Raw genomic sequence first — 132,129 nt, forward strand, 5'->3', positions numbered from 1 at the left:
GTTTCTATAGCAATTACATCCAATCCAATGCAGCTTTACCACCATCCTTGCAACGCTTCGCTAAACTGCATTTCAAAGCACAGCCGGCGATATGATCAGTGTTCACAGATCGACTGCCTGTCGGGAAGATATCGCTGGCCGATTAGTCCGTTCTCAACTTATAATCAGTTGTGAATGTTGTTTTAACTATTTTTATATATTTTATACAGGCCGACACATTAAACAAATCTCTCCTACAGAAACATTCCCGTCTAAATGCCTGCTCGTCGTAAACCAGACATTACAAATACATATTTTAATTATATTCGTTTGCAGTGTTTTATTGTTAGGCATTAACACAATTGATGAATGACAATGAGTGAACGAATGAATTATTTATTTCGGTGTCCAACAGCATGTCAAATAAAATAGTAAACAGCTGTTGTCACGAGGTATCCTAGCAACGCGGTGATATGCGCATACCATGGAACATTCACATGGCCGCGCATGGCTAAGACCGGGCGTAGTTAAGACCAGGCGTAAGTCCCGTTGGTGCAACCGGCGTTAGTTCCATTCTAACGCCAGGTCGTAACTAAGACCTACTTAGCAGTTACGACCAGTCTTAGTTACGCCCAGTTGGTGCAACCGGCCCCAGATCTCAACCCCATAGAAAATCTTTGGAGGGAGTTGAAAGTCTGTGTTGCCCAGCGAAGGTCCAAAAACATCACTGCTCTAGAGGAGATCTGCATGGAGGAATGGGCCAAAATACCAGCAGCAGTGTGAAAACCTTGTAAAAACTTACAGAAAACGTTTGACCTCCCTCATTGCCAACAAAGGGCATGTAACAAAGTATTGAGATGACCTTTTGTTATTGACCAAATACTTATTTTCCACCATAATTTGCAAATAAATTCTTTAAAAATCAGACAATGTGATTTCCTAGATTTTTTTTTTTTCATTTCGTCTCTCATAGCTGAGGTATACCTATGATAAAAATAACAGGCCTCTCTCATCTTTTTAAGAGGGAGAACTTGCACAATTGGTGGCTGACTAAATACTTTTTTGCCCCACTGTATACAATGGGGAAGAGGAAGCAGCAGGTAAGTAGGGGATGGGGGATGAAGGAGAAGGTGATAAAAGATAAAAAACTAATGAAATTAAATGAAAATAGGGGCCTGGATAAGAGGAGGAGCCGAGGGAAGGGTCAATGGGGAGCCGGGAGAGTGAATAATAAAGTGGTAAAGGAAGGGGGGCCGATCGTAAGGTCGAATTAAACCGTAATAAAAATATATAAATATTGTTATTTTTGTACGTTGCAATACCAACAAACATCCAGGAGATGGAGCATGGAGAGCCGTGGTGCTGGCCACAATCTGGGTCACCAACAGGTGGTGCTAAGTGACGCCAAACCATAATAGTATTTGCGATCCAAAATGGCGGCCTCCGTAGGCAGTGCCGTGACAAAACATTAAATAGCAGCGGTTTTAGAGGTCACCAAGATACCAATGTGTGACGATAATTAGTATAAATACAACACGAAGCAGACCAGCGGAGCACAAAACCCAAACAGCTGCAAATTAGGCCGAGAATTAAGAAAGAACTCGGACCAAAATGGCGGCAGAGCGTCTTTGTTCCCGGTGGTCAGCAGGTGTCGCCAAATAGACTCCAACCGTGTGTTGCTATTGACAAAGGCAGGTCAAAACAATGTACTTCTGCAGTTTAGAGTGTACAGTACGGTCCTTATGAATTATGATTTGTCAACGTGAGTGCTTAAACAGGATTAACACGTTGAAGATCCATCCAAAAAGGAACAGCAGGTGAGTAGGGGATGGGGAATAAATATGAGAATGGCAGGGAAGGGGGGGCACGGGGCATAAATAGAATAAATCCAATAGGTGACAATTAAGATATATGAAAAATAAAAAATGGGGAGATGGAGGGGGGGCCCTGGGGCTGGGGCGGGGGGGGGGCAGAATGAAAAACAACACACACATGGTAAGGAAAATAAAAAAGAGGGGATCCTTTGTGGGGGGGGGCGGGGGCTGGGATGGGGATCATGTAGGGTGGTCTTTTTGGGGGGGGTAGGAAGGGAGGGGTTGGGGTTAGGGTCAGGGGTGGGAGGGGTTAGGTTAAGGACCAGGGGGGGCGGGGTTAGGGTAAGGGCTAGATGAGGGAGGGGGTTGGGGTTGGGGCCAGGGGTGGGAGGGGTTAGGATTAGGGCCAAGGGGAGGTCAAGGTTAGGGTTAGGGTTACCCGGGGATTCCACCGGACGCGTTACGGCAGCGTTACGGCTGCGGCACGTCTTGGCCGCGACTTTGACCTGCTTGCATTTCCACCGGGCGCGTTACGGCAGCGCAGCGGCAGCCGTATTCACGCGAGATCACGAGATAATCCTAAACCTAATGTACTCACCTTCCACTCCCAAAACTACTGCAATTAAATGCCACGCTTTGTCCTTCCGGCCATTGCCCTTATAAAAAGGATGATTTGGTACATAAATGACGTTGTGATAGGCTACATGAGCTGAGTATTGTGTTTTATTTTGCTCTATGGCTTTTACTTTTTCACTTCCTGGCCTGCTCGATCTGCTCTGTTGAAATTGACGCGGTTCAGCAACGGCTTGCGGCAAAAATAGGAATGCTACGGAATGATAGCGCTGCGGCACGGCGAGCCGCTCCTGGGACGTTCCGCAGCCGCACCCGGTGGAAATGGTCTCATTGATTACGGTGGAACCTATCTGCTGCGGTGACCGCGGCCAAGACGTGCCGCAGCCGTAACGTTGCCGTAACGCGTCCGGTGGAATCAGGCCGTTAGGATAGGGGGTTTTAACCGAAGTGCACCCCGGTGAAGGCCGTTTTCGGTGAATATGTTTTGACAGGAAGGTGCTAGAGAAACGGGAGGCAGACGCATCCCCCCCCCCCCCCCAAAGGGAGGAGCGGCTTTCCAACGGCGCCAAGCCCGAGTCTGCGCGACCTCCCCCCCCCCGAGATGTGGAGTCGGGCATCACATATGCTGCTGGCCGTAGCGGCTTTGCACAGCAAAATCCTAAGTGTGCTCGGTGCAGCGTTAGGGCAGGGGGCGGGGTTATGGTTAGGGCAGGGGGGGCGGGGTTATGGTTAGGGCAGGGGGAGGAGGGGTTGTAGTCTATGAATCTGAATGAACAGTAGGTAAAAGTGGCCATCCCAAGAATGCATCAGAATACACCAAATCAAATCTATTAAATTAAAAAAAACAATATGGGGGGTGACGACGACGACGACCTCAGACCCCCTGTGTATTACTGTGCCCCGCCAACATTTCTCTGATCACCAGCCGCCACTGTTATCTATATTCATCTATTGATATTACCGCGGCACCACATATGCTGCTGTCCGTATCCGCTTTGCACAGCCAAATCCTAAGTGTGCTCGGTTGAGGTCCCCTCAGCAGCCACCAGAGGGCAGAAGCGGCCCCTAACCAGCATCACGTGCGCCTGTTTTATTTATTTTAATCAATCAACCGTATATAGGTAGTTACCAGCAGCGGTGGGTAGGTCTGTAGATATGCAGTGTAAGCTTGTCCAGGCACTGCAAGTCTTCCTTTATTAATTTGTTTGTTTGTTTTTTTCTTGTAGCTGCTTATGTGGCAATACATTTGTTCATTCTCATGTCTGGTGATTGCAATTGTCCCATATATCATTACGGAATGTTTCACATGCAGTGCACATTTTATGCATGCCCTTTTCCTGCAGTAGCAATGTTAGCTCAACGTTTAAACCCTTAAACGAGCGCTGTTGTGTTTTTCACTTTTTCTGGCACCCACTCTTTGTCAATGTAATGTTAACATGAACGGGGATTAATAAAATTCATCTATTCAAGGCGTTGTCCTTTGAAGCACAAACATTTATTCAAAACATGACACTAAACAACAACAAGAACAGCAACAACCGGCAACAACAAATGAGGGAACACAATGAACCAACGCAAATCATTTCAGTCATCCAGCCATGCCAGGTCCATGCCCTCATCTCTGAAGGACATCCGTCTCACACCATAGTCCCAACGCAGCTCTTCGTTGACGGCTATGTTTCTCTGGGCCAAGAACAGGACAGTGTCTTGGGGTCCGTCTGCAAAGTTCAACTGGACACCACAGGCTTCACATTGGACGCCTTGCCCGAGTCGTTCATGCGCCTTCCAAAGGTTTCCTTTCCAGGGCGGCACTCGCAGGGGAAGTTCTGGGAATCGATGCACAGCTTGGTGCCTAGCCTGCCCCTGACGAAGAAGAGGTAGCACATCACTCCCTCCTGCATTTCATCCATCATCTTCTTCCCCTCCGATTCAGAGATGAGCTTTCCGTGACAGTCGCAGATCACTTCACCTTTGGAGAACAGCATGGTGGCAATGACGCCTGCACAGAAGAGCGAAAGAGAAACACAAACACATAAACAGCTGTTATTTTGCTGCCATGGCAAAGTCATCACAGTAAAGTTTGCACTGTGCTTTTCTGTCTTCCCTCACCTCTACCCTTGTGTTCTCTGAAATCCTTAAAATCGATCCCCTTCCACCTTTGCTCCACCACTGACTTGAGGACACCTTTGTCGTCCTCAATGGCTGCCTTTAAAGGGGAGACCCACGCCTGGAGCACATCCGGGAGAGAGGGGACATTTGTTTTCCACTCCTCCTTGGCCACAATGGCTGCCACTTTGGCCTCGGTCGGTCGCTGCCTTCCAGCGGAAGCTGGTAAGAACAGAGGGAGCGAGTTAGTGAGGCGTGAGGCAGTGAGTGAGTGAGACTAGGATTGAGCGAGTGAGGCATTGTGTATGTGAGTCGGTAAGACACACAGGCGATGGGAAAAGGAGATGCAGTCATAGTGAGACACTAAGCAGCTCTTCACAGACGGCATACAGTATCTGTTTGACAAAGACTAAGCCGGTGCCTACCGGAGACATGTAGCACACGCTTTTCCAGCTGGATGCGCCTCCAATTGAAATAGGGCGTCTGTTCATCACCAAACCCGGCACCGACAAGTTCTTCTTTGGAGGGCGCGAGGGCACCTATTGTTACGGGGAATTCAGTGACGAAAGCGTCCCATTGGTCGTCACGTGACCCTTTCCCCGACACAGAACTGCAGGAAGAGAAAAGCACACATGGCAACCGGGCAGCTGTGATGTCGGACGTGTTTGTGTCAGCGCCGCAACGCACAATGTTTACCTTTTGTCCCGGGAAGACGTCCCCGTGGCCTCGGCCGTAACGGGCGGCGGATTCGGGCCCGCTCCCTCGCAGATCTTCCGACAGCTGTGTCGTGGAGGATAGGTGTGAAGAACAAAAACCAACTAATCACTACCAGCTCCAAGTTATCCAAGCAACCTGCTAGTTCTGGTCGCTTAGTGAGGGCGATTGCCACACCCCTGTTTAAGTAATAAAAGAGTACACTCACTGCCTCCAGAGACGGCACAAGTCGGATCTGGGATTGGCCACGGGAAGTACTGTGGTCCCCAGGAAGAAGCAGCCCTGGTCATCCGCTGATTCCCCTTGCCGCGTCAGGTAGAGCGGCCTGATGGCCGTGAAGTAGGCACCTAACCATTGTCGGTGGGAAACGAAAGGCCAAGCTGTGAAATCCCGTCCGCGGAAACGCTTTCTTCACTTGCTTTTTTTCACATTCAATTCTTCACTTGAATGTGAAAAACAAAACAAAAACATGAAAACAAAAGAAGACACGCTCTGCTCACCCTCTCCTCGTCTACGCTGATAACAGCTCTGTCCGCACCGTCTCGGAAGTAGATCGTCGCCCCGACACCGGCGCTCACCTGTCATTCCACTCAGTGACCTGTTACGGGGGACTCTTATTGTAGGCGAGGATACAAACAACTCGAACCGAGCAGAGTCAAAGTTGGAGGGAAACAGAAACCGGCTGGAGGGAACATTGGAATGAGTTACTTTGAAGTCCACCACCGTCTCTTCCGGTACACGGTGCGTGATCGTCAGGGTGGCCATGCAAAAGTACCGGTACAGCGTCATCTCATGTTGCGGCAACCGCTCGCCCGTTAGGAGCCCATGGCAAGCTTCCTCTGTCCGACCCTCTGCCATCTCCAGCAGACGCTGGTGCTCAGGCCTGTGCCCCGTCTCCTGAGAGCTGACATGCATCACAGATTCATAAAAGCAATGTACACTTGAGACATGAAAAAAGAAGAGTCCCCTCAAATGCTAATCAAATCGTGAGCACAACCAACCTGGGCTCTGCACCATGCGCGTCCTCCAACGGTTCACCGACAACAAAGAATCCTCGCTTCATCCGGAACCATGGCGGAGAGTTCCTGGTATTCCCAGCGTCTACTAGGGATGTGTCGGTCGCGACTGATTCGTTACAACGAACGAATCCCGAACGTGAACGACAAGAACTGGTTCCCCAAAACAAGAAGAACTGGTTCTTTGATTCTTTTTTTTTAACATCAACCAAACATATGGTCACGTAAATAAAATATACAAACGAACAGAGCTCCGTCTCCCCGCGACTTATATTGATTGAGTCTACAACTTCCTCAAAGATTCAGCCAATGAGAGGTAGCAATGGTGTTGGAATGGCACCTGGGTAAACCAATGACAAGGCGGTACCGTCGAATATGCGCGCGTTCTCTCTCTGACGTATCTTGGGTCATACCATTCGACTCATATATCCCCCTACATTTTTTCGAAAATAGACTTGACCTCCATCTGTTTATTGGATAAACGCATTTCCCAATCCCAGGAGTCTTTGCTCCATTCTACGTCAATTTAAGAACAAACAAAGAAATTAAACTGCAGTTCGTATTTTTTATTTATGACCATGCAAGTTCTGTAATGCCTGAACAATGAAGAATTAAATGTAAAGTAAAATAAAATTATAAATGTAAATGTAAATGTAAAAAAAAAATGAATGAAATATAGAGAGTAAGCAAGTGGTATAAATATTGGTGGGACGTTCGACATACTATATAGCAGGTATCTCCAAACGGCGGACTGCGGTCCTGACGGTCCTATCCGGACCCACGACCAATTAAAAAAAAAACAATAATTATAAAAAAAAAGATTTTTTATTTTTAATTTTTTTTAAGATGTAATCTGACGTAACGAACGAATCAAAACGAACAAATCAAATAAACGAATCGTTATAGTGAACTGAACTGAAAGAACTAGTTCCCGGAAAAGAATCATTTTGCCCATCCCTAGCGTCTACCAACCCTGGATTAGGGTTAGGGTTAGGATTAGGGCGCTCCCTCATGCGCATGCAGCAGTACATGGGACTATCATGTAGTCTCCCATGCACTACTAACATGTAACAGGAGGAGAGGAGGGCACGGGCACAAGCAATTTAAATACGTTAAATACTTTTGCTTCCATAAAATAAACGAAATGAAATAAAATCAATAAAAGAAATAAAATATGGGAGAAAGGTTATGTTTAGGAGGGGGGGGAGGGAAGAGGTTATGGTAAGGAACTGATTGAGTGGCTATGTTTTAGGAGAAAGGATGCTGGGGAAGTTATGATGAGGACCGGGACGGATGGATATACACATTTCATGTATATATCCATGTTCATTCATCATACATTAAAAGACTTGACACAACAGAGTTGGCTGGCGGATAGCCTGATAGATACCGTTATGAGGGGAATAGCAATGCGAGCCTGGGGGAATGTTTCTCCGTCCTAATTAAACGTTGGGTGTCCTTAATTATTGTGATGGCTGTCTGTTGTCTGAGGCAGTTGTCTATGCCAATAGACAACAAGATGAGCTTAGTGTCCGATCTGGGAGATGTGTTTTTCTGTAAGACGGCTGTTAGGTGTCTTAATGTAGCTCCTGGAAAGCTGTCGATTTGGATGTCTTTTTGGGATCCGGGCCAAGTTTGAATCGCCCGTGATGATTATGGGTTTTCTGATGGCGAGGGACCACATAGTGGCTTTGCGGTTCGTAGGGGGGTGTATGCAGGGCTGGTGGTAAGAAGCCCTGAGCATAGAGGAAGATAAAAAGGTAGGAGAAGTCGGGGCTTGGCGACTCGGATCTTTCCCCACTGGGGCAAGGGCAACAACAGCAGGAGTGGTCAGAGGAGGCGTGAGAGGGCAAGGGTGACTCTTATCGCAACCTGGGTCCGATTTCTGATTTGAACTATTCTTAAAGATGATTATCTTTTTCGTTTTCAGGGAAGGTTCCTCAGCCTGGCCAGGTGATGGAGAGGTCAGCGCCGGCGATATGGGCAACGGGCAGAGCAGTTTCCGTATCTCAGAGCGACGGTTGGGTCTAGGGGTTGAGGAAGCGAGTGGTGACTGGGGGCTCGGGGTCCGGCGTGGGAGATCCAGGGCTCGTCTCCAAGACACAAGGAGGGTCAATGACTGCCGAGGTGGTCCGCATCGGTGGGACAACCGGAGGTGGACGCGGCCTGGTCACTGGTAGGCGCTGTGGTAGCGGGAGGCGGCTAGGCCGCGGTAGTTCAGGAGCAGATGTAAATACAGATGTGGGAGAAAAACGTCGGGTTAAGTTAGGGCATAGGGGTGGGAGGGTAAAAAAGGAAGGAATAGTTAGCGGCCTGGATGGTAGGATTAAGGTGTTTCGTTGTTTGATAGGTGCCGTAGTGGACTGTGATCGTGTGGGAAGCGGTGGAAAGGCCCCAGGGTCCGAGAGAAGCAGCGGAGTGGCAGGCGGTGGCGGATCCGAGGCCGACAATAGCAGCCGAAGTGCGGAGATGGAAGACGGAGTAAGGCGTCTGCCATAGCGCTGGTGGGCCCACCGAAGGCCTCTTTATTAAATGGCCCCAAATTAGTGCCGATTTTTTCTATTGTATGTGAATAGTGTTGGATTAAGGTCTTTACATTTATAATCATGTCCTCCATTGTGTTCTCTTTAATTTTGTTTAAGACCAGATCGTCAGGTGCCGCCGGTTTAATGAACGCTGTAAATTGAGCTACTTTCCTAGCCATCCCTAATGGTGGGATGCCTGTTCTAATGGATTCTTCTAGAATTTCTGTGAGATGAATTGATTGTAGTATTTGGAAATAATTTTTGATTAATTTCGGGTCTAGATCGGTTGAAAGACCCGTCACGACCGGAGTCAATTTTAAAAGAGAATGTTTCTGTGGGTCTGTGGGGTGAGTGGGCCTACCTAATACGCTAAACCTATTTCTAAAATCATTAGCCATTTCGTTAGAAGATAAAATGGAATGAAAATAAAAAAGGCCTAGGCCTATTTACAAAAACAGGAGGGGGTTTGAGAGTTGGAGTTTAAAAAGAACCAACGTAAAAGAAAGAAGGAAAAGATAAAAGAGAGATGTGAAATCAACTAAAATAGAAATAAGGTTAAAACCATAGCTTGCAAAAAATGGAGATTGAAACAATAGATGCAGTTATAACCATAAGATAAACAAAGAATGTAAAATAATAATATTATTATATCCGGTCAGCTGGTGCAATGTCTTTTAGCTAGGAGGCATGGTTAGCTTGGCAATAGCAATGCAGCAGGATAAATTCGATTCCCCCAATCGGTTCAGTCGAGTAGTCTTTTTAGCTGGGAGGTAGGCTGTGCTTGGGCCAGGAGACAGGGTGTCGTTGATCCGCCCGGTGGGGTTGTAGGATATCCCAAAGCTGTTTACAGTCCAAAGTTAAAAAAAGCTGAACACGTAGATATCTCGGTACTCACCAGCCAAAAAATTGGGGGGGCATTTGAAGGAGATTCGATTAAAACCAAAGGGAATAAGGTAATTTCCACAGGTGTTAAAAATAATAATAAAGTTTAATCGCTCCAAAATGCAGGTCAACCAAGTTAAAACAGACTTTGTTTAAAAGTAGGTTGAAACAAACGAGGTAAAATGACATCAATAAATAAATACATCTAAATTAAAAACTCCAAAGTTGCTAAAAAAACAGTTAAACAGAATAGCTAAGTTTACATCAAAGATTAAGGCCCCGTTTACACGAGGACGCTTGCGGGTGAAAACGACGAAATATTTTATCGGAAGTGCCTTTCGTTTAGACGGTGACGGCGTTTTTAGGGCATGAAAACGCATACATCTGAAACCACCCTCCAGAGTGGAAAAGTTGAATACGCTCCGCCGTAGCGTTTCCGTCTACACTGCCAAGACGCAAAACACTGCTCAGATCTGCTCACGTCGCGTACACGTTTACGTCACATACATGTGCCAGTACAAGGTAATAAACAAACATGTCGGATTATTTCCATGCGTCGGACCTTCAAGCTGCTCTGGCAGCTCTAACAAGCGTACATGAGTCTTTCCACGAAATGTACAGGACATGTACAGATAGTGTTACTGAACAGAGAAGGATCTTTTTGGTTTTTGCGGCACAGATTAAGAGAAGGAAGATTCTACGCATGCGCTCAGACATGGCGGTGTTGTGTGATAGTGTATCACAGCACCACCTAGCCGCCTGGCATGCATACCCAATCGAATTCCACACACTTTTGCGTCACCGTATGCACGCAGATTTCCTCCCGAAAACGCTCTTCTAAACGCGGAATAAAAAGTGAAGACGCGACGCCACTTTTGCGTCTTCTGGTCAGACCGTCATCGTGTAAACGTAGCCTCAAAGAGTGTTCCTAACGTTTCACCCGGTTAGGCTTCGTCAGAGGATGAGGGAAATGTAAACAACATTTATAAAAGGTAAGAATGAGCAAGTAGGTTGAAGGGTGTCAATCAAGCTTTCTGGTCAGCCAATGGGTATGCTTTGTGTCATCCACCAGGGCGGGATGAGGAGGAGGTGCCGTCGACTGGAAAGTTACCAGGACTGGGTGTGGCCTAACAGGTGACTGTGTAAGAGAATGAAGGCAACAAATAATATACAAAAATATGAAAATATGGACAAGCATAAAGTTAAAACGTTTAGCTAGGCTCTGGCAAGGTTAGGTTTGGGTTAGGGCGCTCCCTCATGCGCCATGCAGCAATACATGGGGCTAGAGGAGAGGAGGGCACGGGCACAAGTAATTTAAAGATACGTTAAAAACATTTGCTTCCATAAAATGAAATAAAAAATGAAATAAAATCAATAAAAGGAATAAAATATGGGGGAATGGTTATGTTTAGGAGAGGGGGAGGGAAGAGGTTATGGCAAGGAAAAGGATGCTGGGGAGGTTATAATGAGGACCGGGACGGATGGAGGGGCGAGAGGGATAAACCCAGCTGAGTCAGCCAATCGTCCAGCATAGACTTCGCTGTCCCCGGAGTCCAATGGATATTGTCATGGACGGTCTGGAATTTAAGCGTCGACAGTGTGTTGAGGTACCCAGCGCGTGAGTCAACGTCCTCGATATTCTCCCTCACAAAGTCATTAAAAGACTTGACACAACGGAGTTGGCTGGCGGATAGCCTGATAGATACCGTTAGGGTTAGGGTTAGGTTTGGGTTAGGGCGCTCCCTCATGTTACATGCAGTAGTACATGGGACTGACATGTAGTCTCCCATGCACTACTACTATGTAACATGAGGAGGGCACGGGCACAAGCAATTTAAAATACGTTAGAGAACTTTTGCTACCATAAAATCTAAATAAAAGAAATGAAATAAAATACATAAAAGGAATAAAATATGGGAGAGTGGTTAGGGTTAGGAGAGGGGGAGGGAAGAGGTTATGGTAAGGAATAGGAATGGCTATGTTTTAGGAAGGATGCTGGGGAGGTTATGGTGAGGACCGGGACGAATGGAGGGGCGAGACGGATCGTCATTAAGGCCGAAAGGGGCTGTGGCGGACAGCCTATAGATCCACCTTCTCTCGGCAGCTCTCCTCTGGACCAGGGACCAACCGGCATTGGTCTCCAGACCTGACAATGAAAAGTTATTGATATGATGGGAGATGAAGTGAGTATATAGCCGTTTATTGTTTGTTCCTTTCTGAATGTGGTAAATATGCTGGTATAGCCTCTGTTTAATGGTAGCTCCTGTTTCGCCCACATAGATACTCCTGCATAGTCTGCACTGGATGGCGTAGACGACGTTGCAGGAGAGTAATTCAATTCAATTCAATTTTATTTGTATAGCCCTTAATCACCATTACAGTCTCAAAGGGCTTAACAGGCCAAATATTTGTGACACCCCCCTTTACCCATGCCCCCACACGGGCAAGAAAAAACTCCCTTGAATCAGCAAGGAAGAAATCTTGAGAAGAAACGCAGTGTAGGGGATCCCTTCTTCCAGGGATGGTCAGGAGTGCAATGGGTGCCACAATTGGCATACAGGTAAATACATGTACATCATATTAAAATGGTGATGGAGTTCTGGCCGGTTATCCATGAGGAGAGTCCAGGCATCCAGTCCAGCACCCGCAGCACGCTACAACTGACAGAATAGTGAATTAGAACGGAAAAGTACATAGTGGGAATGTATAATGTAATAAGAAAAGCACAAGCAAACAGAGTAGTCTTCACTACGCATCTGTTGTTTTCACACTCCAAATGCAAGATTGTAGAGGTGCATTTTGAGCTTCCCTTTGAATAGCTCCACAGAGTCAGCTTCCCTGATCGCTGATGGCAGCCTATTCCATAAAAAGGGGGCTCGATAGGCAAACGCTCTCTGTCCAGCCGATTTCTTTTTAACCTTCGGCAATGAACGAAGGCCGGCTCCCGAAGACCGGAGAGACCGAGAAGGACTATAAGGAATGATCAGGTCCTTCAGGTACAATGGAGATAGTCCATGCAAGGCTTTATAGGTTAGCAATAGCACCTTAAAGTCTGATCTGAAAGTTATTGCTAGGGGAAGGGGACCTGCTGGAGATGGAGAGTGTGTTTGAGTTTGATACTGGGGTGGTGTGAGGCCAAAGATATCGTCTAAGTAACGGAAATAGACTAGGGGGCGTGACAGGCATTTAAGGAATGCAGATTCCTCCCAGTCTGCCAGATAGATGTCCGCGTAAGCCGGTGAATATTTCCTTCCGATTGCGCAGCCGCATATTTGTAGAAAGAAGGATTTATCAAATAAAAAGTTGTTGCGGGTAAGGGTAATTTCTAAAAACTTTAAAATAAATGTGTCGGGACGAGATGAATCCGGTGACGAAGACAATGCTTTCTTCACAGCCTCGAGGCCCAGGACAGTGTCGATGTTCGTGTACATGGAGTCAACGTCGATTGAAAAGATAAACGTGTTATCAGGGACGGTGAGATTCTTCAACTTGTTGACAAAGGTGTATGTGTCCTTAAGGTAGCTCGGGTGAGTGTGGGATAGGGGGTTAATGTAAAAGTCTATGAACTCCGCCAGGTGGTATGATTCGGAGCCACAGACGCTAACTATGGGGCGTCCTGGAGGAAGCACGAATGGAACAGTCCAATTCTCTGGGGGTTTATGTATTTTGGGGAGAAGGTAAAATAATCTCGCCCGAGGGAGATCCGGGCCGTATAGGTAGTGTGCCTGTTTTGCGCTGATGAGATGCTTTTTCCTCATCTGGTCAATTAAAAGCCTAACCATTGTCTGAGTCTCAAGGTACATAGGATCCGTGAGAGGGCGATAGTAGACGGGGTCATTAAGTTGACGTGTCACCTCCAGAATGTAATTAGTACAGTCCTGTATTACAATTTGCCCTCCCTTATCCGCTGGTTTAATAATAATCTCATGGTGAGATTTTAGTTTGTTGAGGGCCTGTTGTTGATGGTGATGGGCTAGGGTTAGGGTTAGGTACAAGCATTAAAGGAGGCTCCGGGTGCATGGGCAATCATCATGCAACCCCCCCGAGATCCTCGACACACTCCCACATTAAAGCACAAAGATTATGATTATGAAGTCCCCAATTTAACGATCGTGAGACATTTAGATCGGTTCTTTCTTTTTTGCGAAGCCTTTTTTCCAGGTCGCGTAGATGCGGACAAGAAAGGACTCGCCCCCAGTACCTTGGCATGCCTGATGGGCCTTCTGGTGTGCGTGTCCGGCGTGACGCCGTCCGCGGGCGGGGCAAAGATCAGTCGGGCGCGGGTGGAGCCAAGGGGAGTGACGGTGGGGACAGCGTCCCGACGAGCGGAGGTCTCGGCAAACTCACAGGGGGGTGTCGTAGTCGTACGAAGGGGCGTGGCGAGGAGCTGGAGGAGAGACGACCCGGAAGGGCGTGGCTCACTCCACGGCAGGGCAGGAGAAGGCCGTGAGCCTTTCTTTGAGGTGCTGACGTGGCGTGTGGGACACCTGGTGGGCGTGTCCGGGGCGACGCCATCAGCCGGGGTGTCCAGGGCCAGCCGGGCGTGTGCGGAGCCAAGGGGGGACGCACGGGCTGACCAGAGGGGCGTGGCGAGGGTCCGGCGCCGGGGCTTTGCGGAGGTGTGCGTCGTCCTCTGTGGCAGGGGCGCGGCCGGAGGGAGTCTCGAGCCTGCAGGGGGAAGGAGAGGGGGAGGGGGAGGAGGGAAAGGAAAAGAGAGACACAGAGCTGGTCCGGGACGGAGAACGGTTTGCGCGGCCCTCGCGGTCCAGGGTTCCGGGGACAGGTCCGGGGAGCCGGAGGTCGGAGAGAAGCTCGGCTGGAGGCGGCAGACAGGAGGGGGGCAAGGAGCCGTCCCGCAGGGCGTCCAGGGGAGCCCGGGTGTCAAACTCTTGCCGGAGCTCGGAACGGCGGCTGTCCACTGTTTCCTGGCGAAGGCGGCGTCTGTATTGTCGAGCGGCCCAGGAGGCAGCCACCTCAAAGTTGTGGCACCAAGCAGGGTCCGCAAGACTGGAGAGAGCGCTCACCTTCTGGATCACTGTGGCCCTGTAGTGGTCTCGCAGGATGATGTTGGTGGTGTGTGCCCAGTTACGAGCGTTGCCCTCTAGGAGAGCCAGGGTCGCGGCGTTGGGAACTGCTGGGCGGATGGAGGCCATCAGGGAGGCGGTGAGTCTGGCGATGATAGGCAGAGGCTCTGAACCGGTAGCGTTAACCAGGTGGTGGGTCGCCTTGATGGCCGCAAGGATGAGGCGGTTCTTCTGGGCGAAGTCCGGGTCCTCGGAGCGTGGGGCGTTAGGGTTAGGTTGTGCCGCACAGCGGCACATGGGAGAGTGGAGGGCACGGGCACAAGCAAATACATTAAAATAATAACTTTGGCTAATAAAATAATATAATAATATAATAAAATAATGATAATAGAAAGGATAGAAAAAGTAATAAAATAATAATAATAAAATGGTTGGGGTAAGGGGAAGAGCTATAACATAAATGAGAAAGTTTATGGTTAGGAAGGAGGTGAAGAAGTTAGGTTAGTTTATGGTTAGGAAGGGATATGGAGGGGGTTATGGTTAGGAAAATAAATGGAGGGGTTATGGTTAGGAGAGGAGACACCCTCAACATTTACCTCAGCCCTAATCCAGTATTTTCTTTTTTAAGGTGTAGGTGATAAGTGTGCATGTCTCGCCTAAGCAGGACACGGTCAGGAAGTGACGGTGTCGGGATAAAGGTAAAACCACGTTCGAGGACTTCACACATGAGTTACGAAGGGGGGCGAGGACCACCATCATTTAGGCCCAACGGAGAGGTAGATTCAAGCCTGAAAATCCACCTTCTCTCCGCTGACCTTCTCTGGACCAGGGTCCAACCTAGATTGGTCTCCAGGCCAGAGAGGGAAAAGCTGGAAATATCATGTTTGGCAAAATGGGCGTACAATAATTTTGTAACCGTCCCCCTCTGAATGTGGTAAATATGTTGATAAAGTCTTTGTTTAATAGTGGCACCTGTTTCGCCCACATAGATGGCTCTGCATTTCCTGCATTGGATGGCATATAAAACGTTGGTGGAAAGCAGCGAGAAGGTCTGCCAGATGGGGGCGCCAGTTCGCAAGTTGAAGATATATTTTAGGTGAGTAAAGTAGGGATCCAAGGTGGTACGTATTGTCTTATTTAGTGCTGTATGAACCAGCATATCTTTTAAATATTTGTTGCGGCGATATGCCATGATAACTTTAAAGGGTGGAAGTGGAGTGGTTAGGAGTTTAACAGCGTTGAAATGCTGTTTGATGGCTGGGTGAAGGGGGCCTAATGAACGAGAGAATGTTGTAACAAGTGGAATTAATTTGTGATCTATGTTTTTGTCTTTTCCAGAGAAGTTGGCCCGGTCGGATGGAAAGAGGGCGGCTACTTCATGCTTGATGGTACGGAGAAAGCGTTTGGACTAACCGCGGGGCCTAAGGGCCTCAAAAAGGGTCCTTGTAGCCTCCTCTACATGGTGAGGGAGAGAACAAATACGATGGAAGCGGATAAGTTGGGATTTGATAATAGAACTAAAAGTGTGTCGGGGATGGTAGCTGCTGCTAAATAATAAAGAATGTCTGTCAGTGTCTTTGAAATATACTTTAGTGCCTAATGTTTTGTGACCATCTTTAACCTCAGAAAAGAAGACTATGGTGTCCAAGAAGGGGACCTGCTGGAGATGAAGAGTATGTTTAAGTGTAATACGGGGGTGGTGTGAATTAAGAATGTGAATAAAGTGGTTCCGATTTGTCCCATAAACCAAAGATGTCATCAAGGTACCGATAATATAGGAGCGGGCGTGACGGGCATTTGAGAAGCGCTGATTCTTTCCAGTCAGCCAAATAGATGTCTGCATAGGCCGGTGAATATTTTCTGCCCATAGCATAACCGCATATCTGAAGGAAAAAAGATTTATCAAACAGAAAGTCGTTTCGGGTAAGGGTAAGCTGTAAAAACTGTAAAATAAAATAATCAGGACGAGATAAGTCGGGTGATGATTCCAAGGCTTTTTTAACAGCCTCCAAGCCCAGAGGAGTATCAATATTGGTGTATAGAGAATCAACGTCTATGGAGAAAATAAACGTGTTCTCGGGGACAGTTAAGTGTTTCAGTTTGAATACAAATGTATACGTATCTTTTACGTAACTCGGATGTGAATGGGACAGGGGATTTATATAATAGTCTATAAACTCTGCCAGGCGATAAGACTCAGAACCACAGTCGCTCACAATGGGACGACCCGGGGGGACTAGATGTGGGACAGTCCAGCTCTCTGCAGCCTTATGGATCTTTGGAAGAAGATAGAATAATCTAGCGCGAGGGAGATCCGGGCCGTAGAGGTAGTTAGCTTGTCTTGCTGTTATAAGACGTGCCTTTTTCATTTGGTCAATTAGAGTTCTGACCATCGTTTGTGTCTCTAAGAACATCGGCTGTGTGAGAGGGCGATAGTATGTAGTGTCGTGAAGTTGACGTGTCGCCTCCAAAACATAATTAGTCCGATCTTGTAGGACTATTTGGCCACCTTTATCTGCCGGTTTAATAATAATCTCCTGCCGAGATTTTAGATCTTTAAGAGCCTGCTGTTGCCGGATGTTGAAATTACCTTCCCCTTTATGTCGTCGGGGTTGGAGGTCACGAAGGGACCGGAGGTCGTGGTCAATGAGTTCACGTATCGATGACGAGATGGACTCCAAAGCTGGCTCCCACATAGACGGTATATAGTAAACGGTAGATGGGGATAATCTGTATCAAATTCAAAATAATCCAACATTTTAAGGCGCCGGTGATAAGTGTGCATGTCTCGCCTCAATAGGTCGCGGTCAGGAAGTGGCGGTGTTGGGATGAAGGTAAGGCCACGTTCAAGGACTTTGCGTTCTAATGGGGACAATTGGAAGGTGGAGAGATTAGTTACATTGGAAAGGGAGACTGGAGGGAACGACAATGCGACTGGCGATCCAACTATAAATCCAGTTGGGTCAACCAGTCCCTCATCATCAATCTCGCCGTCTCCGGAGTCCAGTGGATGTTGCCATGAGTAGTCTGAAATTTGAGTAGAGATAACTGGTTCAGGTAGTCAGAGCGGGAGTCCACATGTTCTATGCCATCTCTAATAAAGGTATTGAAAGCCTTGACACAGCGAAGTTGGCCGGCGGATAATCTGATGGAAACGGTTAGCAAAGGGATAACAATGCGGGCGTGTGGGAACTTCTCTCTGGCTAGTCTGATCAATCGACGGGCGTCTTTGGTGATGGTGAGTGCTGTTTGTTCCCTAAGGCAGTTGTTAATGCCAATAGAGAAAAGGATCAATTTTGTGTCCAGTCTAGGAGACGTAAGCCTGAGCAGGATGGCCGTGAGATGTCTGAGTGTCGCTCCTGGATAGCTGTCTGCCTGGATACCGTTTAGTTTGAATTTAGGTATGCGGGCAATATTTGAATCACCCATAATAATAATCGGTTGTCTTATGGGGAGGGACCAAACAGAGGCCTTACGGTTGGTGTAAGCATGTAAACGGGGCTCATTGCAAGAAGGGGACCCAGATTGATCATCCAACGATGATTCAGATGGAGAGGGGAGGCGTAATGGGGGAGAGAGAGAGGAGGGGGAGGAAGAAAGGGAAGAGTTAGGAAGAAAAGATGGAGCCTGGTGGGACGATATGATGTTCGGTTCTTCCCCTGTCGTGGTAGGTACACCATCTGCCGGAGGGACCAAAGGAGGTGAAAGAGGACAAGGGTGAATCTCGGCAGTGAAGGTACGCAGGTTAGGCTGTTTTTTAGCACAATGGTCAGGGTTAGGGTTAGGGTTAGGATAGGGGGTTTTAACCGAAGTGCACCCCGGTGCAGGCCGTTTTCGGTGGATATCTTTTGACAGGAAGGTGCTAGAGAAACGGGAGTCAGACGCACCCCCCCCCCCCAAAGGGAGGAGCGGCTTTCCAACGGTGCCAAGCCCGAGTCCGTGCGACCTCCCCCCCCCCGAGATGTCGGGCATCACATATGCTGCCCGACTAACACAGTGTACATTAAACATTTTAGGAAAGTGCACAAAACAGTAGATTAGAGCTGGACAAATGCACCTACAATAAAAACACATTCAGCAGCATAGAACACAAACATGCAGAACAAACATATATAGCAGCATGCTTATGTGGCAATACATTTGTTCATCCTCATGTCTGGTGATTGCAATCGTCCCATATATCATGCATTGCACATTTTATGCATGCCCGTTTCCTGCAGTAGCTCAACGTTTAAGCCCTTAAACGAGCGCTGTTATGTTTTTCACTTTTTCTGGCACCCACTCTGTCAATGTAATGTTAACATGAAGACTTGAATTATTTCACATCCTTCGGGGATTAATAAAGTCAATCTATTCAAGGCGTTGTCCTTTTGAAGCAAAAACATTTATTAAAAACATGACACCAAACAACAAGAACAGCAATAACCGGCAACAACAAATGAGAACACAATGAACCAACGCAAATCGTTTCAGTCATCCAGCCATGCCAGGTCCATGCCCTCATCTCTGAAAGACATCCGTCTCACACCATCGTCCCAACGCAGCTCTTCGTTGACAACTATGTTTCTCTGGGCCAAGAACAGGACAGTGTCTTTGGCTCCGTTTGTAAAGTTCAATTGGAACACCACAGGCTTCACATTGGACGCCTTGCCCGAGTGGTTCATGCGCCTACCAAAGGTGTCCTTTCCAGGGTGGCACTCGCAGGGGAAGTTCTGGGAATCGATGCACAGCTTGGTGCCTAGCCTGCCCCTGACGAAGAAGAGGTAGCACATCACTCCCTCCTGCATTTCATCCATCAGCTTCTTCCCCTCCGATTCAGAGATGAGCTTTCCGTGATAATCGCAGATCACGTCACCTTTGGAGAACGGCATGGTGGCAATGACGCCTGCACAGAAGGGCGAAAGAGAAACGGATTAACGTTTCTGCGCATGAGCACGAAATCGCATGATACCGGGTTGAATATGTAGTGAAGATGGTCATCTCATCTCATTTTCGTCCGCTTATCCGGGGTCGGGTCGCGGGGGGAGCAGCTCAAGCAGGGGGCCCCAGACTTCCCTTTCCCGGGCCACATTGACCAACTCTTACGGGGGGATCCCGAGGCGTTCCCAGGCCAGTGTTGAGATATAATCTCTCCACCTAGTCCTGGGTCTTCCCCGAGGTCTCCTCCCCACTGGACGTGCCTGAAACACCTACCAGATGCCCGAACCACCTCAGCTGACTCCTTTCTAAGTAGAGGAGCAGCGGCTCTAATCCGAGTTCCTCACGGATGGCTGAACTTCTCACCCTATCCCTAAGGGAGACGCCAGCCACCCTTCTGAGAAAACTCATCTCGGCCGCTTGTACCCGCGATCTCGTCCTTTCGGTCATCACCCAGCCCTCATGACCTTAGGTGCGCAGGGGCGGCCCCAGCACATTTGGCGCTCTAGGCGAGCTTCACTCCTGGCGCCCCCCCCCCCTCCGCAAAAAAAAAATAATAATAATAATAATAAAATAAAAAAAAAATAAAAAAAAAATAGTTTGTTAATTCCCCACGAAAACTGAATTGCAACCTTGAAAAACTGTTTTGCCCTGTAACTGCATTTCTTTCACATAAACACAACAACGATCGCAACGATGAACAAACATTAATTCAAGAATAAAATCCACGGAGGAAAAAATTGCGCCCCGGATGGCTTTTGCCTCTTCATTTTCTTGATTTCGTTCTTGATTCTCGATTCTTGAAAACACTCTAACCAAACGCCTTATAGTACTAGCATGTTCTGACGAAACCAAGGAGGTAGGTTCCCCTTCCGTTTTCGATTTTTGGCTCATTTTACCCTAATGTTAGATTTATTTTTTTTAATGTCAAAATATTAGTTGGAGATATATAAGGGGCGCAAAAATATGCGCCAGGAGGGGAAAAAAAAAAAATTATTTTGCGCTCCCCCTCTAGATGGCGCTCTAGGCGGCCGCCTAACCCGCCTGTAGGGAAGGCCGCCCCTGTAGGTGCGGATAGAACGAAGATCGACCGGTAGATCGAGAGATTTGCCTTGCGGCTCAGCTCTCTTTTCGTTACAACGGTGCGGTAAAGCGAACACAATACCGCCCCCGCTGCTCCGATTCTCCGGCCAATCTCACGCTCCATAGTACCCTCACTCGCGAACAAGACCCCGAGGTACTTGAACTCCTTCACTTGGGCTAAGGACTCATTTCCTACCCGGAGTAAGCAATCCATCGGTTTCCTGCTAAGAGTCATGGCCTCAGATTTAGCGGTGCTGATCCTCATCCCAGCCGCTTCACACTCGGCCGCCAGCCGATCCAGTGAGTGCTGAAGGTCACAGGCCGATGATCCATGATCCAGTGAAGATGGTGTTACACTGAAATAGTTACAAGTTGAAATCACTTCAACGTTCAAATTAGGACCCGTAAGAAGAACAAGACTACTTACCATCTTGAAATGTGTGAACAGATGAATGATATTGCTGTGCAGCCGCTAACTGTATTGACGGTTAAGGTCCCCCCCCCAATGGGGGCGGACCGAGTTCGAATATATTTGATTCTGTTACTGAAAGAATGTGAGCCTTCTGTTTCTAATGGTATCTCAGCCACGCTTACAACACATCACACTATTTACATTGTCCTCCGTTTCTGTTTTCAGGGGCCTGGTAGTAAATCTGCAAAATGTAAAGAAAAAAGTATTAGTTTTTTTTTTTTTTTCATGCAGGTTTAGCACATGGACATAAAGTCTGCATGTATTTTTATAACCACTGACAGTCATTTAAAAGAAGAAGGTGTACCTCCGTTCCCGTTCTCGTCCATGAAGTCATCGTCATCGACTCTCGTTGAACACAATCTCTGATGCGGGGAATCAGTATCTGATGGGAGGAAAGATCGTTTCCATTATTTTTCACATTTGGCTAATAGGTGTTATACATGACAAATCAAATCCATATTTGAAGACAATCTCTGATGGGAGGAATCAGTATCTGATGACAAATCAAATCCATATTAACACCATGTATTGTCATACCTTGGGAGGCGGTCATGCAGTGGAGGTTGTCCAGTTCTAGTTAGGAATGAAAGCAAATGTTAATATTAATTAGTAATTTGGATTGGTATGCATTTTTGGTTGCTTGTGTAAGCTAGGTTAATTTGTACAGTATAGTCTAATGGGTAAAATCATAAAACTTGAAATCTCTAACCAAATTAAAACACATAGCCATAATATAAATATGTCTGTTAGTCTACTGATTCTACAAACACGTTGAGATTTCTGTAGATAGGAGTTGGCTGAAGGCCTTCATGTAATTAAGTTGTTTTCACATGTTGTTGGGTAATTTGCTATTTTTATCAATATTAACACCATGTATCGTCCTACCTTGGGAGGCGTTCATGCAGTGGAGGTCGTCCAATTCTAGATAGGAATGAAAGCAAATGTTAATATTCCATTTGTAATCGTCATTTGGATTGGGATGCACATTTTGTAAGCTAGGTTAATAAATGAGTTGGTAGAGTATAGTCTAATGGGTAAAATCATAAGACTTAATCTCCAACCAAATTAAAACACAGTCATAATATAAATACGTCTGTTAGTCTGAGTTTTCTGTAGGTGGGAGTTGGCTGAAGGCCTTCATGTAATTAAGTTGTTTTCACATGTTGGGTAATCTGCATTTTTTTTACTGTTTTTTGTGGCGTCCAGATCGGTCTGCGTAGCTGTTAAGCTGGCCTGGGATGTCCCGAGATCCAGTCCCAACTGGTTGATGGTGTTGGTGTTTTCCAACGCTGCTTGGCTAAGTCTTTCGACTTCGCTCCGCAGGAATTGCAGTTGCTGCTTGTGTACCTTCTCCCGTGCTTGCATACCATCATTCCGAACTTGTAGGCGTGGTCCATTTTCTGGACCTTTGTGTAGATCTCATCTACACAAATGTGCTATTAAAAAAAAATGCTATGTTAGTATTAAATGGAATTTTCTTCATTTAGGCTTGCAAAGATGCAAATGTTGATAACTTACATAGTTTTTTGCAGGCTTGATCCCTCATCGCAATCGAATCCGGGTGGTCTGAGGATTCAAAGTCTGCCGGGGACTTATAATAATTACAATAATAATAATAATAATAATTAAAATAATAATTACATTAGATATTAACGCTGGTATACATACAGCCCCAGAAAATACAGTATTTATTAATTTAACCTTCCCTTTCACTTTATTTTTTCATCTGTCTCGATCAGCTGGTCGTCTCGTGAGCCCAACGGCTTCGACAGAGGCAGTCAGTCTAAACATAGATGATCACAGGGCTGTACAGTGCAACAGTTTCGATCGCATTTGCTATTAAAATATACAACGTGCGAAGATAAATACAAGTCCACTCACACCGGTGCGAAAGGGTGAGAAGGAAAAAAAATACGTCTTCTGTACGGCTTTCGCACTGGTAAACGCAAGTGTGTGGGAGCATGATGGGAGCGATGCATGTAGGGAAATGTATTTTGAATTATACGCTCGCCAGTTCCGCTCTACTACTAAAGAACTACAGTTCCCGCGCATTCGCTGTTCCGCTGGCTCGTGAGCCCAACGGCCCCGACAGAGAGAGTCAGTCTAAACATAGATGATCGCTAGGCTAGCTATTATTCAAAGCCACAATCCAAATTATGAAATAAAGGTCTTTCTGAATATGTGTATGGTTCATTCTTTGAATATTCAGATTTTTAAAAAAAAATCTGAAAAAAACATTAAGAGTTTCCGATTTAGTTTCAGATCGTCCACTCGCAGACTAAGTCGCCGGGTTAGAAAAACAATTAAGCTGGCCATTGTAGAATGGGAGGGACTCGATGGAACGTTTGAATTTGAATTTGCGTGCCCTTTTCCCGGCATTCATTGCGGTTTTATCTAACTATCACGCAAACAAAACAAGCAACTGGATTATTCAGTCTTCCCGTTTTGATTTAAATAACAGAAAAATACTGTTTATTCCTTTTGCCCTTTTTCGGTTTCAAAACCGATCAGGAAAACCAAAGAACGACTGTTAATTGTTTTTTCTGATTTTGTTTTGAATCGGATTATTCAAAGAACAAACCATACACGGAGTTTTCTGCCTCTCTTTGTCTATCTGTCTGCAGTGGTTTACATTATAAAATCAAAATGCTCATTTTACTCAAGCATATGCCTTTAAGGAGTTGTATTTTGTAGTAGCCTATATAAATATCTTCAATGTTCCCTTTTTTACTTTGGTATGCTAGAAGTCAGGAGATGGCAGCCAGGAGGTGTTGTCCAGTAGGTAGGGCAGGGGAAGAGTGTCTTTCAGAGAGTTGGCGCTGATTATTTAACTGTACAGGTGTGGGCGTGGTTAGGTCCAATCCCTAACTTTGTGCTCAGTAGGATCGTGTCTTGTAATTTTAAATGTCGTCTTGCTCGGTCGAGGCTTCGGGTCGGTGGTTCCACTCGGCCGTCGGCGTTCGGGAGTGATGGTGAGGGGACTTAACGTGGCTGAATTAAGGACGCGGTGGAGTCTAAGCTGCACAGTGCGCTGTGGGGGTGTGCTCGCGAACTGTGCAGACAGCGGAGGAGACTGTGTTAATTGAGGTGGCTTCAGATTGGGATTGCTTTTTGGGACATTTCCCTTTGCGTTGACCCATCATCATTTTGTTATGTTTAGCCACCTCGTTTAGTCTCTCCGCTGTACCTGTACCAGTCCGTTTCTGTGGTGGGGACTGCTGTTTGGTGGAATCTATAAGAGGGGGAGGTACAGAGTGAGTGGGGGATGGGCTACTATCTAATTCTATTGAGGGGGAGACCAGGGTAACTATGTGGCTGTGAATGTGTGTGTTTGTAGGTGCTGGTGGTGCTGTCTCTGGGCTGGCGGAGGGTGAGCGCTGAGAGGACAACAGACCAAGAAGTGAGTGGGTGACCGGATGAAGGACCTGGGCCTCCACGTGGACCTCTCTGCCAGCCGGGATGTCTAATGTTGGGATTGGGGGAGGTGCCTGGGAGGTGGGGGAGTTACTGGAAGTGGTGGGGATGAGGGTTGGGAAGTCTACCACAGAGAGGGTGTCTAGGGTGTTGGGGTTCCGGGTCGGCAAAGCCCCACCCCAGACCACTGGTTGGACGGGGGGAGGGGGGTGGTAGGATGGGGGAAGGGGTATGAGTGGGGTAGGAGGCGGCGATGGTGCAACTGTAGTCAGTCGGTCCCCGGGGGGGGCCACCCCAGAGCCATAGTGGGCCAAAGGTGTAGGTTTGGTCCTAGGGGGGAGCGTCGGTGTGTTTAATAAGAGGCTCCTCACCCGAGGGGCTCTAGGGGGCGGGCTCCTCATACGGTAACTGGGGAGGGTGGTTTGGGTACGAGGAATGGTGGGTCGGGTAACTGAGGCGGTGGTGGGAGGGCTGGGGGATCTGGGAGGTGGTGAGGTCAGGGGTGGCAGAGGTGAGGAGGGTGCGGGCCTGGGGGAGGGTAGTGGGCCGGAGCCGGTGCCTGTACCGTGTACGCGCCCACCTCGCAGCCACATCAAAAGCGCCCCCCTCAAAAGGGAAGCCTGTAGGGAGGAGGGTGTTTAAAACAGTGTAAAAATGGTCATTTAAAATGACGAGGTTTTGCTTAAGCCAGATGTCCGTGCTCTGCTGGACCCTATCAGATGTGGTTTTATTGGGGCATGCAGGTTTAATGAACTGGGCCAGCTTTCTCACCTGTCTGTACATTCCCATTGGGGGAGTGTTGGTAGTGATGGCATGTGTCATGATGTTACGGTGGTGTACTGATTGTATGATTTTAAAATATATTTTGGTGATGTGAGTGAGTGGAGGTAAATCTGATTGTGTACGTCCGTGTGTGTGCATGTGTAGTGTGTGTCCATATCTGTGTCGGTGTCTGTCTGTTGGGAATGAAAGATCAAAATTGGAATCATGGAACATGGTGACCACCTGGAAATATAAAAGCAAAGAACAGCAAGGGAAATCAAAAAAATCTAAAAATGAAGATAAAAGTAGTTAATAGAAAATAAAGTGGGGGAGGAAGGGGTTAAGAAATGAAATGGAAAAATGGAACCAGCAGGGGGAATCTGTGGAGGGGAAGGAATTGTATGATTAGGCCCAAATGCTGTAAATCGGCTTACCACAGGTAAGGGCAGGTTGGCTTTGAAGAGTCCGCTGATAAGTCCAGGTTAGAGTTTGTTTTTCTAATGGAGAGAAAACCAGTAGGCCGTTCTGGGGCCTTGGATGAGGCCCAGAGTATTGGCTCTGTGGCTAGAAATCCTCGGTTCACAGGGAAGGATGTTGTCGGATTCAAGGTGGAGGCTGCACTGAAGATGTCCTTTTTGGGCCTGATCTTCTTGTAAAAAACCCACCCCAAGGTTAGCGCTTACCTCCCCTTAAAAATCCAGGACAAGTAGCAATCCAGGGATGTAGATAGGGTGAGGGATAAAAGAGAATGCTGTTCAGCTTAAGATATATGCCAGGATGGTCACCTTAAACAAATAAATGAAAAGAAAGCGATAAAAGGATAAAAAGATAAAAACCAGATGGCTAGATATGTGCCTTTTTAAAAGAGAGAATTGGTTAAAATCAATAAAAGATTAAAAAAGTAGGGAGGGGGGTTCTAAAAAGGCCTGACGTTTCGTTTGTATAAAACTTGTATAAAAAATGTTTGTTAGGGGAGGTCTGACAGGTGGGCGTGGACAGGAAATGTTTGACAGGTGATAGGTTGAGTGGTGTGACAGGTGTGGCAGGTGACCTGAATGCCCTACATGGGGTTGTGGGGGTTAAAAGCTGCCATCCGGTGGTTGGTTTTGGAGGTGCTGTGGGAAGATGAGGGGGAGTGGCTTGTGGTGGGGAGAAGAAAGGGGAGGGAAATGATTGATGTTCAGGACCGCCCCCGTATGTGCCTCCATACTAGAAAGAGAGGGGGGGGGGGGGGGGGGGGGGTAATATAAAGAAATAAAAGAGTTATTTTTCAAAGGATCATTCAATGTTTTTTTGTAAAAAAGGAATAAAAGGAATGAAATAATTAAAAAAATGATTCCAAATCTGTGTCTGTGGTGGGAGGAAGGACAGGTGAGAAGGCCCGAGTTCAGCAGAACACGGGCAAGAGGCATAACTGTGTGGATAAAAGGTGGTTAAAAAAAAGGTTAAAAAGAAGAATGGTCAAGAAGTAAGTTTTTATGTTTTCTTCATGATCTTTTTCTTTTCGCATAGGAGGATAAGGGAGATGATGGCGACTGGCAAGGTTAGGTTTTGCACATGATTCAGCTTTTGTTAGTCAATGACTCTGGGTGCACTGGCACATCATCCCACATACCACTTATTTCATTTGTAGTGGTGCAACGGTTCACGGGTTTCCCGTGATCCGTACGGATCAACCATCACGGTTCGGGACGCAAGTGATCCGCGGATCGGCTGATAAAAAAAAAAGTTGTGCGTTGACGTGATCAGCGCATGTTTAGAGGACAATTCCGGTATTAACAACATCATCAAGTATCGTAGCGAAATACAGTTTATGTTGTGTTTTATTTGGCGTTCCGTAAATCCCATTGAAACGTAAACCGGAACCAGACTTGTTTAGGTTTGGTTGTAGTCTTTTCGCTCGGTTCGCCGTATCAACAGTAGGGCTAGAACCGAGCGAAAAGACTAAACCCCCCCTTTCAATGAGCAATGAGTCTCCCAACCGAAATCAATGGATTTACAAAATGCCAAATAAAACACCACAGAAACTGTATTTCGCTACCAAACTAAAAAAAAGAAGATAAGGATGTCTGCATTGCCTTGGGAGAGTGTAGACTCTAAACTCTCCCCAGGCAATGCAGACATCCTGAATTGTAAATCCAGGGTTAGGGATTATTTACTATCCTATCCATGATAAAAAAGAAGAAGGAATAATGCCTCAGATTGCACATTTTTTAAATATTGACCATGCTTAAAGGAAGCAGGATTATTACCTAATTTTTCACTTTATTTTGTTTTTACACAGTTGAAGATTTTATTTAAAGTCACATTTGTCTTGTTATCTTTATTGTTGTTGTTGAACCGAAAATGATCCGACCCGTGACTCAAAAACCGTGACCCGATCCGAACCGTGAGCTTTGTGATCCGTTGCACCCCTATTCATTTGTATAAGTTTATATATATATATCAATTTATTACTATATAATTGGAAAAAAGGGTTAGGGTTAGGATCACAATTAAAGACGTCGCCGCCAAAGGCGGCGATGTCGGGTGCACGGGCCATCATCAAGCGACCCTGCGGGATCCCCTCCCCACTCCCACATTCAAACCAACAGGGTGCAAGGTGCCGAGTCTGTTTATCCAGATCCTCTCGGCCCTGCGCCGCATAGCAAGTGACCAGCCAGGATTGGATTGGAGCACGGTGGCCGACAGGGCATCCCAGCCATGGAGCACAAAGTGTTCTACCAGAGGGAGGTGAGTGTCTTTGCCGTGCCGGACATTGTATCTGTGCTGCGTGAAGCGCGTCAAGAAGGTGTTGCCGGTCTCACCCACGTACTGCACGCCGCAGGTGAGGCAGCGGATAAGGTACACGCAGTTGGACGTGGCGGGGCCTAAGTGCCTCTGGGTGGCGAACTCGGCGCCGGTGCGTGGGTTCCGAGCCCAGGGGCGGTAGAGGTAAAACTCTGAGCGTCTGTTGGACCCGGGCTCGGTCCGAGGTGGCAGTTTGGCCCTGACGAGCAGGTCCCTGAGGATGCGGGTTTTTCTGTACGCCTCGATGATCCCGTGTCTGGGCAAGAACGCGGTGACATCTTGGAACCACTTAAAATGTTCTCTGACACGGCGCGCCAGGAACGCGGACGACGTCGAATGCGTAGTGATGAGCGGCAGACGGGGGCCGACGACGGGCGGTCTGGTGACCTTATAGGTCTTGAGGGCGGCTCGGCGAGCGGACCGCGAGTAGCCTCTCGGTGCCAGCGCGGCGAAGAGCGTCTTGACGGCCACCATGAAGTCCGACTCTCATTTTCCGGAAATGTGAACAAGTGAATCGCAAACGTTGTCCCGAGTGTTTAGCGCTCTGCACAGCCACCCCAGACTGTCAGCAGGGAATACGTCGAAATGCATGTACGTCATTATTTGACACTTTAGTACGGTTAAACACGACTATCAATCATCATAACAACGTTTATAGGTCATAAAAGTCGAAAAGCATAAACGGTCCCCTTTAAAAAAAAAAAGAAGCCGATTGAGCAATGGCGGCGCTGTTTTTTCATGTGTCTTTGTTATGTTTTGTTTAGAGCCTTCCCAGAAGCACTTCAAGAGGTGGCGTTCCCTCATCAACTGGGCCTTCTGGCGAGGCCCCGGCCACCAGCTCAATGACCCTGCCTCCAACGCCGGTCCCCGGGGTGACCTCTTCGGCCAACCACTGAGCTCCCTGTGCCTGGAGGATGCGCTGCCGAAGCCGATCACGGTAGCTGGCACGAGGGAATGACGAGCGGGCCATTTTGACGGCGCGCTGCAGGTTACGCACGGTGGTAGGTTCGGTTTTGTGCGACCTGTCGTTGAGTCCGAAGGCCAGGACGACCTTGAGGACGTGAGGGGAGACCCTGGTTTTACCCAGGACGGAAGCGGCGTGCGCGAAGGTGGCCCCGGAGAAGCTCTCGACCTGGAGGCCCGGCCTCCAGGTCGAGAGCTCGAGGTCGAGGGAAGACCTCCAGGTCGAGGGAAGCGGGACAGGTTCGAGTCGCCCAGAATGAGGTGTATTTCTCTTGCCTGCAGGGACCACTCGGCGTGCTTCCTGGTGGTGTTGGCGTGACGAGTCGGCCTCCTGGTAGGCGTGTCCGGGATGGCGAGGAGGAGGGGGACGTCGTCGGGCAGGGGGTCGAAGGCCAGGCGGGCCCGGGCGGAGACGAAGAGGGGCGTGGCTGCGGGGACAGCGTCACCAGGGGCGTCGGCCTGGGCAAACCCATAGCCGGGTGTTGTGCCGGAAGGCACGGGGACGTCCAGAGGGGCGTGGTCGCGTCGCAAACCCATGTCCGGGTGTCGTGCCGGAAGGCGCCGGGGACTGTGGCAACCCGGCTTGGTGAGTGACCCGCCTCCTTCCAATAAGCACACCAACTGGAGCTTACTTAAAGCCAAAATGGCACTTTTATTCATTCATGAATGATATATCTAACAAAGCAAACCAAAAAACTCAGCTTTGGAGGAAACGACAGTCTTTTCCCTTCCGGGTGGAATCACATCACCCACGAGACTGGGTTAGGGTTAGGGTTAGGTGTTGCTTCGTATCCCATAGGTCTCCCCGGGTCGTCCGTAGACTTCCGCGGTTTAAATAGAGATCTAAGGCAAGGCACGGGCTGGCGCTTGTCATTCATGGTCTAGATGTCCACATGCATTTTTTACCCCAAAAAAAACTGTTATAGAAGACCCCCGGATTGTTTCGGATGGTATTCCGTAAAGGTCTGGAGGACCATCTGGAGCCAATATTGAGCATTGATAGAATTGTTATTCATATTCTGTTATAGAAGAACCCCGGATTGTTAGGGTTAGGGTTAGGTTTTTATATCGTAGTTAAGTTCTTGACAGTCATACGACCCTGGGTGCACTGGCACACCATCTCCCCATCTTTTCATTTCATTTTCTTCGGTTTTTTCTTTTTTAGTGTATAAAGTTTTTCATTTTTTGTGTGTGTTTCTTTTCTGTTTCTGTAGGAATAAAATCAGAGGAAGGGAAGGAAAAGCAGGGGGAACAGCAGCTGGGGTCTGAGGAGGCGCGGAGCAAAACCAAGTAGACCTTCTATTGTTTTTGTCTATTTTGTACCCCCAGGAGAATCAGAGGGAGCAGGGCACCGTCACTGTCAGAGAGTGACCAAGGGGCCGGGGGCCCGAGAGACCTCCCATAGTGGGGCAGCCAGCACAGCAATCGGGTCAATATAAAAACACTTCTATTTAAAAAGGTAAATGATAATAATAAGAGGGGGGGATCCGAGGACCCTACCCGCCAAACCATGCTTGTAAGTATATACATATAAATAAAGATAAAAGAGAGACAAATATATAGATACGCGCCCACACATCCAAATCCATCCATACACATACTGTCATAAAATGGCGAATCATGCGCATAAATATAAAATATAGGAATAAAAAGGAGCACGCTGCAATCTCGGGAAAATTCATGGTTGAAAATGCAGGAGCCCCTTTAATAAATAAGTAAATCCGCATACACATATACATATAAACATGGTAAGAGCATGCAAGAAGTATTTAAGAAACAAGAAATAAGTGCTGGCAGAAATAGATAAAACTCAATAAATAAAATGAATAAATAGTGTTAGATAAATAGGTATGTAGATAAATAACAAATGTGACATAGTAAAACCATTCACACATTCATACCATCCTTTTGCATAAAAGACACCAAGGGAATAAAAATTGTGTAAAAGGAAGCACACGGAAGGGATAAAAACATGCAATACATTAAAACACACAGTCGACCCGATGCTGCGCAAGGAGAAAACCCAGGAGGAATCCCGGGACAACCCAGCAACGGCTCAGCGCGGCCCCTACTCCCTAATGTTCAGGCCCAAGGGGGTAATGGTCCTGAGTTGGTCCATCTATGCTCTGCCGCCTTCCTCTGTCTATCCGACCAGCACGCCTTCATCTCCAGCCCGGTGATGAATAATGAAGTAATGGGATGTGTTTGGAAATGTTGGACTATTTGAGTGTTGAGTGTGCCTATGTGTATTGTATATAAGTGTTGTTTAAGTCTGTTTAGTATGGTGTACTTTGTTTCGCCGACATAAATGATGCGGCATTCGGAGCATGTGATGGCGTAGATTATATTTTTGTCCAGTATGGTGAGTTTTTGTGTGATAGGGCTGGAGGTGGAGGCGTGCTGGTTCCGGATGACCGCCAACTGCTGGAAATGGCCTCGGTGTTGAGAGGGGGCGCTTCTAATGTCCGTGGAGAAGCGGGCCGCACCAGGACATCCTGCAGGTTCCGGTTCTTCCTGTATGCTGATATGATTGTATGGTTTTGGAGTGCGGGATTGTTGTGTTGTGCGTGTGTGAATGCGTTTTTCAGTTTGGAGTGTATGTGTATGATGTTTTGTGTATATGTGCTGATGAGGGGTATGATGCGAGTGTGTGGCTGCCGCCCTGGATCGTCTCCGCTCCTGATGGCAGGGGTCCCCTCAGGGAACCTGTTTGGGAAGACCACCTGACTCAGGGATCCAGGCACTCCTAGTGGAGGCCCCACCTCAGCCGGGCTGTGGACGTGAGCGGACACCAAGGAGGACCCCGAGGGGGCCCGCCGCCCGAGCTCCGCCAATGTGCTGGACAAGATGGACCGCAAAAACCGCTTGGTGTACCCCCTGCCCCTCAGGACCCTGAAGAGGGTCCTGGTCGCCCCCCGCATGTCCGTCTCCTCTGTGCAAAGTCTGTGAAACCGGATGATTTGTGATTTAATAATGCCCGCGAATGTGTGCTTGGGGTGAAAGCTACTTTTGTGAAGGAGTGCGTGTGTGTCGGTGGGTTTGAAACAAACTTTTGTGTGAAGGACTGTGTGTGGTGCGTTTGTGTCTGCGAAAAAAACAGTTGTATCTAGAAAATCTATGTGTTGTGCATGTTGTGTATATTTAACCTTAATTGTAGGGTGATGTGTATTGAATATGTGTATGAATTGTAGAAAGTGATCTAAGCTATGTGGCCAGACCCCGAAGATGTCGTCCAGGAACCAACAGTACACCTGTGGCAGCAACGGGCAAGACTGCAAAGCAGAATGTTCGAACCCAGCCATGTAGATGTTGGCATAGCTGGGTGCGAACTTCTTGCCCATTGCTGTACCGTGCGTTTGGAGGTAATGCTTGTTGTTAAAAACGAAGTCATTCCTGCGCAGGTTGATGTTGAGGAGTTCCAACAGGTGACTGTCGGGCCTGTCGGGGTCTGGGTTCCGGAGGAGTGCAGAGCGGACAGCCCGCAGGCCGCAATCTATGTCGATGTTGGTGTATAATGAATCTAAATCAATTGTAAATAAAAACGCTTGTTTTGAAACCGGTGTGTTTTTTAGTGTTTGGATGAAGTGGTAGGTATCTTGGGTGTAGCTGGGGTGTTTCCGGGAGATGGGGTTGAGGTAGTATTCTATAAACTCAGCTGCTGCAGAGGACTCGCTGCCACAGTGGGAGATGATGGGCCGTCCCGGCGGCACTAAGAAGGGGACCGTCCAGGACTCGGGCGCCTTGTGGATCTTTGGCAGGAAATAGAAGAGGCGTTCGCGTGGAGTGTCTGGACCGTCTAAGTATATTTTCTGTCTATGTGTGATGTATTTACGTTTATGGAGGTCAGTAAATATATTGCGAATTTGATGTTGTGTGGCCAATTGGAGTGAATCCGGTATGGGTCTGTAATGTAATGTGTTCCCTAACTGTCTGTGTGCTTCTAAGAGGTATTGTTGTGTGTCTAGGATTACTATTTTGGACCCTTTGTCTGCAGGTTTAATGACTGTGTTTGTAATTACGCAGGTGTCTAAGTGCCGTATATTCTTGTTCAGTAATGTTGTGTTTCTAAAATGTTGGTTAAGTGGTTATGTGTGGCTATGTGTTTATTGTTACAGAGGAGTGTGGTGAGGTTCCCCGACAAGGCGCCTGGAGGTGGTTCCCAACTGGACGGTCCCTGAAACGGTGGAATGGGCCCACCGGGACGGTCATGAAAATGTTATATTAGTTTAAGTGACCGGTTATATCTATGGACATCTCTAAGGAACTCTTAATTTTTCTGAAATACGGGGGATGGGGATGAAACTGAGGCCCCTCTGCAGCCAACCCGGTATCACGCGTTTGCGTGCTCATGCGCACGAACATTAATCTATTGAAGCGTGTTCCAGAGTACGATAGTCCGACTTTTTGCGTGCTACACAGAACGAAATGTAAACAAATGCTTTCTGAATGGGAGTGTTGTCAGACAATGAAGGTGCTCCACAAAACGGTACGAGAGAGAGAGAAAGAGAGAGCGGGAGGGACAGAGAGAGAGAGAGAGAGAGCGAGAGAGAGGCTTCAGAAAGGGTGTGCGCAGATAGTACAGTGAACCCTAGTTATGTTTATGCCAAAACCACAAATGCTATATATATATATATATATATATATATTGCCTAATATATATATTGTCTATATATATATATATATATATATAGGCTATATATATAATTAGGCTATAATTCTATTATTTAGCGTGTAATGAGACAATCTATAGCCAAATTGTCGAAGATGCCCGAGAATCTCCGGGGATATCAGCATGGGAAATCGGCGCATCAGACCCATGAACCTATAAAGAAAGACGTCATCTCAAGCGGGTGAGAACGTTTGCGGTGCTGGTTTGTGTCCCGTGAGTACAGGTCTCTCAAGTGTCATGCATTCGGCGTGAGACACACGCAATTCAACCCATGCACACTGGTCTCACGAAAGAATACGTGACACTGTCACGTTATTTAATCTATTGAAACGTGATCAGGGACACGTATTTTCTAAATGTTGTATTTCAATTGGAAGTATTTGTCGTGAAACTAAGAACGACTTCCAAACTAAGGTTCCGTCCGGGAGCGTTCTCCCTAATGTCCCTTAAGGAGCTCCGTACAGATCATTCATTGGCCGCCCGTTTCTACTTTCACCTTTGATTCTGAGAAATTGTGACAATTCACGGATATATTAAATGCAGGTGCGCTGCTCTGTAGGCAAACCGCGAAGGAAAAAAGGGTAGCTGCTTCATCTGTTCTTTTAAGAATTGTATGTAGTGATGTTTATTTTATCTAGCCATCTATTCTCTTGTTTTTGGCTATGTGAATGAAAGTCCGCGTCGATGCCTCGATCGCAAGTCCAGTGTCGCAAGCGGACGCTGCCATGACATCTAGAAATCATACCGTATGGGTTATCATTATTATATTATTGATGTGTAGGGGTTGATTATAACTCGCGAATAATATTGTTTATACCACGGTCTGGGGGAATACTTGTATTCTGATTGGCTGCAGGGCGTGCATTAACTCCTGATATAGGCCTACAGACACCTGCTAAGTAGTTCCAGTCAGTGTTTAGATTCTCTGCCCGAGCCCGAGCCCGACGAGGGCTGGGTCGGGTCGATATTTCCCACCACTATCCTCGGGCCGGTCCTTTGATCAAGCGTTTTTATTTTTATATTATCATTGGTTTATTGGCCTAATCTGAGGAGAAATCTATGCCATAAACAGAGATAATATAGGCCTTTATTACACGGGTCTTCTCAATTCCGTGGAACGCTCCGTTCACTTGCATGGGTAGTAGTCCGGTGACTTGTCTACCCCAGCGTCTTCCGTTGCTAAGCGACGTCACCGTCTTTGCGGACAATTTATTTCTCTGCTGCGATCAACACTACGAATTACCAAAAGACTTGTATGCCCCCCCCCCCCTTAAATAAATACTATGGCAGAAGTATTATTATTATTCTCATTCAACTTGAACATGTGTTTTTACAGTAGCGTGGTGGAGGGATGACGTATGTTGGCCAACCCGGAAGTGAGCGTCGCTCACTTCCCATGGAAAAGCCAACAGGGTTTTCCATGGGATTTTGGATTATTGCAGTCAATTGTCTTGTTTTTGTCGTAAACTAGGGTCCGATGGTTAAAAAATAGACAGATATTCCAAGGTATCCTTAAAAGGCAGCTTGGATGTTTTTATTTTCTGCAGTTTAGACCGCTTCTATAACCTATTTCGAAAGCAAAACACCAAGCTCATTGATTTAACGAGACAGGGTTATTTAAAACAATTTATTAAATAAATATTTGTGATAGGTCATTCCTTCTCCTGAGTTTGCTTCCTATTTATGTCTAGTGTACAGCCCTACTGTCCTCAAGCATTTAATTTTAATATTTAATTAATTCAATAGGAATCATACGAATAGATTGGTGTGCAGCCGCGGTAGTTCGCAATTGGTCCACTGACCTCCGTCTGTACTTTTAAGCACACCGAACATGACCGCTAAGCGTATCCGGTTGCTAAGCGACGGGAAATGGGTGTTTATTAATGACGTGTCCGCGCGCGTCCGGGATAACTGTAAATGAGTATGCTACTAGTACTTTTGCAGGCTGAACGTTAAATTACTTCTTAACTTAAGAGACTCACTCCCACCAGTCTTTGCTGCGGACTCGCATCCAAATTCCTCTTGTTTGCTGCGGAGCTGGGGGTAGACATTAAGATCTGACGAGAAATTGACATAGCTGCGATGTCCTCCTCCTTAATTGAAGGAGCAGGCAGAAAAAAGCTCTCTCCTGCTGTGCTTTCACTAAAATGAAATTTTATCATATCAGTGATGTGTCAGGTGTGCACGAGAGACTTAACGGATACTTTTGTTACTGCCATGTATACAGTACATTCGGATCACATTTTAGGAAGAGATCTATTACGCATAGAAATCTATGCGGATCAGATGTGCCATGTAAACGCGGCTACTATGAATTTCATTCATATATACAATTTCAGAAGTGGATGAGATTCGAGAAATATCTTGTTATAATGAGAAAGAATGTCAAGGTTTGGGGGTTGATGAAAAAATATTTTGAACCTTTGTGGTATGTCAACCCAGTCGCCAAAAGCATACGTTGACAGTCACTTTAATAAGGACAATAAGTTATGAGAGAAACGCACATTAACTTTTTGTTATCTCATAAGCGGTGTGGTGCCGGCTCCTTTTGACCTTTTGACCCCAGACTTCAAAAACGTGTCCACAGGCCAGCTGTGTCTACCCACCTTAAGCCACAAATGTACACCTACATCCCACAGTAAATGGGGACTAGAAACATAACCTCTGTCATATACATTTACTCTACTGTTGGAGGTCACGCCCCTTTTCCCACCTTTTCGAGATAGCTAGAGATGCCAAAATGTATATGCACATTTCCAGGGGTCCCGAGAATGACATATCAGAGATTAGGATTTCCAGCCCTTAGAGAAAAAAAGTTTTCAGTCACCTATTGCATCACTTCCTAACTCGAAACCAAAGACCCCCCCCTCCCTGCCCTCGGGGTCCGACCGGGCCAAGTTTCAGTGTGGGGGTCCCAGTTAGGCCCTAGAATAAGCTATTCAAGTTTCAGGACGGTAGGACCTTCCTATCTCAAAAACTGTCTTTCCACCACATTCTGATCCACTAGGTCTTGCAGGCAACACTTCTGAGAGGCTTTTTCCTAATAACAGTCCATTTGGGAAAACTTTTCTTCTCTAAGGGCTACAACTCCAAATCTTGGATATGTCGTTTTCGGGACCCCTGGAAATGTGCATATACATTTTGGCATCTCTAGCTATCTCGAAAAGGTGGGAAAAGGGGCGTGACCTCCAACAGTAGAGTAAATGTATATGACAGAGGTTATGTTTCTAGTCCCCATTTTCTGTGGGATGTAGGTGTACATTTGTGGCTTAAGGTGGGTAGACACAGCTGGCCTGTGGACACGTTTTTGAAGTCTGGGGTCAAAAGGTCAAAAGGAGCCGGCACCACGCCGCTTATGAGATAACAAAAAGTTAATGTGCATTTCGCTCATAACTTTTTGTCATTATTAAAAAGAGGCCTGATTCTCAGATATGCATGTTGGATGGCTAGGGTGTAGGTTTGGGTAGAACTTTGGGTAGAACAGACCAAAATCTTGCAAGCGAGCCGCTGGGTGAGGTGCAACAAGATGGAGCACTTGCTGAGTAATTTCTTGTAGGGCCGGTGCGTAAGAGGGCAAACAAGATGTCCTTCAACATCTATGCTTCCAGGCGATTGCAACGGTGCCACACATGAACACATTCAAACATGTTTAATGGTAGTAATTAGCTGTCGAAATTGGAGGCCTTAATCAATAATGACCAGCTATTGATTTGCTTCCCGATAAAAGTTTGTGACAAATGACATGTTATTTAGCATCTACACATTGAGCTGAGTCCAATGACACAAAGCATGACACTCCACGGCCCTACACGGCCCCCTACACTACATGGCCCCTGTATTTTACATGGTACACCTATGGTCTAGGACATGATCTCTGTGTGGCACAAGGTCGAGCTTGATCTCATTGGACTCAGCTGCTAATGTAGATGCTAAATAACATGTAATTTGTCAGAAAACTCCATCGGGTAGCAAATCTATAGCTGGTTATTATCTATAAAGGCCTCCAAAATCGACAGCTAATTACTACCCTGAAACATAGTCAAATATGGTCATGCATGGCACCGTTGCAATCGCCTCGAAACGTAGATGTCAAAGGACACCTTGTTTGCCCCGTTACGGGAAGATATTTTCATGGTATATCTTTCTATTTCCTAACCAAGGTTAGGAAAGCTAACGTTTACGACATTACAACACACTTTACGGCAGCTCCATTGCCGTCTTTAACCAACGTGGTTTGCTGTCACGTGACGTTGACGCAGGCCCATTGAAAAGAAAAGGCCCAAAAAACGTAGGCATGTCACATGTTTAAAGCAGTTATTGTAATTAATTAATTTAATATTAAAATATAGGCTATTATATGTATACAATTATTACGTCGTGTAATATTCTATCTATGAGTAGACCATAACTTTTATTCAATTATCGTTATAACATGATCTGTATCTGACCATTGAACATCTTTTACCAAGTTCAGGTATAACCAGACCATATAACAAATATTTATAACATATAAACTAGACTATACGTATAGCATATCATACATTTGGTTACAGGCCAAATTCGGTTTAAATGTTACCCTCTGCTGGCCCACAACTAGATCGTCGCGTCCCTAGCAACCTGACGTCTTTGAAACATGCTAGGGAGACCATAAAACTAACTATCAAACAAAAGATCAGACACATTCCCTGACTGAAGATTATGCAAGTAAAAAGTATATTTCTCGCTAGAAATGTTATTAGAAACACGTTTAATGGTCAATCTGTCCTAAAATATTGGATATATATATATATATATATATATATATATATATATATATATATATTTAAGCAATAGATCACGCCAGGCTGTGGTATGTGCTCATTATACCACCCCTTCACAGTGGTATAATGAGCACATGCCACTGACTGAAGTGATCTATTGCTTTTATACAACGGTTAATGTTATGGCGAAACGAAAGTCATAGACACACTACATTTAAAAAGAAACCAAGAAAGTCAAAATAGCCGTTTAATTAAAGAATACAAAAAAGTAGCCCCTCCTGGCTGCCGCTATGCATCGACGGTCGCTATGCAATACACTTTAGCAGTTCACTCGCCGTGTGCCTAAGCTTTCGTTAGTCTCTCCATCGCCTTGCTCACTCCCGGAGTAACAACATTTACACGCTCTCCATCATCCAACATATGTTTTTCTTTGTAACTGTTTCTACTTCCAGGCGCGGAGTGATATGCAAACTTTCACAAAATGATCGGGCGTCATAGCAGTTATGTATACGCTCATTATACAACAGTTGGGAACCAATCAGATCGCTGGATTTAGGTCCCCCGTTGTATAATTAAGCAATAGATCACGCCAGGCTGTGGTATGTGCTCATTATACCACTGTTAAGGGGCGTTGTTTCCGGGGGCAGGGTGGTTGTTACTGACGGGCTGAAATGAATTGTGAGTTAAATGTGTGTGTTGGACTGCCTTTGATATATGTTTTGGTCTACCTCCTATTGCTATTTATTGTATTTATTAAGTAATCTATTATGTGAGACTGGAAACTGTGAACGAAATTGCCCATTTTGGGATAAATAAAGTTTTCTAATCTTATCTAATCTAATCTAATCTAATATATATATATATATATATATATATATATATATATATATATATATATATATATATATATATACGTAACCATTTCCCCCAAATGCTGGGAGAACGTATCGACCCCTATTGGTGCTATTCCTCCATTCATTTAGATGGGCGGAAGAAACGTGTATCTCTTCACGCTTTGGTCAGGCATAGCGTGACACTGAACACGCCTTGCGAGGTGGACCAATGTATCTATTTCACGCCTTGGCGTGATACCGGGTTGAACAGACTGTTCTGTGTTTATGTGTGGAAAAATAACATCATTACACGGTTACATAAAATAACATAATCAGCAAAGACAATGGTTTTATATCCATGCTTTAAACGGCATTCGGGCTGCTAGTTTCAGCGTCCATAGCAACCATCATAGGCTTAGCCACCATGTTTTTCTGTCGAGACAAAATACGTTTTCAGACAAACGTAATTGAGAATGCCGAATAGTTCTCTGGGAACGTAATTTTCATGAGACAGGGTTGTCCTTTAGGGGTTCGGCCTCCAAATTGATCATTGATCAAAACTCTGCCCAATCCTCACCTTCTCTGACGCAGAGAAACTCGTCCACGCCTTAATCCCCTCCAGGCTTGATTACTGTAACAGCCTTCTCATCGGTACACGCTATAACACCTATGGTCCTTAGATTATTATTATTTATTTTATTGTGTTATTGCCCTTCGTGTTTTGTTGTAGCACTTTGAGATTATTTTTATGAAAAGTGATTTACAAATAAAATGTATTATTATTATTGTAGTAGGCTATATTTGAACGCAGGGGCGGATCTAGAAAAATATTCATGGGGTGGCAAGAGGGGGACAGGAGATTTTGAGGGGTGGCACCCTCTGGCAGAAGTATACACAGTATGCCGATTTAATTAAAGCCATATCAATCAATACTTACTTGGAAAGCCCCCACATTTAGATATTTTGACTCAATAACATTATATTTAATTTATTGTGGGATGAGTAAAGCCTTACATTTAAACATAAAAGGTTTCAGAGAAAATTTAATAAATTATTACTGAATAATTACAAAATCAACCTGCCTTACAACAAACACCTGCACTATTATACCAGCAGGGGCATGGGGCTAAAAATATATGCAAAGAGAGCTGCAATATGTACTTTAGTTAACAATAAGTTGGCATTGGTCCATGAGATATTCCTATCAGATGTCAATCATCAGTCCAACTTGAGTGCAAATATCACTTTATTCACAGATTCCAATAATTTACATACAATGCCACCCTCAAAGTGCGGTGACATAGAATAACTCCCAAAGTAGAGTGTATAACCTGCATGCTTGGAAGAGCCAAATGGGGATTCAGGGGAAGTGCTATCAAAGATTTCCCTCTCTTTCTTTTTTTATATCTTTAATTTCTAAGTATTTAAGACCTTTTGGGTTTACCTTATTATTTTTTTTGCTCTTGATGTGAAGCTTGTTTTATTATTAATTATTGATGACTTATATTGGTTTATAAAAGTTCAGACAGGTGTGCAACCAAGTAGATTAGAGATGGCCATTTGTAAATAATTTACAGAAGATTACTTGCATTTTGTTGTCCAAGTACCTGTTACTTGGTTCAATGACAATAAAGTTTAATATAATCAAATCGAATGACTGTTGATACAAAAGGAGGCACATGAAGTTAACGGTCAGGAAAACCAGCTTAGTGTAGAAGGGTTTGTGTTTGTTAGCGCATCTTTAGCGCAGATTGCAATTCTTATTGCAGCCTGCAGGGTTATGCGAGAAACATACGGAGGGACGCGGTCGTTGAGCTCCGCCGCCCCACATTGCATGACACGTTAAACTCAACTAGAATCGCCACCATCAATTTGATATCAACAGAACAAAAATAGTCGGAAAGCCTACAGAAACTATAGATAGTTAATGTGACAATCACATTATTAAAAATAAACTTGGAGCAATGATTTACTAAGGAACTATTTTCCAATTCCAATCTTTAACTATGATGTTTCTGTAATACACAGCCCTGCTCTTTTCTAATTATTATAATTTCTTTATAGATAGACGGTTGATCAGTACTACCTCAAGAATGTAGTCTCTCTGCCGCGCCGCTTGCTTCGTTCGTTTGGAGGACTCTCGCGCCTTCCTTGTATTCAAAATCAGTGCCGGCGGGAGTCTTGGGGAGGGGGGGGGGGGGGCAGGCGGGATGGGGCAATATTTCCTGGTTGCATTCACTTGCAGTCGGACTTTTGAAATTCGACATTTTGTAAATGTCTTGTAAAAGCAAAAAAAAAAAAAAAAAAATGAATTTTGCGCTGCCAACTGGGGTGGCAGCTGGGGTGGCAAGGCTTTTTTTAGGGTGGCAGTTGCCACCCCATGCCACCCCAGTAGATCCGCCCCTGGTTCCAGTCAGTGTTTAGATTCTCTGCCCGAGCCCGAGCCCGACGCGGGCCGGGTCGGGCCGATATTTCCCAACACTATACTCGGGCCGGGTCGGGTCAATATTTCCCAACACTATACTCGGGCCGGGCCTTTGATCGAGCGTTTTTTTTTATCATTGGTTTATTGGCCTAATCTGAGGAGAAATCTATGCCATAAACAGAAATATTATAGGCCTTCATTACACGGGTCTTCTCAATGCCGTGGAACGCTCCGTTCACTTGCATGGGTAGTAGTCCGGTGACTTGTCTACCCCAGCGTCTTCCGTTATTTCTCTGCTGATCAACACTACGAATGGCCAAAAGATTTGTATCCCCCCCCCCTTAAATAAATACTATGGCAGAATTATTATTATTATTATTCTCATTCAACTTGAACATGTGTTTTTACAGTAGAATGGTGGAGGGATGACGTATGTTGGCCAACCCGGAAGTGAGCGTCGCCCTGGATTCCCTCGACAAAAAGCCAACGTGTTTTGCCATTGGATTTTGGATTATTACAGAAACATTTGCATCTTTGAAGCACCTCCTCAAAAACTGAAAATAAATAAAAATAACCACGCTCCAAAGAACGAAATGTAAACCAATGCATTCTGAATGGGAGTGTTTCTCAGATTTTTCCATGCTACACAGAACGAAATGTAAACCCATGCAAATAAAGACTTCATGGTCATAATAATTTAAATATCATTAGTGTGTAGGGTGGTATTCTATTTTTTTCAACGGGGCTGCATCCAGTCACTTGACCGTCATGGTTGCTATGGTGGTTGCTATCGACCGCCCCCCTCTAATCCTTACATGGCTCTTAAAACCACGCGGCAAAGGAGCTGCCGTCAATTGTATTGTTTTTGTCCGATGGTTAAAAAATAGACAGATATTCCAAGGTATCCTTAAAAGGCAGCTTGGATGTTTTTATTTTCTGCAGTTTAGACTTCTTCTACAACCTATTTTTGAAAGCAAAACACCAAGCTAATTGATTTAACGAGGCAGGGTTATTTGAAACAATTTATTGAATAAATATTTGTGAGAGGTCATTCCTTCTCCTGAGTTTACTTTATGTCTAGTGTAGACCCCTACTGTCCACAAGCACCCACCCCCCCCATATGGATTGGGAAAATTTGTTGCCATATGTGGAGGTATCATATATATGAAAGAGGGCATTCAATTATACTACAATGATCAATTAGGAGGCCGAAGCCCTAAAGGAAGTGATGCAATAGGTGACTGAGTCGAGAACCTTAAGTAAGCTGTACCTTGGGGTCTCTTATATATCAAAGGGGGTCTCAAAGGACGCATACTGTAGAATGTTGGTGTAGAATCTGGGTTAGATTCCTAGAATAGGTGTATCTGGGTTAGATTCCTAGAATCTGGGTTAGATTCCTAGAATAGGTGTATCTGGGTTAGATTCCTAGAATCTGGGTTAGATTCCTAGAATAGAAATTATCAAGTGATTTGTTCATCTTTGCTAGTTTGTCAATGTTGATACGTGTCCTGAATATAACTTAAGACGTTTGGTTTGCTCAGGGGTTTTGTTTTACGACTTGCTGGACAAGGAGTGAAACCGTATTTGTATTGAATTACTGGTGAGGTTACATGAATCGCTAGAGTTTTATGTTATGTTTATGTTGTTTTGATCCCCGCCGAGGAATCAGATATTGTTTATATTGAAGAAGGAAAAAGTGTGCCATCATCTGTTGTTGGCATACCGAGCTCCGTGGGAGGCGTCTATTTGTTTCTTTCTAAGCAGCGATTGGTCGCGAGTTTGAGTTACTTTGATAGAAAAAAGATAGAAAAAATGCCGAAAGGTAAAGGCAGGAAGAAGGCAGAGGAGGAGGAAGAGGATAGCAATCTGAACCAATGGAACAAGATTCTTTTGAAGTGGAGGTTAGAGAGATTGATCTTTATTCAGTTAGCGAGACTCTGTAACAAAAAGAGAGATGAATTGGAAAAGACAACTGCTCTGAAAAAAATTAGAGAGAAAATCAAACTGCTTGCCGACGAAATTCGTTTGTTCAAGGATGAAGTGACTCGGAACAAAGAGCAGAGGAAGTTCACAGACCTACACACGACGCTAGTCGGAGAAGGACTGATAGCGGCCCGCCCCCTCGACTCAGGGCCCCCAAGGGGGGGTGACCAAGGCAAAGGAGGAGGAACCTTGGGAGCCTATGGTCGCATGTACCCCAAACTGCCATTGTGTGGCCCAGATGGGAAATACATCTTCCCTGGTTGTTTACAGGAGTCGAGACACAGTGTTCTTTCAGACATCAACAGCTTTATAGGCGAGTACCCGGTCATCTGCAGTACCCCCCACGTGCCACGGAAGGGAAATCCATCTGCCCCACCTGACTATGCTAATCATCATGCGATCCAGATCCCACAGCAATTTCCCCCTGTTCAACACACTCTGTGTGTTTCACAACAATTTCCCCAATCCTCCCCTGTCCCACCACATTCCTTCCTTCAACATCCGAACCCCCGGGTACAGCAACCCCACGCGGAGAGGTCTGGAGCAGTGACTAAGAATGAGTCACTCAATGGAGGATTTGATGACAACATACAACCACACATGAAGACCACAGACGAGAAGAAGGAAATAGCCAGGGAACGAGAAAGATTCCCCCAGTCCAACAGGGACAGAGGACGATTCCCCCAGTCAGACAGACAGAAAGAACCTCGACCATGCCACAACTGCGGACAAAATGGACACTGGCAAAGAGAATGTAAGGCCCCTCGAAAGATGCACCGGGACCGCTCAAACAAAATGAGGGAACGATGGAAGAAATTACAAGCGCAGAGTGCTGAAGAACTCAGCCGCCTGTGCGATTCAGTGTTGGAAACCAACAATAACACAGACATGGAATGACACTTGTTAGATTTGGCACGCAAACTGACTGATACGGGGTGAAGAGTAGGGAGTGTTTGTTATTTTCATTCCTTTATTTTCACGAGAGGTTAATCTTCGAAAGATGCTAGGACTTTTGTCACCTTTGTCGCTTATCTAATTGAGAATTCATGTTGGTTCCTTCTTGACACAACTGCTCAGCTTTAGAACATTTTGTTTTTGTTTTATTTTTGAACAAAGGTTCAATCATTCATTCATTCACACAAGGTTTATTGAAAACTATGATGACTGATTACTGATTACTGATATAACCATTTTCGAATCAAGCGATTAATTTTTGTATGATCATTTTTCATTGTTTATCGAATCATTAAGACAATTACAAACCAGAGTTGATTATTATTACTGTTGGAGGCTGTGACAATGCCTCCCCCATGACTGATACTGCACTTTTTCTTTGTTTCATCGTACCTGGGAGATCCCGGAGACACGGACACTTGTTGAGTCCTTGGGATGAGTCCTTGAACTGACCTGTGCCTGTGTTTGTCCTGACGCCCTACTACGAACTTTCATCCTCATCTCCCATCACACCTGTGGTGGCCATCAACTGGAAAAGAACTCTGTTGCAACTGCTACTCAAAACCAACTGAGTCTTGCAGTATTGTCTGTGATGTTGTTGTGCCAAGCAGAGGGAGGTGTCTGGACAGTTGACTTTCTTGATTCTTTAAATTTTTTATGTTTTGATTTAATCATGAGTAACCTAATGAGTTTGTTATTTTCTTTATTATAGTGGCCTACACCTGGTTTACTTGTGTATGATTTGAATTTACTTGTCTATTGCCTTTTATGCTTTCTTTCATTGATTTAGTTAATTATTAATGGGTCACCAGAAAATACACTGAATTCTCATTTTGTGGGTGATCTTTAAACTATGTTTAGTATGATCAAGAGGGAGGAATGTAGAATGTTGGTGTATTTTAGTGTCTCTCTTATTGTTCACATTTCTAGTCTAGGAACAGGCCAGGGCCTCTCATACTGATACAAGGTGTTATCCCCAACATTCTGCCATTGTTATGTCTCAACAAGGTTGAACCAACCTGGTCCTCCGGGACATGGCCAGGGCCAAATACCTTATCAAGGCTGAGAGTGCGTCTGTTCACGTGTTATTCATCTATCCCCTTTTTGTATTATACTCGCCCAACCCTTTGGTTCGAGGAGTAGAGGGTTTCGACAGCCAAGGAACAAGTCATCGACCACCGGGTCCACTATAGATTATTCAACCTAAATCTGTATCTCGCTGTACATCCTGGAATAAACCATCTATTCAACCCTCTAATCCAACCTGTCAAGCTGCTTTGATTTCGACTTCAAGAATTACTACTACGACTGAAAATACACAACGCAGAGTCTGTCCGAACAGTTTAGAAATAAGCTGAAATCTAACAATACGCTTCAACCTGTGGCTCCAGCCCTACAGGAAATTACTCAGCAAGTGCTCCATCTCGTTGCACCTCACCCAGCGGCTCGCTTGTGTTGGGCAAAATAACCTGCTGAGCACATCACATGTACATTATAAATATAGCTAACTCCTACCCCAGCCTGATCAGCACATCACATGGCAGTCACCTTACAATAGTCAACTCTTAACGCCTGATGAGCACAACACATGGCAGTCACATTCAACTTTTAAACACATAACACACACATGATAACATAGTCAGGTCGAGGCCAGAGCTAAGGCCCCATTTCTCCGCCAGGCAAATGGTAAACACTCAGACAATGCACTGTTTCATCCTCAGAACGGGAGGGCCACAAACAGGAGACTCTTTGAGGCGCTCCCCCATCAGGAAGAACACTAGGGCCTGAGAGCCAAGGTCACGCAAAGACACACAGAACCACATACGTCTCAAACGCACACACCTCACCAAGAGGAAGATACAGCATAAGAGTGTGTCACACAGAGACTCTTCACCTTCTTCTGAAGCAGACCTTCCACGGAGGCGAAGCTCTGGACGAACCATCAGCGCTGATTAGGGACTTAGACATATTCGATTTCTCACGCTTTATGACTCTGTATAACCGTTGCCACTTTACTTAATAAATCCAAGGTCCTCGTGCCGATAGACTTTATTACCTCTCCGTCTCATTTCATCTGGTCCAGTAACTAGACAGACCGTTTTTCCCTTCACTTGCAAGATTTTGGCCTGAAGTTCTTCCCAGACCTACACCCTAGCCATCCAACATGCATATCTGAGAATTAGGCCTCTCTTTAATAATGACAAAAAGTTATGAGAGAAATACACATTAGCTTATTGTTATCTCATAAGCGTCGTGGTGCCGGCTCCTTTTGAGGGGGCACCACGGGAGGGGCATTCGTAGTGTTGATCAGCAGAGAAATAATTTGTCCGCAAAGACGGTGACGTCGCTTTGCAACGGAAGACTCTGGGGTAGACAAGTCACCGGACTACTACCCATGCAAGTGAACGGAGCGTTCCACGGCACTGAGAAGACCCGTGTAATAAAGGCCTATAATATTTCTGTTTATGGCATTGATTTCTCCTCAGATTTGGCCAATAAAACAATGATAAAATAAAAATAAAAACGCTCGATCAAAGGCCCGGCCCGAGCATAGTGGTGGGAAATATCGTCCCGACCCGGCCAGCGTCGGGCTCTGGCAGATCTAAACACTTACTGGAACTACTTAGCAGGTGTCTGAAGGCCTATATCAGGAGTTAATACACGCCCTGCACCCAATCAGAATTTTTTCAAATTCAAAAAAACTTTATTTGTCCCCAGGGGGCAATTGAGGGCACATAGCAGCAGCATTACAAAGGACAGGGCCATGTCCAAACAAAAACAAACAAACAAAAACAAACACGGCTTCACCAGTCCATGTGGGGAGGGCACAAGCCCGGGTGGGGGGTTTAGGAGGAGTTGAGGAGGTGAACAGCCTTGGGAACAAAGGTTGCTTTTCTCCTCTGTGTCCTACAGCCGAGGCAGCGTAGTCGGCGCCCTGAGGGGAGCCACTCAAAGGCGGGGTGTAGAGCGTGTGAATATACTTGTGAAGAATACGAGTATTCCCCCAGACGTGGTCTAAACAATATTATTCCCGAGTTATAATCAACCCCTACACATCAATATTAATGATAACCCATGAAATACGGTATGATTTCTAGATGTCATGGCAACGTCCGCTCGCGACACTGGACTTGCAAGGCATCGACGCGGACGTTCATTCACATAGCCAAAAACAAGAGAATAGATGGCTAGATAAATTAAACATCAAGACATACAATTCTAAAAAGAACAGATGAAGCAGCTACCCTTTTTTCCTTTGCGGTTTGCCTACAGAGCAGCGCACCTGCATTTAATATATCCGTGTATTCACAATTTCACAGTATCAAAGGTGAAAGTAGAAACGGGTGGCCAAAAGCTGTCATATTGTTGGTTATCACAGAAAATTTTAAGTAGAAACGGGTTGCCAAAAGCAATAATTTGTTAGTAATTTGTTAGTTATCACAGACAATTTTCAACAATGAATGATCTGTACAGAGCTCCATAAGGGACATTAGGGATAACGCTCCCGGACAGAACTTTATTTTGGAAGTCGTGCTGACACGACAAATAGCCTACTTCCAATTGAAACACAAAATTTAGAAAATAGGCCTGTGTGTCCCTGATCACGTTTCAATAGATTAAATAACGTGACAGTGTCATGTATTTTCGTGAGACCAGGTTCGAGCGTGTGCATGGGTTGAATTGCGTGTGTCTCACGCCGAATGCATGAGACTTGAGAGCCCTGTATTTACGTGACACAAACCAGCACCGCAAACGTTCTCTCCTGCTTGAGATGACGTCTTTCTTCATAGGTTCATGGGTCTGATGCGCCGATTTCCCATGCTGATATCTCAGGAGTTTCTCGGGCATCGTCGACAATTTGGCTATAGATTGTCTCATTACACGGTAAATAATAGAATTATATCCTAATTATATATATAGCCTATATATATATATAGGCAATATATATAATTAGGCAATATATATATATATATACAGTATATAGCATTTGTGGTTTTGGCATAAACATAACTAGGGTGCACTGTACTATCTGAGAAACACCCTTTCTGAAGCCTCTCTCTCGCTATCTCCCTCTGTCCCTCCCTCTCTCTCTTTCTCTCTCTCGTACCGTTTTGTGGAGCACGTTAATTGTCTGAGAACACTCCCATTCAGAATGCATTGGTTTACATTTCGTTCTGTGTAGCACGAAAAAAGTTGCACTGTCGTGCTCTGGAACACGCTTCAATAGATTAACGTTTGTGCGCATGAGCACGAAATTGCGTGATACCGGGTTGGTCCAACACCGCATTGACCTTAAAACCCTTCTGCTCACCGACAAAGCCCTCCACAACATGGCCCCCACTTATCTCCCCAACTTCCTCCAGGAGGACAGGCCCTGCCGCTCCCTTCGTCATCCTCAGCTGGTCTTCACCGTCCCGACCTCCCGCCTCAGCACCGTGGGTGCTAGGGCTCGTAGCACCGTGGGTGCTAGGGCTCTCAACACCGTGGGTGCTAGGGCTCTCAGCACCGTGGGTGCTAGGGCTCTCAGCACCGTGGGTGCTAGGGCTCGTAGCACCGTGGGTGCTAGGGCACGTAGCACCGTGGGTGCTAGGGCACGTAGCACCGTGGGTGCTAGGGCTCTGAGCTGAACTGAAAGAGACACCCTGACAACATTGAACATTGAAATCCCTCCTCAAAACACATCTGTTCCCACTGGCCTTCTCGCTGAAATGACCCCCTACCGTGGGTTCCCCTCGTATCCCCGTTGTGCTGCTGTTCTTACCTTCTCCTACCTGGGTCTCCTCACTGCTGTTCTTACCCCCTCCTACCTGGGTCTCCTCACTACTGTTCTTACCCCCTCCTACCTGGGTCTCCTACCTGGGTCTCCTCACTGTTCTTACCCCCTCCTACCTGGGTCTCCTCACTGCTGTTCTTACCCCCTCCTACCTGGGTCTCCTCACTGTTCTTACCCCCTCCTACCTGGGTCTCCTCACTGTTCTTACCCCCTCCTACCTGGGTCTCCTCACTGCGGTTCTTACCCCCTCCTACCTGGGTCTCCTCACTGTTCTTACCCCCTCCTACCTGGGTCTCCTCACTGTTCTTACCCCCTCCTACCTGGGTCTCCTCACTGTTCTTACCCCCTCCTACCTGGGTCTCCTCACTGCTGTTCTTACCCCCTCCTACCTGGGTCTCCTCACTGCTGTTCTTACCCCCTCCTACTTGGGTCTTATGTCTTGTGTTGATCATGCTGTTGGCGATGCAGCTCCTGCTGTTTTTGACCCTAGATTGTTTTACGAATTGCAAGGCGACCTTGGGTGTCATGAAAGGCACCTTGAAATAAAATGTTATTCAATGTAATTATTATTATTATTATTAATTATTAAGCATAAGGTGCAGATCAACAGCAGGATAACTCAGTGGAAGATATGTAACACTATCTTGTAATATCAGCATTTCACTTTACACCAATTCACTAACATTATTGTTATCATTAGACCAAACCGATTGCTGTGGAAAAAATGAAAAGTCCTGAACATTTTGATTCTGTAACATGCAGTCTTTGTGACAACCAGCTTCTCTGACCACAAGTTATGAAGCCACTTAATATCATGAAATTAATATTTAAACAGGAAATATTAACATTTTCCCACTGATGCCACCAACCACTAACTGATGTTTACTCTTTTTTTCTCATTTAGGACCTGCTGCTTTCGAGTGCCAACATAAAATCAAGTTTAATTTGAAGAATAAGTTCTGGTGTGTGTTTGAGGGAATCCCTAAAGCAGGTCATTCAACACCTCTGAATGAGTTTTACACAGAGATCTTCATCACAGAGAGAGGAAGTGGAGACGTCAACAAGGAACATGAGGTCAGACTGATTGAAACCGCTTCCAGGAAACCAGTCAAGAAGGAAACACCAATCAAATGTGAAGACATCTTTAAACCCTTACCTGGAAAAGATAAACCAATCAGGACAATAATGACAACTGGAGTGGCCGGTATTGGTAAAACCATCTTAACACGCAAGTTCATTCTGGACTGGGCTGCAGAAAAAGCCAACCACGACATACACTTTATATTTCTCCTCCCTTTCAGAGAGCTGAATTTACTGAAAGGGGATCACTTTAGCTTGGTGGAACTGCTTCATCACTTCTTTATTGAGACCAAAGAAGCAGGAATCTGCAGATACGACCGGTTCCAAGTTGTCTTCATCTTGGATGGACTGGATGAGTGTCGACTTCCTCTGGACTTCCAGAACAACAAGATATGGAATGATGTCACAAAGTCCACCTCGGTGGACATGCTGCTGACAAACCTCATCAGGGGCCACCTGCTTCCCTCTGCTTGCATCTGGATAACCACACGCCCTGCGGCAGCCAATAAGATCCCTGCTCATTGTGTTGACGTGGTGACAGAGGTCAGAGGGTTCACCGACCAACAGAAGGAGGAGTACTTCAGGAAGAGATTCAAAGATGAGACGCTGGCCAGCAAAATCATCTCCCACGTCAAGAAATCACAGAGCCTCCACATCATGTGTCACATCCCAGTCTTCTGTTGGGTCTCTGCTACAGTTCTGGAGGACTGCTTCAAAACATCCCAGATAGGAGAAGAGACGCCCAAGACCGTGACTCAGATGTACAGCCACTTCCTGAGGGTTCAGTCCATACAGGGGGACAGGAAGTATCGTTGGTTAGAAGAAACAGATACACACTGGACTTCACAGAGCAGAGAGATCATTGTTTCTCTGGGAAAACTGGCTTTTAACCAGCTGGAGAGTGGCAACTTGATCTTCTACGAGGCAGACCTGGTAGAGTGTAAAACATATTTTGAAGAAGCCTCAGTGTACTCAGGAATGATCACCCAGATCTTTAAAGAGGAGTGTGGGCTGTACCAGGACAAGGTGTTCTGCTTTGTCCATCTGAGCCTCCAGGAGTTTCTGGCTGCCCTTTATGTCTTTTGGTCCTTCATCCACGATGGTGTCAATCGGCTCTCGAAACCACCAACCTCCAGTGAGGATGAACTCCTCCTCTACCAGAGTGCTGTGGACAAGGCCTTACAGAGTGAGAACGGACACCTGGACTTGTTCCTCCGCTTCCTCCTGGGCCTCTCTCTGGAGACCAATCAGATTATCCTACAAGGTCTGCTGGGGAAGACAATAAGTAGCTCACAGACTAACAAGGGAACAGTGTCTTACATCAAGGATAAATTAGGTGGTAATTTCTCTCCAGAGAGAAGCATCAATCTGTTCCACTGTCTGAATGAGCTGAACGACCGTTCTCTAGTGGAGGAGATCCAACAGTCCCTGACATCAGGAAGTCTATTCAGAACGCATGTCTCTCCTGCTCAGTGGTCAGCTCTGGTCTTCATCTTACTGACATCAGAAGAGGAGCTGGACGTGTTTGACCTGAAGAAATACAAAGCTTCAGAGGAGGTTCTTCTGAGCCTGCTGCCAGTGCTCAAAGCCTCCAAAACATCTCTGTAGGTTTACTCATAATAATGTATGACAATACACAACACAATATACCTGATAGTAGAATATATAAGTTGTAACTAACAAAACATATCTGTAGGTTCACTAATAACATGTATTACAATAAATCCACTAACCCACTTTTCTAATAAAGATTAAGACAATAACTTAATTACGTTAAAAGTAAAAGTTACACACATTATTAAATTAACATTTAAGGATTTAATCTAGTTCAATTATTAAAACATATCTTATTAAAGCTTTTATAACTTTTGGCCAATAATGTAATAACTTATTACGTTATTGGCTGGATATTACGTTATTGGCCTTGCATAAAAATAATACTTTGAAAATGTAATAACTGAGCCAATAATAAAAAATAAATAATAGGTATCACTTTATTTTATTTTCAATTTCTGGAGAGAATTTGTCACACTAAGCCATATTATTGCATCTTGCATCACACGCTTAAATATCTGACCTAACAGTTACCCCTCCAGAGGATGCCTTCAAGGAGCAAATAGTGAATTTGGATTTATATGTAACTCTTTGGGTTCCGTTATAATAATAAGCAGCCAATAACGTAATAAGTTATTACATTATTGGCTCAAGAAATGTATTACATTGTTGACAAGTTATTACGTCATTGGCTTTTTTACATTTACATTTTTACTTTATTGGCAGTTATTACTTTATAGTCCACTATAACGTTATTGGTTGCTACACAAATCCTCCATTAAGTTTACAGTAATAGATATAGGTCATTCTAATCACAGTCCCTAACATATTGTGTTATGTGTGTGCAGGCTGAATGGCTGTCATCTGTCAGAGAGATGCTGTGAAGCTCTGGCCTCAGTTCTCAGCTCCAGCTCTAGTCTGAGAGAGCTGGACCTGAGTACCAATGATCTGCAGGATTCAGGAGTGAAGCTGCTCTCTGCTGGACTGGGGAGTCCACACTGTACAGTGGAAACTCTCAGGTCAGTTTTACTCAATATCTCAAACAGTTACACCACAAGTTCTACATCAGAGGAAATTGAACAGGTTTACCTCCAGAAAGTTAACAGGTCTAAATTATTCAGTAGAATATGTCCTCCTTCTGTTTTTACCGCCAGCGCCTCAACATGACTTTCCTCACCAACCAACTCTTCATCCTCCTCCTCCTCCTCAATTAAATACCTACTGATAATAACCAGCTGCTGATTGGATAATATACTCCAATAAGGAGTTATCTTCTTCTCTGGGTCATCCTGAATAGTGCATTTCTTCACATGCTTTTGAATAACGCTAGTGCTGCTGTGACATTTCATTGAAACTTTGCACTAAGTACAAACCAGTGTTTTAGTTTTCTGATCAAAGCAGTGTCTTCAGGGGAACTTAAGTGGGTCATGTTCCCTAAAAGAGTTATCACACTGGCGCCACAATACAGCCGCGTTTTAACTCAGTACTGAACTAAACCTTGGCAGTCTGCGTGCATCGCAGCACCATTACCACTAGGGTTGGTCCGATGGTTGGTCCGATATCATCGTCCATCGGCGATGCCTGACAGCCATCGCCGATGCCTGACAGCCATCGCCGATGGCATGTCCAACGGCAATGCCCCCCCCCCAGCGGCTACTCTTACTACATACACACTTAAAGGACAATTCCGGTATTTTGAACATTGAGCCCCCTTTCTGGTTTGTTTAGGATGAAATAGAGTGGGTGACACCGAAATTTTAACTATTAGTCCTTTCTCGGGTATTTGGCTCATTTTGAACCGCTCCTGCCTGCTTCACAATGGTTGTCTGTGTGCATAGACAAACCTGTCAACCAAGCAACCCTAAACGTTCGTTTTCAAAAATGTGCAAGTAACCGAGTGGTTAGTGGCATTCGTGAAGTTTAAAAAAAATATATCGGCGCAATATATGGTTTCCATCCGTGTTAGTTGCTAAATGGAACTATTTTTTCAGATACCTCACAACCGCATATAAACTTCCGCAAAAGGTCCCACTCCGTGCAGCACCTACTTTCGACGTCCGTCGGCATCTGCCTGCACTTCCCACAGGCACACCACCCGCCCGTGATCGTGGGGGCCGCTTCCGCCGGAGCTTCAGGCGCCTCCGTAGCCCTAGCCTCCATCTCACGTAGCTCCTCTTGGGTGAATTTTGGTTCAAAAAGATATCCTCTGCCGTCAAACTCAAAATCGAGTGCGTCCTCCAGAAGCCACCTTTCATAATCCATTTTCAGTGATTTTCTATGTGATTTTCCCTAATCCGAGGTGCGCACGGTACAAGACTTCAAACCAACGTAAACAGCCCACCTTTCCGGTTCGGCGGAGTATTATCATCGTGCAGTAATGAGTCTTCCAACTGAAATCAACTGGCGATAAATGTGCAATAAAACACGACAGAAACCATATATTGCGCCGATAATTTTTTTTTAAACTTCACGAATGCCACTAACCACTCGGTTACTTGCACATTTTTGAAAACGAACGTTTAGGGTTGCTTGGTTGACAGGTTTGTCTATGCACACAGACAACCATTGTGAAGCAGGCAGGAGCGATTCAAAATGAGCCAAATACCCGAGAAAGGACTAATAGTTAAAATTTCGGTGTCACCCACTCTATTTCATCCTAAACAAACCAGAAAGGGGGCTCAATGTTCAAAATACCGGAATTGTCCTTTAACTACTGAGTGAATTCTCCCGTTTCTTTCTATAATAATAATAATAATACATTTAATTTAGAGGCGCCTTTCAAGACACCCAAGGTCACCTTACAGAGCATATAGTCATCATAAATAAAAGACATTGTGGGAAAAAATAAATAAATATAAAAAATAAAAAATAAATAAAACAAACAAACAATCAGAACAGTGATCAGTTAGACGTTGTGTGCGAGTTTGAACAGGTGAGTTTTGAGTTGTGACTTGAAGGTTGTAATGGTGTCTGACTGTTTTATGTGTGAGGGGAGGGAGTTCCAGAGCCTGGGTGCTGAACAGCTGAATGACCGGGCACCCATTGTAGTGAGTTGTGATGTGGGGATACATAGTAGTCCAGCAGAGGTTGAGCGGAGGGAGCGGGAGGGAGTGTATTCTTGGAGGAGGTCGCAGAGGTAACTGGGGGCTAGGTTGTGGAGAGCTTTGTAGGTGAGGAGTAGGGTTTTGTATTGGATGCGGTAGTGTACTGGGAGCCAGTGAAGTTGGATGAGGACAGGGGTGATGCGGTCAGATGATTTGGTGCGGGTGATGATCCGGGCGGCTGAATTCTGAATGATCTGCAGTCTGTTGATGAGTTTGGTGGGGAGTCCGGTGAGGAGGGCGTTGCAGTAGTCTATGCGTGATGTGACAAATGAGTGAACTAGGATTTCAGTGCTGGATTGGGTCAGTGATGGGCGGAGTCTGGCGATGTTGCGGAGGTGGAAGAATGCAGTCCGGGTGATGTTGTGAATATGGGGTGCGAATGAGAGGGTGTTGTCCAGGATGACGCCGAGGCTCTTGACTTTGGAGGAGAAGGGTACTGGGAATCCATCAAAGATTATGAGTGGAGCTGGGGTGTGTAGTGATTTAGTGAGGGTGGATTTGGATCCGATGAGCAGGGCCTCGGTCTTGTTTCCATTGAGTTTCAGGAAGTTCCTGCTCAACCAGCTCCGGATCTCTTCCAGGCACGTGATGAGGGAGGTGGGGGGGATGGCAGCGGTGGGTTTGGTGGAGATGTAGACCTGTGTGTCATCAGCGTAGCAGTGAAAATGGACCCCATGGTGACGGAGGAGTGTGCCCAGCGGGAGGAGGTAAGTGGACCCAAGACTGACCCCTGGGGGACACCCAGTGAGACACCTGAACACCCAGATTTGTGGTTGCTTAGTTGAACAAATTGTTGACGGCCGGTGAGGTAGGATGTAAACCAGGAGAGTGCAGCACCAGTGATCCCAATGCCAGCCAGGCGGTCCAGGAGCAGAGGGTGGGAGATGGTGTCGAATGCTGCGCTGAGATCGAGGAGGATGAGAATGGTGAGTAATCCAGAGTCGGCTGCAAGGAGGAGGTCGTTGGTGATTTTGACTAGGGCTGTTTCAGTGCTGTGTTTTGGACGGAAGCCAGATTGGAACGGTTCGTGGAGATTGTTTGTGTCAAGGTGGGACTGTAGTTGTGCGGCAAGCACCCTTTCAAGTGTTTTGGAGATGAAAGGGAGATTGGAGATGGGCCGGTAATGGTTAAGGTCAGTTGGGTCAGCACCAGGTTTTTTCAGGATGGGAGTGATGGCAGCCAGCTTGAGAGTGGGGGGTACAGTACCAGTAGTGAGGGAGGAGTTAATTATGTTGGTGATCATGGGGGAGATGGACGGAAGACATGCTTTGACAAGGGAGGTGGGAAGAGGATCGAGCTGACAGGTGGTGGTTTTGGCTTTGCGGATGATTTCTGAAACGGTCTGTTCTGTTACTGGGGTGAAGTCAGAGAGGGAGCTGATGAGAGGTTGGCCAGAGGTGATCATCCAGGGTGGGTCATCAGAGGGGGTGCGAGATGAGGCCAGTTGTTGGTGAATGGTGTTGATTTTAGAGCTGAAGAAGTCCAGGAACGCAGTGGTGGTGGTGGTGGTGGAAATGTCTGGAGGGAGGGTTTTAGGAGGCTGAAGTAAGTGGCTGACTGTTGAGAAGAGGACTCTGCTGTTGCCTGTACCAGTGTTGATGAGGTTGGAGTAGTATGAGGTTTTGGCAGTGGTGAGGGCATTCTTGTAGTGATGGAGGTGGTCCGAATACATTTGGCGGTGTACAGTGAGTTGAGTCTTATTGTAGAGTCGCTCCAGTCGACGACCAGTGGCTTTGAGCTGGCGCAGATGAGGAGTGAACCAGGGAGAAGTGTGGGTGAATGAGACTGAGCGGGTTTTCAGGGGGGCCAGGGTGGTGAGGGAGGAGGAGAGGCAGTTATTGTAGTGAGTCACCAGGTCAGTCAGGGAGGAAGCTGGGGGAGGGTTGGGGTAGGAGCTGATCAGGGTGGAGAGGTCTGTGGTGTTGATAAGTTTGATGTTTCTGAAGGAGATGGTCCGTTGTTCCTTGGTTTTGTGTAGTTGGGTATGAATGTCAAAAAGTACAGCTTTGTGGTCGGAGATGGGGAAATCAATGACATCAAGGTTAGTGGGAGTGATGTCATTGCAGCAGATTAAATCCAGAATGTGACCTTTGTTATGGGTTGGGAGGTTGACATGTTGTGTGATGCCAAGACAGTCCAGAAGTGATGTGAAGTCATTAGCAAAAGTACAGGATGGGTTGTCAATGTGGATGTTGAAATCACCAAGGAGGATAACAGTGGGGGACATTGCACATACAGATGTAAGTAGTGATGAGAATTCATTGAGGAAAACGGCAGAGGGTTTTGGTGGTCTGTAAATGGTGACAATGATAGTGGGTTTGGGGCCTGAGAGTTTTACAGATAGAGGAGGAGTGAATGGGGACTGTGACAGTAGTGACTTTGATGTTATCACGATGGAGGAGAGCGAGGCCACCCCCCCTCCCATTAACCCGGGGTTTACTAATAAAAGAAAAACCTGGTGGGACAGCCTCATTTAGATGGGAGGAGTCATTTGGTTGTTGCCAGGTCTCAGTGAGGCAGAGAATGTCTAGGCTCTGGTCAACAATAAAGTCATTTATCAAAAGGGCCTTATTACTGAGGGATCTGGTGTTCAGCAGACAGAGTTTCAGACAGGTGAGTGGAGTGTAGCAGGTTGCTTTGAGCAGAGGGGACAGTACACTGTGATTGACGGGACTGACCGTACGGGCTGTGCGAGGAGGGGGGCGGGGCCCAGTGGACCAGAAGGAGCGGATGTTTTTGTTGCTGGTGTGAGTGTACTGAAAATTCCGTCCAGAGCCTCGGTGGATGTATTTTGGTCGTTTGAGAATGTCGTGGTGGGATGCAAGCTGAGGTGGGGGGGTCCTTGAGAAGATCCGTAGACGTAACATCTCCGTTACCGAGTAACGGAGCGGCAGAGATGCGCTCGTTACGTGAGAGTCAAACATAGCGCAATCCAGAGGAACAGGTTAAAAATCCACAGGTTGTGAAGTCGGAAGAAGCCAGCGGTAGATCCAGGCGATTATGGTGAAGCCACAGAGCCAGCACAGCGGAGGCAGAGGAGTGGAGCAAGCCGGTTGTAGCTACGCTGGAGACGGGGAAGCCAGTTGGACGGCGCCGGGGGTTAGCAGCAGTCTAGCCGGCCAGCAGGTGTCATCCACCAACAGCTGCACGACTACCACGCACAAAACACAAAACAAAACATGCAGACGTTTAACGTTCAGAAATAAATAAATAAATAAAGAAAACTGACGCAGTTACTTCATTTAACTTTGTAGTCCGATCCGAGGTCCAGAAGGGTTTCAGACAGAAGGTGTTGAAAGTAACTAAAAGAAAACTTATAAAAAGTTAAAAGACTAGTAAGAAAAAGAAAAAGAAAATCGCGAAAAAATAATGTTCAGAATGACGTTCCGGTGAGCAGCAGCAGCAGCGTTCAAAAGGCAACAGCGTCCACCAACTGTACGACTCCACGTAAAAACACGCAAAAATAAAGAAAACGGGCGCACTTACAATAGCGAAAAGTGACTATATATAACTAGTAAACTTAGCTAAACTACTAAAGACCAAAAAAAAACGACAAAATGTAAAATGTAATCGTGAGAAATATTGAAAATACTGAATAAAAACAAGCCATACAGAGCGGCGTTAGACTCGCCAGCGTTCCCGTTACTAGGCGAACTCGTCTATGAACGAGTCGGACAACTACGTGCATCAAACATTAAGCAAAGTGCTACGCCGATCTTAAATAATTTATAAACGTTATATTTCATGTCTAGGAAAAATATAATCATTTAGAATGAATAGAGGTAACTCAGTACAAGAGCACACTTTATTGGCAAAAACATTCAAAACAAAGTTACACTGTAGTTAAATACTGCGTGAGAAATGCAAAGCGAATTATATACAATTATCTATTAACAAACAAAACAAATAATACTAAAAACAATACAATTCCAAATTATTTAAATTATAATTAGGCTAATCTAACACTCCAACCAATAATAAGGAACAAATTTAAAAACTATTTACATGCCCTGGATAAACTAGTGCTAATGCAAAATGACAGTGTCAAGAAATCAAACACATTTAAATGTCAAGGTTTCTGTCCAGAAACACCAACATGTTCACTTTTTTTTTTTTTTTTTTTTTCTGGATTTAACAAACTCAAAATTGTTCCACCCAGTCAGAGGGTTTTCTTCACCATCTGCAGGTACAGTGTGATCTCTGCTGTGGCTTTCTGATTTTGGTGTGAGAGTGGCGGTTGTAGCTGGTCTTTTCCCAAGAAGGCTGCCAAGCGAGCTCTTCTTCTTCTTGGGCGCGGTGCCAGCACTGGATTCCTCTTCCTCTCTCACTTGTGCGGGGCCGTTCCAATATCAATACTATCCGTACTTAGTAGCCTAAGTTTGAGTATGTAGGGCGTTCCGATTCAGATCGGGCGAAAATAAGTGTACTGAAAGGACCCGGATGGTGTACTCAAAACGGTCAAATCGCGAAGTGTGTGGCGATGTACAGTTTTCGTACTCAACGGCAGCCATCTTAGCTATGTAGCAGAAGAGGGCGGAGCCAGCCTGAGCCAAAGTCGGACCATTTTCCACATAGCCTGCATTAATAGTCATTTTGTAGTTTTTAAAGCTTTTTATAGCTGCTAGGCGTAAAGAGTTCACCGTTCAAAGCGGGATGTTTATTTATAATAATGAAATTAAAACTAAACTAAAAAATAATTAAATACGTAACAACATCCCCCGACCCCGCCGATGCCATCGGCCATCACAATGTTTTGCTTTCAACATCGTCGATCGGCCATTTCCTGGTCATCGCCCAACCCTAATTACCACTCATCTTATCAGACCTCTATCTCACTCTATTTGTGTTGCCATGAGAGTAAAAGATGTACGTTGGGTTCAGGTGGTTAATGATTGTATAAGGTGTATGTTTTATTACATTCCTATTCTACTCAGGACAATGAATGACAGTAGGGTGGACTTTAGAGTTGTTTAGTAAAGTTAAATAACAGATTCTTCTTAGAACTGGCTTTCTTTCTTTAACACTTACATTTTTATTGTTTTTTTTGTAAACACACAAAACCACATGTATGCAAGAATGCTACTGGAAGAAAGAACAGTTTCAAATAAAGCCGCATGTGAATTGGAATAACAATTCTTATACATACACAAAAAATTATTTAAAGATAAATGACAATAAAGGAACTACCAGTGACATGTGAGCCGGTGAGAAGATATTGCGTGCCACGAAATATCGCGTTATTAAAACGTGACGAAATGCGTCGTGGAGACGAACAAATGGTTATCTATGGACTTAAGCAGTGGTTCTCAACCTTTTTTGAGCAAACGCCCCCCTGACGTTACCCTGATCCTCTGGCGGCGCCCCCCCCCCCCCCAATACATTTTTTTAAATAAACTAACAACCCCACTCACACTCGTGTTATATTGCTTAAAGTTGTCAATGCATCCTTTTTCATTAATTTTGCGTTGGTCACTAATAGCAATGAATGCCCTCTGAGTCAGTTTTGGTGCAAAAATTAAAAAATATTAATGAATATTCATGACATGCAAATGTCTAACCTCTGATTGGCTAACAGCACTGTCCATCATTGTAATAAACCCAATTAAACTCCGAGAGGCAGAGAGAGAGATCGAGATCTATTGGCCAAGAAAGAAGAGTTGAGGAAGAAATGGGTGGATTGAACATTCAATCACCGTGACCGCGGTGCGGGCACTCCCGGCCGCCACGTCACCCGTCGTGCCCGGGCCGCGGCACCCCGCGGCCCGGGCACCGTGACCTAAGGCACATCGACCACACCCTCGTCTCCCACCGTGCCCCGTGAACGAATGAATGAATGGCCCGGGAACCATGGGCACCGCAGCCCGGTTAACTTCGGCACCACGAAAACAGAACGCGCATAGAGGCCTAATTAGGCCTGTATATTTTGTATTTGAAATGCAACGGCTTTTTCGTGGCGACTACGCTCAGAGCAGCTGGAACTGAACAACAGCAAGAGGAAGGAGAAAAACATTTTTTTCTTGCTATCGGCCATGTTTGATTGTTTTGGTTATTGAACTGTTAACCCGGGAACTTGGGTTATTTTTATCAGCGTTACTATAGAGATCATAACGATAGCTGATTTAACGGGAGTCCGGGCGTGTGCAGGACCGAACCGCGCTGTATTATCACTGTTCCACTGCGCATAGACAGTAAAAAGTAGCTGAGACGGTAGAGGGGTTAGAAACCAATAAATGAAAATAGGCTATTTATTTCAGGTAGCCTATTTTTTCACCCAAAAAAAATAAAAACAATGAAAGTTTAAAATCCCCCCCAAAAAATGGAATCACATTCCCAGCGCCCCCCTAGGTTGTGCGAACGCCCCCGTTGAGAAACCATGGACTTAAGTTTGCACTTAAAAATGTATAGACTAATGCCATTTTTCCACCGACAGTACCAGCTCAACTCGCCAGGACTTAGCGCGGCACAACTTGGTTTGGTTCCAGGTACGGCGTGTTTTTACATCTAAAATATATCTACGTAGGAGGGTCGCATGGGTCGCATAGCATGCATGCGCGAAACTGCGCTGGCTTATCCACGAAACACATAAACAGACACGGCTACACACAGGAGCATCTACACCTCTGTCACGGTCCACGGCGTGTTCTTGCACGCTGATTATGCGGTGTTCAATAATCAATCACTATTGTTGACTGAACACCAGTGTTGGTCAAGTTACTTGGAAAAAGTAATTAGTTACTGATTACTGATCCAAGAAAGTAATCCAGTTACTTAACTGATTACTTATCTTCAAAAGTAATTAGTTACTTTACTAATTACTTTACTTAGTTACTTTTCAATAACACACTATACTACTATACGCAACCTGTATGCGCTTTTTTTAAAACTTGTTTGTATCAGTCTCAATCTTTTTAACGATGCACATTGCAAAAAAATAAATAAATTAAATGCAACAGTCTCTCATTTAAAGAAAATCGTTTTGGTGTGTATACACACCTTCATTCGAATAGATGTAAATAAAATACAGAAATAAAATAATTAAAACCAAAGTCTCTATTAACATTTAGGCTGTTCTAATGTCATAGAGTAGGCCGATGTGTTTGAACTGTGTGTGGAAGGATGTGTTTCATAGATAAATACATAGATATTATATATAGTTATATGCTACACGTGAATCTCCTAAAATGGCGCAATTTGATTGGTTAGCTATCTCGGGATATTGGGCAATATCCCATGATTGAGATCTCAAACTATTGTTTTCATCCCAAAATGTCAGCTGATAACAACAAATAAACCTTCGGTCTCGGGGGCTATTCCCCACTATTCACTTAGCCTTTGGCGAATAATTGTTAACTAATAGCCTCGATATATAAATAGCCTCAAGTCTTTACCAAACTACACGTCGGGAATTCATTTAGGTGATTCGGCTCACACAGTAGGCCTATAGCCTAAGACCACATAGAACAAGGGAGACAACAAGTCTGACTGGACATACACATAATACATCACATTAAAACTAGACCCATGCGTTGATAGATAAATAAATAGACGGATAGAAAGATAGTTAAATATGTTATATTATTTGCCTTGCGGAGCCAGCCAATCCTGTGCACGTATGCAAATTAGCCATGTGCGCCTAACACAAGAAAGACGTAATGTTGAGAAGTCATACTAAAAACGGATAGCAAGCGAAAGCCGAACAATACTGTCTCAATCACATACTTTTGGTCCATTCTAACTTATGGTAAGAGGCTAGCCTTTAAATCTTTGCAGTGACTGAATGTTGATGATAAAACGGATTGTTTTGCATAAGATGACTGTGTGCGACTGCGTGTGTCCTTTTCGGCTTCGGCATACTGCATGCTTATGATCAAGGCCTTGTGGTTAGTTGTGGTCTTAGTGAAGCAGCCTAGCCTTGGAGTTTGATAAGTTGGAGTGATTGTGTAGTACGGGCGTGCGAGAGAGAGAGAGAGAGAGCACACCCGCCGTGGTGACGTTTGGCTTGTTGTGGGCTGTCTGTCAGCATTCACCGAGTTGGACGGTGTGCTTTGTGCAAGGGCGTCAGTTTGTTTTTAGAAGTGGTGGGGACAATAACCATAAGCTCTAGTGTGGTCTGAAAAGTGCTGGGTACCCTTATGTAAGCTATTCATCCATTGAACGCTGCATTACAATATGCTCTACAGTGTATTGTCAGGTGTTGAAATTATTCGAATACTGGTTTGGAAAATTAGTATTTGAAGCTTAAATCAGTATTCGGAGCTTCGTTATTTATTTTACCAGAGCGAGGGAGGCAAACTATAAGCGACACCAAGCAAAGAAGCGAGAGAGGTGGAGGAAGAATATATATCTTATTTCCCTTTACTTTATAACACAACATTAGCGTGATCTCTGGAGGAAAAGTAATACTTAACCTTATCTGCCAAATCCTGACCACAGTAAACACCAATGTAGACTTCACTCGTTACTTCATAAGAAAATTCATAAGAAAATTCATCATAAGAAAATTGTCCGCAAATAAAATCCCCTTCAGTTTAGGATAATCACACAGGTTATGCGAGAACATATAGTCAGGATAGGCCTACCAGGCTAAGTCGTCACATATCTCAATCAGACAAAACCAACTATAACCACATTGGCATAGCAATCGCACCGTGTGTAGCTGCTACTAGCTGCAATCTATATATACAATGCATACTAACTGGAGCACCAACCAGAATCAGATCACAATTGCCTGGACCGTGGGTAACCTTTGGCCAGGTCATCACGATTCACGAGCAAACAGAACCAGCAGCAAAGTTTACGTAAACCATTTTCTTACCTTATGTGGCCCTCCACATGCAGGCTAGATGACGTATCCATATCGATATCCAGTGTCACAAACATGCTTTTTATAGGAAGCAAAAGGACCGGCTATTTTCTGAATAAAAATGTCAATTTTGGCTGTCTGTCTTGAAACTTCTCCAGTGCGTTCACACCAAACGCAACGGGACGACAAGATCCCATATAAAGTGAACGTATAGACGCGTATTGGGCGAATTTTTTTGATTTGTCGCGCCACACTTTCGCCGTGCACAGGCGAGCGCATTCACGAGGATTTGTGGCGCGACAAATTTCAACTTTGACACGAATTTCGCGTGATGACAGCCAATCAGCGTTCAACCGTCAAACTCAGCGCAGTGCAGTCCGGGGTGTACTGCAGCATGGAGGAGAAAGTGATTGTTGCCGTTTGCGACTCTCGAGCTCTATATATAATAGTAGTATATAATATAATATAATTGTATATATAATATCACGGCCAAAAGCTCTGTGTGCCTCCGGATGGCCGTAGCGCGGGGAGCTCTCATAGGGATTGGGCTTCTCGGGAGTCGGGGTTTGTTTACCGGCGTTGCTATGGGTTCCGGTCTTGTGTGTTCCAACGGTTTATTAGGTAGGCCTATCTAATAAATGATGTCTTCGAGCGCGCCTATCGCATGATTTTAGACTCGACGATTTCGGTTGAGTATGTGGGGATTTTTTCAACCGCAATTGGTTTGCACATTTTTAAAACTGGTTGGGACAAAATTCGTATTTCAATAGTGGGGGGGATGTTGGGAAAAACGGTCTGTCTAGTTACTGGACCAGATGAAATGAGACGGAGAGGTAATAAAGTCTGTCGGCACGAGGACCTTGGATTTATTAAGTAAAGTGGCAACGGTTATACAGAGTCATAAAGCGTGAGAAATCGAATATGTCTAAGTCCCTAATCAGCGCTGATGGTTCGTCCGGAGCTTCGCCTCCGTGGAAGGTCTGCTTCAGAAGAAGGTGAAGAGTCTCTGTGTGATACAGTTTTATGCTGTATCCTCCTCTCGATGAGGTGTGTGCGTTTGAGGTGTGTGTGGTTCTGTGTGTTTTTGCTTGACCTTGGCTCGCAGGCCCTGGTGTATGCAAGTGTATCTTCTTGTGTTCCTACTAACGGGGAAGAGCTCCTCAGTGTCTCCTTTGTTCTCGAAGTATCTCTTGTGTGCTCGAAGTATCTCTTGTGTGATGAATTAATGTGGCTCTCCCGTTCTTGAGGATGACTGTTGCATTGTCTGAGTGTTTACCATTTGCCTGCTTGGGAAATGGGGCCTTGGCTCTGGCCTTGACCTGACTATATTATCATGTTTGTGTTATGTGTTAAAAGTTGACTATATTGTAATGTGACTGCCATGTGATGTGCTCATCAGGCTAGGGTAGGAGTTAGCTATATTTGTAATGTACATGTGATGTACTCAGCAGGTTATTTTTCCCAACAGGGACATGTCCCCCCCGTCCCCCCCGTAATCGACGCCTATGGCTTTGTGTATCATGTGTTCAATGTACATCTGTCTGGTCATATTTGCGGTAGATTGATGGTTAAATAATGTCACAGCACGATCGGTTATACTTGCAGGCACTCATTTGCAAGTGCACTGATTGCTGTCCGATAGGCTAAGTTGGCCCATAGCTAGCATTATGCCTTCTATTTCTAGATCTTCTGACAAATTAATGTTTTTAATGTTTTTTACATCTTTTACCGAGTCAAACTCAAAGTAATGTCTGAACTTCCATGAATTAAATGCTCCATGTTCGCTCTCTCTCCCGCACTCCATGTCTTGCACACACGGTGTTGTTTACTTCTAGACGTCGCGCCGCTATAGGCTACGTCATTGTCACGAGACAGTCTCACAAAGCAAATACGGCAAAATCCCAAATTCTTTTACTGTCAATGGAAAAAATAAATCACGGTTTAGTAACGCAGTAACGCAGGATGCTTGCGGGAAAGTAAAAGTAATCGAATTACTATTTTTGTAATTATAATCCCTTACTTTACTCGTTATTTGAAAAAAGTAATTGGATTACAGTAACGCGTTACTTCTAACGCGTTACTGCCCATCACTGCTGAACACTGATGCTAGTATTTAAAGATGCCGGTGTTGAGCCCGAAATGGAATCCACATCTGAAATATTTTGTTTGCCTCGACATTAACGGTTGCCCGCTTGCCCGGGGCAACTAAAAGTAATATTTGGGCAAATTTAGATTGATTTCTGGTTGCCCGAACGGGCAAGTGGATTTTGGGTGGATGTTAATATAAAGGCTATTTATTCAAGTGTTTTTAGACAGTGCAGAACAACATTTTGTTCCGCAAAATCACACAAAATAGAAGTATTTGCAATTGATCAGCGCGCTGTCTTCTCTTCTCTCGGACAGCGAGTTAACAGACACGCATTGCTTCAGCGTGAATATAGCCCCGCATTCTGTCACTCACTCGCAGTGCGGTCTCTGGCAGTGATTCGAAGGTGTTAGCTAAAGGTTAGCCAACACAGCTAGCAACTCAAATGCAGCGCCTCCACGAACGGTTTAGGTAGAAGGAAAATGGAGTAGTGAAGGAGGAGTGCGGTTTGGAAGTCCTTTGGATTGAGGCAAATTACCAAGGAAAGTCAGTCGTTTTGGGTTTCATAACTGTGCACATGCACAGCAATAGCGATCTTTTTCACGAAATTGGACCCTCAAAAACTATATATTACATGAAAGCTGAGAATCCACTTATTCCAACAGTCCAAACCATATCATTCTGTGACTAAAACTCGCAAATAACAACTCAAGAAGAAACGTCCCCTTTTCTTTTAACAACCAAAAATTAAGATTTTTGTCCACAAAGTTGATTCTGATCCAATAAAACCCCCATTAGCAGATAATCCAGTGTCTGGGCCAAATTTTGCAACTAAACATGGTGTTTTCAATCAATGAATAAGATAAGGTTTCTTAGGAAATAGGTAAATTGCCGTCAATCAGAAAACATATTCTTCAGCGCAATCTAGTGGCCATATGTGTATTTGCGAGTGTTTAGCTTGGTGCATTCGATTATATTTGCCCTGAACTTTAAATAGAGGTGTCCAGTGTCAAAATTGTAAGATATCTAACTTTATTTGTGTCTCATAGTAAGACAGCGCTCCCAACTGATAACGACCAACTGATAATTATTTCAGGTGGAAATGTTATCTTCTACGGTGGCGCTGAGCATTCACCAAATAAAAAATAGTTTCACAGCTAATGTAGCCGTTAGCACACTCAGGATCTCATAATTACGAGATAATATCTCGTAATTACGAGAAAAGATCTCGTAATTACGAGATAAGATATCATATATTTACGACATAAGGATCTCGTTTACGAGAAAAGGATCACGCCTCTCATTCATCGTTGATGGCTATCTGCAGGCCGGCAAAGATGACGCTATCGTATTTAATCTCCTGCTCGGGTTGAGGCATTGGAAAATATTGATGTTCCTTAATAGTGAGGAGGGCATTAATATAAGTATGTCAACATTGCGCAGACAACTGAAGTCATTGGCCGGCAAAGATGACGCTATCCGACGCTATCGTATTTTATTTCCTGCTCGGGTTGAGGCATTGGGAAATATTGATTCTCCTTAAAAGTGAGGAGGGCATTAATATAAGTATGTCAACATTGCGCAGACATCTGAAGTCATTGGGACTGTTCAGGAGAAAAGCCCAGTCGGACCTGCTTCCTGCAGGAGCAGTTGAACCAGTACGGGATGCTTGTTCCATCATTTGATGTGCCAAAGCCCCTTGAATATTGACTCGTTAATTGTTCAGTGGAACCCTGAAGTGGAAATGTTGTTGTCGTGGTGGTTTAAAGGGCATGTGGCTGGCCCCTCACATTGCAGCTCTTAAAAGTTGAATACAGCAGTGCATTATGTGTTTAACTTTATACTATGCATTATTGTTCAGAAAACGTCATACCTCAAGCTCTTTTCCAATTAATGAGCTATATTGTTTTTGTGGGGAAATATAATTTTTGTCCCACTTCCCACATTAGATTTTGATTTAATATTGGCTGTGACAGTATGTCACATAATTAATGCATTCAAATGTAAAATACTATGTTGATAGTAAAGGCAAACCCTGTCAGTTGTTAAATTATTTAAAAAAAAACCTTCACAGTGGTATAATGAGCACATAGCACTGACTGAACTGATCTATTGCTTTTATACAACGGTTACTATTATGGCAAAACGAAAGTCATAGACACACTACATTAAAAAAAAAAAAGAAAAAAAAGTCAAAGTAGCTGTTTTATTAAAGAATACAAAAAAGTAGGTAACTACTTTTTTGTATTCTTTAATAAAACAGCTATGACTTTCTTGATGGCGATCAACATGACAATGAATTTGGCCGTGTGGAACCGAGTGGACTGGCATTTAGGGATCACTTTGAAAACACATTTTAGGTAAACACCTTGGCACAAATCAGTCAACACTTGTGTAGTTCATAACATTTATTATCTTTTAAATTTTACGTATTTTTATTGTTTGCTTTCTCTCTCTCTTTAACGTGCAGCCCGGACTGCACTGCACTAAGTTGGCCGGTTGAACGCTGATTGGCTGTTACGTTACACATGTCACTCAGTGGCCAGGCTGTTGAACGCCGATTGGCTGTCATCACGCGAATGTCGCGTCAAAGTTTAAATATCTTTAAAGATGGATAGATTGCGGGGAACATAGGACCCTTTTCCCAGAAAAGTGTCCTATGTTCCCCGCTTTTCCCAAAAAGGGTCCTATGCTCCCCGGTATGTATGGCTACAGGGGAACATAGGACCCTTTTTGGGAATAACGGGGAACATAGAACCCGGGGAACATAGGACCTGGGGAGGGATGACCGCCGGTAATGTAGCATCTCTCAGAAAACTGGTTCCACTTCATCAAGGAAGTAGCCAGAAATAACACGGGGATTGCTACTTGTGGTGTAAGCATGTAGCCATATGACCATACGGGAAAATCCATCGACAGCACCCTTAATACATATGGATACAATTTGTATCCGTGAAGCATCCCGTACTGGTTCAACTGCTCCTGCAGGAAGAGAGCCACTTGTAGCAGGTCCGACTGGGCTTTTCTCCTGAACAGTCCCAATGACTTCAGATGTCTGTGCAATGTTGACATACTTATATTAATGCCCTCCTCACTTTTAAGGAACATCCATATTTCCCAATGCCTCAACCCGAGCATGAAATAAAATACGATAGCATCGGATAGCGTCATCTTCGCCGGCCAATGACTTCAGATGTCTGCGCAATGTTGACATACTTATATTAATGCCCTCCTCACTTTTAAGGAACATCGATATTTTCCAATGCCTCAACCCGAGCATGTGAGTGAGCCCAAAACATCGGAAAGTATAGTAGCCTATGTCCTTGAGACATTTTTTATTTGACTGGTCCAAATGTTCGTAGGCGTAAATGAAGAAAAATAATACAAAACGAAAAATGAAAAGTTGCAAAGATTTGAAGGAGATTTAGCCGAAAGATAAATTATTTTCTTTCAGCGCCTGGCAAATCCGCCATCATAATAGCAATCCGCCATGGAACAAGCGCCGATGGCTCTTAAAGGGGATGCGAGAAAATGCTCTGATGGTTCATTGCACGTTCCGCCCAAACCACACCTACGGCTGCTTCAGACCAACCCTTTTGACACTTGCGCCGCGGCGCAAGTGTCATTTATCCGCCTGTAAAATAGCGTTAGCGCCGTACAACCGCCCACAAAGCTACTTGCGCTTTGCACTTCCCACTTGCGTTTCAGACCGTTAAAATAGGGCCCAAAGTGTCTCTCTGGCTCAAAAGTAAGAAATCCTCCAACTTCAACAGTGCATTGCGCTCGCTGCACCGCCCGCCTGTTTCCGTTTGGAGGGGGAAGGACCCATGGTCCTAGCGCAAGTCGTAGTGCGAGTGGTTTCGGTGTTAATGCTCTGTGTACTCTTTGAATATCCAATTCAATATCCTCCAACATTCCCAGCTCCTTGGGAATTAATTCATCAAATAATCAGCAACCGAATCTCCCTCAACCCTTCCTCCAGCCCCCAGATTTGAATATTGCTTCTCCTTGACATCCCTTCCAAGTCGGTTAATTTCTCTTGTAGCCTAATTTGTTGTTCAAGTGAAGTAGTGAGAATGTCCTGTACCTCTGAAGTCCACTCCTCCACCTCAACTGTACGTTTCCCTAGGATCTCAATTTCTTTCTTTTGTGTCCGCATGTAAACGTCCACGGATTCAAATTTTCTATTAGTTTCCTCTCCGAGTCTTCCATCCCCTGCTTCATCTTCTCCATTTCTTTGCCAATTTTGTCCAATTTGGCGTCCATTCTGTGCTGGGCTATATCCTTTTTTAGCCTGTATCTTGTCCAGACCAGCCTGTAAGCTAGCCTGTAGCTCAGACACCCAGCTAGGTTGGTCGGCATTGCTAGCTACCTCTGCGCTAGCCCGGAGCACCTGTTCGCCTTCTACCTCGTTGTGCATATCTCCCGTCTGTTTCTCTGCTTTCTTCTTTTTCTCTTTTTCCTTTCCACTTTGAGAAGTACTCGTGACCTTAATTATTCAAAGTTTGAGTTGTAGCTTTAGTTTTCTTTTTAGTTTTTTGCTCAATTGGTCGCAAGCGCCTCTTGTTTGCTACCTATCGTCTCATTAGCATAATGGAAGGTGTGTACCAGAACTGCCTCTTTTTATGGACATTTTCAGGGATTATTTTAAATCTTTAGTTATCTGACCTCTAAGTTAGTCATATTTTAAAGATATACTATATAGAAATGTAGTAATAACTAAATAACTAATAAAACATGTCTTATGACAAATTTCAAATAAGAAATGTATCACAGTTCCTAACATGTTGTTTTTATTGTTTGGGTGAAGGATGAATGGCTGTCATCTGTCAGAGAGATGCTGTGAAGCTTTGGCCTCAGTTCTCAGCTCCAACTCCTCTAGTCTGAGAGAGCTGGACCTGAGTACCAATGATCTACAGGATTCAGGAGTGAAGCTGCTCTCTGCTGGACTGGGGAGTCCACACTGTACACTGGAAACTCTCAGGTCAGTTTTACTCAATGGTCAAACAGTTACACCACAAGTTCCACATCAGAGGACGGTAATATAACTCGGCTTATAACTCAGTACCTGTGATGACCACATCCATGATTATGTTTCATTGGAGATGAAACACCTTTTGTTTAGGTGGATATTCTAATACATCCATATGCCTGCAACCTTTCAATTATAAATATAAAAATGAGCTCAATATATAATTATATTGTCCCCCTACTGTCCCCGGTATACGGGACGGTGATAGTTTAGAGCAGGGTGAAGTACAGGGGGTATTTGGAGGGTCTTATTCCTAGTTGGACACCTCAGACCCCCTGAAAGCCTCAACAGAAACATCAGAGGGTCTCTGGAAAGATATAAAAAAATGATTTGAAACTTGCAATTGTTACTCAAAACGTATTTTAAAGCTTAATATATCCAGTACTCATTATCTTAGTTGGTAATTCTCTATTCACATATATGAATAGGATACAGAGTAACATTGTTAGATTGTTTACCCAGTGAAGAGACAAACTCATTAAAGCTCTATTCATTATGAACTAATAAATAAGGAAAGCCAAGGATTGTTAAAGGTTGGGTATGGGATTTGCGAAACGCCAGCAGATTTTGAAAATACACAACTCAAATGGTCCTACCCCCTCTCCTTCAACGCTGACTCTGACTCCACCCATTCGAAGTACCTGGACGCGCAATCATGCACGAGCGCGAACAGAGATGCGCAAGAGCGAGCCAGGCTAGCGTAGGTTTTCGTTTAACAACATGGCACTACATTCAGCTGTAAGTTGCACCCAGTACCGCGGGAAGTAGGGGTGCTGGGGGTGCTGCAACACCCCCTGTCTGAGGCCCTGTCTTATCACAGAAAACGATCATTTCTAAAAACTCCGGCCAAAGTGGAGATTTCTGAAAACGCAGGTTATGTGTTGTCGTGTCAATGGGGAGAAACAGGATTTTAGGTTCTGAAGCGTCACATTATGCACCAGGAAATGCTTAACGTCATGTGAGCGCCCGCTGTACCATATTGGTCCGAATATAAACACAAACCCCATTGTAAGACGACCTATATTTGGAAAAACGATTTGAAGACCAGATCTTGTTTTTATGAATAAATAAATTGTATTCATTGAAATAATATACGAAAATAAAAAGGCATAGAATAAAACACTGCATTGCCACTAAACAGTAGTGCAAATAGGCCGTACTGATGTGTACACCAAAGACTATTCCTGACACTCCTCTGCCCCGCTGTGTTCGCTCTGGCTGTGGTCGCTCCGCACTGTTTCGGCCCGTGGCAAAGCGAGTCATCCTCGCTGCTGTCCAAGACATTTTGAGACGCAGCATTTATTTAATGCTCATGTGACCTAGTGCTGAAAAAAGGTTGTATGAAAAAGTGTGAGGGGAGCGGTGGTGCGCTAAACTTGTTCTGTGAGCAGCTGGATGTGAACCATGGTGTGAAGGAAGTGAACACAACGATCGATTTTCAAGTGTGCACGCATGCACTGGTGAAATTGAGCTGCGCTGCTATATATCTTTTTTATCAATGTAACGAGTTGCGAGTCTAGTGCAGGCTGAGGTTTTTTTTTCCAGCACCCCCTGCTGAGAATACGTTTCCGCGGCTATGGTTGCACCAGATGTTATAAACATTCAACGGTCACATAAATCATTACTATTTTTAGAAAATGTATGTTTGTTTCATATAATTGTATTGGAAGTCCTGGTTTTCACTAGGGTTGCCGCGGTGTGGACATTTTCACACAGAGTAATACACTCGTCTCAACACCGGTATTACCGAGTATAAACGGTATAAACTTTGAAACTAGGTAAACCGCCACACAAGCATCGGTTTTTAGACCCTTCTCGTCCTTCAGTTGCCGCCAACGTTCGAAAGCAGCGCCTAGGATTATTCTTGATTTCAGTTTTTCTCTTTCAACGTTTTTATTATCAATTACTCTCTGAAAAATAGTTTTCCTTCTCTTTGCTGGTGGTGGTGGTGGTGGTGGGGATGGTGGCGTCTTGTCTGCCATGGAAATTGTCTTCTACTGCTAGGTCCAAATGTGGATTAACTAGTTCCAGTAGCTACTGCAGGATAACAACAAACAGGAGCTTGCTCTGGGTAACGAGTACTCACGAAGCGGTCGCGCGCGGGGCGCGGGGGAGGGGGAGTGCAGTACGACCGTTTGATTGACGTACTTACTGTCCAATGCAACTCGGTGGCTGTGGAAATCATTGGCTGGAGTTTTTCGAGCCCTGCCCGTTCCACAGATGATTGACTTGTTTAATTTTCATGTCAGTACTTCTAACTCAGTGGCTGCAAGTGGGTTATGATAAGGATTTCAAGTAATTCTGCAAAAATGGCCAAAAAAGCGAATTCCATACCCAACCTTTAATTGATAGTTAAGTCAAGCTGTTTTTCAACAGCTGTAAGCTAGGGATGGGAATTGATAAGAATTTAACGATTCTGATTCAGATTCTGCTTATCGATCCGATTCCTTCTCGATTTTCTTTATCGATTCTCATTGGGTGAGAAAATAACTACTATTTTTTTTGCATTAACTCTCTTTGATATCTGATCAGAAGAGTGTCTAGTATTAGGAAATTGTACATTTTCACATTAATTGGTCTTGACAAAAAACGAGATATGTTTGGCTTTTTAAGCCCAAATGCCGTCATTATGTGCCATAAACTAAAAATAAAGACTGAAAACAGTCAAGTAAGAGCTTGTGCCTTTTGGAATATTAACAGTGCTCATTTGCATTCAATTTGTAACAGAATTCAACTGACATAAAAAAAAAAAGAAGTCTTCTGTAAAGAGACGGTGGATCGGTTATATAAGGTAATAACGTTACTCATTTTAATAAATGTGAATTCAGTTATGTATTCATACCTTTTATACTACCACAATTATAATACAGTGCTGTTATTATATCTATATATATACACACACATTAGGCATTAATAACAGATGGCCTCCCGATAGCTCCGCTGCTGCTTGACTCACTTGCGTCGCTAGTTAGTAGTGTATCAAACACGCGACATTCCTGCAAAGGAATTGCATGCTGTGTAGCCAAATGTTTCTGCATATTGGAGGTAGCTACCCCCTTTGACGAAATGGAAACTTTACAATTGTTGAAAATGGCCATATTGACGTCTTTTCACGTAAAATACAACCAAGCTTTAGAGCGCTTCTGCCTCGGCGCCTGCTTGCTGCGTTTTGAACAAAAACAAAGCAGCGCGTGTGCGACGTTGTGACGCATTTGGGGCCCTATTTTAACGGTCTGAAACACAAGTGGGAAAGCGCAAAGCGCAAGTAGCTTTGTGGGCGGTTCTACGGCGCTATCGCTATTTTACAGGCGGATAAATGACACTTCCGCCGCGGCGCAAGTGTCAAAAGGGTTGGTCTGAAGCAGCCTAATTACCCGTAGGTGTGGTTTGGGCGTAACGTGCAATTAACCAATCAGAGCGTTTTCTCGCATCCCCTTTAAGAACGATCGGCGCATGTTCCATGGCGGATTGCTATTATGATGGCGGGTTTGCCAGGCGCACGCAATGAAAGGTTCACCACAGAAGATACCGATGTGCTTGTCAGAGCAGTCAAAGAACGCGAGTTGGCTTTATATGGGGATGGGAGAAACCCACCCAAAATTGCTTCCGTGAAAGCGGCTTGGGAGGAAATCGCCGTAATTGTTTCAGCAGCTGGACAAAATAGGACATCTCACCATTGCCGTAAGCGATACAACGACGTCAGGAGAAGAGGAAAGGCCAAGCTTGCGGCCAACTTGAAAGCACGTCAAAAGACTGGAGGAGGATCTGGCAGTTACCAGGACCTCACGCCAGCAGAGGATATCGCTGCGTCAACACTGACCGCTGAAAGTGTTGAGGGTTTTGGGGGCTTAGAGGTCGGCACTCAACCCGATGCACCAGCTGTCCAACCCCAAGGTACATAAATAAAGTTCACATAAATAGAGATGTCTCGTGAAAATCTTTTTAATCATTTTTGACATTTAATAAATGTAACACAGCCATAAAATAAATCAAAACAATGTCACGTAGCTTCTCAGGAAGAAGACCCTGGCCTCGGGACCAGCGCGCACGGGGCAGCTGAGGGAGCCGCGCGGCGCCCTCAAGCAAGACGCCGTGGCAGCAGCAGCAGCATGAGACCGCAGGACCACCCGTTCCTGCAGCTCCAGCAAACCGGGTTCGACATGCTGGAGCGGGAGCTGGCCGGGATGCGGCGAAACACCAACACCCGTCTGGACCGGGTGGCGATGTTGCTGCGGCCTCTCGGGCGCATCGCCTCAAGTTTGGACCGGATTGCGACAGCAATGGAACGTGCATGGCCCCCAAACGACCCACCTCCTCCCCCTGTTGTGTCCCTTCCTCCCCCTGTTGTGCCCCTTCCTCCCCCTGTTGTGCCCCTTCCTCCCCCCATTCCATCTCCGTCCACCCGCTCCTGCAGGAGCACATCCAGCGTCGCCACTCCCGGACCCTCATTTGTTGGATCCCGCCGAGGCAGGCCGCGTAAAAGACCTTACAGAGGAGGGAGAAAATAAATATTTTTTCCTTCAAATCTTTTTTTTTTCATTTACGCCTAACATTTGGACAAGCCGAATAAAAAATGTCTCAAGGACATACTATACTTTCCGATGTTTTGGGCTCACTTTCTCTGACTCACAAGGTTATGAATGCATGGTAATATTTGTACAATGCTAAACAATAGAGCGGAGATGTCATTAGTTTGCTTACCTCACTATATACGATGCAGCTCCTCTGACAGATGAGCTCTCCTCTCCCGTGCTGCTGCTGGGGCATTTGGACGTAATGGCATCGGCACATGCAGTTCAGCATCACGTCTCATTAAGTCCTCTAATCTATCCTCATTAATGTCATCGACACATCCATGATTCATGGCAATGTTGTGTAAAACACAACATGCCACAAAGAATGCTGCGACTTTTTGAGGACCATACTGTAAAGTACCACCTGACCTATCCAAACACCTGAAGCGCATTTTCAGAATCCCGAAAGTACGTTCAATTACACTGCGTGTTTGTGTGTGTTTCCTGTTGAATGCCATTTCGCGCACTGTTGCTGGCATAAGAAATGGGGTCATGAGCCATGTCTTCAACGGATAGCCGTTGTCCCCCAACAGCCACCCATCCAAGGGAGGATTCCCCTCGAATATGGCAGGAATGGTCGAGTTTGCCAATATGAAGGAGTCATGGCTTGAGCCAGGGTAATTGGCAAAGACATGATTTATTCGACAATTAGCATCGGAAATTACTTGGATGTTAATTGAATGAGTTCCCTTCCGGTTTATGTATGTGAGTGCGTTTAGTGATGGGGCACGTAGCTGCACATGGGTGCAGTCTATAGCACCAAGGACGCCAGGGAACCCATACTTGGTCCAAAACTCCTGCTTAGTTCTTTCCTGGATGTCAGGTGTAACGGGGAATTTGATGTATTCCCCAGCATGTTGGACTAGACCTGACGTAACTGCATGTATAGCCGAACTTACTGCCGATTGTGAAATGCGTCCAATACAACTAAGGGGATGCTGGAACGACCCAGATGCATAGAAATGCAGTGCCGCTGTAATTTTCACTGCAACGGGGAGGGCATAGGGACAGCGTGCATCAGTCCCCAGCTCATCTGCCAGGAGATGACAGATGTCGGTGATAGCCTGACGGGTCAGGCGTAGCTTACGCCTGCATTCCTCCTCACTCAGGGAGAGATAGGTGTGTCTGGGCCGGTAGACCCTCTCCCCCCGGCGTCTGATCCTCTGTCCCAAGACGTATTCCATTCCACTGTGCAATAGAAAAATTATGAGTAACCTCAACTTAACTGGTAAGTTGCAGAGTAAGGTTTTAAATGGACTTACAGAAGGTGATTTCGCAGTCTTCAGAATTGTGGTTCCTGATTCTTGACGGACAACCCACTTTGACAGGTGTCCATTCCTTATATACATGTGTCTCTTGCCACTATTGGTCAACCAGGTTAATTTGATCTGTCATTACGCCTGCTACTATTCGCGTGAATAATTTGGGTAAATGTGTACGCTAGATTTATGCCTATTTATTTTATCTTTATGGACACCTCAATGATTTTCCTTGTGTGGTAATATTTTATTGTCCTTGTAATTATGTATGGTTTGCAAAAATGGGAACTGCTGTCCGTGTAGATGAGAGAAGCAAAGTGTATGCGCAAGGTGCACAAGCAATCCGTATGCATCGCATGCGCTTGTAGGCATGCGCCCTTAAAATAGCGTCTGAACAACGCGCCACTGACTTTAAACCAGGTATTTCCTGGTCAGTAGCGCAATGGTTTTCAGAAACGTCAAAATACCGTTTGCGCCAGAACACGCCTCCTCCTTCCGCCGAACCGCCCCTTGGGGCGCAAGATCATTCCCTAATTTACCGGCGAGTGGCGCAGGTGGCAAAAGAGCGCTCTGCGCCAGTTGTAAACTAGCAACGACACATGCGCCAGTGACTAAGTCACTTGCGCCGGATGCAAGATAGGGCCCTTGGAATGACCGGAACCGATAAGTGGAATCGTTAAGCAGGCATGCTAACGATTCCAAGGAATTGGTTCACTGGGCACCGGTTCTGAACAAGAACCGGTTCTCGATTCCCATCCCTACTGTAAGCAGTGGTGTAGTGGTGCTGGGATAAGTGGGGACACTCTAAATGTCTTAAAGGGATACTTCAGTTTACAACTGGCGCAGAGCGTTCTTTTCCCACCACCGCCACTCGCCGGTAAATTAGGGAATGATCATGCGCCCCAAGGGGCGGTTCGGCGGAAGGAGGAGGCGTGTTCTGGCGCAAACTGTATTTTGCCGTTTCTGAATACCATTGCGCTAGTTAACCAGGAAATACCTGGTTTAAAGTCAGTGGCGCGTTGTTCAGATGCTATTTTAAGGGCACATGCATACATGCATACATGCGCATGCGATGCATACGGATTGCTTGTGCACCTCGCGCATACACTTTGCTTCTCTCATCTACACGGACAGCAGTTCCCATTTTTGCAAACCATACATTACAAGGAAAATAAAATATTACCACACAAGGAAAATCATTGTGGTGTCCATAAAGATAAAATAAATAGGCATAAATCTAGCGTACACATTTACCCAAATTATTCACGTGAATTTTAGCAGGCGTAATGACAGATCAAATTAACCTGGTTGACCAATAGTGGCAAGAGACACATGTATATAAGGACACCTGTCAAAGTGGGTTGTCCGTCAAGAATCAGGAACCACAATTCTGAAGACTGCGAAATAAATTCTGAAGACTGCGAAATCACCTTCTGTTAGTCCATTTAAAAACTTACTCTGCAACTTACCAGTTAAGTTGAGGTTGCTCATAATTTTTCTATTGCACAGTGGAATGGAATACGTCTTGGGACAGAGGATCAGACGCCGGGGGGAGAGGGTCTACCGGCCCAGACACACCTATCTCTCCCTGAGTGAGGAGGAATGCAGGCGTAAGCTACGCCTGACCCGTCAGGCTGTAACAGATATCTGCCATCTCCTGGCAGATGAGCTGGGGACTGATGCACGCTGTCCCTATGCCCTCCCCGTTGCAGTGAAAGTTACAGCGGCACTGCATTTCTATGCATCTGGGTCGTTCCAGCATCCCCTTAGTTCTATTGGACGAATTTCACAATCGGCAATAAGTTCATGCAGTTACGTCAGGTCGAGTCCGACATGCTGGGGAATACATCAAATTCCCCGTTACACCTGACAGCCTGGAAAGAACTAAGCAGGAGTTTTGGACCAAATATGGGTTCCCTGGCGTCCTTGGTGCTATAGACTGCACCCATGTGCAGCTACGTGCCCCATCAGTAAACGCACTTGTATACATAAACCGGAACGGAACTCATTCGATTAATATCTTTGCTAATTACCTTTGCTAATTACCCTGGCTCAAGCCATGACTCTTTCATGTTGGCAAACTCGACCATTCCTGCCATATTCGAGGGGAATCCTCCCTTGGATGGGTGGCTGTTAGGGGACAACGGCTATCCGTTGAAGTCATGGCTCATGACCCCATTTCTTATGCAAGCAACAGTGCGCGAAATTCTATTCAACAGGAAACACACACAAACAGGCAGTGTAATTGAACGTACATCGGAATACTGAAAATGCGCTTCAGGTGTTTGGATAGGTCAGGTGGTACTTTACAGTATGGTCCTCAAAAAGTCGCAGCATTCTTTGTGGCATGAATCATGGATGTGTCGATGACATTAATGAGGATAGATTAGAGGACTTAAGGAGACGTGATGCTGAACTGCATGTGCCGATGCCATTACGTCCAAATGCCGCAGCAGTACGGGAGAGGAGAGCTCATCTGTCAGAGGAGCTGCATCGTATATAGTGAGGTATAAGCAAACTAATGACATCTCCGCTCTATTGTTTAGCTACATTGTACAATTATTACCATGCATTCATAACCTTGTGATTCAGAGAAAGTGAGCCCAAAACATCGGAAAAGTATAGTAGCCTATGTCCTTGAGACATTTTTTATTCGACTGGTCCAAATGTTCGTAGGCGTAAATGAAGAAAAATAATACAAAACGAAAAATGAAAAGTTGCAAAGATTGGAAGGAGATTTAGCCGAAAGATAAATTATTTTCTTTCAGCGCCTGGCAAATCCGCCATCATAATAGCAATCCGCCATGGAACAAGCGCCGATCGCTCTTAAAGGGGATGCGGGAAAATGCTCTGATTGGTTCATTGCACGTTCCGCCCAAACCACACCTACGGGTAATTAGGCTGCTTCAGACCAACCCTTTTGACACTTGCGCCGCGGCGCAAATAGTATAGTATAGTATAGTATAGTATAGTATAGTATAGTATAGTATAGTATAGTTTATTGTTGTCATTACACATGTTACAAAGCAACAGAGCAACGAGGGGGAAGGACCCATGGTCCTAGCGCAAGTCGTAGCGCGAGTGGTTTCGGTGTTAATGCTCTGTGTGCCCTTTGAATATCCAATTCAATATCCTCAGACATTCCCAGCTCCTTGGGAATTAATTCATCAAATAATCAGCAACTGAATCTCCCTCAACCCTTCCTCCAGCCCCCAGATTTGAATATTGCTTCTCCTTGACATCCCTTCCAAGTCGGTTAATTTCTCTTGTAGCCTAATTTGTTGTTCAAGTGAAGTAGTGAGAATGTCCTGTACCTCTGAAGTCCACTCCTCCACCTCAACTGTACGTTTCTCTAGGATCTCAATTTCTTTCTTTTGTGCCCGCATGTAAACGTCCACGGATTCGAATTTTCTATTAGTTTCCTCTCCGAGTCTTCCATCCCCTGCTTCATCTTCTCCATTTCTTTGCCAATTTTGTCCAATTTGGCGTCCATTCTGTGCTGGGCTATATCCTTTTTTAGCCTGTATCTTGTCCAGACCAGCCTGTAAGCTAGCCTGTAGCTCAGACACCCAGCTAGGTTGGTCGGCATTGCTAGCTACCTCTGCGCTAGCCCGGAGCACCTGTTCGCCTTCTACCTCGTTGTGCATATCTCCCGTCTGTTTCTCTGCTTTCTTCTTTTTCTCTTTTCCCTTTCCACTTTGAGAAGTACTCGTGACCTTAATTATTCAAAGTTCGAGTTGTAGCTTTAGTTTTCTTTTTCGTTTTTTGCTCAATTGGTCGCGAGCGCCCCTCGTATGCTACCTATCGTCTCATTAGCTTACCCGAAGTCAGAACTACCTCTTTTTATGGACATTTTCAGGAGTTATTTTAAATCTTTAGTTATCTGACCTCTAAGTAAGTCATATTTTAAAGAACTACTATATTGAAATTTAATTAAACTAATAAAACATGTCAAATTTCAAATAAGAAACGTATCACTGCTCCTAACATGTTGTTTGTTATTGTTTGTGTGAAGGATGAATGGCTGTCATCTGTCAGAGAGATGCTGTGAAGCTCTGGCCTCAGTTTTTAGCTCCAACTCCTCTAGTCTGAGAGAGCTGGACCTGAGTACCAATGATCTGCAGGATTCAGGAGTGAAGCTGCTCTCTGCTGGACTGGGGAGTCCACACTGTACACTGGAAACTCTCAGGTCAGTTTTACTCAATGGTCAAACAGTTACACCACAAGTTCCACATCAGAGGACGGTTATATAACTCAGCTTATAACTCAGTACCTGTGATGACCACATCCATGAGTTTGTATCATTGGAGATGTAACACCTTTTGATTAGGTGGATATTCTAATACATCCATATGCCTGCAACCTTTCAATTATAAAAATAAAAATGAGCTAAAAATATAATAATATTGCCCCCCCACTGTCCCCCGTACACGGGACGTTGATAGTTTAGAGCAGGGTGAAGTACAGGGGGTCTTTGGAGGGTCTTACCCCTAGCTGGACACCTCAGACCCCCTGAAAGCCTCAACAGAAACATTTTAGAGGGTCTCTGGAAAGATATAAAAAAAATGATTTGAAACTTGCAATTGTCACTCAAAACGTATTTTAAAGCTTAATTTATCCAGTAGGGGTGTGCAATGGTACACGTGTACATGTGTTACCGGTAGGGGTGTGACGATACACTCAGCTCACGAGACGAGACGAGACACGATATTGGGTTCACGAGAACGAGACGAGACGAGATTTTAAGAAAACTACAATGACAAAATATATGACTGGACCAACAGACATTTATTTAACCAAGTCGCGCATGCATTTTGAAATGTTTTATTATAACTCTTTACATGCATGAAATTGAAACTAAAACTAAAATTTATGAAAGTTAAATTAAAATAAATTAAATTCAATAATTCTTTTTTTTCAAGTGCAAACAATATTATGTGCAAAACCAAATCAAAGTACCGAAAATGTACTTTGATTAAATGTATTCGTTTTTGCGGTTATTCAGCCTCTTTCTGCTCCTCCGGAAAAACACGACCGCATTGCATTGTGGTATACGGGAGTAACATGTAGGCTACATCGTATGTACACTCAAATTTTGGGTATTTTAAGTGCACTATATAGTGCATGAAATTAACCACTGAGAATTCGAACACCACTACAAAATGGCGAGCACCCTATATAGTACACTATATCCGTGATAGGGAACGATTTCGAACACAGCTTATGGCTGCTTTCGATGCTTCCCCTGCTTCCCCTCCTTCTCCTCCTCTTCTTTTCCTTCTCTAGGTTCTGGCAGGCTAGATGTAGAAAAGGCGCATTACTGCCCCCACAGGCGACAAATAGAAGTTTGGATAAATCACAAATCTCGCAAGACCGATTTTTATCGCGACGGGTAATATCGTCGAGTTTAATCTCGCGAGATCTCGTCGCACGAGATCTCGTCACACCCCTAGTAACCGGTTAGTAAATCATAACTATTTAGGAAAAATAAGTAAGCGAAAAACCGTAAAGAAATAATAATAATCACCGCAACATTGTTTCAATGGGAATCGCGACGGTCCATACTTTCAACCCTTTCAACTTAAAGTTTACATATTTATAATTCGATATTCGTCTCAGCCTTTATACCAAAGATACTCCAGGGTCTATAGCATGGTTTCTCAACGGGGGCGCTCGCACAACCTAGGGGGGGGAGCTGGGAACGGGATTTTTTTAAATTAACTATTTGGGTGTTTTTTTAGGTGATTTTTGGGTGAAAAAACATTGCATTTCAAGTACAAAATATATGGGCCTAATTAGGCCTCTGTGCGCGATCTGTTTTTGTGGTGCCCAAGTTGCCCGGGCCGCGGTGCCCGTGGTTCCCGGGCCATTCATTAATTCGTTCACGGGGCACGGCGGGAGTCGCGGGAGTGCCGTGGTCACGTTCGCGGTGCCCAAGGAAGACGGGAGACGTGGCCTCTCTCTTTCTGTCTCTCGCTCTCTCTCGCTCTCTCGCTCTCTCGCTCTCGTCGCTCTGGAAGTTTAATCGGGTTTATTACAGTGATGGACAGTGCTGTTAGCCAATCAGAGGTGAGACATTTGCATGTCATGAATATTTGTATATTTTTTTCACCAAAACCGACTCAGAGGGCATTCATTGCTATTAGTGACCACCGCAAAATCAATGAAAAAGGATGCATTAACAGCTGTAAGCAATATAACACGAGTGTGAGTGGGGTTGTTACCAGCCTTTATACCACCGATACTATAGGGTCTATAGCATATAACCGCGTTTTCTGATTACAGTTTAATGTAACAGTAAGCTGATGACATCCTAAATAACACTGCAACTGCAAATTAACCACATGGAGATAACCGTGGCAACTGGTCAAACAAATGTTCTTTTTGCGATCATTCTGCTCGCGCTTCCGCCGTGTTGATAAACAAATAATCCCCCTATAGCGCGACTGTGGTCCACTTTAAAATAAAATTAAAGCTTCATTAATTAATAAAGAAACGGTTAACTGTGTACAGGAAAAAGTAGGGGTCGTGTAAACGATTACATTTTTTTTAACCGTTCACACCACTAATATCCAGGACTCATTATCTTAATTACTAATTCTTTATCCACAAATATGGTCCCTTCAATTGACCAGGAAGTGCTTCATAAAAGGACCTTCTACGTCATCAAGGCAACGCCACTTGTGTTTGGAGTAGGACGTTCACTAAGTGGTTGGCAGACTGGAAAAACACAGGATTTTCCGTGTGTGTGTGTGTGTGTGTGTGTGTGTGTGTGTGTGTGTGTGTGTGTGTGTGTGTGTGTGTGTGTGTGTGTGTGTGTGTGTGTGTGTGTGTGTGTGTGCGTGTGTGCGTGTAGCTTGTCTGGCTGCCTGGTCACACAGGAAGGCTGTGCTTCTCTGGCCTCTGCTCTGAGCTCCAACCCCTCCCATCTGAGAGAGCTGGACCTGAGCTACAATCACCCAGGAGACTCTGGAGCTGCGCTGCTCTCTGCTGGACTGGAGGATCCCCGCTGGAGACTGGACACTCTCAGGTATGGAGAGGACAGCTCACTGCTCAGGGGCAAAGTCTCCTACAAGGATTCATGCTGCTAGATGAAGCGGTTTGAAGAGGCAGCTGTCACTCATGTAGTGTAGAACGTTATGAGACAGCAGATGATGAAGGTGAATGTTTCAACATGCTGCTATCACTTTGATTCACCCCCAGTGTGGAGCACGGTGGAGTGTTGAGGCTGAAACCAGCTCTAAAGAAGTGTAAGTGTCTGTTTGATTCATCACCTCACACACTCACTATTGAGATGGAAAGTCCATCCACACAGCAGGAAGTGAGGTCACATCCTACTGGGAATGAAGATGATGGCTGACATCATGTATCTAACGTATATTAATACTGTCCACCATCACAGTTAAACCTGCTTGCATAAAACCCAGCAGGTATTACATTGATACATTGAGGGGGGGCTGAGGGGGAGGGGGCGATGAGGGGGAGGGGGAGGGTGAGTGGGGGTGACGGGGCTGAGGGGGAGGGGTGAGGGTGAGGGGGGGGGCGGGGCTGAGGGGGAGAAGGAGGAGGGATGAAGGGGCTGAGGGGGGGCTGAAGGGGAGGGGGGGGGCCGGGGCTGAGGGGGTGCTGAGGGTGAGGGGGGGGGGGTGACGAGGGGGAGGGGGGATGACGGGGGGGCGGGGAGGGGGGATGAAGGGGCTGAGGGGGAGGGGTGGGGGGGTGATGGGGCTGATGGGGAGGCTGATGGGGAGGGGGGGGGGGGGTGATGGGGCTGAGGGGGGGGCAAATGGGGAGGGGGGGGCGGGGCTGAGGGGGAGGGGGGGAACTGAAGAAGAAGAGAGAGCGATCACAAAAAGAGTCTGAAAGAGAATAAAAAGAAGAAGAGCGCAGGAGAACAGTACTAGTGATGATGATGATGATGATGATGATGAAGAGCGGTTCAGCAGCTCATCATGTCTGGTTCTCCCTCAGATGCCTGTGACCTCACACTGGACCCCAACACGGCCCACAGACTCCTCTCTCTGTTTGAGGACAACAGGAAGGTGACGCGGGTTGGAGAGGACCAGTCGTATCCGGATCACCCAGAGAGATTTGACTCCTATCACCAGGTGTTGGGTAGAGAGGCTCTGACTGGCCGCTGTTACTGGGAGGTAGAGAGGGAAGGAGGGGTTGATATAGGAGTGACATACAGAGGAATCACAAGGAGAGGAGGGGGTGATGACAGTGAGCTTGGAGAGAACAACAAGTCCTGGAGTCTTCATTGTGATGATGATGGTTACTCTGCCCAGTACAACGGTATAGAGACAGACCTCCCTCTCCCCCCCACTGGCTCCACCAGAGTAGGAGTGTATCTGGACCGGCCTGCTGGCTCTCTGTCCTTCTACAGAGTGTCCCCAGGTGGAGGAGGGTCCTCAGACACACTGACACACCTCCACACCTTCTGGTCCTCCTTCACCCAGGAGGACCTCCTCCCGGCGGTCTGGGTAGGGAGGTGGCGGCGGACCCCAGGGGGGGGGTGGGAGGAGTCCATAGTGGAGGCCTCAGCCTCTCTGTGTCGGTTGTAGAAAAAAAAAAAGGGACCTCCTCGTCGGACTGAGCGGGGCCCCTGCGCGCACACACACACACACACACACACAGCTGAGGCCTCCCCCCCCCCAGAGCCCAGGGAGGAGGTCCTGTGTGTGTCTATAACTTACACAGAGACGCTGAGCCTGGGCTCAGCGTCTCCACGACATGGAGGAATGAATGAATGAATTGGGGGGAAGGAACTTTGGCTTTGACTCCCTCAAGAACATGAACCACGACATGGAGGAGAAAGGGATTGTTGGCGGCGAATGTCTCCCGCTTGAGCCCCGCTGAGGGACCACCGCCGGAGGCGGAGGTGCATAAGCGCTGCCCGGCAAAGATCCTTTCTCCTCCTTGTCGTGGTTCATGTTCTTGAGGGAGTCAAAGCCAAAGTTCCTTCCCCCCAATTCATTCTCAACCTTGGCTGAGATAACCCCCAATACGAGTCTCGTTGTAGAAATACCAGAGACGAGAGTCCGACGTGTTATGCGCCATCACACCAACAGCAGAACGGTTATCCAAATAACAAGGAAGTGTACAACACTTGCGTTACAGTCCTGGAAATACAAGACACGTCCAAGAAACACTTGCGTTACAGTGTGTGTATTCACACACACACATGTGGCGCTCGCACGGTCGAGTCTCATTGGCAGGCCAACGTCTCTGGGCGGGCCAGGCAGAGTAAGGGGAGGAGCTGAGATTCCTGATGACGTCATGAATACAGACATTCCAAATCAGCGCGCTTGAGCCTCCGTTTTTTCAAAGGCGAGCAGAACAGCTAGTGCTAGTTTTACACCAAATACAAGTTTTAGCCACTGGGGGACCATAGGCAGGCTAGGGGAACTCATATTTATGTTAGAAAACCTCACAAAGTGAGATTTTCATGTCATGGGACCTTTAAAGGACAGAGTTTCCTGTATTCTCATCATGGAGAAGAATGCATGAGGGGATCTCTGCTCCCTCGGGCCCGGGATACCCCAGGCACAAAGGTTAACGTTGGCTAACGCTAGGAACAAGTAGAGCGGCTAGACAATGACAAGGAATAGGAGACAGAGCTTACACGATGAAGGGGGAACAACATGATAGATGTTTCCATCCTACATCATGTGTGGAGCAGAGCTGATCTCAGCCTTTCTGTCACCTGTGCCACGGTATAAGAAGTCCTTGTAGTAGGCAGTGTGTCGGACTCTCTTGGGGCGGCGCGAGTTGGTCTCCCCTTCAGGGGACTGCATCTTGTGGACCTCTCTGGAGGAACGCAGGCTGACTTCCATCCATTGGATCATTGTGTTATGTTTTATTGTTTGTTGTGTTATTGTTTGTATGTTATTGTACCGTTATTACCCAAATCTAGGACCATAATTGTTATAGGTTAGAATAGAAAATAAAGTAAAAAATAAAGAATAAAGATTCTGAATCCCTAAACCTGAATACTGAGTGACAATGGTCACATTACAATGGTTGTAAACTGTGCTGGTTTGATGAGACTAAAGGTGTGTGTTGTTGAATACCTGCCTGTAAAGGGTGAAGCAAGAATCCAACCCAACCAGATAATCACGGAAGAGAAGTGAAGGAATAAAATAACCCTGCTATTATAGAAACATAACCATTGTAAATGATGACACTACATAGACTATTCTGTTCACTGTCTTTTTTCTCCTCAAAATCATTTATAACCTTTAATTCAATAACCTTTACAGTCATGTAGAAATGTTTGAAGGATCCATGTTGATGAAATTATAATCCATCGATTATATTTCTGTAAGTGTGTGCTTCTGAATAATGAATGACATGTAACAATATTGGTTTCCTAATTTTAATTAAAAAACGTACACTTGACAGACTTCCAGCTCCGTCTGAAGACATGAGGTCACAGCAACATGACTGGGAGTGCAAACACAAACACATCAAAACACCCTCACCCACATGGAGGCCGATGACTACATGAATGGGAGCCATGGAGGGATTCATGTGTGATGTTGACATCACACTCATGGGACCATAACTGTGTTCATAGTTTAAAAGAATATTTCTGCACAAACAGTAGCAGGTAACCCTGACACATTCATGAGAATATCTCATCCAGATAGAATGACGTGTGTGTGTGTGCGTGCGTGCGTGCGTGCGTGCGTGCGTGCGTGCGTGCGTGCGTGCGTGCGTGCGTGCGTGTGTGCGTGCGTGTGTGTGTGTGTCTTGGCCCTTATATGAATTCCTGCCAGAAAAAAAAACACAAGGAGAATCAACACATTCTCACTCGGAGCGCGTCGATTTCTGACGAACGGTCAGTGACTTTTGCTTCAGTTTCTGACGCAAAAGGGTACCCTTGCGCTGCTTTTTTAGACGCATGGGGCTTTCAACTAGTTACAATGTAACCCTTTGACGGGGGACCCGATGGCTGCACATAGAGACGCTATGAGCATTCATATCCCATTGGCTAACGGAGGACCTTGCGCTTCTTTTTTCGACGCAGGGGGTTTTCCACTCATTGCAATGTAATCCCTCCACGGCAATATATGAAGCTATGAGCATTCATTCCATTGGCTAACGGAAGAGCCGATGGCTGCACATAGAGACGCTATGAGCATTCATCCCATTGGCTAACGGAGGACCTTGTGCTTCTTTTTTCGACGCAGGGGTTTTTCCACTCATTACAATGTAATCCCTCCACGGCAATATATGAAGCTATAAGCATTCATCCCATTGGCTAACGGAAGAGCCGATGGCTGCACAATAACGGCGATTTTACAGTGACATCTGTGACATTCCTCAACACAACTACACCAACGTGTCCTTGTTAATTACACAACATGTATGGGTTAAGGCTCTGGGCATCAGTTGTCCTGTTTGGTGCTTTGATTGAGAGAAACAATCGTTTTTTTTTATCAGTGTTGGGTAGCTGATGTCGTTGCTATAGAGACCACGTCCGTCCGTTTTGTTTCACAACTGACAGAGCTGCCAAGTCTCACCATTTGGCCCTGAGACACACTCATATCAACCAGTTCACACACTATCACAGAGGAGGAAGAGAAGGAGGAGAAGAAGAAGAAGGAGAAGGAGAAGAAGAAGGATAATAATAATAATAAGAAGAAGAAGAAGGATAATAATAATAAGAAGAAGAAGGATAATAAGAAGAAGGATAATAATAATAATAAGAAGAAGAAGAAGAAGAAGGATAAGAAGAAGAAGAAGAAGAAGAAGGATAATAATAATAATAAGAAGAAGGATAATAATAAGAAGAAGAAGAGAATAATAATAATAATAAGAAGAAGGATAATAATAATAATAAGAAGAAGGATAATAATAAGAAGGATAATAATAAGAAGAATAGAAGAGGTGGAGGAGGAAGGGCTGATGCACATTCTCATTCCGAGCGTGTCGATTTCTGACGAACGGTCAGTGACTTTTGCTTCAGTTTCTGACGCAAAAGGGTACCCTTGCGCTGCTTTTTTAGACGCGTGGGGTTTTCAACTAGTTACAATAACCCTTTGACGGGGGACCCGATGGCTGCTGAAAACCCCATGCGTCGAAAAAAGCAGCGCAAGGGTACCCTTTTGCGTCAGAAACTGAAGCAAAAGTCACTGACCGTTCGTCAGAAATCGACGCGCTCGGAGTGGCTTCAGTTTCTGACGCTGAGGTCGTTGCTATAGAGGCCACGTCCGTGCGCTTTTTTTGACAACTGACAGAGCAACCCTTTCTCATCAAAATTACGTTCCCAGAGAACTATTCGGCATTCTCAATTACGTTTGTCTAAAAAACGTATTTTGTCTGTGATTACGTTTTATTGAACATATTGTAATGACCTCGCCGGTGACATAACGATGTCGAGTCATTAGTAATTGAAGGAACTTTTAATGAACCAAAACCAGGTCACTGAAACCCGTAACCAACGGCAGAAATCCCACCCAAAACAAACCCCGGTTACCCCGGCAACCCCCAACACGGTCTCACTCATGTGCAGGCCCCCACCCTCGTGTTCTTCCAAGGCCCTCCCCCAGCTGACCTAATGATTTGCCCCCACACTGATTGACAAGAGGAACATTACAATACATGCACACAGAACAACTGGCATAACGGACAACGAAATACAATGCAACACATAACACACAAACTATTTAACTGTCCCAGGGTCGCTACAATATCGTAAATACGAATTCGTTCTCAGCCTATTTTTGCCATTTTTTCCATGCTACACAACGAAATGTAAACCCATGCAAATAAAGACTTCATGGTCATAATAATTTAAATATCATTAATCTACTGCTGAGTGTGTAGGGAGGTAGGCTATTCTATTTTTTTCAACGGGGCTGAATCAAGTCACTTGACCGTCATGGTTGCGATGGTGGTTGCTATCGACCGCCCCCTCTAATACTCGTGGCTCACGCGGCAAAGGAGCTGCAGTTTAGACTTTTTCTATAACTTATTTTTGAAAGCAAAACACCAAGCTCATTGATTTAACGAGGGAGGGTTATTTGAAACAATTTATTAAATAAATATTTGTGAGAGGTCATTCCTTCCTTGGTCCTTCCTGATTTTACTTCCTATTTATGTCTAGGGTAAACCCCTACTGTCCACAAGCATCCCCCCCCTCCCCATATGGATTTGGAGAATTGTTGCCACGTCCCAGTGGTGGAGGTATCATATATATATGAAAGAGGGCATTCAATTATGCCGGACTCCCCACCAAACTCATCAACAGACTGCAGATCATTCAAAACTCAGCCGCCTGGATCATCACCCGCACCAAATCATCTGACCACATCACCCCTGTCCTCATTCAACTTCACTGGCTCCCAGTACACTACCGCATCCAATACAAAACCCTACTCCTCACCTACAAAGCTCTCCACAACCTAGCCCCCAGTTATCTCTGCGACCTCCTCCAAGAATACACTCCCTCCCGCTCCCTCCGCTCAACCTCTGCTGGACTACTATGTATCCCCACATCACGACTCACTTCAATGGGTGCCCGGTCATTCAGCTGTTCAGCACCCAGGCTCTGGAACTCCCTCCCCCCACACATAAAACAGTCAGACACCATTACAACCTTCAAGTCACAACTCAAAACTCACCTGTTCAAACTCGCACACAACGTCTAACTGATCACTGTTTTGATTGTTTTTTTTTCTTTGTTTTTTTTTGTTTTGTCTTGTTTTTGTTTTATTTATTTCTTATTGCTTATGTTGATTTATTTATTTATTTATTTTTTCCACAATGTCTTGTTTTTTTAAAAAATGTATGATGACTATATGCTATGTAAGGTGACCTTGGGTGTCTTGAAAGGCGCCTCTAAATTAAATGTATTATTATTATTATTATTATTATTATTATAGCCTACAATGATCAATTAGGAGGCCGAAGCCTTAAAGGAAGTGATGCAATAAGTGACTGAGTCGACAACATTTAAGTAAGCTGTATATGTATAGGGTCTCTTATATATCAAAGAGGGTCTCAAAGGACGCATACGCTTCAACCTGTGGCTCCAGCACTACAGGAAATGACTCAGCAAGTGCTCCATCTCGTTGCAACTGTAGGAGATTAACCGAGATATAAAACACTTAGACTAATTCAAGAGAGAGAGAGTAAAATGAAAACGAGGGGTCCGGAGCAAGAATTGACAAAAGACTTTATCGTGCAGCAAAACAACAACGACAACAGCCTGAGTGGGTTTGCAAAGTCACTGCCGTTCACAAACTGCGGCCTCTTTTTATACACACAAACAGAACAGCTTCTCCTTGAGGTGTCTGCCTCCATTCAGTCATAAATCCACTTTAACCTGAATGGTCAGAAAATAGACAACAAATGGTCTGCAAAGATAGCCCTGCTCCTTTTAGGGGGCTCCATCTGTTCTAAACCCAGACACCTAGGCACCGTGTGTTTTCCACTAATATATATAAAAGACCTCATAATAATCACAGTTCACCATAGAATATAATCATTAATTTCTACCACACATCCCCCCTTGTTGGGGCCAATAAGGTTCCAACAAATTACTTGAATTATTGCTAAGCCTATATGCTACTAAGCCCTTGCCAAATTGACACCACATCTGGTCATCGGTAAAAACCTCAGAGCTTTGACAGGGATTTCAACCTGTTTTTAGGCCAAAAAGATTTACCAAATGCAGTGTATTATTAACACTCTAATCCCTACAAGTTGTTTCATATGTAATCATAAAACCTTTCTAATCATAATAACACAATATTCTATATTCATCATGCAACTATATCAAATGTGTATCTAGAATACCTACATAATAATCATAAACAGCATAATAATCAATAATCATTCAGCATGCATTAAAAATTGGCATTTCAAAAATATGTGACACCATATTATACATAAAAAATTGACATAACATACATTCAATAATGTGAAACATAATAAAAATTAAAAACTAAGATTGTCAACAAGCTTGCATGGATTTGAATAGCTCTGATTATCGTCATATACCGGTATACTATATAACGTGGGGGGTTTGGGCATCGTGGTTGTTGCTTCTGTTTGCAGCCACCAGCCCTGAAACCCATTAGTCCAATGTCCATTTGTTCACACTGTCTGAAATGGTTGTGGTTCACATGAGGGGTCTGATTCTCACATTCCGGTCTCCTCTCTAGTTTCACTCCAATCTATCTCCCCATAGAGCATCCTCTCCCAGTCACCCGACTCCTCTATGCCAGACACCATTTCATTGAATTAAATTGGATATGTAATTCACACTGATCTTTCCTATGCACATGTTCATGATTCTGGCGGAAGGTTAATGCACATAACGGTTGGTTATCCGACATAACAGTAAACACAAATTCATTAACTTGGTCTCGCGGTGGTATCTGAGTATATAAGACAGTTTTCCCTTTGTTGTCAATTAGTCCTGAATGATTTTGGGCCGGATTATCCTGTGTTCCTCTCTGGCTTTCTTCAGTAGGCCTACCACCCCCTAATTCCTGGCCCTTCCAGGTTTGTGTTGTCCCCGTGGTTTCATCCTTCCTCCGGGTCTGTGCTTGCGCCAGCGAAATCTGGCACAACCCGTAAAGGATCAGAAACAGGCTCCCCGTTTTCAGCATCATCATGCTGCTGTATCTCTTGGCTCGACTGGATCTGGTCCTGGGGCAGCTGGTCAGCCCCACGTGTGTCTGCGTCTGGCTCCTCCTTCTCACGGTCGTCTCTGGCTTTGGGTTGAGCAGCTTTTGTGCAGTGGTTGAGATGATACCACGTGGCACTTCCTTCCACTTGGATGGCTGTTGGTGTTGCGCTGGTGACTTTGTATGGTCCTTCTCTCCTGGGCTAGTTCCACTTTCTCCTGAACATCCTAAGATACACTTGGTCACCTGGCTCCACCCCCCTTGGTGGCTCCTTCTCCAACTCTGGAACTCTGTCTTTCTCTTGTTGAAAAATAAGCCTGTGTATGCCAGTTAGTTGTCCCAAATAGCGTCTTAATTCAGTTTCCAATTGTTCTAATGGAGGTCCTTTATGAGGCCCTCGAATGACAGGTGAAGGCATGGGTCGACCCGTAAACATTTCATGCGGGGTTAGATGCGTCGTTCTGTTAGTTTTCATGCGATAACTCATTAGTGTCAGTCGTAGTGCATTAGTCTTTTAATTTAGTACTCTAATTTAATTTTGTTAATCTTTGTCTTAAGTGTCCGATTCCTCTCTGCACCATACCTTGTGGTTTGAGGAATGTAGACACAGCCTAATCTTTGTTTGACATGCAGATGTTAAATCACTTGTTTGAGTGTTTTCTGAATAAACGCAGCTCTATTGCCTGAGCTAATTTGTGACGGAATTCCAAACCTTGGCATGACTTCTCTAGTCAGAACCTTGATTACCGTAGCCGCACTTTGGTCTTCTGATGGGACTGCTTCTACCCATCTGTTGAACACTGTTTTTTCAAATATTTCACACTCATTTAGCTGGATGTTAATCATTATTTGCAAGTATGGTGAAGAAAAACCTTGTTTTCAAATTTTTTCCTAATTCTCCTCAATACCTCCCCCCTTGCGCAATGGTCAAAACCATACGCATTAAATGATAAACAAATCTAATAACGCCGTTGGTGCACCCAACGTCGAAAGTCTAACCTTAAGCATCAGTAAACTGAAACCAATCTTTTGGGAAGGGAAATCAAAACCAGTATGTCCAAATCCTAAGCCCAATATGGGTGGGTTTACCATCAGCCGCCCGAAACCACGCTGTTCCGAAGTCATGCACTAAACCGAAAAAACATACATGCATTAGTGGCCTTCTATGCCACAAAGGTAAAATAAAATGAAATAAAACGCGACACGCCCCGTTTCAAGACGACCTCTGCTGCCAGAGCTGACATATCTGACTCCTGTTCCCCCTCCACCTTTCATCAGCCGGCTTTTCCTATGATGGTTGCAGTCCGTCACTCCATGATCAGGTGAGCCAGTGCTCACAGTGACTCTGCCAAGTAATCGTGACTGTGCCTGATTTAGGTTGTCCCGGGCTTCAAGGTGGGATCTTACCCGTCGTTGGCTAACCAGCCTTCCATACTGGCTTATTGCAGGATGCCGTACCTGGGATACGATCAATCCCCACCTATGTGGTGGTATAGATCGCAAAGTGGAGGGATGGAGACGGAGTCTTCAGCCGCATCTGCCTCACGCAGCCATATGTGTGCGTCATGAATGCACATCAGTGCGACTATAAAACAAAAGATAATTTATCAGAGTTAAAATTATTAAAGTGTTGCAGCAGTATTAGTGGCATTTGAAGGTAAACCCACTACTTCCGAATCCAATTTGACAACATAGCATGTATGTCTCCTTCCCAGCAGATGTAGCGTCAATCCACCTATTGTCCTTAACTAGGGAGATGTTAAAGAAAACAAAAATCACAATATTAAAATTTGCATCTTCAATATTGGGCGACTCACTTTTGTCTTAACCGTTACTCAAAATCACAATTCTCTTCATAATCCTACCCGATTGCCCTTCACTATCTATTTAAATTGGACAACCTAATTAAACCTTTTATTCTACCTATTTATTTTAAATGACATTTGTCATTGTGGATAACCTAAATTAGAAATTTGGATAACGTGCTATCATACTTATTTGATCTAATTTTTAAGTATTGCCGATTGTTTTTTTCTAAATTATAAGATTGCTTTTAATAAATTGTCTATTACTTATCATAATCTCGAAGGAAATATTTTATTTGTGTTGTTATCTTGGCACCTAGACCTCGTCAGGTCCAAGCACCAAAATAACATCCACCTATCCACGCAGAGTCCATGGGTTGGGTCCGCTCCTCGTTTGATGAGTCACTTTACCCTGGCGCCATTGAACCCATTGACTCCTGTGGAGTGTGGTGTGCAGACAATTTTTAACGCTAATTGCTCATGTTTGAGTCTAAATAATTATTCCTAAATCCTGTAATCACCATTTAACTTGCTCAGGGACACATCAACACTCAGCTAGGAGAGATGGGGATCGAACCAGCAACCCTTCGGTTACTAGACAACTGCTCTACCTCCTGAGCTAAACGACCCCAGCCACCTCTCCGCTGATTTATTACCTCCGGGTCGGTCCGTGTCCGCCCTTTTTGCTGTCATTACATTCCTCTCCCTTCTCCAAACACCTTCCCTCTCCGATCCAACCCGTTGTCTCACCAGTGCTCTGTGTACCAAGATGCAATGATCTATACCACATGGTGTTCCGACGCGATGCAAAGTCTCCAAGAGCCACAGAATCACCAATCCCAGTGGTGGTTCTACGTTTTTTCTAAAACAGTGGACAAGGGTTACATTCAGGAACCAATTACAGAGTACATCCAAACGCACAAATAATCTATTAAGCACAATGCAAATTCAATCTCTTTCTCTCTGTTGTCTCTCTGTAATGTTCGCCATCTCTCTCCTTCCTCTAAGAACAAAGCTAGTACTAACTTTTCCCTGTCCCTCTTTGCTGAGGCCGTTTTTCCACTTCTGTTATCTATGTAGTTCCTTATCACTACCTCCATGTCCCGATACATTATTGGATCAAAAGTCCCTCCCATGGGCCATATAGTACCTGCTGCTTCTGTCCTTTCTTCCCAATTCTCAGAGATCTTTTTCATCTCACCTTTGAGCAATAGACGGTCTCTACTCAAAATCTCTACCGCTGTTGGTGCCATTTTTAATTATTACTTTATTACTTTATTTATCTATTCTGAAGTACAGTATTTATTAATAAAATGTATTTGAGTTTATTCTACTAGTTATTTTTATACTTTACTATCTCTAAGCTACAAATGTGAACTCTTCCCAAGCGCTCGTCTCCCTCCCGAAGGTTGGCATGTGGCCCCCACCCTTCACTGTTATCTTTAACCCCGGCCTGCAGGCTCCTGCTCGTCCCCTGTGTGTTTGCTCGTGCACGTGCAGTTAGAGTCAGCGCGACGATGTCAAAGAAGATTTACACATTTATTCAGTACTTCAACAAATTAACTATTCTCTATCCGTCTAATTTATTTATGATTATCAACTACTTTAAACAAATTAACTATTCTCTGTCCGCCTAATTTATTTATGACAGAATCAACAACAACAAAAATGAACCGGGTCGTAAAAACCTCCGAGGTAACTTAATCCTAACACGACTTAAATACAGACAATAAGCCGGTTCATACAATTTCTTTATCTTATATTGAAAAATGTCCGAATTGTTTGTAATTAATTACAAATAAAAAGTTGACCGAGTGTAGAAACTGGCCTTTTGATTAAAATATGAACGGTCGGATGGTACTCTAAACAACAAGCCTATTCTTCCAAAACAATGGCTGAATACATAAACACTCGACCAGATCAAAAACAGACAAGAAACTCCTCAAAATACCAACTCATGTGTGATGGAAAATCTACATGTTGTATTGTTTTGGTCTATGTATGAATTTAAGTTTTGTTGCTATTCTGTGTAAATTAAGATAGGGCCTACGTCCTACTCCATGCGGGTCATTTAAAGTGTAAACCGTCAAAAGTTGAGTGATACATTTTATTGCCTGCCTGTTCCTGTGTTTTCGTGTCTTGTAAATGACCCTCCATGCAATCCTTTGATGTATGGGCCTTCTCCTCTACCCCCTGGCTAGCGTCAACCAAGCCAGGGGTTTTAGATGACACGGCCGCTACCCCCTCCAATGGCATTCCCCACAGCTGCAGTTGTAAAGATAACCATCTGGTACACAAAGGCTTTTTGGGGGACACACCTCCTCCAGAGCCCAACTCTCAGTGGAATAAGAACTCATCGATTCAGACACTCGGTGGACTTCTGTAGCGTACCTTCAGAGAATGAAGTAACACGCAGAGAGAAGCTCCCATCTGAGGCCTCAGATTATTGTAATGTATGCCTGTTATGTTATTTGTTGATGCATGTTGTGATGCATCTTTGTTCGTACTTTTATTACAAATATATGACCGCTAATTGTCAACAGTATTGTGTGTTTTTTCGCATCTAAAGATCTCATCTGTCTCAGACGCAACATCTAATAGAGAAATTGCCACGACACATGCGGTACTCCAATCAAGAAACTTATCTATTCAAAAGCGCGAGAGTCTGCTTTCTCAAAAATGCCAACATCGGAACTAGAAATTCACCAGTCGACATCCCAAGCAAACCTCTAAAATAAAAATGAATTCATCAACGGCAATGAATTCCAACAGACAAGAAACTTATCTATTCAAAAGTGCGAGAATCTGCTTTCTCAAAAATGCCAACATCGGAACTAGAAATTCACCAGTCGACATCCCAAGCAGACCTCTAAAATAAAAATGAATTCATCAACGGCAATGAATTCCAACTCAACTCTCTGTGATACTCTCAAACATCCAACAGGCACTTCTATCGACCTGCGGACCTGTTACTGTCCTATTGGAACTTTCCCACTAATTCGATCCTCTAGAATACAGCCACAGGACTTTATAATAGGTCTATTTGACCATAACCTCAAAACTTAAAATAACAACAACTCGCATCAAAAATAGGGATTCACACAGCGTCTTGGTCATTTAGAACCACAGAGCGCGAATGGCCAATGTGCGCGCGCACGTCAATCTCTCCCGGAGCCCCCGTATCTCTCACTCGCTCATTTATCTATAATTTTGGTTCGTTTGATCGAAGAGACACTTTACCTGCTGCTCGGCGTTCAGACGGGGCAAGAACAGATCAAACGACTCTATCCTATATATGGCAAGACAACTTACCCTTGAGCTCTGGTCGTATGATCCGTTCGCGTCCCGTCCTCTGGCCCGGCAGCTGACGAGTCCCTATTTCCTCCTGGTCGTGACGCCAAATATGTAGGAGATTAACCGAGATATAAAACACTTAGACTAATTCAAGAGAGAGAGAGTAAAATGAAAACGAGGGGTCCGGAGCAAGAATTGACAAAAGACTTTATCGTGCAGCAAAACAACAACGACAACAGCCTGAGTGGGTTTGCAAAGTCACTGCCGTTCACAAACGGCGGCCTCTTTTTATACACACAAACAGAACAGCTTCTCCTTGAGGTGTCTGCCTCCATTCAGTCATAAATCCACTTTAACCTGAATGGTCAGAAAATAGACAACAAATGGTCTGCAAAGATAGCCCTGCTCCTTTTAGGGGGCTCCATCTGTTCTAAACCCAGACACCTAGGCACTGTGTGTTTTTCACTAATATATATAAAAGACCTCATAATAATCACAGTTCAGCATAGAATATAATCATTAATTTCTACCACACAACTCACCCAGCGGCTCGCTTGCAAGATTTTGGCCTGAAGTTCTTCTCAGACCTACACCCTAGCCATCCAACATGCATATCTGAGAATCAGGCCTTTCTTTAATAATGACAAAAAGTTATGAGAGAAACACACATTAACTTTTTGTTATCTCATAAGCGGCGTGGTGCCGGCTCCTTTTGACCTTTTGACCCCCGACTTCAAAAACGTGGCCACAGGCCAGCTGTGTCTACACACCTTTAGCCATAAGACAGAGGTTAGTTTCTAGTCCCCATTTTTTGTGGGATGGAGGTGTACCTTTGTGGCTAAAGGTGTGTAGACACAGCTGGCCTGTGGCCACGTTTTTGAAGTCGGGGGTCAAAAGGTCAAAAGGAGCCGGCACCACGCCGCTTATGAAATAACAAAAAGTTAATGCGTGTTTCTCTCATAACTTTTTGTCATTATTAAAGAGAGGCCTGATTCTCAGATATGCATGTTGGATGGCTAGGGTGTAGGTCTGGGAAGAACTTCAGGCCAAAATCTTGCAAGCGAGCCGCTGGGTGAGTTGCAACGAGATGGAGCACTTGCTGAGTCATTTCCTGTAGTGCTGGAGCCACAGGTTGAAGCGTATGCGTCCTTTGAGACCCTCTTTGATATATAAGAGACCCTATATATATACAGCTTACTTAAATGTTGTCGACTCAGTCACCTATTGCATCACTTCCCTTAAGGCTTCGGCCTCCTAATTGATCATTGTAGGCTATAATTGAATGCCCTCTTTCATATATATATGATACCTCCACCACTGGGACGTGGCAACAATTCTCCAAATCCATATGGGGAGGGGGGGGATGCTTGTGGACAGTAGGGGTTTACCCTAGACATAAATAGGAAGTAAAATCAGGAGAAGGAATGACCTCTCACAAATATTTATTTAATAAATTGTTTCAAATAACCCTCCCTCATTAAATCAATGAGCTTGGTGTTTTGCTTTCAAAAATAAGTTATAGAAAAAGTCTAAACTGCAGCTCCTTTGCCGCGTGAGCCACGAGTATTAGAGGGGGCGGTCGATAGCAACCACCATCGCAACCATGACGGTCAAGTGACTTGATTCAGCCCCGTTGAAAAAAATAGAATAGCCTACCTCCCTACACACTCAGCAGTAGATTAATGATATTTAAATTATTATGACCATGAAGTCTTTATTTGCATGGGTTTACATTTCGTTGTGTAGCATGGAAAAATCGGAGAAACACTCCCATTCAGAATGCATTGGTTTACACTTCGTTCTTTGGAGCACGGTTATTTTTATTTATTTATTTATTTTCCGTTTTTGAGGAGTTGAGGATTTTTCTGCAATAATCCAAGATCCAATGGAAAACCCGTTGGCTTTTTGTCAAGGGAACCGAGGGCGACGCTCACTTCCGGGTTTGCCAACATACGTCATCCCTCTCCACCACTCTATACTGTAAAAACACATGTTCAAGATGAATGATAATGCATTAATTTATTCTTTATTCTGCCATAGTAACACGGTAAATAAATGGCAAAAATAGGCTGAGAACGAATTCGTATTTACGATATTGTAGTGACCCTGGGACAGTTAAATAGTTTGTGTGTTATGTGTTGCATTGTATTTCGTTGTCCGTTATGCCAGTTGTTCTGTGTGCATGTATTGTAATGTTCCTCTTGTCAATCAGTGTGGGGGCGAATCATTAGGTCAGCTGGGGGAGGGCCTTGGAAGAACACGAGGGTGGGGGCCTGCACATGAGTGAGACCGTGTTGGGGGTTGCCGGGGTAACCGGGGTTTGTTTTGGGTGGGATTTCTGCCGTTGGTTACGGGTTTCAGTGACCTGGTTTTGGTTCATTAAAAGTTCCTTCAATTACTAATGACTCGACATCGTTATGTCACCGGCGAGGTCATTACAATATGTTCAATAAAACGTAATCACGGACAGAATACGTTTTTTAGACAAACGTAATTGAGAATGCCGAATAGTTCTCTGGGAACGTAATTTTGATGAGAAAGGGTTGCTCTGTCAGTTGTCAAAAAAAGCGCACGGACGTGGCCTCTATAGCAACGACCTCAGCGTCAGAAACTGAAGCCACTCCGAGCGCGTCGATTTCTGACGAACGGTCAGTGACTTTTGCTTCAGTTTCTGACGCAAAAGGGTACCCTTGCGCTGCTTTTTTCGACGCATGGGGTTTTCAGCAGCCATCGGGTCCCCCGTCAAAGGGTTATTGTAACTAGTTGAAAACCCCATGCGTCTAAAAAAGCAGCGCAAGGGTACCCTTTTGCGTCAGAAACTGAAGCAAAAGTCACTGACCGTTCGTCAGAAATCGACGCGCTCGGAATGAGAATGTGCATCAGCCCTTCCTCCTCCGCCTCTTCTATTCTTCTTATTATTATCCTTCTTATTATTATCCTTCTTATTATTATCCTTCTTATTATTATCCTTCTTCTTCTTATTATTATTATCCTTCTTCTTCTTATTATTATTATTATCCTTCTTCTTATTATTATTATTATTATTATCCTTCTTCTTCTTCTTCTTCTTCTTATCCTTCTTCTTCTTCTTGTTCTTCTTATCCTTCTTCTTCTTATTATTATTATTATTATTATTATTATCCTTCTTCTTCTTATTATTATTATCCTTCTTCTTCTTATTATTATTATTATTATCCTTCTTCTCCTTCTTCTTCTTCTTCTTCTTCTTCTTCTTCTTCTCCTCCTTCTCTTCCTCCTCTGTGATAGTGTGTGAACTGGTTGATATGAGTGTGTCTCAGGGCCAAATCGTGAGACTTGGCAGCTCTGTCAGTTGTGAAACAAAACGGACGGACGTGGTCTCTATAGCAACGACATCAGCTACCCAACACTGATAAAAAAAACCGATTGTTTCTCTCAATCAAAGCACCAAACAGGACAACTGATGCCCAGAGCCTTAACCCATACATGTTGTGTAATTAACAAGGACACGTTGGTGTAGTTGTGTTGAGGAATGTCACAGATGTCACTGTAAAATCGCCGTTATTGTGCAGCCATCGGCTCTTCCGTTAGCCAATGGGATGAATGCTTATAGCTTCATATATTGCCGTGGAGGGATTACATTGTAATGAGTGGAAAAACCCCTGCGTCGAAAAAAGAAGCACAAGGTCCTCCGTTAGCCAATGGGATGAATGCTCATAGCGTCTCTATGTGCAGCCATCGGCTCTTCCGTTAGCCAATGGAATGAATGCTCATAGCTTCATATATTGCCGTGGAGGGATTACATTGCAAATGAGTGGAAAACCCCCTGCGTCGAAAAAAGAAGCGCAAGGTCCTCCGTTAGCCAATGGGACATGAATGCTCATAGCGTCTCTATGTGCAGCCATCGGGTCCCCCGTCAAAGGGTTACATTGTAACTAGTTGAAAACCCCATGCGTCTAAAAAAGCAGCGCAAGGGTAACCTTTTGCGTCAGAAACTGAAGCAAAAGTCACTGACCGTTCGTCAGAAATCGACGCGCTCGGAGTGAGAATGTGTTGGGAGAATCCAACCCAATAAGATTCCATTGAGACTCATTCAAGAGAAACAAATAAAGAAAATCAACCTGCTGTTGCAGAATCACTGGCCAGGACAACATGCTAACCCTTACTGAGTACTCTGAATACTCTAGAGTATTCTGCACTCTGAGTATCTGGTACTCTGAGGACACTCTACTCAGTACACTGCTCTTCTGAAAAGAGAAATCATCCATCTATTGTATAGATTTTACTGATTCATACGTTCACACCAGGGATGGAAATTAACACCCGCCACACGCCATTTGCGGGTGGATTTGTATGGTGGCGGGTGAATTGTGTCACTTCACCCGCCACTGTGGCGGGTAATACTTTCCAGTCAGGTCCGATCGAATTTGCATATCTAATACATTCGTTATACGGTGCTGCACAGTTCCACAAGCATTACTGTCAACATCCGGGCCCCTTCTTCCTCTACGCCTCTTTTGCTGAACTGCGACTGTCAATATCCGGGATAATATCGGTAACAGGGCTCTCAAGTCTCACGCGTTCGGCGTGAGACACACGCAATTCAACCAATGCACACGCTCACACGCCACACGGTAGGGTAACCAGACGTCCTCTTTTGCCCGGACATGCCCTCTTTTTGACACACTTTTAAAAAATGTGTGTCGGAATTTCAAAATCGTCCGGGATTTTATTAAAGCCTCATATATGTTCACATTGAATTTGAGTTGCGTTTCTCTGGGTCGTTCACAAACTAGTTAGGCTACGCCCTCCCCTGCTCAGTTCTGTTCGCTTCGCATTGGTGGAAGTGAGTAGGGGGAGTGGTTAAGTAGAGCCTTCAGATTGGACGGTTTGACCTACAAAGTTACCGTCGTGTTTTGTATTTATTATTTTACCATTATTGTTTTATAGAGACAAACATTAACAAATTTCTCCTACAGGGGATTGATAAAGTTCTATCTATTGAACAGAAAGAAACACTTGGTCATACTTTACACACTTTACCACAGCATTGGCCTACTGAATGCCACAGATATATTTTCAGCATTGGACTGAATGCCACACATATTTTCTTCTGAATATTAGTGTTAAGGGCATATAATGCTTGCTATCATACGTTAGTTACCATGTCTGTGTGGACACATTTGTATGCAGTCACATGTAAATACAAAAAAACAAATGTTCCTATTGACTTATGATGGTGTAGCCATGCATGTTGTTTTATTATTAATATGTCAATTCGTTTTTTAATGAAAATACTTTGTATAGATGAATTATCCCCAAACTTGTCATCGTAACACCAACTGATGTGTATGAAAAACACTTTTCTTATCTATTGTTACTATTATATTGTTTAAAATGTATGCATATATTAAAAAATATATAGCGTATAAAAAGTGGCTGGTAAAAAAGATGAGTGACTGGTAGATTTTTAAATCTACCTGCCACAGTGGCTGGTGGGCAAAAAAGTTAATTTCCATCTCTGGTTCACACTGATGCAGATCTAGTGTTCATATATGAACAAGGTGGTGATGTCTTTAAAGGACAGATGAGGATTGTACATGGAGGAGTTCAGCAGACACAGAGCAGAGGAGGCCTTTTCTACTTGATGTGCTTCTATTCATGACGTTATCAGTCTCTTACAATGGTTGTAAACTGTGCTGGTTTGATGAGACTAAAGGTGTGTGTTGTTGAATACCTGCCTGTAAAGGGTGCAGCAAGAATCCAACCCGACCGGATAAACACGGAAGAGAGGTGAGGGAAGAAATTAACCCTGCCATTATAGAAACTTAGCAATTATAAATGATGACACTACATAGACTATACTGTTCACTGTCTGTTTTCTCCTCAAAACCATTTATAACCTTTAATGCAATAACTTTTACAGTTGCAGTCATGTAGAAATGTTTGAAGGATTCATGTTGATGACATTATAATCCATTGATTATATTTCTGTAAGTTTCTGCTTCTGAATAAAGAATGACATGTAACAATATTGGTTTCCTAATTTTAATTAAAAAACGTACACTTCACAGACTTCCAGCTCCGTCTGAAGACATGAGGTCACAGCAACACGACTGGGAGTTCAAACACAAACACATCAAAACACACTCACCCTCACCCACATGGAGGCCGATGACTACATGAATAGGAGCCGTTGAGGGATTCATGTGTGATGCTGACATCACACTCATGGGACCATAACAATGTGTTTTTGGTTTAAAAAACTATTTCTGCACAAACGGTGGCAGGTGACCCTGACACAGTCATGAGAATATCTCATCCGGATAGATTAACGTGTGTGTGTGTGTGTGTGTGTGTGTGTGTGTGTGTGTGTGTGTGTGTGTGTGTGTGTGTACTCGCCTAACTATCCAACAGTGGACTTCGGCGTCGTAACACCTTCACCAACAGGGGACCTCCGAGCCAAGAGGGGACATTTTTCAGGTCCCCTTTTGGTCATGCCTTAAATCAACCTAAAAACATGCCTAAAATATTTTGACGCATTTTCTCAACTTTTGCCAAGAGGGGACCTGAAAGTGTGTGAGTGTTTAGTCCATACTCTATCGCGCCTCTGCTGGCCAGAGCTTGATTTTCAACGACCAATCCACACACGTCGCTTCAAACACTCCTCTATTGTGTGAACGACCTGCAGCCGTTCACACGTCTGTCAGAGTGTAGAGGGCTGTTAAACAGACTACTTAGTAAAGTCTCTTCAAACATGCAATCACGAAGAAAACCAGTCTCTTGAAACATGCAAACAACAAACAAACATTGTGTATTTTTCTAACAAAATGTAACTGCTCAGCTTTAAAAGTTCCATACTTTTTTTGTATGTAATGACAGGGGTCCACTGTTGGATAGCATGGAGCGACATTCACACTCCTGGTTTTATGAAAAGAGGAAATAACTATATATACTGTAAGGGAAAGATAGAGATCTCAACTAATGTAATAATAATTTGTCAAACTTGATTTGTTAGTGTGTTTTTAGGAATAGAATAGTCTAACAAAAACCTATCTATTCATTTGTATCAATAAAAATGATAAACAAATACAATTAAAATACAATATAAGGGTCTAGACCTTTGAAATTGTTCGATCCCCAAATAAGCCTTAATTTACCATTTTACAATGTACTTCAGTCCCCAATCTATTTTTAAAGAAATGCATTTGAATTGTTGATTTGCATCACAGAAAATGGTCCACACTTGTACTGTATGGAATGACAGGGGTCCACTGTTGGCTGATGCATAATGACAGAAGTTCCCTCTTAGATAGCATAGAGTGACATTCACACTCCAACATGGATGAGTAAAATAATAAATAAGCAAAATGGATAGTTCTTAAGAGATAATAACAATCAGAATTTGATATATTTAGATTGTTATTATGATATATTTATATTGGCTATTACAAAATGACACAAGTCCCTTCTTAGATAGCACGGAGCGACATTCACACTCCTGCTTTTATGAAAGAGGAAATAACTATATATACTCAATGTTACTATGTTTTTGTAACAGAATCTTAGGGCTCAGCTTTAATGGATTGCTTAACCATTGTCAAGTATGAAACTGTATTAAATAAAGGGCTACCCAGAAGGCAAAGAACCAGTCAGCTAGAGGATGGCTAAATAATCATTCATGTCTCTCTACATATTTTTAAGAACAGGTGAGTGACCAGCAACCATGCACTTCACAGATCCTAACTTTAAGCTTAAATTGTGGTGAGTGCTGCCTCTGAGAAGTGAGAAACTTAGAGCGGGGGAGGGTTGTTGCTCTCGTCTCGTATCGTGATGGGGGATGGTTACCTGAGTTGACGATGGTCGTTAGGCCTTTCTACAGTGAGTTTCAAGGTTGCTAACTTGCCTCTGGCAATGTAACTGCAGACAGGTCGGCTTCCAGTTTTATTCTAGATTCTATCAAACTAGGCGGATTATTCTTTTGAATTCTAATAAATTGCTCTGATCATAATAAAATACTAATTTAACTATAGAGATACAGTAGGATTTTGTTACTATACCATTTCTTCACCACATTATATACAGCTTTTAGGGAGGGGGGGATGTGGAATGGATTTACATACTTTATGCTACTTAAGGGTGCACTCACACCTTGCTCAACTGGCCCCATTGTTCTCTGGCCTGCACTCACACCAGGCACGGCGTTATGGGTGGGCCTGACGGACCCAGGCCCACCCACTGTTCAACAGGCCCACCCAAAACTTTTCTTAAAAAAATAAAAAATAAAATAATATATATTATATATTTAATTTATTGCACAGTTCTTTTCAATGCTGTGGAATGAAAGCGTCAAGGGAAGTGTTTTTGCCTCTGAATCACGTCTTTGATATCACTCCGCATGTCAGGTATTCATAAACCCCAGCGTATTCGGTTGCTAAGCAACGTAAACGTCTTATGCAGACTATTTCTCTGCTAATCAACGCTAAGAATAGTAATTGTAAAAAGACAGACCTTGTGAAGTTCTTTTTTTGCATTGGCAATATAGCCTTTAACTTCACGTCTAATAGCCTCCAGTCCATCACCGCATCAGTGACAGACACGATTGATTTGATCGAGAACCTCAAACAAGAACTGACAGACATGCGCTCAGGTGACTGTGCGTTCTTAAACATGTTGGCAACAACAAAAAAGATGATGAAGGATCATGATGTCAACAACTGGGATGTACCCAGTTTGCCCTCCCGCTCAAGAAATCTCCCAGACCGATTTGAGGGAAGTATCTTCACATGCACGTTGGGGAAATCGACAAGAGTGAGGAGTGACAGTGACCTGCGCAACATTTCCAACGCGCTAATAGGCTGCCAGCTTAATGAACTGAACAACTGATTCCACAGTGACACCTATGGGCTCATGTCATCTGCAGCAATCCTGATGTCCCCATCCTCGATATAAATGACACCACTTTGGCTACTAAAGCGAACTCTCTCAATGATACAGGAAAGCGCTAGATAACCATATCAGAGTCGGAGCTTGCAGTGTTTGTGCAACTCAGAGAGAAGGAAAAAAGAGGAGAACATCTCAAAAGTATTCTTGAAGTGATGGACATATGCAATGAGGACGTTTTCCCGAATATCCATGCTTTCAAGCTCTGATCACACAATGACATCCTGTTTAGTTGAACGCGTCTTTTCCAGTGTCAACCGAATTAAAACAGCAAATAGGAGCACCATGCTTACAACTCGCCTTAAGTCCCTCTGTCTGTTGACATTTGAGAGACAGCTTACAGTAACTCTCGACTTCGATGAAATCATTGACATTTTCAAGAGCGAACCCCGCCGATTACTCCTGTAAATGAATTAATACATTTTCTTCTCATGCTCTCTCTTCTTCCCATGCCTATCTATTTTCATGTTTGGCAATCTTTTAAGCCTGCCTGTTGGCGCAAAACTACCCAGTTATTATTTTGATGTTCTGCCCTTAAGGATATTGTTAGTTTGCCTGATTAGTTAAAGGCTTCTGAAAGGCTTTGTTTTTGAAATGCAGCAAAATAAATGTTGATATTGATGCTTGCTCTGATTTGCGTTAAAGGGCTGTTAACCTTCTGACCTCGGATGACCGTGAATTTGCGGTAGACTATTGTAGTTATTATCTCGTAGTAGCCTAAATTTGAATGCATGTTCCGTATAATAAGCCCAGCCAGTCTGTTGCGATGTCGAAATATTGTTGAAAACTTAAACAATTCAACAGAATTACGAAATAGTCGGCCTCATGTTATACAAGCAGAACTAAACTACGAGGGAAATATTCGATTCCTGACTACTTTTACAGTCTATCTATAGGCCTTAGGTCTATAAAGTGATGTGCTAAAGCATGATGCGTAATTGAGATTCCAAAAGCGCTCTTCTTTGTTCATACCAACGTGAGCTGGATGACGTAGTCCTTGCGAGACTCTTCTTTCTTTATAGGTCCATGCCCTTCTTCCCCACAACAATCATTTTAAACAATGGCGGCAAGGGGTTCACGAGTGGGTTTACGTTGGTGCGATAGTGAAGTCGAGTGTAGAATGTTGGTGTATTTTAGTGTCTCTCTTATTGTTCACATTTCTAGTCTAGGAACAGGCCAGGGCCTCTCATACTGATACAAGGTGTTATCCCCAACATTCTGCCATTGTTATGTCTCAACAAGGTTGAACCAACCTGGTCCTCCGGGACATAGCCAGGGCCAGGGGCCTTATCAGTGCGAGAGTGCGTCTGTTCTCTTGTTATTCATATATTCCCTTTTTGTATAATACTCGCCCCAACCCTTTGGTTCGACGAGTAGAGGGTTTCGACAGCCAAGGAACAAGTCATCGACCACCGGGTCCACTATGGATTATTCAACCTAAGTCTGTATCTCGCTGTATTACATCCTGGAATAAACCATCTATTCAACCCTCTAATCCAACCTGTCAAGCTGCTTTGATTTCGACTTCAAGAATTACTACTACGACTGAAAATACACAACGCAGAGTCTGTCCGAACAGTTTAGAAATAAGCTGAAATCTAACAGAGTGTTTACTTGAAATTTGGGCCGACGACAGCACTCAGTCGCAGCTGGACACCACGCTTGGTGATGACGTATTTATCGTATTACGACGTGATGACGTATGTATGAAGGAGCAATCGTGCCCAGGCCACGGCCTTTGGGAGCAGTGTGACCACGGGCCGGAGGGGGGAAGGGGGGGAATCTTGCTGAATCTTCCTGCAGCAAGGAACAGGCAAACGGCCCTAGTGTGAGTGGCCCCTGAGAAGTGAGAGACGGGGGAGGGTTGTTGCATTTACATACTTTATGCTACTTAGGGTGCACTCACACCAACGCCGTTGGCAGTTTTCACACCTAACTGGCTCAACTGGCCCCATTGTTCTCTGGCCTGCACTCACACTAGGCCAGGGGTCTTCAATTAAAATTGAACAAGGTCCAGTTACTAAAAATTCCTTCTAAGTAAGGTCCGAACCTACCACGTCCTAATAGCCTTCTTTTGTCAAATACAATCAACACAGCATATTATCTTATATTTTCAGATGTATTTATTTTCAATTTCCAAATAGCTTACTTTTAACCATGAAAAACTACTAAGTCAAAGTAACACATATTAACATTTAAAGTAAACAAAACAGGTACATTAGGCCTGCAATTCAAGTAAACATAAAAAGTGCATAAGGCCTACATCTGAAGTAAGCAGAACAGGAACACCAGGCCTTCATTTCAAATAAACACAAAAAGAGCATTAGGCCTTCATTTCAAGTAAGCACAACAGTGTCTCAAGTGGTGTTAGACCCAACAGGTCCTCACAGATCTTTCTTGTCTTGATGAAACAATCGCACATAAACCAAAAGCTGGGCATTATCCGTTACATCTGAAGACTCATCAATGGCTAAGGATGGGGCACTCTGAACAGCCGCATGAAGCTGTGACAGTGCGTCATCTGATAACATTTCGGATTTTCTGGTTGTCGTTGCAGCTCACATTGGGATTTGCTTTATTTTTTCACACAATTCATCCCTTTGTTTACCTTCAAATAACGTCTCGGCAGCGGCGTTCAAGCACTCCTTCACAACAGTCGTGTGAAGGAGTGCTTGATAAACAGTCAATTTATCACGGTTCAATCAATCAACAATCGCTGTTCCCTGCACTTGAACCGCCTTAAAGCTATCATCTGTCTTTTTGATGGAGTTACCTACAGCATATGTCAGAACCTGCACAATAGTATACAGACCATCAAAGAAAGTTTGATGTGTTGAATTTTGTTTTTAACTTTGTGCTGTTAAACAGAAAAGATGGTCCCCACTTGGATTGTACAGAATGACAGAAGTCCCCTCTTTGCCTGTACAAAATGAAACTGGTCCCCTGTTAAATGGTATGGAGCGACACTTACACTCCAGCATTTATGTATTCATTAGGGTAGAAAAAAATTGTTAACTGCTTTCTCTATAGTACAAAATAAGTAATTTGCCATAGAGCCTTTACACAGTTCCTCCATAGTTCATAAGAGACATTTTGTCCTGAGAAAAAAAAACGTATACATAACAGGGCTAACTAGGGCTGTCAATCAATACAAATATTTTATCGTGATTAATCGCATTATTGTCCATATTTAACTTGCAAATTGCCAATTAATTGCACATTTTTTAACCATTCTAAATATATCTTAAAAGATGATTATTGATTATTGATGAGGATTACATTTATTCTTTTCCACACTTCATGAATGGATCCATGCAGCAGGAGTGTGAGGGTCGCCCCATACCAATTAACAGGGGACTTCTGTCATGTTGTACAATCCAAGTGGGGACCATCTTTTCATATTTTAGAGCACAATGTTTGTCTGTTCTTTGAATGTGAACTTATGTAAGGGACAGTTTTTTCTAAATTATATTTTTCCACAATATCATGACTTCAGTTTTAACTACCACAATTTATCACGGTTCAATCAAGCAACAATCGCTGTTCCCTGCACTTGAACATCCTTAAAGCTATCACCTGTCTTTTTGATGGAGTTATCTACAGCATATGTCGGAACCTGCACAATAGTATACAGACCATTCAAGAAAGTTTACAGTTTTTCTCAGTCGCTTTGGTTAATTTCTCAGATCAGAATTGAAATTCTCAAAACTACCTGTTCAATTTTCACATCAGTGCGTCACTTGTGCACATGAAAAAAACAGTTTCTCATTTATTTGAAAACGTTGCGAATGCTTTGGTACATCCATGCACATGATTATGTAAAATTCTCTGCTCTTTCCTACATTATCAATTGCTTATGTCATGTTGATCAAAATGTATTGTAATGGTCTCTATGGAAGAGTCTCACCCCCACAACATTTAGGTATTAGTTCATTGCATAAGTCTTTGCATGCAAAATGGTTGAACAAGTTGTCATAATATGTCAAACATATTTCTATACATTTCTATACACTGGCCTTAGACTCTTTTTTTTGTTCTTTTTTCTAAATCTATCCTGAATTGGTCAATTGCTACCAGTTGAATCTTGCCTTTCTCTAAAGAAGGGAAATGTGTGAAGTGTTAGTTCAACCAATGATCAACCAATAGCTCAAAGGTGCATCTCCTGAACCATGAACTGGCAAGTATATAGCTGGAGCACAACACAATGTTACAGTAAATTGTCTGAGAATTTGTGGCCCAACACACAGGAACGTCAGGAGTTGTAGGATGACTGCACTGCAATTCCGACAGCAATGCATGTACAGTTTTCCCTAAGGAGATTTGTCTATGTTCACATTTCTAGCAATGACATGGTCTGTCAACAAATTGCAGTACAAACAGTCAAAGCGTAAATGTGAATCTTGTCCAGTCTCTTGCAATCAATCTCCCACATACACTACAGTTTTTGTCAGTCGCTTTGGTTAATTTCTCAGATCAGAATTGAAATTCTCAAAACTACCTGTTCAATTTTCAAATCAGTGTGTCACTTGTGCACATGAAAAAAACAGTTTCTCATTTATTTGAAAACGTTGCGAATGCTTTGGTACATCCATGCACATGATTATGTAAAATTCTCTGCTCTTTCCTACATTATCAATTGCTTATGTCATGTTGATCAAAATGTATTGTAATGGTCTCTATGGAAGAGTCTCACCCCCACAACATTTAGGTATTAGTTCATTGCATAAGTCTTTGCATGCAAAATGGTTGAACAAGTTGTCATAATATGTCAAGCATATTTCTATACATTTCTATACACTGGCCTTAGACTCTTTTTTTTGTTATTTTTTCTAAATCTATCCTGAATTGGTCAATTGCTACCAGTTGAATCTTGCCTTTCTCTAAAGAAGGGAAATGTGTGAAGTGTTAGTTCAACCAACGATCAACCAATAGCTCAAAGGTGCATCTCCTGAACCATGAACTGGCAAGTATATAGCTGGAGCACAACACAATGTTACAGTAAATTGTCTGAGAATTTGTGGCCCAACACACAGGAACGTCAGGAGTTGTAGGATGACTGCACTGTAATTCCGACAGCAATGCATGTACAGTTTTCCCTAAGGAGATTTTCCTATGTTCACATTTCTAGCAATGACATGGTCTGTCAACAAATTGCAGTACAAACAGTCAAAGCGTAAATGTGAATCTTGTCCAGTCTCTTGCAATCAATCTCCCACATACACTAAGGTGTAACTTACAATTTACAATAATTGTCTTCAAAACTTTAGCCATAGTTTACATCAGATTATCCCTCAAGAGTACACTGTTATATTGACAACATGACTAAGCAATTTGACTGTCTTATCCGTAGACAATGACGCAAGGACTTGTCATTCTGATGGCACTGACATGTTCATTGAACTTTTGAGAGATGAGCTAAGGATTTTGAGCAAGAGACTGGCTTCTGCAGGTAATCTATGGTGTTTTGCTATTTGAACGCATTGTTTTGAGAAATGCACTTACTGCTTTGCAAATTTCATTTCTGATCTGAGAAATGTACCAAAGCGACTGAGAAAAACTGTAATGTGTAGAATTTTGTTTTTAAATTTGTGCTGTTAAACAGAAAAGATGGTCCCCACTTGGAATGTACAGAATGACAGAAGTCCCCTCTTTGCCTGTACAAAATGACACTGGTCCCCTGTTAAATGGTATGGAGCGACACTTACACTCCAGCATTTATGCATACATATGGGTTGGAAAAAATGGTTAACTGCTTTCTCTATCGCAAAAAAATAAATAATTTGGACAGTTTAGACAGTTCTTCCATAGTTCAAAAGAGACATTTTGTCATGAGATAAAAAACGTTTATATAACAGGGCTAACTAGGGCTGTCAATTAATTAAAATATTTAATCGTGATTAATCGCATTATTGTCCATATTTAACTTGCAAATTGCAAATTAATCGCAAATTTTTTAACCCTTCTAAATATATCTTAAAAGATGATCATAGATTATTGATGAGGATTACATTTTTTCTTTTCCACACTTCATGAATAGATCCATGCAGGAGTGTGAGGGTCGCCCCTTACCATTTAACAGGGGACTTCTGTCATGTTTTACAATCCAAGTGGGGACCATCTTTTATATTTTAGAGCACAAAGTTTGTCTGTTCTTTGAATGTGAATTTATGTATGGGACAGTTTTTTCTAGATTATATTTTTCCACAATAACATGACTTCAGTTTTAACTACCACAATTTATCACGGTTCAATCAATCAACAATCGCTGTTCCCTGCACTTGAACCGCCTTAAAGCTATCATCTGTCTTTTTGATGGAGTTACCTACAGCATATGTCAGAACCTGCACAATAGTATACAGACCATCAAAGAAAGTTTGATGTGTAGAATTTTGTTTTTAACTTTGTGCCGTCAAACAGAAAAGATGGTCCCCACTTGGATTGTACAGAATGACAGAAGTCCCCTCTTTGCCTGTACAAAATGACACTGGTCCCCTGTTCAATGGTATGGAGCGACACTTACACTCCAGCATTTATGTATTCATTAGGTTAGAAAAAAATTGTTAACTGCTTTCCCTATAGTAAAAAATAAATAATTTGCCATAGAGCCTTTAGACAGTTCTTCCATAGTTCATAAGAGACTTTTTTTCGTGAGAAAAAAAGGCGTATAGATAACAGGGCTAACTAGGGCTGTCAATCAATACAAATATTTAATGATGATTAATCGCATTATTGTCCATATTTAACTTGCAAATTGCAAATTAAACGCACATCTTTTAACCCTTCTAAATATATCTTAAAAGATGATTCTGATTATTGATGAGGCTTACATTTATTCTTTTCCACACATGAAAAGATCCATGCAGGAGTGTGAGGGTCGCCCCATACCATTTAACAGGGGACTCGTCATGTTATGTTTTACAATCCAAATGGGGACCATCTTTTATATTTTCCCATGTAAACGCACTGACAGAAGCAACAGTTGCAGTTGGCAAACACTCATTGAGTGAAACAATAGGCACAGACAGCTCCCTTGCTGCGGTGAATGGAGTCCCCTCTTTGATATGTAAATATCGCTTAAGTATTCAAGTCCCCTCTTGGCAACTTCTTTAAAAGAAATAAAAAAAACACATTTGAAGTTATATTATGACAAAATAACTTAAAACTAAACTCTGTATTATGTTTTTGTATTTTTTAAATGACCAGAAATAGAGGTCCACACTTGGTCGATGAAAACCGATAGTCCCCTGTTGGTATGGTAAACGTGTATGTGTGCGTGTGTGTGTGTGTGTGTGTGTGTGTGTGTGTGTGTGTGTGTGTCTGTGTGTGTGTGTGTGTGTCTGTGTGTGTGTGTGTGTGTGTGTGTGTGTGTGTGTGTGTGTGTGTTTGTGTGTGGTCTTGTGTTTATTTCCAAGCCATGGCAACATGTCTGTATTTGGGGGGATGGCTCTGTGGGGGAAACTCCCCGGCCGTCCGAGCAGCCTTGAAACACCACATCCCCATCAGGTCAAACAGTTTAGAACGCCCTGGACCAGAGATCTGAAGGGCTTCGCAGGCCGCTTCTTAAAGGACGCCCCCTGACCCTAGCCCCCCAAAGGGCAGGAAAACCCCCCCTAATGTCAGGGAACCTGGAGAAGCTCCTATTGCACTCCTACCATCCCTCTCCAGGGATGGTAGGAGTGCAATAGGAGCCATAATAATGTGCAGACATAATGGTATCAGAACAAGTGCTATCTGAGAGATATCCTCTATCCATCGCTATGTCTTGTCTTCATAATACAAAACTTAAAAGCTGTTGCTGTAGTTATTTCATGATTTTGTTTTATATTTACTATAAGGATTTTTGCACTTTTGGTGTACATCTTCATTGTTGAAGGCTCTGACTGTAAGTAGAATCGAAGCACTTACTGACCCACTTAACACGAGAGAGGGAGAGAGGAAGAGAGAGAGAGAGAGAGAGAGAGAGAGAGAGAGAGAGAGAGAGAGTGGGACTGAGAGAGAGTGGGACTGAGACAGACAGACAGACAGACAGACACAGAGAGCGAGAGAGAGACAGAGAGAGCGAGAGAGTTAAAATCGGTTTAAATATCAGAACGATTGATATTCTGTGTGAATGATTGTTTGAGTTTGAGATTGTACACAAACGCATTTTCACATCAAAAGGAAAGACAGCAAAACCAAGCACTGTCGGGGACACCTCGCTCAGACCCGCTCCGCTCCTGGTTCTCGCTCAGACCCGCTCCTGGTCCTCTCTCAGACCCGCTCCGCTCCTGGTCCTCTCTCAGACCCGCTCCGCTCCTGGTTCTCTCTCAGACCCGCTCCGCTCCTGGTTCTCTCTCAGACCCGCTCCGCTCCTGGTTCTCTCTCAGACCCGCTCCGCTCCTGGTTCTCTCTCAGACCCGCTCCGCTCCTGGTTCTCTCTCAGACCCGCTCCGCTCCTGGTTCTCTCTCAGACCCGCTCCGCTCCTGGTTCTCTCTCAGACCCGCTCCGCTCCTGGTTCTCTCTCAGACCAGCTCCGCTCCTGGTTCTCTCTCAGACCCGCTCCGCTCCTGGTTCTCTCTCAGACCCGCTCCGCTCCTGGTTCTCTCTCAGACCAGCTCCGCTCCTGGTTCTCTCTCAGACCCGCTCCGCTCCTGGTTCTCTCTCAGACCCGCTCCGCTCCTGGTTCTCTCTCAGATCCGCTCCGCTCCTTGTTCTCTCTCAGACCCGCTCCGGTCCTGGTTCTCTCTCAGACCCGCTCCTGGTTCTCTCTCAGACCCGCTCCGCTCCTGGTTCTCTCTCAGACCCGCTCCTGGTTCTCTCTCAGACCCGCTCCGCTCCTGGTTCTCTCTCAGACCCGCTCCGCTCCTGGTTCTCTCTCAGACCCGCTCCTGGTTCTCTCTCAGACCCGCTCCGCTCCTGGTTCTCTCTCAGACCCGCTCCGCTCCTGGTTCTCTCTCAGACCCGCTCCGCTCCTGGTTCTCTCTCAGACCCGCTCCGCTCCTCTCTCAGACCCGCTCCGCTCCTCTCTCAGACCCGCTCCGCTCCTGGTTCTCTCTCAGACCCGCTCCGCTCCTGGTTCTCTCTCAGACCCGCTCCGCTCCTGGTTCTCGCTCAGACCCGCTCCGCTCCTGGTTCTCTCTCAGACCCGCTCCGCTCCTGGTTCTCTCTCAGACCCGCTCCTGGTTCTCTCTCAGACCCGCTCCGCTCCTGGTCCCGGGTGAGGTCATCTGTCGGAGGCTGACACGATGCTGAGCAGCGCGGCGGTGAACACTCGGAGGTCAGGGTCAGGGTCAGGGTCAGGGTGAGGGTTAAGGTCAGGGTTAGGGTCAGGGTCAGGGTTAGGGTCAGGGTCAGGGTTGGGGTTAGGGTCAGGGTCAGGGTCAGGGTCAGGGTTAGGGTTGGGGTTAGGACGCTAAGGACAGTCACTGGGACCTGACACGCGTCACCTCGTCTCCGAGTCGAGAGGTGGTTTGATGCTTTTGTGCTGACTTTCCTGCAAAAGCCGCATTTGTGTGTGTGTGTGTGTGTGTGTGTGTGTGTTTGTGTGTGTGTGTGTGTGTGTGTGCGGGTGCGTGTGTGTGTCTGCGAAAGTGTGTGTGTTAGTGTCTGTGTGTGTGTCGCGGAAGGCGACTAAAGGGGGGAACTAAAAAGACTGCTTTTCCCCCCCCAGATCCCGAACAATAGACTCTGGCTAGAGCCGATATTCCCTGCCCCTAGGGGCACTGTGGGTTGGGGTGTAGGTTGTGTTTTCAGTGTTTCCTGTACACAGAAGAAGAGACCAGGAAATAAAAGGGGCGAAAACATGGAGTTCAGGGCGCTCCTCAGCCCGAGGACACAAGGATTTATGCCTGGACGCCGGACCGCTCATCACTACCCGCTACCTCCGGAGGACTACGCGAACAGACTTCGCAAGCCAGGAAGGACCTTTCGGACGTACCGTCGTTTCCCTACAACGCCTGCGAGTCCCGTCAGAAAGGGACGTACTCTAGCGTAAGCGTGAGTGAGTCGGATTCCGTAACGTCTGATCACCCTGACGCATCGTTTTGTCTGTTCTGTCTAGAGGATCTGGTGCAGGTCTTCTGGTCCGCTCCGGCCTCCGTGACCAGCGAGGGACGGCGCCGGCGGACGGATCTCCACTCTACATCCTAGAGCACGGTTTATTTGGTTACTTTGTTTTTCCAACTCGCCGTTTGAGGGACTGGTCTGGCGCGAGTTGGAACGAACGATTTTATACTCTTTTACTGTTTTGTCTGTTATAGGGATATTTTATCAACAAGTCTGTCTTCCTTGTATGGGATCCCTATAAACCAGGGGTTGGCTACGGCAGGCCCTGTTGGATACCAGGCTGAATTGTTCAGCGAGCCCTTCCTTCTGTGTTCTTGAGGTTGGTCCCCCTCACGTGTATTCAACGTGTGCTGTGTGTAGCGTTCAGTGTTCGCAGTGTGTAGCGTGCAGTGTGTAGTGTGCAGTGTGTAGTGTGTAGCGTGCAGTGTGTAGCGTTCAGCATGTGCAGTGTGCAGAGTTCAACGTTTGCTGTGTCTATAGGCTTGCAGTGAGGGCAGGGTGTGCAACGTGTGCGGTGTCGAGGTTGGCTCATGAAGGTATGGTTACGGTTATCCAGAGTACCAGCCTACCCCCTGGCTTTCTCCCTCCATATTAAGTGATAGGTAGATTCGACTTACTTGTGCTCTTTGTTTTATGAAATTGTATTAATAAAGCATTTCTGTTAATAATTGATCCATCGACTGCTGTTGTGGTATTTGGGGGAATCCTTAGTTAGGGGTTTGCGCGACACCTCTTTTGGCGTTGTCGGCAGGATCCCCCAATTCATCACAACAACATGTCTGTAGACGGTCATGCTGAGTCCGAAGAGCATCCAGGGGGTAGCCAAGAACAGGCGTCTGTTAGACCACTAATGAACACAGTGATGATGCCATGGTTTATGAGCTCTTCTTGGGTCCCTAATGCCGCTTTTCCACCGCACATGTAGCTCGACTCGACACGACACAACTCGACACGACTCGACACAGTAGCAGCGCGGGTCCTTTTCCACCGCAAATAGTACCTCCGGGACGTGGGCGGGGTCGGCTGCGCGTGACGTATTTTTTATACGCGACGCAAACAACACCTACGTAAACCACACATGGACCGAACCCACATAACAACAATGGAGGACATCGATGCGATGGTATTCGTGTTTGTATTATTAGCTGGCATGTTGAAGAAGTGGAATATGTTGGCTGCGGCGCTGCTATGGCTGTTACCAGCATGGTTGCCATGTCGCTCTCGTGACTTCGTCACACTCTCTGGCCAATCAGTGGCCGGCCGTCTGCCGACGTCACCATTTAGTATCGGCTCAGCCGCTTGGAACCTAGAGCGAGGCGGTACTAGAAAAAGCAGCCACTTCAGGTACCAGATACCATGTTTTCGCGGTGGAAACGCAAAAAATGCGAGCTGAGTCGAGTCGTGTCGAGCTGGTACCATGCAGTGGAAAAGCGGCATAAGTTCACAGGCGAGGACGACGGGCCTCGATTTAGCAAATGGCAACCTAAAGTAAGGTCCTACCTCAGAGCACAGGGATTAGACGCTAGTCAGACAGTAGACTTTGTGCTAGATGCGCTAGAAGGGAAAGCTCACCGACAAGTCATGTTGCTTCCCCCCGAACGGAGACAGTCAGAGGAAACTATTCTGGCGGAGTTGACCAAATTATATGGAGACACTGGGACATCATCCAGCATCCGTGCAGACTTTTTTGCCTGTAAACAAGAACAGGGGGAGGGAGTGGAAACTTTCACGTTGCGTCTTTGTGAGTGTTTCTCCAGATGGCAGAGGAGCTCCCCCGACACCACAGGCCCTCGAGACGAGGTCCTGAAGGACCACTTCGTTAAGGGCCTAAGGGAGGGCCCACTGAAGATCGAGCTGGAGCGACATGGCAGACGTAACCCTACGGTGACCTTTGGAGCTCTCTGCGTCGAGGCCGAGGCAGTGGAGAAGGAGACAACCAGGAGGGAAACGCTGGCTTGTAGGGCCTATGTGGCCCCCACCACCACAGCCTCACACCAGGGACCCATCCCTCCATCGGAGTGGGACCGGCTGAAGGAAGCTCTCCACGCCGAGCTGAAACAGGAGATACAAAGCCAGGTGTCCCTCCTGGGCAAGACCATTGTAGAGGACATACGCAGTCAGTTACAGCAGGAACCAGCCCTGGCCCCTCGAAGTAACTACCAGCCTACCCGGGGAGGACAACCGACGGGACGAGAGACCCAATCATTCCAGTGGGATGACCAAGGGCGCCCCCTATGTGCTGAGTGTGGAGTCGCTGGCCACGTTCAACGTTACTGCCCACGACGACGTTCCAATCGGTCGGGTTTTCCTGCTCCTCGGCCACTGTAGGGCAGGTGACCGAAGAGGGTAGCCCCAGCGAGACCCTAGACAAGCCCTTCTTGGTAGGCCAATGCCCCGAAGTAGAGCTGATGATCCATGGGGTTAAAATTCCCTGCGTTTTGGACACGGGTTCCCAAGTGACTCTGTTTAGCTACTCCTTATTTCAGCGCTGCGTGGCTCCAGAACTGCTACAAGACCCGGAAAGGATCCCCTGGCTAACCCTTAAAGCCGCCAACGGACTGCGGATCCCCTACGTAGGATATGCAGTGTTAGACTTTGCCGTTGGAGGGATCGAGGTCAAGAACAAAGGGATAGTGATTGTAGAGGACAGCTGTATGGGCACAGAGTATGGCCTTCTAGGGATGAACGTGATCAAAGACTGTTGGGAGAAGCTTTTCCTAAATGGCCATCCTGGGGAAATGGCGTTCAAGTCCACCATACCCAAAGCCTCGGTCAAGGCGTGGGACAAGGCATTTGCCATATGCAAGAGGATCCAGGCCCCAGACGAGCCCCTTCAAGTAAGGGCAAGGCTGACTCAGCAGAGCCCCATCTCCATCCCCCCACGCACGGAGATGATCGTCTGGACTGATGTTTCCCCAGTAGCAGGCTCCCCTGATCATCTCGTTCTGGTGGAAAACCTCCCAGACGATACCGGAGCAGAGGAGCGCGGTTGGCGAGTGGCCCGGACCTTGAGCTGGGCACGAGGAGGTAAAGTCCCAGTACGTATCTGTAACCCCCAGCTGTTCCCTGTGTTTCTCCCCCACCGACAGGCATTGGCAACCGTTACTTCAGTTGACCCCGGGGACGTCCAGGGGCGGAACCATTTGGTACTACGAGACTCGACCCCAGGAGTGGTGGAGGTGGACGTGCGGCCCGTGTGCCAGGGCCCAGCAAGAGAGACACCACTGCAGGGAGAGGAGAGCACTGAACTTCTTCCAGGGCAGTCGGAACAGTTCTCAGCCTTGCTACGAAAGTGGCCAGGGGTGTTTTCTGCCCACGAGGAGGACTTTGGTTTTACCACGGCCGTGCACCATCGTATCCCTACCGGAACGGCACCCCCCATCCGGGAAAGGTATAGACCTGTTCCACCCACATTGTACCCTGAACTACGCGGACTGCTGAAGAGTATGCTGGACAGTGGTGTGATTCAAGAGAGTTTGAGTCCCTGGGCCGCCGCAGTAGTCCTTGTTAAGAAGAAAGATGGCTCATTGCGCTTCTGCGTAGACTATCGGAGACTTAACGCAGTGACTCATAAAGATTTGTTTCCCCTCCCTAGGATTGAGGAGTCCCTGACGGGCCTCCACCAGGCGGAATGGTACTCGACGCTGGACTTAGCCAGTGGGTACTGGCAGGTCGGGGTGGCACCCCCTGACCAGGAGAAAACTGCGTTTGTCACCCCACTGGGCCTGTATGAGTTCTCCCGGATGCCTTTTGGTTTGTGCAATGCCCCCGCCACATTCCAGCGACTGATGCAACGTTGCCTAGGGGACAAGGTACACGACCACCTTCTGATATACCTGGACGACATCATCATTTACTCCCCTGACTTTGAGACCCACCTGCGACACCTGGAACAGGTTTTCGAACGCCTCCAAAGCCATGGCCTTAAGCTGCAGCCCAAGAAGTGCCAGTTTTTCCAGCGACAGGTCCTCTACCTGGGACATGTTGTAAGTGGCCGAGGAGTGGCCACCGATCCAGAGAAGACGAGAGCGGTCCAAGATTGGCCTGTCCCCACCACTGTCAAACAGGTACGCTCATTCCTGGGCTTTGTAGGGTATTATAGGAGATTTATCGCTTCCTTCTCAAAGTTAGCTGCCCCCCTCAATCGCCTTCTCCAAGGGACAGCCAGCCGTTCCTCGGCACCAGTAACGTGGACCGCAGAGTGTCAAACTGCTTTTGAATTCTTGAAACAACGGTTGCTCAGTGCACCCATTCTGGCCTTTGCTAATTTCAATCTACCCTTTAAGCTATACACTGATGCCAGTCTGGACGGCTTGGGTGCAGTACTAGCCCAGGTGCAGGATGGCAAGGAACGAGTGATAGCTTACGCGAGCCGCAGCCTGGTTCCGGCCGAACGCAACGACCAGAACTATAGCTCCTTTAAATTGGAGCTACTCGGTATGAAATGGGCTATAACCGAAAAGTTTAAGGACTACCTTTGGGGTGCAACGTTTACCGTATTCACTGACAACAACCCGTTAGTACACCTCGACACCGCCCGTCTTGGAGCGACCGAACAGAGATGGGCCGCCCAACTGGCCAATTTCTCTTACGACATCAAGTATCGGCCAGGTGCCTCTAACCAAAATGCAGACTTGTTGTCCAGGCTCCCAGGGGCCCTGAGTGCAGTTGTCCAGGTGACAGAGGACAGAGCGGAGGCCACCCCTGCTGAACCCCCGACCCACCTGGGAGACCCAGAAGAGACGCCCTGGTTGGAGTGGCAACGCCAGGACCCCGACCTCCAACAGATCTGCCTCTGGGTAGAAGTGGGCACTCTACCACCGGACCTGGACAAGCGTTCCCTCTCTCTCCAGATGCGCCAACTACTGCGTGAGTGGGACCGACTGAAGATGGACAGGGGTCTCCTGCTGAGGCAGGTGCTAGAACCTGATACTGGGGTGACAGGCCTCCAAATAATCCTCCCGCCTAAGTGCTGTTTTGGACTTTGGCTGGAGTACCACCGGGCCGCGGGGCATAGTGGAGTGGAGAAGGTCCTGTCCATTCTAAGACGACGGTTCTTTTGGCCAGGAATGAGTAGGGACGTCCGAGTGTGGACGCAAGAATGCCCTACGTGCCTTGTAAGTAAGGCCGGCCCTGAGATTCGTGCACCCCTGCAGTCAATAAAATGTAGCTACCCCTTTGAACTAGTAGGGCTAGATTACCTATCCTTGGGGAGACCGGCTGATGCCTTCCCATACATCTTAGTTATTACAGACTTATTTTCCCGCTACGCTCTGGCCGTACCCACACGGGATCAGACAGCCACAACCACGGTAAAAGCTTTATGGACAGCCCTAATCCAGCCGTTTGGGTGTCCAGAACGAATTCTGACCGACCAAGGGGGCGCCTTCGAGTCGGCATTGATGCGTCAACTCTGCGAGTTGTATGGCTGTACAAAAAGTCGTACCACCCCGTATCACCCCCAAGGGAACGGGGCATGTGAGCGGTTCAACCAAACAATTCTGGGATTGCTGAGCTCGCTGGATCCCACAGACCACCCGCGATGGCATCACAAACTTCCAGCCCTGATACAAGTTTATAATAACTCTGTCCATGCAAGCACAGGGATGACACCCCACTTTGTTCTGTTTGGACGCCATGCCAGACTACCGATCGACATGATCCATGGAGTGACCCCGCCCCAGCGGCGAGGTGACCTCGAAGAATGGGTCCACCAGCACCATAATACCCTGATGGACGCTTACGCCCGAGTGCAGCGAAACGTCTCCCGCCGGCAGGCGTGGGACCAGAAACGGTACAATAGACGGGCATTGGCTGTTCCTCTGCTACCTGGCGAGCGAGTGCTGATCAAGAACTTCCGCAGAAGGGCGCAAGGGAAACTGACATCAAGGTGGCTTCCCACACCTTATGTTGTGCTAGATCGACCCCGGCCAGAACAGCCCGTCTACCTCATTCGTCCGGAAGGGGAAGAAGGGCCCACTCGCACTTTGCATCGGAACAACCTCCGCCCATGCCCAGCAGGAGTGCTGGGCAGCCCGCAGGTACAAGAGGAAGGCCCACCTGGGGCCAATGTGGATGTCCCGCCCCAGTTCAATCTTCCCAGTTTCCTAGTGCCCCCGTGCCCCTCCCGTCCAGCCGTCACTGGTGTCTCGCCTAGGGCAGTACACCCCACGCTACCCCCCGGTCGTTTTTCCCCTATACAATCCACCTCCATTCCCATAGGTCCTCCAAGGCCTTCCTTAAGCATCCCCACAATGATGCCTCCTCACCCCCCTACTGCCCGACCCTTTGAGTTGGGGACCCAAGGTAGGACCACTGGGGGGGGACCAGGGTTAGTAAGTGATAGGAATGTTGTTAACAATGATTCGTTGTTGATTAATGATAGGAATGTTGTTAATTATGATCCGCTGTTGGTTGATGATGAGGATGTTGTGTTAAATGATGAGGTATCTGTGTCCACTGATTCGGAAGCGGACCAGCACACAATGGGGCCTCGTCGCTCCCAGCGAAGCAACTTTGGGGTACGACCTACACGCTATACTTGATTCACCAGGTCGGGCGACCATGGTTAAAGAGGGGGGGAGTGTCGCGGAAGGCGACTAAAGGGGGGAACAGTATATTAACTAAAAAGACTGCTTTTCCCCCCCCAGATCCCGAACAATAGACTCTGGCTAGAGCCGATATTCCCTGCCCCTAGGGGCACTGTGGGTTGGGGTGTAGGTTGTGTTTTCAGTGTTTCCTGTACACAGAAGAAGAGACCAGGAAATAAAAGGGGCGAAAACATGGAGTTCAGGGCGCTCCTCAGCCCGAGGACACAAGGATTTATGCCTGGACGCCGACAACCCGGACCGCTCATCACTACCCGCTACCTCCGGAGGACTACGCGACCAGACTTCGCAAGCCAGGAAGGACCTTTCGGACGTACCGTCGTTTCCCTACAACGCCTGCGAGTCCCGTCAGAAAGGGACTTACTCTAGCGTAAGCGTGAGTGAGTCGGATTCCGTAACGTCTGATCACCCTGACGCATCGTTTTGTCTGTTCTGTCTAGAGGATCTGGTGCAGGTCTTCTGGTCCGCTCCGGCCTCCGTGACCAGCGAGGGACGGCGCCGGCGGACGGATCTCCACTCTACATCCTAGAGCACGGTTTATTTGGTTACTTTGTTTTTCCAACTCGCCGTTTGAGGGACTGGTCTGGCGCGAGTTGGAACGAACGATTTTATACTCTTTTACTGTTTTGTCTGTTATAGGGATATTTTATCAACAAGTCTGTCTTCCTTGTATGGGATCCCTATAAACCAGGGGTTGGCTACGGCAGGCCCTGTTGGATACCAGGCTGAATTGTTCAGCGAGCCCTTCCTTCTGTGTTCTTGAGGTTGGTCCCCCTCACGTGTGTTCAACGTGTGCTGTGTGTAGCGTTCAGCGTTCAGTGTTCGCAGTGTGTAGTGTGCAGTAGGGATGGGCAAAATGATTCTTTTCCGGGAACTAGTTCTTTCAGTTCAGTTCACTATAACGATTCGTTTATTTGATTTGTTCGTTTTGATTCGTTCGTTACGTCAGATTACATCTTAAAAAAAATTAAAAATAAAAAATCTTTTTTTTTATAATTATTGTTTTTTTTTTAATTGGTCGTGGGTCCGGATAGGACCGTCAGGACCGCAGTCCGCCGTTTGGAGATACCTGCTATATAGTATGTCGAACGTCCCACCAATATTTATACCACTTGCTTACTCTCTATATTTCATTCATTTTTTTTTTACATTTACATTTACATTTATAATTTTATTTTACTTTACATTTAATTCTTCATTGTTCAGGCATTACAGAACTTGCATGGTCATAAATAAAAAATACGAACTGCAGTTTAATTTCTTTGTTTGTTCTTAAATTGACGTAGAATGGAGCAAAGACTCCTGGGATTGGGAAATGCGTTTATCCAATAAACAGATGGAGGTCAAGTCTATTTTCGAAAAAATGTAGGGGGATATATGAGTCGAATGGTATGACCCAAGATACGTCAGAGAGAGAACGCGCGCATATTCGACGGTACCGCCTTGTCATTGGTTTACCCAGGTGCCATTCCAACACCATTGCTACCTCTCATTGGCTGAATCTTTGAGGAAGTTGTAGACTCAATCAATATAAGTCGCGGGAAGACGGAGCTCTGTTCGTTTGTATATTTTATTTACGTGACCATATGTTTGGTTGATGTTAAAAAAAAAGAATCAAAGAACCAGTTCTTCTTGTTTTGGGGAACCAGTTCTTGTCGTTCACGTTCGGGATTCGTTCGTTGTAACGAATCAGTCGCGACCGACACATCCCTAGTGTGCAGTGTGTAGTGTGCAGTGTGTAGCGTGCAGTGTGTAGCGTTCAGCGTGTGCAGTGTGCAGAGTTCAACGTTTGCTGTGTCTATAGGCTTGCAGTGAGGGCAGGGTGTGCAACGTGTGCGGTGTCGAGGTTGGCTCATGAAGGTATGGTTACGGTTATCCAGAGTACCAGCCTACCCCCTGGCTTTCTCCCTCCATATTAAGTGATAGGTAGATTCGACTTACTTGTGCTCTTTGTTTTATGAAATTGTATTAATAAAGCATTTCTGTTAATAATTGATCCATCGACTGCTGTTGTGGTATTTGGGGGAATCCTTAGTTAGGGGTTTGCGCGACATGTGTGTCCGTGTGTTTGTGTTAATGTCTGTGTACGTGTTTGCGTGTGTGTGTGTGTGTGTGTGTGTGTGTGTGCGTTTGTGTGTGTGTGTGTTAATGTCTGTGTTTGTGTGTGTGTGTGTGTGTGTGTGTGTGTGTGTGTGTCTGCGTGTGTGTGCTGGGGTGGGGTTTGTATCCTGAACCTACGGACTTCAGTGGGGGTTTCATTCCGTCTGCGCACGGCACCTTCTCAACAATAATCAATAATCTTCCTCCCACTCAGGGTGAACATGGTAGGTCTTAGCTCGTTTCCCCTCAGCCATGCCAACGTTTAGGAGTACGTAACTACTGTTGACGGCTTTCAACTGCTGTTGATAGCGCATGCGCTACCGCGCGTATGTGTCCCGCGCAAATTGTATTTTTTATTTTTTTATTCTTCACCCATCGCGGTCGACTTGGGATCTGTCGGCGGTCTACTGGTAGACCGAGATCGACTGGTTAGGCACCCCTGTTCTAGACCATCAAATGAAGATCAACCCAGGACCCCCCCCCCCCCCCACTGAACCATTGGTGCCCCCCTATCCTAACGGGAAAGCCTCCCTGTGGGCTCTGGCCATTAGGAAGCCTCTTATCATTATGGGGGATTCTAACATCGCCCCCATCCCCACATTTAAACGGTTGGAGGTTCAGGCCCACAGTTTCCCGGGAGCGACCCTCAGACACCTCACTGCGGTCCTGCTTAGATTCCCCTCCCCCAGGCCTGGCATCAGACCGGTGGTTTTTAGGTAGACATAAACAACGGTCTTAGGGAACAAACAGCCGTTACCGTTATCAAAGACATCGACGACGCGTTGGAACAGCCAGAGCTAAAGTCCCTCGGGCCCGTTTCGTCATTCCTCTCCTCACTGTTTCCATCGAGCTATCCGTTTACCAGCTCCACTGCACTGAGGACTTCAGCAGCTTTGTGAGAGCCAGCATAGAGGAGGTGGACCCCCGATGCAGTCACCTTAAACAACGGTCTCTCCTTCAATTCCAGACGACCCAGGAGAGCGTCCATTGGGCTCGGGGACGGGGGTTAGGGCTATGCTACCCACAACCCTAACCCTTACCCTCTTAATCATTGGAGGCTTCTTTTATGTGGAAGGATGGTATGGATGTGTGAATGGTTTTACTATGTCTTATTTATCTTTATTTATATTCCTATTTATTAATTAATTTAATCTATTTTGCACTTATCTGCCAGCACTTATCTTTACCCTGTGTGTTTTTAATACTTCTTGCATGATTTTACCATGTTTTATGCTTTTACCATGTTTTTTATATATATATGTATATGTGTGTGTGCAATTTTGGGGTTCCTTTATTTTTCACCCATGACTTCTACTGAGATTGCAGTGTGCTCCTTTTTATCCCAATATTTTGTATAAATGCGCATGATTCACTATTAATGAGAGGATGTGTATGGATGGGTCTGGATGTGTGTGTGTGTGTGTGTGTGTGTGTGTGTGTGTGTGTGTGTGTGTGTGTGTGTGTGTGTGTGTGTGTGTGTGTGTGTGTGTGTGTGTGTGTGTGTGTGTGTCTCTCTTGTTTTGCCCTCTACCCCCAGCACCTTGCCAGGGTTGACAGATAGTATAAACTCCTCTCCATCAAACCACGCAGACGAAAAGTTGCAGTTCCCTCTTTATGGTGAGGTGAAGTAGGGTAAAACTGAGGAATGTAAGTACAGCATTTCAGTATGAGAATAACAGAATGCTGTAAAATTAGCTTAGCTACTAAGTTAGCTTGTTAACGTAAGAATATCCATCCATCTAATTTGTTTACAAAGTTTCCTTAATCTCATTATACATCAAACCCCCTTAACATATCAATACAGATAACGTACCAACGATGCTTACAAAGGCCAACTTGAAACCAGAGGAGACGCAATTATGAAGACGAGTGTGAGGACCATGCTTTCCGATCAAGTGAATGTAGTGTAATGGAGTGCAAGGCATGCATATCAGAACGTATTCCAGAAAAATACCAAAGTTCGCCAGTAGATGGCATCACAGGACCATCAATAAATATAAAAGACTGAATTACACAGGAGAAAACATACATGTAACAGAACACATATGTTTATATATATATATATATATATATATATATATATATGTATATATATATATATATTTATACAACGGGGGACCTAAATCCAGCGATCTGATTGGTTCCCAACTGTTGTATAATGAGCGTAGCGTATACATAACTGCTATGACGCCCGATCATTTTGTGAAAGTTTGCATATCACTCCGCGCCTGGAAGTAGAAACAGTTACAAAGTAAAACATATGTTGGATGATGGAGTGGGTGTAAATGTTGTTACTCCGGGAGTGAGCAAGGCGATGGAGAGACTAACGAAAGCTTAGGCACACGGCGAGTGAACTGCTCCATAGGATAAATTGCCGGCGAACCGCTCTATCGGAGCCTTCTCTCGGAGGGACGCTAAAGTGTGTTGCATAGCGACCGTCGATGCATAGCGGCAGCCAGGAGGGACTACTTTTTTGTATTCTTTAAGAAAACGGCTACTTTGACTTTCTTGGTTTCTTTTTAAATGTAGTGTGTCTATGACTTTCGTTTCGCCATAACAGTAACCGTTGTATAAAAGCAATAGATCACTTCAGTCAGTGGCATGTGCTCATTATACCACTGTGAAGGGGGTCGCCGGCCCTCCGCTGCGCGTCGGGGCCGGACAACGCCAACAGTGGTATAATGAGCACATACCACAGCCTGGCGTGATCTATTGCTTAAATATATATATATATATATATATATATATATATACAGGGCTGTAGTGGAGGGTAAACGCACGTAAACACCGTTTACGCACCTCTGGACTTTAGGAAATAGCGTTTACGCACCTCTAAATAGCGTTTACGCACCTCAAAGTTCCCTGTGCCTTGTATTCTGCCGTTGGAATAATCGGAAATAAATTCAGCATCATTTTAAAACACCTAAGACAAGGTTTCATATTGTTGAACAAATAAACGCTGTAATATGAATCATTTTCATCTGCGCTGTAGGCCTATGCTATTATGGTCTGTGACCCTCCAATCAGTGCCTTGCGGCTGCGGCAGCGACACCAATCAGGATCCAGGAAAATATGTAAACACGAAGTATGTAAACACATGGCCCTGCGCGTTGTGGATTATCATGACTGCCTACCTGTCATTAATTAGCCATGGTGTCAGGCGATTTTTGAAGAGACCTTCGAGTGCTCCCACTCCAACAGATGCCCGAAAAAGGCCTCAAGTACAAAGTAAGACTGAAGATGATCAATTCACATGAGTTGTTTTTGTGATTTATAAATCAATTTTACTTGAGGAACTATTAAGTGACTACGAGCATTCAGATTGGCCAATGCGTAGTCATGCTATCCGTGTACTGCCCACGTCAAAATGAGTGAAAGTCAGTCAGAGTTTTACTATCCATATTAAACTCCGGTTTCGGCGTATCAACTTCGCTATAGCTTGGTCTCTATGTTAAAGCCTCAATTTGGAGATGCGAGGTTGGCGGTTGCAGCCGTGGACTCCGCGGCTGAACCGTGGATCGGGCGGATGACGTGACAAAAAAAAATATTTTTATTAAATTCGGGCGGTTGGCGGTTAAATAAAAATATTTATAAATATTTGTATTTTATATATTGTAAATATTTTTATTTTATTATTTATTTTCTTTAAAGTTATTTTCCCAGCAAACTGGCCTGTTCCCTAGAGGAGCAATATGGGGAATCCAAGTTGAAACAACTTGCCCAAAGGTTCAGACTTGATGACAGAAAAATTCTTGAAGGCTATAGGGATTTTAAGGATAACTCAAGCATCATTCCAGAAAACCTTGCACCACTCCTGAATATCGACCATCTCATTCCAGTTAGCACTGCTGAGTGTGAGAGGGGGTTCAGCTTAATGAACATCATAGTGTGCCCCCTGAGATGCAGTCTGCACTTGGTCACAGTGTCGTCCTTGATGTTTATTCAACTGAATGGCCCACCACTCAGCCACCACAAAGTTCAATCCAACACGTATGTGAAGTCCTGGCTGGTGAAGCACAGGGGAGGCCCTCTGGGTACTACTGTGAAAAGCATGCATACTAATACACACACATACACACATGCCATAGATAGATAGTTCTTAATCTACACATACTTTTCTTTACTGTTGAAATTTGAATAACTTGAATAAACTACAAACACATTCATTGACTGTCATTGATTGATTTAATATGACTTTAATTGATAACATAATGGAATATAGCCAGGCTAGCCTTACAGAGTCGCAACACTTTGCGTTGCGTTGCGTTGTGTCGAGGTCGGTCTGATCAAACAATTCATAGTTTACCCACCTCTAATTTGACCACTACAGCCCTGTATATATATATATATATATATATAAATATATATATATAACGCATAGAAGCATATACATATATATATATATATATATATATATATATATATGTATATACTTCTATGCGTGTGTGTGCGGGCGGGGTCCTCAGATCCCCCCTTTTATTTACTCTGATGTACTTTTCATCCTTTCCAATAGAAGTGTGTTTCTATGGGCCCGTTGGCTGTGTCACCGTCAGCAGTTACCAGGGACCGTCCTGCCGTCGCCTCTACCCACCACGGGACCACCACCCTCTCCGGCTACCCACCACGGGACCACCACCGTCACCGTCAGCAGGTCAGAGCCCCCTCACAGCTTCTTCCTTTTGAAATAGATCTATCTTTATTGAAGTGTCTTCACCCTGGAGGCCTACCTACACCAATCGCACCAACACCACACAGCCACACTACCACACACACAACAGACGCACGCTACCTCCCACACCTACATCCCGTTATAGACCCCCCAGCCTTCCGTATAGACCCCCACACACCCACCATCACCACAATAGACCCACACACACATATCAAACCACAGAACACACCAGACCCACACCAACACACCCACACACACAACCACTCAGACCACAAAGACCACCTCCACCATCCACCCGTCCACTCCTCCCACCACCACCAACACACACCCGGTACATTGCACCAGATGGCCCAACCCGGGAAAAAGACAAAGTATATTTTAAAATACTCCAGGCCCTGCACCACAGGGACACAGCGGACAGAGCGGTGTCCTCCCGGGAACTCCCCAGGGGGATGTCACGACAGGTCCACAAATGATCCCACTTCATCAAACCCATCACCCACAGACACCACATCACAAACAAATAATGACAACACCAACACCTGGATGCACAATGACATGTAGATCCTAACAGAACACTACACACACACACAATAGACCAACTCACACAAACACCCCAGCCCACCAACACACTCTCACTTAAGATCACTAACAACTGGGCACACAAGAGATTGGGCCACAGACTATTACCCACCACCTTACATCAACTAGAACACACACTACTCCATACACCGTCCGCCCCTCACTCACCACTCATTACCAACCCACACCCCCTCAACCTACTCCCCCCCTCCCCCATACCGACCAGTCCCCATACCACCCCACCTCGAGCCTGGACCTTCCCCTCACCGACACCTCCACAGCCCACACTCAGCCACACAGATCCCCCCCCCCCTCCCCCCTCCCTCTGCCTCCCCAACCAGCACCCACACACACCCTAGATCACTCTATTCAGGCCCACGCCCCACACTGACGGAACTCACAACTATACACACAACCAGAAACACAACAGACCCCCCCTCACACAACCGGCCCTCCCCCTCCCCCCTCCCTCAAGGATAAGGGGGAGGGGTAGGGCCCCCACCTTCCCCACCTGCAGCAGGAGCCAGGACACCCACATAGTCGCACCACACACCCTCCACACCACCTCAGATCAATTACCACCCCCCCAACTCAACCAACCCCCCACCCACCCATCCCCACCCTCTCCCCCACTCCCCCCAGTCAGAAATCCTCTCACCAGATGAACCTCCACCTCAGAGGACCGAACAACAATCAACACATCACCATACACCACCCTCTCTCCAGAGTTCCCCCTCACTCCATCCAGACACTTGCATCCAACCTCTCCCACTCCCAACCCCCGGTCAATCATACCCATAACTCCCCACCAGATTCCACCACACCCCACACACCAACACCCAGCAGACCCCTCCTTAGATCACACAGACGCACCAACCTCATTATGGACCTTGTTGACTCCATCTCATTAAAATCCATCCCCCCCCCCCCCCCCCCCCCTCATAGGTGTCACCAGTGGCCTGGCGAAAAATCTAAGAGCAATGATGAAGGGGCCTACTAAGGTCAACACGACCACAACGAACCCAACTGACCAAAACTCTCCCCCCCTCCCCCCACAACCTTCTTGCCAGGTCACTGTTGACACCAACCCTCCGGCCCCCACTGCCCCCTCTACACAACCCCCTCCAGATATCAAACCACAGTCCATCCCCTCCCCGACCAATCATGCAGTCTTAGAATACTATCGACCCACCTACCATAAGGTTAGGGTGGGCCACAAGCTGCAGGATTGGTCGTACCTAGGACACACACCCACACTCATCATCGGTGAGAGTCCAATCTCAACAGAATTTCCCCACAAACACACGCACACATACAAATAGACAGTTATCCCGGGGCCACCATAGGACATATCTTACACATCCTACAGAAAACACCAACACACACTCACACACAAACCGTCATCCTTACAGTTGGCATAAACAACATGAATCACAACCCCGAACTTAGATCCATCAAACAAATATCGGCCCTTAATAAACAGGCTCTTACCACATTCCCCAACGCCACCATCCACTTCCCAGTCATCAACCACTC

General features: G+C 45.2%; 2 protein-coding genes and 1 long non-coding RNA gene across 3 annotated transcripts; 2 read left to right on the plus strand and 1 right to left on the minus strand.

Annotated features, from left to right (window-relative positions):
• Positions 1 to 3,950: 3,950 nt before the first annotated feature.
• LOC130378617 (uncharacterized) lies at positions 3,951 to 6,101 on the minus strand. Its single transcript, XM_056585332.1, has 7 exons — positions 5,687 to 6,101; positions 5,395 to 5,533; positions 5,169 to 5,252; positions 4,898 to 5,082; positions 4,476 to 4,694; positions 4,118 to 4,365; positions 3,951 to 4,049 (listed from the first exon to the last, which is right to left on the minus strand). The coding sequence occupies exons 1-7, from the start codon at positions 6,099 to 6,101 to the stop codon at positions 3,951 to 3,953; spliced, it is 1,389 nt and encodes a 462-aa protein (XP_056441307.1).
• A 6,732-nt stretch (positions 6,102 to 12,833) lies between these two features.
• LOC130378615 (uncharacterized) lies at positions 12,834 to 16,034 on the plus strand. The gene is made up of 5 exons (XR_008894804.1): positions 12,834 to 12,921; positions 13,004 to 13,083; positions 15,298 to 15,331; positions 15,623 to 15,729; positions 15,972 to 16,034. It is a non-coding gene; the product is annotated as an uncharacterized LOC130378615 (long non-coding RNA).
• A 32,955-nt stretch (positions 16,035 to 48,989) lies between these two features.
• LOC130378618 (uncharacterized) lies at positions 48,990 to 121,680 on the plus strand. The gene is made up of 14 exons (XM_056585333.1): positions 48,990 to 49,094; positions 50,312 to 52,116; positions 52,915 to 53,085; positions 70,870 to 71,043; positions 80,940 to 81,113; positions 83,781 to 83,954; positions 84,128 to 84,174; positions 84,896 to 85,219; positions 85,384 to 85,477; positions 118,392 to 118,786; positions 118,963 to 120,025; positions 120,230 to 120,701; positions 120,921 to 121,546; positions 121,629 to 121,680. Exons 1-14 carry the CDS (start codon positions 48,990 to 48,992, stop codon positions 121,678 to 121,680), a joined length of 5,676 nt encoding a protein of 1,891 aa, XP_056441308.1.
• The last annotated feature ends 10,449 nt before the right edge of the window (positions 121,681 to 132,129 follow it).

The sequence above is a fragment of the Gadus chalcogrammus genome, unplaced genomic scaffold (genome assembly GCF_026213295.1).
Source record: "Gadus chalcogrammus isolate NIFS_2021 unplaced genomic scaffold, NIFS_Gcha_1.0 GACHA091, whole genome shotgun sequence".
Lineage (NCBI taxonomy): Eukaryota > Metazoa > Chordata > Actinopteri > Gadiformes > Gadidae > Gadus > Gadus chalcogrammus.

Excerpts from the sequence above, each read along its gene's own strand:
- LOC130378618 (XM_056585333.1), top strand. The coding sequence starts at position 48,990 with ATGGCCCCCACTTATCTCCCCAACTTCCTCCAGGAGGACAGGCCCTGC. Across the intron at positions 81,114-83,780 it reads TGTACACTGGAAACTCTCAG|CTTGTCTGGCTGCCTGGTCA; the intron begins GTCAGTTTTACT and ends GTGTGCGTGTAG. Across the intron at positions 121,547-121,628 it reads GACAGGGGTCTCCTGCTGAG|TACCACCGGGCCGCGGGGCA; the intron begins GCAGGTGCTAGA and ends CTTTGGCTGGAG.
- LOC130378617 (XM_056585332.1), bottom strand. The coding sequence starts at position 6,101 with ATGCATGTCAGCTCTCAGGAGACGGGGCACAGGCCTGAGCACCAGCGT. Across the intron at positions 4,695-4,897 it reads GCGTGTGCTACATGTCTCCG|CTTCCGCTGGAAGGCAGCGA; the intron begins GTAGGCACCGGC and ends TGTTCTTACCAG. Across the intron at positions 4,366-4,475 it reads CAGAGAACACAAGGGTAGAG|GCGTCATTGCCACCATGCTG; the intron begins GTGAGGGAAGAC and ends TCTTCTGTGCAG.